Raw genomic sequence first — 104,242 nt, 5'->3', positions numbered from 1 at the left:
TAATACGGATGTAATAGTTTTAATTAATTTTAAATTTAAATATTTATTAGAATGGTCACATTAACACTAGGGAAAAATGTAAAATTAATACTTGTGATTTGCTTAATTTGCAATTAGCTTCATATGGTATTAAAATGAATTCAAAAGTCTTTGAAATATACCAAAAAATTAATTTAATTCTTACAGTTAAATCTAATTCACTGACTTAACAAATTTCGATAACGTGAAATGTTAGAATCAACAAAATTGTGACACGTGTCCTATTAACATTATAAAATAAAAATATGATACATAATATTAGCTATATAGTATATACATAAAAAAGGTCGAGTAGTTAAGGAAAAGTATGTATTTGTTTGTTTAGGGAAAATAAAAATTTGTCATTGAATTTTATCTTTATTTTGTTAAGTACATTAAATTTTAGGGTTAAATACTTTTTTTTTTTTTATTCTGTGGTTTAACAACTTTATTTTTTGCCCCTTCGATTTCGTTTTGTATCACATACAGTACCTCAATAATGGTCAAAAACAGAAATGGTACTTCAGTCTAAATTCCATCTAAAAATTGACGAAAATCTACGCCAGCACCCCTAAAAATTTGATACGTGTCCATATACTTAAAATGATTAAAAATTTAAAATTTAAATTAAATTATTTAAAAAAAAAAAAATTGGAAAAGGAGTGGCTTCCGGCCATCCTTGGCCGGTTTGGGGGTGGTCGAAACCAACCCCAAGGGCCAACCCTAATTTATTTTTTTTTTTTTAATTGGCCTTTTGGAGTGGACAAACCACCTTCTAACAGCCTTGGGGGTGGTTTTGGCCACCCCCATTTTGCAAGTTGGGGGTTATTCGGCCACCCCCAAACCGACTAGGGTGGCTCCAGCCACCCTTTTCCAGTTTTTTTTTTTTTTTTTTTTTAATTATATATATCTTTTATTATTTAATTTAATTTTTTTAATGTTTTTAATCATTTTATTTTTTAAATTTTAAATTTTTTTTTTCATTTTTAATTATGTATATGGACATATGTCAAATTTTTAGGTGTGCTGACGTGAATTTCTGTCAATTTTTGGACAAAATTTAGACAAAAGTACTATTTTTATTTTTAACCATTATTGAAGTATCTTTTGTGATACAAAACAAAACCAAAAGAATAAAAAATAAAATTATTAAATCGCATGGACAAAAAAATATTTAATCCTAAGTTTTATTCAAATGGTTGGCGAATATTTTGCTGTGTTACGTCAATCACTCAATCACTTAGGGTCCTATTTGAGGTGACACATCATGTGTGACAATTTGACTTTAGGGAATCCTCATCATCCCTCATCTTGCACTCTATAAAGCCATTAGCCATAAAAGTGATCCAAGCACGTACTTCAACTTTGTTTGACAAACCTTTTTCTTAGGTATTGTAATTGATGTAAAAAATAAATAAATAAATAAAAAATGTAAGAATATTTGGTATAAATAATGAAAAAGTTTTGTTTTGTAATGATGCTGCCATTGTTTTGTGTGAGCTGGCAAACAAGAACCTTTTATTCAGAGTCTCCACATAGCGACAATGCTTAGAGGCGGTTCATTTTTCCTCTAGGCCGATTATGAGGCATTGGCGGGGACCGACGGCCTACTCAGCCTAATTTAAGTAATGTTATTTAGTAAACTGTTATACAACTTGATAATTAGTCACGACATCCTAATTGTATAACAATTATATAATAATTTACTGAATAACATTACCTTTTTTTTAAGGTAATGTATGTGAAAATGGTTATTCTAATAGAAAAAAGTCTTGCCTAAACAAGAAGTCTACTTGTGGAGCCCTTGAACATGAACTCTCATATGGAAGTAAAAAGAATCCCTCTCTCAATCTTAGACGCGAATAATTAAGAGATTCAAATTCAAAAACGGAGAGCGACAAGAAGGGAGGAGTACAAAATTAGAAATAAAATAAGAATAAAACCCTAAATAAAAATAAGGAGCCCCCTATTGGTAGTATATGTTAAAAGAGTAATGCTACGAACTATCTTTTTATTTTTTATTTATACTTTAAAGTTGATGTAATTTTTAAAATTATCGTTAGATTAAAATTTAATAGTAATTTATTTCAAATCCAGTAATAATTTTAAAAGTTATATTAACTTGGAAAAATAAAAAGAAAAATATAAAAAGATGGGTCATATAGCATTACTCATGTTAAGATTGCCTCTGTAAAACGAGTAGATTGGTAGGCTTGCCATTTAAGACTTTGATGTATATATATGTCCTTTTTGATCCTTTTTTTTTTTTTTTTTTTTTGAGGGAAAGACTCGACATTCCTTGTAAGTATTATTACAATAACGCAATAATTGTAAGGCCACGATTAAATATTAAATTATCAATGCCCAAAACAACCGTCCTTTTACCTGGGATGTCTGTCTCATTCATTTATTGTACCCAACTAAATTTAGGCAAGAAATTAATTTTGTATTATTTCGTGTCTCTCCCATCTATATTTTAAAAAATCAAATTAAGGTACTCTCAATTCAAAAGAAATTGATAATTATTTATTTGATAAATATATATCTTGACCTACAACATCTGAACTAAATTATGGAGGCTGTCAATTCATTTACAAGCACATGGAGTCGATTTGGACATTTACACACATTTTGTGAGATGGAATTGTACTTTTGTCCACCGTGAAGCTAACGAGGTGGCATACCAGCTTGTGAAAGCGGCTATTACAAATGTCAGTGATAGAATTTGAAGGGATTAGACTCCAAATTGTATTAGTGATGTTTTGACGGAGCAATTAGCTCTATCTTTTGATTGTTGAAGGTGCTTTTAGCTCCACCTTTCGATCCTTTTATCAATGATAATTATCAATTTCTTCAACAAAAAAAAAAAAAGTTTATATCTTTAATGGGGTATATAAGGTTAATGTTGGAACATTTTTTAAAAAATTTAATAATGTAAAATTATGTACACCGTTAGATACAAAATTTTTGAATCTTCACTATAAAATGAATACTCTCAATTTCATTTGAAATAAAGAGAATTCTTGTACGTTTGACTCCACTTGTCTGAACCATTTTCTATTGTGGATTGTGATAAGAATTCACAACAATTATCTGTTCAAATTGATTGCTAAAATGTGTGAATTTTACATGAAATTTATTTGTTCAAATGAATTTTAAGCTGTCTGATTGCCTATCCAAACATATGGGTAATGGGTCCGGATCAGAATTTACTGAAATTCTTAGGAAATTTTCAGTTTATGGAATTCTAGATCTGGGCCGTCCATTTCCATCCAAGGGCCAAGGTCATGCCATGTGTCCCACTAATAAGCCACCCCGTATTATTTTATTTATTTATTTTCTTTTTAAAATTCAAATATTATTTTATTATTTTATTATTAGTGGGACACGTGGCATGACCTTGGCCCTTGGATGTAAATGGACGCCCAGATCTAGAATTTCAGAAACTGGAATTTCCCTAAAAATTTTAGTAGATCCTGATCCGATGGGTCCTATATGACTCTCTCATATTAGATATCTAAATTGCTAGTAATGCGGGCATCAAATTTTTATGAATCTCAATCCATTCCTTATTAAGATATTCTTCATTTTTTTTTTTTTTTTTAAAAAAAAAGAAAATTGTAGGAACCTACAATTCCAAACATCTTGGCGGTTCATTCAAAATGAACCGTATAAATTGGGTCTGATAAGTTTTTTTTTTTTTTTTTTTAAATAGAAATAAAGGAAAATTACAGTTTATCCCCCTAAAGTTGACAACGTTTTTCAATTCAAATACCAAAGTTTCAATTTTTGCAATCCACCCCCACAAAGTTTTAATTTTTTTCAATTCGACTAATATTATCTCAAAATTCTCATATTGCCCCTAATTTTTAATTTTTATTTTATTTTATTTTAAAAAAAAAAAACCAAATTTGGGGGTGCAAAAATGGCCAGATGGCCAAAGGAGTAGCTACGGCCACCCCGAATTTTTTTTATTTTTTATTTTTTATTTTTTATAAAAAATAAAAAATTAGGGGCAATATGAAAAGTTTTAGATACAATTGGTCAAATTGTAAAATTTTGAAACTTTGGGGGGTACGGTGGATTGCAAAAATTAAAACTTTGGTGTTCAAATTGAAAAACGCTATCAAGTTTGAGGGGGTAAACTGTAATTTTCCTTGAAAATAAAAAAAACTCTTTAACGTTCATTCATTCTCAAGGTTGGCAATGGCTTGATTAGAAACCGGTTCACTACTGTGTTTTTTTTTTTATAACTCAAAAACCCCTTTTTTTTTTTTTTTTTTTGAACCACTCAAATACCGGTTTTGAAATTTTGAGGCCAAGTGAATGAGCATATGTATTTTTTCTTTTTTCTTTTTTCGTTTTATTTTTCGAGTTTTTGAAGGTCAAAAAATAAAAAAATAAAAAAATTGAGCCCGTCACAAAATGAAGGGTTGAGTCAGCTGTTGGAAAAATAAGAGCCACAGTTATGGAAGTCATGAATCTACAATTTAATGGGTTAGATAGCAGTCGTTTTCTAGCAATCAAGTTGAAGTGAGGCTCACCTATCAAAACGCCGCCCTATTACATGCCCAATTACATGTTATGTGTTATGTGAGGGAATAAGATCATCTTCGGTCTAAAATAGACCAGGACTAGAGAATATTCAGTTTATAGTTAAGATTTCTTTAAAGAAATTCTAAATCTATAAATGAGACACATGTCCTCACCTCATAATTAAAAAAAAAAAAAAAATTTAAGTTTTTAAAAAATAATAATAATAAAATGTCTATTGGGGTGGTTCGGCTACTCCTGGTTGAGCTACCCCCTACCCAAAATGTGGGTGGTCAGCCACTCTATTTATTTATTTATTTATTTTTAAACCTTATATATATATATATATATATATGAGGACGTGTTTTATTTGTGGCTCTAAATTTCTTTAAAGAAATTCTAGCCATGACTGGATACTCTTCGGTCTATATATATAATAAATTGGAGATGATTTGAATCCGTCATTTGAGTACTTGTACCCCACCTCATTAAAAAAAAAGTGTTGACAATATGAATTTTTTATATATATAATTTAAATTATTTCATTGTGATTTAATATGGTATTTGCACAAGTAGATTTTCGTATAAATAAATTGCTTGACGAGTCAGCTATAAGACGAGAAAACGGTCATTGGAATGGCACCAACCAAGAGCCGATGGAAAGCCTTGAATAGTTAAGTCAATAATGTTCTCATAAATAAAAAATAGGATTGAAAGAGTTTAGAGATAAATGACTCTTTATCTTATTTGGAGATGATTCTTCTATGTTTAACTGATGTAATAGTAGCTATTTTAGTAACTTAAAATACATATTTTTCTGTAACTACTAATTTTTCAATACAAACTTTAATAGATTGTCTATCTCACTCTCTATTTTTTTTTAAAAAAATATTATTTTTCAATGTATTTTTTATTGTGAAAGTTGAAGGGGAGGGAGAGAAAGAGAGGGGGAGAGAGGGAAGAGAGAAGAATAAAAAAAGATTTCAAGGTGTTTAATGATAAATAGCAAAATAGATAAAAAATACTTTATTTTTAAGTATTTGTTGGAGAAGTAAAATAGCTCATAATAGCTAAACATAGTAATTATTTGAAGGGTCTGCTGAAAATGCTAGACTTTCAAGCTTTCATTGAACCTAAGGCAAACATGGGACTAAGATCTCAGTGAATTTCTGTGGGATTTGGAGAGTTGTTAGGTAGAACTAAGAAAAGCCATAGCTGATAGCACAGCCAAGTTATGAGTTCATCCATTTCATGTGTGCTGTTTGTTTGGTTTTCCCATTCGCCAAAAGAAAAAAGAAAAAACGTTTCGTCTAGTAATCTTATGTACGTATAGGCGTATAGCATAGGAAGTCATAAATGAAAGTACTGAAAGAAGCATGCAGCAGCAGCTTCCACCTGTTTCAACTAACCATGCATTAACATCGACCGGCCTGTACCTTTCCTTCTCTTCTGCCCCCATAAATTCAATTTCCTTTCCCCTTTCCTCCCTTGCAACTTGCATTACTTCACTTCCTCATCACTCCACTGTAAGCTCTCTCATATATACATATATATGTTTTTACTTTTTATGTATAATGTAAACAAGAGGTAGAATTAAGGTAGCTTAATGCCTGTCGATGCATGTAATAATGGGGTTATGGCGGATTTTGTCAAATGGGTTTCTTTCTTGTATGTCTGAGGATTAACTTCAGCGGGTTTCAAGGCCCAAGTTTTGGGTAATGTGTATTCCTAAGTTGGATATGCACGAGTTATTTTCATGCAGTTTTAGTATAATTTTTATTTTTATTTTAATGTTATTTAAGAATCTCTAGCTTATATTTAAATGTTCATAGCTTTGGGTTTATAATTTTGTTTCTATATTTCCCACGTAAAGTGAAGTATAGTACTGTTCACCAACCTTTTTCCACACTTTGTTGATGACTTTTTTCTTAGCTACCAAAAGGATTCTTTACAATTTCAAAGTAATTGTAGAAAAGCTCAGAGCCAAAAGCTTTCTTTTGGTTTTCTAAAGAAGAAACGTCTCTTTAAAAGTGAGAATATGAATTTTTTTCCTGCTTCGATAACATGCCACCCATTTTTTATAGGTAGTATTTTTCAAGCCAATCGATACAAAGAACAGTCTAAATATACAATTTTATAGAAATTGTAGGGGATCATGGTCCACTATGTACAATTTGGCCCAATGCCCAGCTTAGAATTCAATGGTGCTTAATGAGCTTTAACTAGCCTTGTAGACTTATTTTTCCTTTCTTCGTTTGGTCAATTGCATATGGGTTTCAACATTGACACTAGCGAGCTGCTATTAATTTTCTGCAGATGGCATTAATTGGGTTGCAGCCCTCATTTTTTCTGTATCCATAAAAAAAACCATATATGTCGTTTGTCAATGCTTTAGAGTGCTGGATCATTTGTGAACTTTTTTTTGCTTTCAATTGATTATTTACTTGGATGACTTAGAGGTGATTCATGAACTTAATTTGTTTGGGCTTTTGAACCTTTTTTTAATAAAAAAAAAAAAAAAAATTCGTCTACATGTAAGTTTATGTGTGTGCTCTTTTCCAGTTGTCCAGGATTCACATTTGAGAATGATGAAGGTCTTTGGAGCTCAGGTTCAGGAGGGAAGGAAAGGCCAGGATGGGAAACCATCAGTTGGTCCAGTGTATCGCAATTTACTCTCCAAGAATGATTTTCCTCCACTTGATCCCAATATAAGTACAACTTGGGATGTCTTCAGGTAATCAACCATAACAAAAGCCAACAATAAGTTGCATATGATCACAAACTTGTGAGGAAGTTATTCTATAGTTTTGAGTATATTTGTTAAACATTCTAAACATGCCCATATATAGACTTGGAAATGAAAGATACAGACCTTCTAAAAAATTGAACTTGAGTAACTAGATTATCTTTAAGTTTGCTAAAACTTTTTTGTTAAGGGCTTAACCATTGGTCCAAAAGTTCTAGGACTATTGGATACTGATTTGGTTAAATCCAACGTTTCACCACACTTTTGAATCCGATGTCTATGGTGATCTACTCTATTGACACTTAAAATCATCACTTACCTCAAAAGATTAAGCTAATAAAAAACGGTAAATTTAATCATCTAATCAATATTTTCACACTCCCCCACAATAAGTTAGCCTAATACATAGAATATTCGATTGAGATAGGAAGTGAATGATAAAGACAAAGTTTGAAATTAGGACCTTAGCTCTGATATCATATTAAATTACCACTTATTCCAAAAGCATAAGTTAATAGGAAATGATAGATTTAATTATTTAACCAATACTTTAACATATGGTAGCACTTTCTCTTTTAGTGGCTTCATTCACCTATCATTATTCAATGATTGACACTATGCCCATATATACCGCATAATATCAAGACAATTTGATTTAGCCTATAGTGTCACTGTTAGATACTAATTTGGTTAAACCCTTAATCCTTAGGATTATAACATACTAATTGTTAAATGGCCTAATCATTGATCCAAAAGTTCTAAGACTGCTGGATATTGATTTAGTGTAATAGTTTTAATTTTGAATGTTGGTCCGTGCTAATGCTTGATATTATAGGCCAAAAGGATTTGACATAATTGTTCCTTTACGTTTGAGATGGTTCAAAATATAAGTAATTCTGCTGTAGTACATTTCTTTGACAATCTAAGGCATCAATGCAGTAAATCTGTAGCGAAGAATCCTGGAAATAGGATGCTTGGGTGGCGTAACTTTGTTGATGGGAAGGTAAGTATGAAGAAGTATCTTTTTGAGAGTAGTGTTTCAAGAAGTTTTGATGATTGATATTCTGATTTCTTTTGGCCTTTAGCCGGGGCCTTATGCCTGGAAAACGTACAAGGAAGTTTATGATGAAGTTCTGCATATTGGTTCTGCATTACGAGCATCTGGTGCTGAGCCTGTAAGCCCACATATGCTGATCTCCCATTGGCTTGTGATTTGAGTGCGTACTAAATATAAGTATTTGGCAAGTAGAGCTATTCTCTTTCAATGGACTTATTTCTTTATGGCTTTATTGATATTTCTCTGGTAGGGCTCCCGGGTTGGGATTTATGGATCAAACTGCCCTCAATGGGTTATGGCTATGGAGGTTTGTTTGACATTTTCTCTGGTCTAGTTTTGCTAGTTGTCCAACTGTTTTATGTTTTTGTTGTTATATATATATATATATATATTGATAATCTGTAATGAACAAGTTGTTCAAATTTTATTCAGGCTTGCAATGCCCAGAGTTTGGTTTGTGTGCCTCTCTATGATACCCTTGGTAAAACTTCTTGTGAAATCCTGGTTTGTGTCTTGAAGTTCTCTCTCTCTCTCTCTCTCTCTCTCTCTCTCTCTCATTAAAAGACCAGAATTTGATTCTTTTGACCTTAAAGCTCTCAATTGAAACCTTTTGCAAGAGATGAGTCCATCGTCCACTTGCTTGCATGGTTTTTGTTCAAAATAGGATCTTTTGCCAGAGAGTGATCCTTAGATTAATTGCCATTTCTTTTTCTACCTTAGAGAGTAAGGGTTAATTTTGAATTGGGTACCATTTTCATTTTTGTTTCTCTCTGCAGTCCAAATGAAAGAACCATATTAAACTACCCATCAAAACTAAGTTTTCGTTTAAGTAGGGGCTTTCATCAGAGAATGAACCTCAGATTCATTGCCATTGCCTTTTCTACCTTTGAGGGTCAGAGTTAATTTTGAATTTTCTGTAGTTTTCATTGTGTTTCTTTCTCTGGTCCAAATGAAGGAACCATATTGTACTACCATCAAACTAATGGCCTATTTGGTGAACTCTCCTATCTTGACTGTTCACAAGGCATTGTACTAGGAGGCGCTTTAGAATTTTTGTAGTTGCTGATTCATTCTTGTATTCATCAGCAGCTTTTTGGTATTTTTCAAGTTTTATTTTGAAGCATTTCATTGATTTCAGGCATTTTTTTTAGAAGTAATTTCAGGTAAGTCCTTAAGGGTGTGTGAATGCAGGGACAGGCGCAGTCAACTTTATTCTACAGCATGCAGAGGTTGATTTTGTTTTTGTTCAGGATAAGAAAGTGAAAGAAGTGAGAACTGAAAAAAACTTGACCTGCTTTGTGATGATATGATATACTTAACCAAATTATCTCAAATTTTAAAAGCAATGGATGGTTCTGATTAGACAAATGTACTTGCATTTGCAGCTACTAAATCCTGATTGTAGATCTGCTCAACGGCTGAAAAGTAAGGACTGAATAAATTGTGTTCTGCTCCATCTGCAAGGCATTCTACTGAGTTTGGTTGTGTTTGCAGCCATGGTGTGCTTCACTTCCTTGACAGAGGAGGAGAAGAGTAAGGCAGCTGGCATTGGGGTAAAACCATTCTCATGGAATGAGTTCCTCCATATGGTCAGTTTCTGAATGTCTTGATTGAATATGTTGTTCAATGAAATACTCCGCATACAATGTAACGAAACATAGAAATAGTGTTTGATTTTCTTTAGTAAATTATTCTGAAATAAATACTAGTACCTCTTCTACTACACAAGCACTCGTATTGGCTATTCATTGTGGTTTGCTATTATTAAATCATCACTAATCCCAAAAGTTTAAGTTAATAGGAAGAGATAAACTTAATCATTTCATTATATTCTAACACTTTCTCTCACGTGAATATTCAAACTCCCTTTTAATAGGTGAAACTCAATACGTAGAATATTTAATTGAAATGTGAGAAATTGATGGAGACATGGTTCGAATTTAGGACCTTTGGCTATGATTCTACTTTAAATCACCACTTATCTCATAAGCTTAAACTGATAGGAAGAGATGAATTTAGTCATTTAATTATATTCTAAATAGCTATGATTCGAAGTTTTTTCCATCATCCTGGATTTTGTCTTGGTACATGTCTAATGGAAGATCGCCTTACACAAACAAATCTATGCATATATATGGATCTCTCTCTCTTTCTATCCCCTAAAGCCATGGAGGCATTGTGTGTTTACACACATTTATAAGTAAACTTAGTGGAATTTATGTTGTCTGTTGTCATGTCCTATATATCTATTTTGCATAAACAAATGCATTCATTTTTTTCCCTCTAAAAGTTGTAAGATATAAGAGTTACTTCCCACCAGAGCTGAAGTCAACTAACTTAAATGTCATTCTCACTTATAGCAGTATATTAGTTCAATGATCGACATGCTTGCTTCTGCTGTGTTGATCTTAAGAGTTTGTTGTTCTTCAGGGAAAGGCAAACCCCTCAGAGATTATTCCGCCTCAGGATTTCCACATTTGCACAATTATGTACACGAGTGGCACAAGCGGAGACCCTAAAGGCGTTGTGTTAACACATGAAAACCTTACAAGTTATATAAGAGGGACTGACATTTTTTTGGAACAATTTGAAGACAAGGTAAGCATAGTTCTTTAACTTCTGATAGGTTGTTTTTACTCTTTCTGTTCAAGTAATATCCATGACATCTTGCTAAGCTATAAAAAATTCCAATGAACATATCTCTTTTCCTTTGCATGTGTCTCAAATACCAAATTAAGGACACTAATGCGCAAAATCTGTGTATCATTTTGTATGCTTCTCCTATGTATCAAACAAAAACATATGATATGTTGTCTAGTCATTATGAAACTTTATGGATTAACTTTCCACTTAAGGACCATCTTGGAAGCACATCCCACAGTGGCTAGCGACTACCTACCTGTCTTCCTTCTGTATGAGTAATTATTAAAATAAATTTCCATATGGATAATCTCCAGGATCTTCTCTTATTTGGGTTATGTTTTGATCCCTCCCTCTCTATTGTTTTCCTAACACATGTACTTTTTGACCTGGATAGATGACAGAAGATGATGTGTATCTTTCTTTCCTACCCCTGGCTCATATCCTTGACCGTACGATTGAAGAGTATTTTTTCCATAGGGGTGCTTCTGTTGGCTACTATCATGGGGTATGCTGCTGAAACTATTTCTAGTTCTTCTTTGAATTTTAGGCCTCCTTTCTTCTTCTTCTTTTATCCAGAATATTTATATATGCTTTTGTCTAAAATCATGGGTTCTTATTTGAAGAATCTTAATGCATTGAGGGATGATATGATGGAGCTGAAGCCAACACTTCTTGCTGGGGTTCCTCGAGTTTTTGAAAGGGTGCATGAAGGCATGGGAGCTAGTCATCTACTCAGCTAAAACTTAATAAATCTATCGATTTCATATAACCAACATACCTTACCTGCTCATGCTCATCTATATTTCAGGTATAAAAATTGCATTGCAAGAACTCAATCCAGTAAGGAGAAAAGTTTTTGACATTCTCTACAGATAGTAAGTTGGTCTTCTATCGGTCCAACATGTTTACATAATAGTAATTGCTTTTCTGTTTAGTTGTTATGGGGATGATTTTGCAATGTTGATGTGCGATTCTATTGCTATACAGCAAACTTGGTTGGATGAATTTAGGTTTCAAACAGAAAAATGCAGCACCATTAGCAGATCTATTGGCATTCAGGAAGGTTGTCTTTTCTCCTTTGATACCTGTGATTCAAAACTCAATATCTTTCATACAAAAAAAAAAAAAAAACAAAAAACTGTACAGGATTCATTATCCATATACCCAGGAACCTTGGCTATGTGATACTTTAGGCTGATTTTATAAAATGGGTCAATTTATCTCCACATTATTGCCTTTCCTGTTTATCCAAACAGTGCATCTCTTCAGCTAAGGAAAAGCATTCCTCGAATTCCTGATGTCTTTTATTTAATTTCAACTTTGCTTAGGTCAAAGCCAGATTAGGTGGTCGGATTAGACTAATAATTTCTGGAGGTGCACCCTTGAGCGCTGAGGTGGAAGAATTCTTGCGGGTTACTTGCTGCGCCCTTGTAGTCACAGGCTATGGTAAAGACTTCTTTTTGTAGCCTAGCAGTCCACATTAATGAGTACAGACCATCAACATACTTATGTGTATCTTGTTATCTTATTTTAAGAGCGATTCTTTGACTTTTTAAATTTAGGAGAAACTTCACTTAATCCTCCTAAACTTTTATCGCTCTTACAATCGCTCCTAAAAAAAAAAAAAAAAACTCTTAATTTAATGTATCAAACTTTAAAAAGTTTATAATGTCACCCATATGTTAGGATTTTTTTGTTAAATCCTAACAAAGGCCTTGAAAAATCCCAAAATACTTTTTTTTTTTTTTTAATTTTTTTTTAAATGAAGAGTTTAAGAATAGAATTGCAAAAGCGATATAAGTTCAAGGGTTATGTGATGTTTTCCATTACTTCAAAGTTGCTTCAGTGTTGTTGGAATTCTGTTTGAATTCTTCTGTGAGCCAACAGAATAGTGTTTTTTTATCACAGCACTTATACACATACCGGTTGCATTGTGATTCAGGGTTGACAGAAACTTGTGGATCAACTACTCTTGGATTTCCTGATGAGATGTGCATGATTGGTACGGTTGGTACTGTTGGTGTGTACAATGAGCTGCGCCTGGAGGAGGTTCCGGAGATGGGCTACAATCCGCTCGGAGAGCCGCCATGTGGTGAGATATGCGTGAGAGGGAAGACTGTCTTTGCTGCTTACCACAAAGATCCTGTATTAACAACAGAATCCATTAAAGATGGCTGGTTTCATACAGGTTGAGCAGAGTCTTTTCTTGTTAAGTTATTTCTACTTCAGAAAATTGTAGTCTGATATTTTTCACTCTCTGACTTCCTCAGGGGACATAGGTGAACTACTTCCAAATGGAGTTTTTAAGATTATTGATAGAAAGAAGAATCTTATAAAACTTTCTCAAGGAGAGTATGTTGCACTTGAGTATCTGGAAAATATTTATGGTATTATTCCAATTGTTGAAGATGTGAGCATCTTATCCAGTTTATATTCATTCTTTTTTAGTTCTTCTGTTGATGGGTATATATACTGGTTATCTGATATTGTTTCCATTGCTTTGAAGATCTGGATCTATGGGGACAGCCTTAAGTCCAAGCTGGTTGCAGTGATTATACCACAAGAAGAAAACACCAAAAAGTGGGCATATTCAAATGGCCATGTGGGTTCTTTCTCAGAATTGTGTTCCCTTGATCAGCTAAAGAAGTATGTGCTCTCTGAGCTCAACTCTACTGCTGAGAGAAACAAGGTAATACTTATTCAAACTAAAGTTATACATGTCTTGCAATCTTTATGTAATGTCTCATATAAGTTGAGAAACAGTACCAATCATTACCAACTAAATGCCTGTACATCTCAGGCAATATTAGATAAGAGTAATGTTATTTAATAAACTGTCAAATGACTGCTATACAGCTTAATGACATGACAATGAAAATTAGTGATTAGCACTTGTAAAAAACAAAAAAAAAAGGCAAAGGTTGATTTTCACAACCAAGTCATCCCATGGCATTACTCATTAGATAACTGTCTTTGCACAATGCCTCTTACCAGCCTTTCACTTTCTCTGTTTTGATATTAGATAAGAGTAATGTTATTTAGTAAACTGTCAAATGACTGCTATACAGCTTAATGACATGACAGTGAAAATTAGTGATTAGCACTTGTAAAAAAAAAAAAAAAAGGCAAAGGTTGATTTTCACAACCAAGTCATCCCATGGCATTACTCATTAGATAACTGTCTTTGCAAAATGCCTATTACCAGCCTTTCACTTTCTCTGTTTTGATCTTTTTTTCAATTGCCTCCCTTTTGTTGAACCAGCTGAGAGGCTTTGAGTATATCAAAGGAGTCATTCTAGAACCCCGCCCCTTTGATATGGAAAGAGATTTGATAACTGCAACAATGAAGAAGAAAAGAAATAAATTGCTTGCACTGTATAAGGTATGTTCAAGCTCTCTTTTCTCCTCCTTTTGGGCTTCTCTCTTAAATAATCATAAGGAGAGTGCTTACTGCATATTTTGCAGGCACAAATTGATGAGCTCTACCAGAATTTGACTGGAAAATAACCATGCATTAAGGTTTCAAGACCAAGTACTTGGTCTGCTGGTGTAATTTCTCTGCTTATAAATATGGATGGAGTGTGAAACTATGTAATTTCTCTGCTTATCCTTCACCTGTTAGCTGTTGGATTTCTTCATAAGATTAACTTATTTCCCAAAATTGCCTAGTTGCTCAATCCAATCATCAAAATGCTATTATATTAGTCTCAGGGTCAAACTGCATTGAATTTTTTTAAGGGAAAAAAAAAGGACCCAATTTTTTTTTTTTTAACACATTTGAAGAAACTTTGATGTAGTAGGGGTATAGATTTTTCGTAATGCAGCCAAGGGTTGGCACTCAGTCAAGAGTAATACTGCAAGGCCCTTTTATGCCACTTTTTTTGTCTTTTCATGAATTGTGTGGCTCTTAAAATCATCATTAGACTTATGATTGATCATTATTAAATTTTGATCAAATTGTGATTTTAAAAATTACGGTGGGACACAAGAGGTTAATAAGATGAACTTTTAAAATTACTCCTTGGGAAGAGAGGGCCAACCCAACGACATTGATTCTTGTCTACCGTCGGACACAGTTCAATCCAAAAGGTAAACAGGCCTCTTTGGGCCTAAGGTTGAATGAGCATTTCATAGACCAAAAGCCCAAGTGAGCCCTTGATAAATTGTATCACTTTTATAAGTATGTATGTATAACTTAAAAATACGAATTTCAAGTGTAAAATCTACATATTATGTCATAAATAAGCTTCATGACCAAATGGTCTTTCATTTCTCATAGAATAAATATTTGGAGATAAACTTGTACTTGTTTTGAAGGACGATCATATATGATTATACGTTGTCGTTTTATTCGTATATTTTTATTGTATTTTTAAAAACTCGGAAGTTTTGAGCTAAAATTCTTAATATTTGACTGACAAATAATTTTAAAGAAAAATATTGTAACAATCCCTAGGATTTGATCACTACATCCTCCGTACTACTTCCATGAGCTTTTTTTTAGACGGTGAACATGACGTGTAAGCAGAATGCCATCTTATATTCAAAACTTTTTAAACACTTTTGAAAAAGCCTAACAGATAAATATCACAATTTTATGCGGAATTAACGGATATTTATAAAAGCAAACAATCACCAAAATATAAACAATCACACACAAAGATTTTGGTGACGAAGAGGAAACCTTTTAGAAAACGTTCTAAAAGTAAAACCTCTCCGGGACAGCCAAACTCAGAAAATCACTATCAAAAGATTATCTAGAGATTACAGACACTAGGAACACTTACAACCCTTTGCAAGACCTTGACTCTGTAAGATCGACAAGCCTCCAACTTGTCTCCTCGCTCACAATCTTTTTCAACGTAATTCTCCTTTATCGGACCCTTCCGATAGACTTCAATTAAGCACACAATCAAAACTAACAAAAATCCTCTAAGAATAATCAATTTGGCTTACAACAAAATAATCACTCAAGCACAGATTCACACGAACTCTTTGGGGGTGAAAATTCATACCTCTCTCTTCTATAATGATGTATATATATCAGTACATCAAACCCTAGACCTAGACCCACTAAAAACATGTTTTTGGACATAATAAGTACGGGGTGTCTAGACAGGTTAATGGGCTGTCCGGACACGGCCTTGCGGAGCAAAAATAAGGTTTCTGAAAATGCGGTCCGGACCCGGGGAAGGCCTGTCCGGACCGGGCATGCAATGGGTGTAACAGCATTCTGGAAATGCTGTCCAGTCTTGATCAACAGCTCTGATCGATAGGCGTTTGTGGTCCGATTGAGCTGAAATTTTGTAGGGACGTTCATAACACATGAATCTACATTATGAACGGTGGAGATTGGATTATGAGTATTTTATGCCAGTGTTTGAGCCCATGAACAGTAGCCTCTGCATTTTGAAACTGAATTAAGCCAACACAAGAACTAACAAACTCTCCCTTTGGCAATTCAGTGACAAAACCAAAATGCTGAGCCAATCCCATCTTCTCCCTATATTTACTCCCCCTTTTTGTCACAGAATGACAAAAGGTCTTCATATTTCCTGAAACACTTCACAAAATACATCAAGGCATATGTGGAACAGAAATACAAAAATAAAACTCATGATCACAAAAAAATGACGTAGAATGCAAGATCATGAATACACATCACCAAAAACTCCCCCTCAACATATGACTCAATAATCAACAAGAAGCAAAAAAATGCAAAACATGTTTATCTCCCTCAAAAGTCAAATGAACACAAATGATAACACATCAATGACTCATGTATTGCACAATGAATATCCCAAACATGCTCCAAATATGCAAAATATACATGAGACTAGAAATGGCACGAAACTCATATTGCTTAACCCAAGCAAAGAAAAATGTTCTATTTAACACATGCTTGTGTGGTGTGTGTGTAAGCCATCCAAAGAGAAAAATTTTCAACTTACAAAATGAGGAGAAAGTTTCACCACCATGAGGTTTTAACAAGTATATCAAATCAAAAATCAAACATTATCATACTAGGGCCTAGTCACTCTCATCCTATACATTTCTCTTTGTAAAATATTTTACACAAGTTTGACACTGTGAAATAAATTCCTTTTGGAATATGATCTTTTGATTTTATTTATTTCACTATTTTGTTTATTTTTCTCTTTGAGAAAGTGTCCTTAAACTTTTGGTGCTTATCACAAATAGAGAAAGCAGGAATTTTTAAGCCCTAGGTTCAACAAGCATATGGTCAATTTGAAAAATATGACTAGTCAAAAACCTCATATGGTTACCTAACAGACCTCACAAATAAAGCGAAACAAAACCTCAATTTAAGCTTAAATGTACAAGAGATAAAGCATAGACAAAATGTACCACATAAGCTCAGGCTTTAGGTAACCACAAAAACAAGTCCATTGACACAAATTTTCATCTCATGCATATTAAGAACATTCCAAGACGCAAGGAATTAAATCCATGAAAGCAACATAAGAAATTAATGGACTATCTAGGTGCATAAGACAAAAGAAAGAAAAGAAAACAATCAAAGTAACATATTTTTATCTTTTTGAAATTTTTCACAAAAGAAATGCACATGAACGAAAACAAATTCAAAACAAAAATGCAATGAAAAACGAAAAACAACATGCTCTAGGATATGCAAAGATATGCAAGAGAATCAATCCTAGGCATGTGGGTGACTCACCTAACATAAGGTGAGATCGTCACCACTCCCCCCAACGGGCGAATGGTATCATCCTTCCTAACCCAAACTTGAGAAATCTTAGGTCTAGACTTATGACTTTGCTCAAACCTATCTAGCCTAGATAGCACTTCTCTCATCATTATGACCAAACCGTCACTTTCTTTCCTAGAATAGAAATTTTTATTGTTATGCAAATGAGGTTTCAAATTAAAACAGTGAGGTCGAATGTGACCCACTTTGCCACAGTGATGACATGTAGGGATAAACTTTTGAGAAGGTAATTTCCTAGGAGGATGCACGACTCTAGGTGTAGGGTAAGATGCATGAGGCTCAATGTAGATTTTCTTACCTTTCTTACCTTGAGAAGTCGGAGCAACTACTTGCTTTTCTTCACTTGAATATTCTTCCACTTTCACTGGTTTAACAAGAACAGTCTTTGAAGTAGAAGCACGGTTAGAAGACAAAGAAGCAGTTTTATCAAATCCTAAGCCAGATCTGTCGCTAGAATGCTTTTGAATATGCAACATTTTATCAAGCTTTTCACTAGAGAATTTACTCAAGTGATTTCTAGATGCAATCAGATCATTTTGAAGGGATTTATTTTTAGCAATTAACACATGATTTTCAGATTTGAGAGTATTGCAAATAGCATGTGAATTACTCAAAGATTTTAACAAATTATCCCTTTCAAGTTCAAGATTCTTAAAATCCTTAACAATTTTCAAGTTAGTATTTCTAAGAATAGAAAACTTTTCCATTAAATTGTTAAAGGAGTTTTGAAGATCATTAACCCTATTTGATTCATTATCAGAGGCAGACTGAACATCTGATTGATTAGAATCATCAGAATCATAGGATGCAACAAAAGCCATATAATTAGGAGTTTCTTCCTCATCAGTGTCACTCAAGGTAATATTGAAGGCTTTTTGGTCTTTTAGCTTATTACTCTTAAGATTATCACAATCATTGCGAACATGACCATAGCCAGAACACTTATAACATTTTGGACCACGTGGGTCTCTTTCATTTCTTTCCTGAGTACTTCTTTTTTGTTTTCCAAATCTCTTGGAAATTCTATGTTCATTCTTATAAAACTTTCTAGCTATCAAGGCAAGTTCCTCATCATCTGGTGATTCCTCATCAGATAATTCATCAGAGTTCGTCCTAAGAGTTCTAAGGGCAAGATCCTTATTTTTCCTAGGTTGAGGCAAAGAAAACTCATAAGTCTAAAGGGCACCAACTACCTCTTCTATCCTCATGGTTTCAAGATTAGTGCATGACTCAATGGCTGTTACCTTCATTCTGAATCTTTTAGGGAGTGATCTCATGACCTTTCTAATAATCTTAATGTTAGAAACTTTCTTTCCTAGATTTATCATGGAATTTCTAATTTCACTAAGTTTACCAAAGAAATCATTAAATGTCTCATCTTCTAACATTTTAATTCCCTCAAACTTAGAAACTAACATTCGAAGTTTTGAAGCTTTAACAAGATTTGTTCCTTCATAAATAGTTTCTAGGATCTCCCATGCATCTTTGGCACTATCACAATTTGAAATTCTGGAGAACTCAGTTTGTGAAATTGCCAAGTATAGAGCATTCATAGCTTTGTCATTCGCCATACGAGTTTGTTTTTCATCATTAGACCATTCAGCTTTCGGCTTATCTGGAGCTTTAAATCCAGATTCAATGACATGCCAAATGTCTATAGATTTTAAGAAAAATCTCATACGGGACTTCCAATAGCCATAATTTGATCCATCAAAATTAGGCACAGTGTTAAGGGTTTGAGACATCTTAAACAAGAAACAAAGATCACACTCAGGAATTTAATCCTTCACGGAGTGAATCCGCTCTGATACCAATTGAAAAACTATAAACAGATAAATATCACAATTTTATGCGGAATTAACGGATATTTATCAAAGCAAACAATCCCCAAAATATAAATAATCACACACAAAGATTTTGGTGACAAAGAGGAAACCTTTTAGAAAACGTTTTAAAAGTAAAACCTCTCCGCGGCAACCAAACCCAGGAAATCACTATCAAAAGATTATCCAGAGATTACAAACACTAGGAACACTTACAACCCTTTGCAAGACCTTGACTTTGTAAGATCGACAAGCCTCCAACTTGTCTCCTCGCTCACAATCTTCTTCAATGTGATTCTCCTTTATCGGACCCTTTCGATAGACTTCAATTAAGCACACAATCAAAACTAACAAAAATCATTTAAGAAGAATCAATTTGGCTCACAACAAAATAATCACTCAAGCACAGCCTCACACAAACTCTCTGGAGGTGAAAATTTGTACATCTCTCTTTTATAATGATGTATATATATCAGTACATCAAACCCTAGAACTGGGCCCACTAAAAACATGTTTTTGGGCATAATAAGTACAGGGTGTCCGGACAGGTTAATGGGTTGTTCAGACACAGCCTTGCGGAGCAAAAATAAGGTTTCAAGAAATGTGGTCCGGACCCGGTGTAGTGTCCCAGAATTTTCAAAGCTATTTAAATAGATTATTTTGATAATGATGTTATTTTAATATCCATTGTAGCTAAGGATTTTAATTCTTGGGAAATTTATGAGAGTGGTAATTAGAGAATGGTAATTGGTGAAATAATAGGATAGTAAATGGTAGGTATAAGGATGGTAGAATAAGAAGGTAGAATAGTATAGGTAGAATAGTATAGGGTTGGTAGAATAGTATAGGGTTGGTAGAATAGTATAGGGTTGGTGAAATAGTAAAATGAGGGTATAATTGTAAATTGAAGGTAGAATAGTGTTTGATTTTCTCCTATAAATAGAGCTCTTCTCCTTCACAATTTTCACCACTCATCTCCTCTCCCATCTCTTGCATATATTCTTCCTTCTTCCGCTTTTTACTCGGCCTTTCTTCTTTCTAAGAGTGTTTACTCAGAACAGAGAGAGAAAGGGCGAGACCAAGCGCTACAAGAAAGAAAGAACACAAGAGATAGCGGACTTTAGAAATTAGTTTCAAAAGATATACTAGTGGTGTTAGTCATATTGGAGCAACTAGATTCCTTCATACCACTTTTAGCTTCAGTCTAGAGGTAAGTAAATTCACTACCCCTTCTAAAATTACTTCATGTCATGCTATTTATTCATTCTTTAGTAAATTGTAAATGATTATTTTATTTACGTATTATGAAGTTATGTTGCATGCATGAAGGATTTCTAAAAGAATTATCTAGAAAGTTTCTATTTATTTAAACGCTTTCTAAGTACAACAAGTTTATATTTGAAAAGGTTTCCATTTTAAGAAAAGAAAGTTGAGAAATGATGATGATTATAAGAAAGAAAAAAGATGATAAACCCTCCTACATGTTGCCTTAAGATGCATCAAAAGAAGTACAAAGAAAAGTACAAGAGATGAGATAAATGTTTATGAAATAAGGGCACATGTATGGAGGAGAGTATTTTTGGCCCCAAGATAAGTAAAGATGAGAGTTCGGTACCGATACTCGGATGGAGGCGAAACCACTGAAGGAGGCTATGCCAGAAGGTGGTATTCCATCAACTAGACTGTTGAGTGCACCAAGAAAGAGTTAATTGACGGTCGGGCATGGCTGTGGCCACAGTTCAGTGCCATGGTCACAAGGACCCGCAACCCTCGTGCACAGGGGTAATAGTGTACATGGGCCCTATTATGAGAAAATGATACTATATTTTCAACGATGATATGCTATGATAATTTACAGAGATGATTTACAATGATGATTTATAATGATGCATTATGATGATGATTTATAAAGATGATTTACAACGATGATCTATTACTAGAGGTAATAGTATGTATATGTTACGGGAGATGCAACCGTACATACAGATATTATTATGGCTAGAATTATATTTATTTGCGAAAATGATTTTCAAAACTGAGAACAAGGAGTAAAACTATTTATGGTTGTGGATTTTACTTGCTGGGCCCCCTTTGGGCTCATTCAGTTTTATTTCTTGTTTTCAGGTAGAAAGGATGCTGGAATAGGAGGCCGGAATGGGGTGGGAATAATTATTAATTTTCAAAGTCTTTTCAAATAAGTTATTGTAATGATATGATATTCCGCAACTAAAGTTTAATGTTTTCTAATTTCGCTTGTAATAAAATCTCTTGAATAATGTTTTATACATTTTTTCGTATCCTTTAAAATCAAGTACTCTGATAAACCTTATAGATCTTTGCAATAACTTTTGTTGTAAAAGAAGAAAAGTGGCAAACTCAGCCTTAACGGGCTGGGGATGTTACACCCAGGGAAGGCCTATCCGGACCTGGCATGCAATGGGTGAAACATCATTCTAGAAATGCTGTCCAGTCTTGATCAACAGCTTATAGATCTTTGCAATAACTTTTGTTGTAAAAGAAGAAAAGTGGCAAACTCAGCCTTAACGGGCTGGGGATGTTACACCCAGGGAAGGCCTATCCGGACCTGGCATGCAATGGGTGAAACATCATTCTAGAAATGCTGTCCAGTCTTGATCAACAGCTCAGATCGATAGGCGTTTGTGGTCCAATTGAGCTGAAATTTTGTAGGGACGTTCATAACACATGAATCTACATTATGAACGGTGGAGATTGGATTCTGAGTATTCTATACCAGTGTTTGATCCCGTGAACAGAAGCCTCTACATTTTGGAATTGAATTAAGCCAACACAAGAACTAACAACTTGTATACATTATACAATCAACTCAATTAAACTTCACCATGTCAAACACATGAGTAATATTTAGGGGTGAAATTTAAAACCGCCTAATTGCAACCACTAATCACTAACCGCTATAATCGTTAACCGTCTAAGTCGGCCTAACCGTCTAACCTCTTTGAAAGCGGTTAGTAAAAACAGTTAACCGCCTAAGCGGTTGTGGTTAGCGGTTAGTGGGTTTTGGAAATCCGCTACCTGCTAACCGCTTTTTTTTAAAATATATATAATAAATAACAATAAGTCGTGAGCTTATAAACTTTTTTTGGTTGATTGAAATGGGCCTCAAGCTTCAAGTTCAACCATGTTGGTTTTTTTGGTTGCTTGTGAATTTATGAACTTGTTTGTGTTTTATTTTATTTCTATGTGTGAGTTTATGAACTTGCTTGTGAGTTTATGAACTTGCTTGTGAGTTTATGAACTTGTTTGAGTTTATGTATAAGACTACAAGTGAAGTGATGATTTTGTTGTAATTTTATTTGTAAATTATATGATGCATGTGTAGATTTGTAGAAAGTGGCCAACAAGATTTTGGTATATAGCAATTTTTAATGTTAAAATGGCCATGGAAAGGGGGAAAAAAAAAACTTTTAAAATGAGCAAAAAAAATGTTTAAAGTGAGCCCAAAACCGGCCCAAAACCAGCCCAAAATCGGTCAAAAAAAAAAGCCCAAAAAAGTGGTTAGAAAAAAGCGGTTATTCCAAAGTGGTTAACCGCTAACCAAGCGGAGGTAGTTAGTAAAAATGAATAACTACCTAGGCAGTTGCGGTTAGCGGTTTTAGCCACTAACCGCTAACCGCAACCGCTATTTCACCCCTAGTAATATTTGGGGCTATTTTTTCTTTTTTTTTTCAATCCTCTCAAGTTGACCAAATTTTTAAAATCATAATTAAATTTGAAATGCACTACTACTGAATTTTGATCTAATAATCAACTTTGAGAGGATAAAAAATAGTTCATAACATTACTCCAAACCAGGGGCGGAACCACGATATGGCTTGGGGGCCCAAACCCCCTCAAGCCATAAGGTGGTCCTTAAAAAAATTAATCTTTTTTAAAAAAATATATATTTATAAAATAGACATTTAAAAATTAATTTTTGCCCCATCCCCTCATTTTATTTTATTTTTTTATTTTTTGTTTAAAGTTTCGTCACCCAAACTAAAAGTTTTAGTTCCACCCATGCTCCAAACACATACCATGGTGGATTGCCACGTCAACAACGTGTCGTTAAAAAAAAAAAAAAGTAATGTTAAAAATCATATTTTTATATCACAATTATGAATCCGTCTTTATTTTATTTTATTTTACAAAAAATTATATATATCAAGGGTTTGTTTAGACTACCATATCAATATTTTGGGATAATCTTAGAATAAAAATGTAGTAAATAATATTACTCAATAGCATTACTCTTTGATAGCACCAAATGAATAAGACTAAAAATCACATTTTTATCTCCCAACACGCGCAAGCGTGGTAGTCCCAACCAAATTATAGTATATATATATAGAGTAATGATATAAGAAGGACTATGATTTTTCTAAAGTCCTCCTAAATGTAACGTGACTTTTAAAATTACTATTGAATTTAAAATAGTATTCTTAATTTCCTCGCACCAAATTAGTTAGTGTTGGGCCACGTGCGCCTGTAATAAAGGAACCATATTGGCTAAAAACATGGCCACAAAAATTTGTAGGCTTGTAGCAAGTCATGCTTAGGTTAGACAAATACGTACTTGTAACATCTTCCCGCCACATTTGCACTCTTTCAACGCCCAATCTCAATGCCATGATTAACACTTGCCTCGATGAAAACCGCACAAACCATGCACGTAAACTGTTCGATCAAAACCCCTCGTCCCGGAACGTCGTCACGTGGAACACTTTGATCGCTGGGTACGTAAAAGGCGACCAAATGCAACATGCGCAGGACTTGTTCGATCAAATGCCCATGAAAGACGTGGTTTCGTGGAACACCATGCTATCGGGTTTGCAGAAGACCAAAAACCCAGAAGGAGTGTACTTATACCTTTTACAAATGGGAAGAGTTGGTTTGAGGCCAAATGAGTATACTGTGTCGACAGTGATTAGCGCGGTTTTGGACTCTGTGTTCAATGTCTTAGTCTCACAGGTTCATGCTCATGCCGTCTGTTTGGCACTTAATATGAGCGTGTTTGTTGGGTCCGCGTTGATGAAAGGATATGCGAGTGTGGGGTATCGAGTGGGTTTGCAGAGAGTGTTTGATGAGATATTGGTGAAAGATGTTACGTCATGGAATGCGTTAGTTTCGGGATATATGGAATTGGGTTGCTTGGTTGAGGCTCAGAGAGTCTTTGATGGGATGCCAGTAAAGAATGTAGTTTCTTGGACTAGTTTGATAAATGGGTATATTGGCAATAAGAGGATAAACAAAGCTCGGTCTGTTTTCAATAAAATGAGTGAAAGGAATGTGGTTTCGTGGACTGTAATGATAAGTGGGTATGTGCAAAATCAGAAATTTATGGATGCATTAAAGCTTTTTATCAGGATGTTGAAATCAGGGAGTCGGCCTAATCATTTTACGTTGTCAAGTGTCTTAGATGCAATTGCCGGGTGTTCTTCTCTTATTATGGGACAGCAAGTTCATTCTAGCATCTTAAAGTCCAGTATACCAGGTGATGTCATCTTGTCAACCTCACTGGTTGATATGTACGCCAAATGTGGGGACATTGAAGCAGCATTTAGCGTTTTTGAGTCCATGCCAAAGAAAAATTTGGTGTCATGGAATTCAATAATAGGAGGTTATGCCAGACATGGATTAGCAACAAGAGCCCTTGAGGAGTTTCAAAGAATGATAAAGAGTGGTGTTAGGCCTGATGAAGTTACATTTGTCAATGTGCTATCAGCATGTGGGCACGGAGGACTGATTGAAGAAGGTGAAAAGTACTTCTACTCCATGGGCGAGTACGCAATAAAAGCAGGAGTGGAGCATTATGCTTGCATGGTGGACCTCTATGGGAGAGCAGGTAAGCTGGAGAAAGCAGAGAAATTGATCAAAAGGATGCCTTGTAAGCCTGATGTTGTTGTGTGGGGTGCGTTGCTTGGTGCTTGTGGCTTGCATTCAAGTTTGGAACTTGGTCAGTTTGCTGCTGAGGGAATTTCCAATTTGAAAATTGATCATCCCGCAGTATATTCAATGCTTTTAAAGGTCCACAGTGAAAAGGGAGTATGGAGCAGTGTGATTGAGTTAAGGGAAATGATGAAAGAGAGGCGTGTTAATAAGCAGAAGGCAGCTAGTTGGGTTGAGTCTCCTTTTGGTGTAAGATGAACAAAATGACAGCAATACTTCTGTTAAAGACTTCTTAGTTACCAAATTATTCAATGAAAGATCTTTCCGGTCTACAAAATCTTTTGAATGATGTCTTCTGCTCTTCTTTATTGAGAGAAGGAAGTCCAGCATGGCTGCATGAGAAAATATTTTTTGAAGTTTAGTACTCAAAATCAAGTGGCAAGATATGTCACTTGAAACATGAGCATATTACTTCATGAAGTTGCTCCATGACATCCTGAGTGCGAAGGTAGTTGATGCTTCTGTACAATCTACTGCAGCAGAACTCAAGGATCATGATCAAAATATTTTGAAGCAGGCAGAAGTATCAAAAGTGATGAGTAATGCAAAGTTCTCTTTGACTGGTTTTATGTATGAACATGTGGTCAAGAACTTGAAACCTATCTGTGGAAAATTTTTGGCTAGGTAGCCCTAATGAAAGTAAAATGATTAACTTATATCAAAATGGAGGAAAAGAATTTTATGTAGGACATCTAAGTTGTTGGAGTATAATTTTGATACTTTAATTTATATTTTATAAGAATTTTGATACTCCAAATTGGATTGGATCATATCAAAGCATTATGTGAATATGTTATACTAGATGGAACTAAGCTATATAAAGTGATTACGGGGAGCCCTAATTATTAATAATATATATATTTTTTTTTGTATGAATTAAAGCTTTGTATGGATAGATTTCGCACTATTTGTACACTAGGTTAACTATGCTATACAAAGTAATTATGGGGAAACTTAATTATGACTAATACTTTCGGTATGCATAACAAATTTCAGTGTTTGTCACACTTGCACCAAAAACTAGGCCTCAATTTGGCTCAGCTTTGCAATTTCAACTGTTGGGGATGTTTAAATACCTTGCTTAAATTACCCTTCTTTAAGCTTAGTGTTTATTTCTCTTGTTCCATTGAAGAAACATTCAGTTTATACTTTATAGATCTAAACAATAGGACATATAACCATCTGCCTCATCTCCTCCCCCACATTTCCTTTTGATTCTGGATTTCAAGCAACCTGCTCCAACTGAAATACGTCCAAAACCCAAAATACAGCTACCGGCCAGTGTATGCACACACGCTTGTGAAATTGTGAGAGAAAGGGCTCGGGATCCCCTGAAATTCACAGCTCAAATTGCATACAATTCAAAATGCAAATTTCAAAGAATCCTGATTCGAGTAGGGAATAATCCCCATTATAATGGACCAAATTGCATGCAATTCAGACAATGAAATTTCAAGGAATCCAGCGTGTGTGTGTGAGAGAGAGAGAGAGAGAGAGAGAAAAGGTAATTCCCAGAATAATCGTATAGCATTCATTTCCCATCTTCTCAAAATGTTAATTTAATCACCTTGAAAGTAAAATAGCAGAAAAACAAAACCCACCAGATCCACAACAAATTGAGACAAGTAAAATACAATACAAAATTATAGGTTGCTAAAACTAACACTAGGTAATGATACAGAAACTTGTCAAATTTCCACCGGTTAAAATTGACAACTGGGCGCTGTTGAGAGTTGCAGAACGGGTAATATAATGAAAGAATTCAGCTCTCTCAAAACATGTCCTTGCCTTGTCTCCGAAGAAGAAACATATAAGGAGTCGAAAGCTACGGACGACAGGAACTTCATTTTTTGTTCTTGCTCTCCTCTCTGTCCTTCTCCCGCTTCTTGTATAGCCTTTCCAGAACACGTTTGGCCTCACATTGGGGGAAGTTCGTCAAATCATAATAGTGTGGTGCTACATCAATTAGCCTGTACTCAAAAGACTTGCTGGTTAGTGTTGATAATACATCTTCTAGGACTCTTCAATGCCAGGCAAAAGGACACTACTAAAATAGAAACACGATTGAATACTAAAACCATAAAATTCTAAAAAATCACCCAATAATTTTAGCCTGCAAAAAATTGTGGTTGAATGTACTCATCAGCTTTACTTAGGTAAACAACTAGTTTTTAGACGCTTAATCTAAGGGGTATATATGAGCCAAGATTATCGAAAATGGAATTGATTTTAAACTTCTAAGTTGAGCCCGTTCCCATGCTGCAGTAGACTATAAACAAGATAGGCTCGCTTAATGCACAACCCGAACATAAAAGGCTTAAGATCTATTATTGACAAAACTAACTAGCAACGACCAAATACTAGAGTTCAGTCATACAGATTAAAAAATATTGATAAGTGATTAAATTTACCTCTTCCAGTCAGCTTAAACTTATGAAAAAAGTGATAATTTAACACGATATCAGAGCCAAAGGTCCTAAGATCAAACCTTGATTCCGTCAATTCACCTCACATTTAAATTAAATATTTCACGTGTTGAGTCTCATTTATTAAAAGAGAGTTTGAGCTCACACGTGAAGAGTAGTGTTAAAATATTTTAAATTTACCTCTTCCTATCAGCTTAAGCTTATGAGAAAAGTGGTAATTTAACACAGGTGATATCCACCTATCATTACAAAAGAATCCCCCTAATTGAGCCTCATAGGGTCCCAAATCACTACTAAAAAACATCATAATTATTAAAGAAAAAAGAAACACCAACAGAAAACATGAAACTAACCATTCACCACGGATGTCTGTCACTGTCCGAATGAAATTCCTGCTTGTTAGGACATATTCATTATAAATGACCCACTCTGGCTTGTGATCCAAGCAATTTGAAGGATGCAAGTGCACCACCTGCAAGAGAATGCGGAATCTTAAATCTCATTCTTATTCGCAACACACAAACTTTGATACAGCATATCTTGGAATTAACAATAAAGATGGCTGAAGAAAATGAGAATAAAAGAAATCGTTTTACATACTTGGTTGTCTTTCACAGTCAAGTAGTGTCCAGTTCTTTCCAGGTGAGCTACCTGCATGAAGTATCCTGCTAGCATAGCCTTTCTTATGTTGATGTAGTAGTCACGGCTGTTGAAATCAGTGCTGCACAACTTGAGGTTGAACCTGGCCATGATGCGCACTAGCTGTTGTCTAACGTTATCAGCAGACTTCAACGCCCTATGATTGACAAAGTTCTCATAGCACCAAGATGGATCGTCGTCTGCAACCCATTCACAAACAAAAAAGAAGAATAAGATCAAATTGTATAAAAGAATTAGTTATAACCCTTAAGAAAGACATAAAAGTAACTACTTACTGTTTTGCTTGTAAGCATGGTACACATTCAAGAGCGTCAGGTGATCTCCATCGATGTGCCCAAACCTAGCTTTCGCTTCATCAGCAGCTTTTTGAGCCTCCCTAGGCCGGACAAAGCAATTGGGTACTAAAGAAAGAAATTGGTTATCACAGAGGAGGCCCACGGAGGTCAGCAGATGCATAGAGGCGAGACGAGACCATTTGCTTCATGAGAGAATACTGAGAAACTGCAACTATCTGCATCAGCACTTACTTAGAATTCCTATGGTACATGCCAACCGGGGGCATGGAACCCAGAGAAGACAGTTGCTGATGACAACCTAATTTGACACAGTATTCTAACCACGTGCACAAGCATTTGCATGTGTAAGCAGTTAGAGACATCATATGCACAGAAACATGCCTGTGCACATGCCAGACCAATGGCAGTGCATCCAATGATGATGCTGCCCAGAGCTACATTCCTATATTACCGAGACAGGACTCAAGATGGACACAGGGAGAAAACGAGAGATAAAAAAAAAAAATACCTGAAAGCATGGCAGAAATCGACAGAATTTCATTTGAACAATTGAACTCAGGGCTAACAACGAGCATCTTTGACATCTGAGGGTCTAATGGAAATTCACTCATAATTTCCCCAAGCTTTGTCAAATTTCCTTCGTCATCTAATGCTCCCAAGTAATTCAAAACCTCTAATGCTCGCATCAATGTCTCTGGAGCAGGAGGATCCATAAAATCAAAGCACCAGATCATCTATCCCCAATTTCTTCAGGGTAAGAACCGTATTTGCAAGGTTTGATCTCAATATTTCTGGATAGGTCTGCGGCTGAAGATCATTATGGAAACTTTTCTCAGTATAAAGTCTAAAGCATTTCCCAGGCTGAGTTCTTCCAGCACGCCCCGATCTCTGATGTGCACTGGCTTTAGATATTGGAGATACCAACAAGGATTCAACTCGCACTCGTGGGTTATAAACCTTTTGTTTTGCAAACCCCGGGTCAATAACATATACTATACCATCGATGGTCAAAGAAGTTTCTGCAACGTTTGTTGACACCACAATCTTCCTTCCAGGAGGACCACCCTCAATCACTGGAGGTGGAGCCGGTTCAAAGATCTTCTGCTGCATAGCTGGAGGAAGGGTAGAATACAGAGGCACTACTTTCACCGGTCCCACCTGGTCACCCATATTTGCAACTTCCTTCGCTATTTTCCGGCATGCATCTTCTATCTCCTCCTCACCAGTGAGGAACACAAGTATATCTCCAGGAGTTTCACACATGTGAATCTGCACAACTGTCCGGATTGCTGCCTCCAGATAGTCCCTTTCAGGATCTTGGGTGTAGAATATCTCCACAGGATGAAGCCTCCCAGGAACTTTCATAAGTGGTGCAGCAAAAAAATATCCCTGAAACTTTTCAGCCTCAAGAGTTGCACTCATCACAACTAGCTTCAGGTCAGGTCTATTTTTCAACACCTCCTTCAGAAGCCCAAATAGAACATCAGTTGCCAATGTTCTTTCATGAGCCTCATCAAGAATTATGACTTGGTAACGCTCCAAAAGTGGATCTGTCATTGCTTCCCTCAACAGCATACCATCTGTTAGATATCTGCCATATAAAATAACAACATAAGTAAACTTGCAACTTAGGTCGAAGCAGGCCCAACCATCCCCCCCCCCCCCCCCCCTTCTCTCTCTCTCTCTCTCTCTCTCTCTCTCTCTCTCTCTCTCTCTCTCTCTCTTCCTTTTTTTTCCCAAATAAAGAAAATAACTATTTAAACCGAAGGATAAAAGCTTACTTCAAAACTGTTTTTGCGCTACTGCAGTCTTCAAAACGGATACTGTAACCAACCTCTTCTCCAATAGTTACGTCCATCTCTTCAGCAACACGTCTAGAAACAGACATTGCAGCCACCCTTCGAGGCTGAGTGCATCCAATCATCAACTTTCTGCGTTTATCTGCATTTTCCATATCAACAGCTTCCAAAACAAACTGGGGAATCTGTAGAATAGAGACAAATCCTTTTAATTATCCACATCAAGTACACGAGAATTATTCCTTGCTCAAGAACAAGTAGACATACATTAGTTTTCTTTGTGCACATATAAATCAACAGTAACCAATGCCTACTACAAGCTTCAACACAACATTAAACACTCTCTCTAAGCATGAAATTATACATTTTTACACTCACATAAAATACAAGATGACCCTACATCCACTAAGGTTTCCAAATTACCACTCCATACAATTCATGATCATGAACCCGAAAAGCCAAAAGATAGTAAACAACCAAAAAGTAACAATGGAAAAGCAATACACCAACACAGGAAAACAGAATACCCAACATAACATTCGACAAAAAGCCTGAAAACTCAGTTTGGCTTCGCAACCGAATGTATGATTCAAATTTAGCACATTTGAATTCCAGCATCTCATATAGAACAGACCCTAAAGCTCAGTTTCGTTGTCTACAAAATGTATGAAAATAAAAACAACTAAAAAAATCATTGCCTAGATATTCAGGACATGCCAATTGAATCCTAGGCAACAGAAATTATTGCACGGATTCCAATTTCACCAGCAAAGTAAACCTAAACAAACAAGAAACCGAAAGATATCAAAAGTCATTATTTTTCGTCCACTTACACAGCAATCGGACACCTATCACAAAACCCAAAATTCACTTTCTCAGCAAGCAAAAGCTATGAACGAGCAAGAAACCAAAAGCTATCATTCATTTTTTCTCCGCTTTCCCAGCAACCAAACAGCAAACATGTCTCTATGTTATTTTTCATTAGTCGGAAACAAACCTGAGTGGTTTTGCCACTACCAGTCTCACCGACTAGGATGATGGTCTGGTTGGCCTTGAGGACCTGCAAGAACTCTTCTTTCTGGTGCCACACCGGTAAGCTCCTTCTCTTCTCCAGTATCTCGTAGTACCTCTGCGAGTACGGCTTTCCCGTCCACCGATTGAACCCGCCATTGTTGTTGTTCATCGCAGCTCCTCCTCCACCGTTCGATTTTGAGATCTTCGAGGAGACCGACGTCTCGTCCACCACGTCGAACAAGCTCACCTTCCTCTTCCTCTCTGTTCCCATCACAAACCCTAACCCTAACCCGAACCCCACGAACCCAAACAAGTTGGAAGCCTCCGAGGATCCGAGTTTAGAATCAGATAGGATCCGATTCCTATTCGAAGCAAACGAAAACCCTAGGATGAGAGATTTTGACTGACAGCGAGGGAGAGCGAGAAAGAAAACGAGGCTAGGGCAAATTCGGAATGGAATTTATAGATGCCGAAAAGAGAGAGAAGCTGAAGTTTCCAGAATTACAGATGAGTCCCTGATGTTTTGTGTGTTTTTTCAATTAGGGCTAATTTCTTTTGATAACTTCTATATATACACATCTTCGATACATATTTTTACTCACATTGTTAAGTACATATTTTTTTTGGCATGACAATGAAAAATTATAATTAAATTTTAAATTTAATAATAATTTTTAACGTCACATTATTAACTATGCACTTGAAAGTGTGAAAGAGTTGGAATGTATGTCTCTTCTCTTACTTTTTTAATACATGTACTAAACATGTTTATCAATTGACCGCATCGATTTTCAAAGGTGTTGTAAATGATACATGTTTCGGGCATGAATATGAATATGGTACTTCTGTCCAAAATTTTAATGGAGAGACACTTCAAACTAATCAGTATCAAGTATGTTATGTGTCTCGTATACCTTAGTAATATTATTTATAAATTAAAAAATTAAAAGAATAAAAAATAAATAAAGAAATTATTAGGGTGGCTTAACCACCCCTTGCCCTACCACTGTCATGGCCATTTGGAGGTGGCCAAAAGCACCCTCCCCTTGGTCAGGCTACCCATAAGGCCAAATGGGGGTGATTTCGACTCGAAAATATGTGGTGACTTGAGTCATCCTAATATTTTATTTTTTATTTTTTTAAATATCACTATTACTAATGAGGCATACTGTGAAAATTATGGATTGAAGTATCATCTTCATATTTAGGCTCAAAACATATATCATCTACAATACTTTTAGAAACCGAGATGCTCATTTGATAAATAGCCTAATCGCATGTACCTAAAAGACATTTAGCCGTTTCAATTATTTGGGGCCATTTTCTCTTTTAAAATAATAATAATAATAAATAAATAAATAACTCTACAATTTTGATATTAAAAATAGAATCAAACTTGTAATTTTTTTTTCTTCAATTTTTATTGTAAAATAAACTACACGCAATTGGCAAAATATACAAAGGCTACCAATTTAGGTTTGTGGGTGGAGTTCAAAATCTATCAAGTTATGGGTATAGGATTATACGAATACAATTAATTTAACTATTCATATCAAACTCTCCAGTCTTGTATATGACAAAATATGATTATTATATTTCATGGTTTATATTAAAATTTAGGGTTAATAACTTTTTTGGTACCTGAGTTTTGAAGTTTTTTAATTTTCTCCCATATGTTTTAAAACATGACAAAACTAGTGCTCCAGATTTTGAAAAATACCTAATCAGCACCTCTAGTTTAAACAACTAGAGCACCGATTCACAGCACGCGGCGTGCCATGCACGCCCGTGCAAAAAAAAAAAAAATTAAAAAAAAAAATTTTGCACGCGGCGTGCGTGCTCTTTTGTTTTACCCAAAAAACTCTATGGAGGTGGCAAAACCACCCCTAGGGGCTGGCCATCCGCCCCCAATTTGACTTTAGGGGTGGCTGAGCCACGCCCAAGGCCGGTCTAGGGGTGGTGAGGGCCATGGAGGTGGTTTCGGTCACCTCCTTTTTGGCCCTTGGGGTGGCCAAACCATCCCCTATCAAACTGGGGGTGGTTCAGCCACCCCCATATAATTTTTCAAACTGGAGGTGGTAATTATGTCTTTTCCAAAATCTGAGGTACTAGTTTTATCATGTTTTAAAACCTATGAGGGAAAATTAAAAAACCTTAAAACTCAAGTACCAAAAATGTTATTAACCCTAAAATTTATAATCTTGTTGTCACACGGTAAATATGTCGTTACATTATTTAAAATTTTAAATAACTTAACATTATATATACTATTAGAATAATGTTAGAAACCACATTTTGATTGTACAATTATTCCACAATAAGAATGTAGCAGTCCCAACCAACCACTATATCAATCATAGTTAATAATAATAATAATGTTAAAAATCATATTTTTATCTCATAATATTAACATGGCTATCACAATCAATCATTAAAAAAAAAAAAAAAAACAATTAATGATCATAGGGTTGGTTGGAACTGTCACATCAATATTGTGAGATAATTATGAGATAAAAATATGATTTCTGACATTACTAAAAAATTGAAGGGTCAATTGAGATTGCCACATCAATATTGTGAATATGATATATGGCATTACTTAGGGGTGAAAGGCGGGTGGTTATTAACCGCCCGCTAACCGCCTTTATATATATATATATATATATATATATTTATAACATGATCAATTGACCATTAAATCACACCCTTTTTTTTTTTTAGAGAATTAAATCAGAATTTAAGTATTAATGTATTATCACTGTAATTTATATGATTATATCACATGATCAATTGATCATTAAATCATATGATTATATAATAACAAATTATACATATATAATATGACATAAGTCATACGTATACAAGTCCATACTAATACAATAATTAAGTACCCAGAGACTTAGTTCCAATATATATTATAAACTTATAAGTTCATATATGTTATACATTATAATTATACATATGCATATTGAATAATATAAATGTATAAGATCAATACTTAATCATATGATTCAATGATTATTCAAATAATTAATCATATTATTCACATGATAATTTGATTCGTATAATATCAAATTAAGTAATTGACAGTGGATTAAATAATGTGTTACTTATAACCATAATTGAAGTATTAATGTATTATCATTATAATATATATAATTATAGGGAAAAATTCGCTTTACCCCCTGAAGTTTCAAGTATTTTTCAATTTGAACCTCAAAGTTTAAAAATTGGCAATGTACCCCCCTAATATTTCAAAAATTTTCAATTTAAACTTTCCGTTATGAATTTTCGTTAAATTGGACAGAAATCTATGAAATTACGTAATTACCCTTAGGCTTTTTTTGTTTAATTTCAGTCCAATTTAATAGAAATTAGTAACGAAAGGTTTAAATTGAAAATTTTTGAAACATTAGGGGGGTACATTGCCAATTTTTAAACTTTAGGGTTCAAATTGAAAATTTTTTGAAATTTCAAGGGGGTAAAGTGGATTTTCTCCATAATTATATCACATGATCAATTAATCATTAAATCATATTATTATATAATAACAAATTATACATATATAACATAACATAGTTATACAAATTCATACTAATACAATTATTATTATTATTATTATTTTTCTATTAGTATAACTTGTATTCTTAACAAGTTATGATTTACATTTAAGGTATTTATTTTTTATTTTTTAAGTACAAATAGATGTAAATTAATGTAAATTTGGGGTCAAATATTTTAGATTTTTCAATATGGGCTCCTTTTCAAGTATTTTGGCCCAATGTGGTATATAAAAAAAAGCCTAAAATTGAAAATTTGCCCAAAGGCCAACTTAAAAAAACAGTTATAGAGGACAGTTATATGTTTACTAACCACTAACCGCCGAAAAACCGCTATCCATCTAGCGGTTAGTGAAATTTAGTAATTGCCTTTTCACCCCTAGCATTACTTTGATGTGAACCTACTAATAACAAAACAGAAGAGATATGAATTAGAGATATATTCTTTATTGGAAGATCTACTTCTTATTAGACTAGAAAATCTATGGAGATATACCCGTCGCTAACCGGACAAAACCAAATAATTATGATTACATCATACTTATACCCCTAAAATACAACAAAATAAAATCTTTACCATTATATTTAAAAACTTGATTTCCTCAATTCGAATGATCGGACTTAACCGTCCTACCCGTGTTTTAGTGGTTGGGATTTGTTTAGTATTTTATTTCAGCCCAGCCCGAATCAGAGATTCTACTGCAGTCTGGCCCAATTTATATTGGGTTTGCAGTGGCCGGTGAAGTTGAGCCCATTCAAGTAACAAACTTAACATGCAAAAGAAAACTTCAAACTTCTTAAAGAATACTGTCCCGTTTGATAATGATTTTAAGCGATTTTTTCTTTTTTTTAAAAAAAAAAAAAATTAGCAATATATATATATATATATAATTACTTTCACATTTATGTCACATTAGTACACTTTTTTCAACTTAAAAAAAAAAAAAAAAAAAGGCACAGTCTAAAGAGTTTTATCAAATGAACACTATTTTCCAAGTAAACATCTAAGGGAACCTCATCATGCTTTAATTTGATGGAAAATATAAACTTATTTAATAATATCATAATTTTAATTTACTCTGTCTATTTTCAAATATGACGTTTTAACTCCTTCAGTATTTTTCACTTAACTTCTTCCATCCAAAATTGTATAAAACTATATATATTTATGTAACATCGCGATTGTGAATTTATAATAGGATATTGTTGTTACTGTGCATAATAATTATGAATAATATAAAATCGAAAAGAGAGAAATCAGGAGAGAGTTAAGATATAAATTTACGTAATTCGACAAAGTGTTTATGTTCACAAGAAAGTGTAGTTATATTTTACTAATGATTAAGTGTTACAATATATATATATATATATATATATATATATATATATATATATGTGTGTGTGTGTGTGTGTGTGTGTGTGTGTGTGTGTGTGTGTCATGAGTTTTTTTAAATGTTTATCAAAACTGCACGTTTATTTATGCTTAATAATAATGAGCTTATGTCATACCCAATTGTGAGGTTTACTTACTAAGTCGTTAGACTTATGTGGTTATTACTCTTATAGGAAGCTTGTTTCTAGAACCCAAGAGTGGCATGGTTGCCAGTCTGCCATTGCAGACTTTGCTTTAAGATCTTCAGATTGCTATCAGGTTTGCCTTTTTCGATTGTTAGTTGCTCTATGTCTTAAATTTCGAGAATTATACCTGTCCCTGTAATAATTTATAGATTTCTCAGATTCATTTCACCTTCCTATGCATTAACTCTGAAAATGCTAAGAGTAGCAATTCCCCATTTAGTTACAAGTTAGTTAAACTGGGTAATTGCCAGTAACCATGTCAAGTTGGCTAAGGCTAATTTTGGGGGCATTACACAAGGCTTGCTACAGTGTTTTCCAATGTGTAGGGAACCAAAAGTGATTTCCTATATATTATTTTAATATAAATATTTCTCTTTCCTTTCATCTTTCATCTTTTTGTCTTTAATTGAGGATTGTGTTAAGATTTTGTGAAAAATGTGATGGTGGGTAGAGAACTTGTATTTTGTAAAGAAATAATATTTTAATGGTATAGAGAAAGGTAAGTAAAGCTATTGTGAAATATATTTTCATAGGAAAGCAAAAAGCAGTTTTGTTTCATAAACTTAGGAAAAATCAAAGGGAAGCTGTTGTTAGTATTCTAATAGATGCTATGAAAAATACCCAAATACCATCAATGTTTCATCTTTTTGAATTTTTAATTTAAAATTGAGGATAAATTTAGAATTTTATAAAAGTTTTAGGAGTATAAATGTCATTTCATCTATTTTAACGTCTATTTAACGCAAAAACCTAACGGAGGGGGTGAATTGTATCAAATTCGAAGTTCGAAAGGTGAAATTGAAAGTTTTTAAATTTTGAGAGGTCTTCTCAAAAAGCGTGAAAGTTCATAGGGTTTTTGTGAAAATTTTCCAAATAATTAATAAAAAGAAATGTTACAGGTATTAATGAGTAAGCTCCACATCATTTTGGTACCCATCTTTTGGTAAAAGATTTGATACTTTTAGCATTTTTCTATTTCAAAAGTCTAAGTTTTTAGAAGAAAATAGCAAATTTAATCATTTAATTAATATTCCAATAATCGTTCAAACTCTCAAAAGCTTATGCTTTTAGAAAATAATAAATTTAAGGGAAAACTTCATTTAATCTCCCTAAATTTTTATCCATTTTGTAATTTCCCTCCAAAACTTAAAAACTTTCAATTTAGTGTATCAAAATTTTAAAAATTTGAAATCTCAACCCTCCCCATTAGGGTTTGGGGTTAAATTAGACAATAAAAGGGTGAAATGACCATATACCCATGAAAACATTATAAAATTACATAATTACACCCTTAAATTACAATTATTCTTTTTTTTAAATAATAATAATAATAATGGCGAAAATGCTAGGTCTATCAGGATTTAGTAAAAAATCATATTGGAGGGGTGAGATTGCAAATTTTGTAAAGTTGAATACAATAAATTTAAATTGAGAGTTTTTAAACTTTGAGAAATAGAGATTGTAAAATCGAAGTTTATTTTCAATTTAATCATTTAATTAATATTCTAACATAGAGAAGTGGGGTTAAAGTCTATAATTTTTTTTTTTTTTTTTTGGCAAAAGAAAAAAAAAAGAAGTAATTAATATACCTAAGTGGATCCAAGCCCATTAGTTTAGGCTTTCAAGTTAGAAGTGACGTCCTAACATGTATATTAACTTACACTAAGCAGTAAATTGATATGCTTCAAGTCAATATAAATTATTACTTATTTTATTACTTATTATTATTATTATTTGTTTTTTACCATGTAAATTGCTATGCTTCATGTCAGCCTAGCTAGATCATTATTAAACTAATGAGTAATGATAGAGACACAACTTAGACAAACAATTTTGATCAAACTTTTTTCACTTATGTGATCATTTAAAAAAAAAAAAAATTGAAGTCATAACATCCTATGTGGTCCCTTTTTTAAAAAAATGACTACATCAAAAAAAAGTTTGGCCAAAATTATGTATTTAAGTTGTGTCTCTATTATTTCTCTCAATCTAATACCTCATGCGGCGCACTAATTTAATAGCACAATTGTAATAATAGTAGGTAATGTGCGGTGGCGTGAGCTGAGATGGGGACCAAAATTCGTCCTAAATAACACCTAGGGCAAGTGGAAGGTAAATATTTATTTTCTAACAAACTTGACAAATTAAAAATAGGAACCATACAATCAATCACTTTAATTAATCAAATCCATACAGATATCACATCAATTTTGGCGGCAAACTGAAAATCTTTAAAAATAAAATTATTAAACCTAATAAACCAATGCACTGAAGGAAGAAGATTAATTATATAATCAATTTATACTCACAAAATATTTGCAGTAAAACCTGACGTGTACCCAACCAACGAATTGCTTATCTTATACTGCAGTAGTTCAATAACTCCGGTCAATCTTAATATATTTGGTTTCCTCTACAAAACGGAACTCCGGTGACTTGAAGGTTTAAAAACTTTGTGAGGTTTAACAAAATTCTTAGGTCTCGTTTGGTTCGTGGAATGTCTAGTCCATTGGAAAATGATTAGCTACTATTGGGAATAGAAGAGTGTTGAATAAATTAACTATTCATATTTCTTTGTTTGGTTGTAATGTTGGAATAGACTAACTAATTATATTCCTTTGTTTGGTACAATGCAATATGTTGGTGAATGAAATCATATTGTGATCAAATTTCCTAAAATACCCTTATAATACAAATACAATTTATATTATTAAGGACTTTTTTTTTTTTTTTTTTAAACATAAACAACTTTACTATAATTTATTTTTCTGATTTGTTTTTAATTATGTCAGGTTTGTGGCCTTTTCTTTTTTTTTTTTTTTTTTTGCAATTATGCCACAAAATTATTTATATAAAAAAATATAGTTGGAGAAAACAGAATCAAACTCAATCTTGAAATAAAAAAAATATAGTTGAAGAATGTACAGAGAATCAAAAGGAATCAAAAAAATAGATTATATATTTGTATTTTATAAAAACCTTGCATATTTTGTTTCTCCTTCAAAGAAAAAAAAAATGAAAAAAAAAGAGATATGGAGAAACATAATAATAAAAAAAAAGGTACATAAATAAAAAAACAGAGAAACGGAGAGAAGAAAATCAGAGAGAAAATGTACAGAGAATCAAAAGAAATAAAAAAAACTGAGAAATGGTACAGAGAAGGGAGACGGCATAGAGAAAAAAAAAAATCGTTTGCACTAGCAGAAAAACTGTACCAGAATAATTAGAGAGAAAATAGAAAGAGAGATAGAAAAAGAGAGAACGAAATATAAAGACGGAGAAAAGAGAAAGAGAGAGAGAGTGTGTAACGACCCAGGGAAAAGCGCTAGCCACATCTGCGCTATTACTTCGGACTAGTCAATTTAGAGTTTTCCTAGAATTCATTATAAAGCCCAGTTTCACCTAGTAACTAGGCAATGTGTGACTTAGCACCCATGACTATCTCTATAAACCATCCACTATATGTGGGCTTCTTCTCATTTTTCCAATATGGGATCGGGGTGTTACAAACTCCCCCTCTTAAACTCCTAAGTTCTCGTTAGGTCCACGTCATGTAGTGCTCTAGTACCACATGACATGACGTTACTAGGTGGCTCTGATACCACTTGTAACGACTCAGGAAAAAGCGCTAGCCACATCTGCGCTATTACTCTAAAAGGACTAGTCAATTTAGAGTTTCCCTAGAATTTATTATAAAGCTCAGTTTCACTTAGTAACTAGGCAATGTGGGACTTAGCACCCATGACTATCTTAATAAACCATCCACTATATGTGGGCTTCTTCTCATCTTCCCAATATGGAATCAGGGTGTTACAGAGAGGAAGAGAAATATAGAAGAATCGGAGAGAGAAGACAAAATTTAATCCTACAAGTGGGGTTTTTTGAAGCAATTTACACAATTAATTTAATTCCACAGGAAATGATTGGCTAAACCACTCATTTTTTAGTGGCTTAGTTAACCCTGTGTGTATGAGATTAGTAGTCCCATGGGAATAGACTATTCCCGGGAATAGACTATTCCCAGGAATAGAGTGTTACCAAACAAAGGACTAGCTATACCTAGTGTTAGCTAGTCCAATCCAAGGGTCTAGCATTCCTATACTGACTCTTTTAAGTTATAAATTTTTTACCAATCTATTGCAGGAATGGTGTTGAGAAAGATTGGATTATAATTCATGTGCAGCTTTAACAAAAAAATGGCCAGACGAAGAAGCAGTCCAGATTAAATTGATCACAAAATTGGAATCAAGAGAGCTCTCAACTTATCAATATTCCAGCTTCGATCCAAGGTGTTGATCAAATCTGCCACCTTGAAATGATGCAAGTATATTGTTATGTGAGAATTGGCAGAAGGTTTAAATTCACGAAGAATATAGGAGGAATAAAAGGATCTTTCCAAATTAATGCCAATTGCCCGTTATAGTATATTTAAATGACCCTAAAGTTAGAGATTTGATGAAGATCAGATTGACCTAACTTTAGAGATTTGATTATGATTTGATCACCATAAATTAGGGAATTTGATTAAAGATTATATTTATGTGTAAACTCTATAAATAGAGCATTTTGTATTATCTTATAGACCTAAGTGGTTGATTGAACTACATAAAATATCTTGTGTTATTTATTTTATTATTTTCGCATTTAATTTTCATATCGTTTTGAATTTCTTCATGGTATCAGAGCAATAGGCTAACGCCATTGTATGATCCAATGGTCCTAATCGTCCTGTGCATTTCTTTTTCTTCAATTTATTATTTTGTTTCTTGAAAATGATTATATAAAAAAATAAAAAAATAAAAAAAAAGTCAACATAAAGAATTCAGTTCATATATATATATAGGATACATGTCCAAAAGTTTTGGCAACCTATAGATGTTTTATGGAATTAACCACGATTTGACTTTTTCATACTTTTATTTTGTGTGAGCTCATAGCTGGTCCATGGAGTTGATTCTTCTTGGAGCTTGAGGCTACAAGGGTTATGCTAGAATGTTTCCTGTAATATTGCTAATTATCGATCACATTTGTTAGCTAAATAGATCGTCTTTAACTTAGTGTTTGAAAGTATTCTCAATTAATCTATTTTTCTCTCTGTTATTCGGATTAAAAATAGAAAACACTTCATTGTAACCCTTTTCCTGTTTCCATAAAAAAAAGTTCGGAAAACTTTACTTACCCCTCACAAAGTTATGCGCCTTTTGCACACGCCCCTTTAAAATTCAAAATCTCTCATTTTGGTGTATCCAATTTCAATTTCCTTCCACTTTTCCCATTCCGTTAGGATTTTCTGTGAAATCCTAACGGACTGGTGTTAAATTACTAAAATACCCTTATTTTTTATTAAAAAATAATTTTAAAAAAAAACTCTTGACGCGTGGGTTTACAGGTGGATCTAACCCACCCATATTGTGACCCACAGGTCTTATTATTATTATTATATTAAAAAAAGAACAAGAAGAAGATGGGTGGTGGGGTGGGTCACAAAGTGACCCCCGATGGGTCTTTTTTTTTTTTTTAATTTTTTTTAATATAATATTTATAATAATAATTTTTTTATTTATAAATAAAGGTAAATTTGAAATTTTTAAAAATTTTAGGGGTATAAAGATTTTTTACTCATTTGAACATTTAATTTAACTGCAAAATTCTAATAGAATGAGAAATTAAAGTAAAGGGAAATCGAAATTGGACACACCAAAATGAGAGATTTTGAATTTTGGAGGGATGTGCAAAAGGCGCTTAACTTCGTAGAGTATAAGCGAAGTTTTCCCAAAAAAATTTGAGAGAGAGAAATTAATACTAGTAGAGTTAGGCTAACAAGATAGAGTTATTAGATAAATTAAGAGACAGTCAAAAAAGGCATAAAATATTTAAAACTTAAGCAGGATGGATTGGGAAGCTAATTAAGCGAAATACATAGAAAGGCCGTACACATGTATACATTGGGCATGCGGTTATTAACTGCTCACTAACTACACTAACTGTATTAACTGCATTAACCGCAAACTTTTAGAAAAAATGGCTCACGGTTAGCTCAAAACAGTAAGCAAGCTAGGAGGGTTTAATGTAAATTAAACAGTCCCATTGTTACCGACCAATACCATGTACTTGTCTCTTCGTGTAAGCCTGGTGCACTCAAACCCCAGAGCCTTCCCAATCTCACTTTGCACTTGATTTGCCACATCAAACTTTGATTTCCCCCCATCATGACAAGTGGACGAAGCAGATACATTCTCGAGGATCTGAAAGTTGTAAGTTGGTGCTGGGTTCATGAAGAAGCAGAACGGGTCCAGAAACTTGAGCCCGCTGGCGGTTGTACCATAAAACAGAGTAACATGGGAGTTGACTGCAACAGGGACTATTATTTCGCTCAATTCTGCAAATAAGGGACTAAATCGCAAGAGATACGGTTCCCTGCATGTGGTCCCTTCGGGGCAAACAATCATGTCCCCTTGATTAAGACAGCTGTCGATTATCCTGGCATCTTCATCACGATTCCTCGTTAATCGCACTATTTTGTTGGGTTGTCCAATCTCTGAGATTCTGCTTGAGCTGTACGCGACCACAATAAAACTTTTGTTGAAAATTAGAGCAAGGAAAAGAGGGTCCAGAAGTGTTCTGTGATTGCAAGCATAAAGGAGGCCTCTGGATTTATCTTCTTCCTTGGTGTTTGAATAAGAGCTTTTGGTTTTGGGTATGGAAACTGTGAGGTGTACACCGCTGAAGGCATGGAGAGGATGAGACATCTTGATGAGCAGTGGCATGAATACAAGGATCCTGAAAATGGCAAGGACAAACCCAAACGGCACCCACATGAATAGAGCTAGAGCGTCCAATGGGGTTGGTGCCAGAGCCAATCTACCATCATGAAAGATCAATGGTTTTGGATACTTTTCTCTTGGGAGCTTTTGCCACCTCCTCTTATCACCTTCTCCAACCAGATAAATCTCCTGTTGCAGCAATTTTAAGAAGAGAAAGAAGGAGTATTCTCACTGAAATGCTGCCACTACTAAATCTCTTACTAAGAGATTGATATCAAGATGACGTAGAGTTTATTTATTGGATATGATCAAAACAATTAGGGGTAAGTTCATAAAGGCTCCTGAACTTTCACATGTTTTGAAAATATTCTCCTAAAGTTCAAAAAATCTCAATTTCACCTCTTGAATTTTTAATTTGATGTAATTTACCCCATCTTTCAATTTAAACCATTAACCCCTAATGGAGGCTATGAAAAATACCAAAATATCCTCAAATTTTCAATTTTTTTTTTTTTTTTTTTTTTGAAATTAAGGATAAATTTAGAATTTTATAAAAGTTGTAGGAGTATAAAAGTCATTTCATCCATTTAAACATACGTTTAACGCAAAACCCTAAGAGAGGGGGTGGATTGCATCAAATTAGAAGTTCGAGGGGTAAAATTGAGAGTTTTTGAACTTTCAAAGGTATTCTCAAAAAGAGTGAAAATTCAAGGGTCCTTTGTGATTTTTCCAAACAATTAATAAAGATAAATGTTACGAGTACCAATGAATAAGTTCCACATTATTTTGGTATCCATCTCTTGTTAAAAGATTTTGTACTTTTAGCATTTTTCTATTCCAAAAGTTTAAGTATTTAGAAGAAAATAGTAAATTTAATTATTTAAGTAATATTCTAAGAGAGAGAAGTGGGTTAAAGTCTATAATTTTTTTTTTTTCGCAATAGAAATTAGAAGAAATACCATACCTTGCAATGGGAGAGCAATTGGTGATCAAGAAATTTTGTGAAGCCAGCAATAGCAATCATATTATCCTCTTCAAGGACTTCCTCAAAACCAATGATATCCTTCTTCTCCTCCATGAGTCCCACAAAATACCCATGGAACACCTTCAGCTCTCTCCCGACCACAAAATCAACCTCTAAATATTCCTTTAAAAAGCACTCAACCATCACTTGAGGAAGCTCACTCACACCTACTAATTTTCCCCCACCACTTCTCTTGAGCACCTCAAACATCTCCAATCCAACGTCGTCCAAGAAGAACTTTGGCAAAACATTTATTCCAATTCTAAAGCTTTCTTTCTTGATCCCAAAGAAGCAAACCATGACCATAATCTTCAACCCCATTTCTTCACTAACCAAACATGTTAAAGGGTAGGAAAGAAGGAGAAGAAGAGCCCTTAATAAGCTTCCACCTTCAAAGGCCACAAGCATGAAGTATGGGAACAAGGATGGAGATTTTAGCAAAGCTCCTTCCACATCGAAGATCATCAAAGCCTGGCTTGCAAGAGGAGGATTAAAGGTTTCATATATAAACGGTGTCGTTGCATGGTTTTTGTAGAAACCTCTATGTTTTCTATAGAGAATGCGATAGAAAAACAAGAAAGGGGTTTTGATGAAAGAGGCCATAGACATTGGTGCTGTTGGGTTGTGCATGCAACTCGTTAATTTACTTTTATACACGTGCAAATGTACTATATATATAGAAACGATCGATGGCATTGTTGTAATTAAGATGGGGTGATTGTGGCGTCTCACATTACCTAGGTATGAAGATGGGATATACTTAAATGTATACTTACATCTTTAATGACAACAATGAGTTTTAAAGCCGTGATGGTTATGCACCTATCAGAACTCCGCAGTTAAGCGTGCTTCTGCGAGACTAACGAGAGTAGTACCAAGATGGGTGACCTCCTAGAAGTCTGATTTGGGGAGCTAAAAACGAATAATATTGTGTGTCATTGGGGTAGGGTGTTATATCTTTTTACTGTTGTTGTTAGTCTACCCTATATATATTGGTAATACAAACATTTTATCTGTATCATTATTAAATTTGTTGTATATGTATTTGTAAGGTTTGTATCACACATTGAGAAAATATATAAAAAAAAAAAGAAAAAAAAAAAGTAATTAATATACCTAAGTGGATCCAAGCCCATTAGTTTGGGCTTTTAGGTTAGAAGTGACGTCCTAACATGTATATTAACTTACACTAAGCAGTAAATTGATATGCTTCAAGTCAATATAAATTATTACTTATTTTATTATTATTATTATTATTTGTTTTTTACCATGTAAATTGCTATGCTTCATGTCAGCCTACCTAGATCACTATTAAACTAATGAGTAATGATAGAGACACAACTTAGACAAACAACTTTGATCAAACTTTTTCACTTAGGTGATCATTAAAAAAAAAAAAAAAAAAAAAAAAATTCTGAAGTAATAACATCCTATGTGGTCCTTTTTTTTTAAAAAAAATGACTACATAAAAAAAAAAAAGTTTGGCCAAAATTATGTATTTAAGTTGTGTCTCTATTATTTCTCTTAATTTAATACCTCATGCGGCGCGCGCCCACTAATTCAATAGCACAATTGTAATAATAGTAGGTAATGTGGGGTGGCGTGAGCTGAGATGGGGACCAAAATTCGTCCTAAACAACACCTAGGGCAAGTGGAAGGTAAATATTTATTTTCTAGCAAACTTGACAAATTAAAAATAGGAACCATACAATCAATCACTTTAATTAATCAAATCCATGCAGATATCACTTCAATTTTGGCGGTGAACTGAAAATCTTTAAAAATAAAATTATTAAACCTAAGAAACCAATGCACCGAAGGAAGAAGATTAATTATATAATCAATTTATACTCACAAAATATTTGCAATAAAACCCGACTTGTACCCAACCAACGAATTGCTTATCTTATACTGCAGTAGTTCAATAACTCCGATCAATCTTAATATGTTTGGTTTCCTCTACAAAACGGAACTCCAGTGACTTGAAGGTTTAAGAACTTTGTGTGGTTTAACAAAATTCTTAGAGTACTAGCTAGCATTCCTTAAATGTAGGGAAAGTTGTTCCCTTAACCAAGAGAACCAAAAGTGTTACCCTAAATCTAAGGTAGTACTTCTATTTCCATTAGCATTATTTTAATATAATATGACTTTCTATTTCCTCTATTTCATCTACTATTTATTTGAAAGAATATTTAAATAGCATAGACAAAGAATAAAGGAAGTTATTGTGATATTTATTTGAATACAGAAGCAAAAAGTCTCTCTTAGCTCACAAAATAATGGTATGCGATCACCCTTAAAATTGGGCATAAGGATGCTTATATAGGCCTTGAAAAAAATTGAGGTTAATTAGATGAAAGTTGGTTTGTGAAAAACCCCATTATGAGGCTGCGGCGTTCGAACGAGTTAGTGACGCGTTTTAACGTGTTCTATGATTTCACAATTCTCTTTGCAACAACGTTCAAATAGAGTACCATCCTGGTAGCGATCGAGGGTCGCAGATCTAGTTAAATGAACATCACATTTGAACTTTATTCGATTGGGGTTGCAACTAGACATCTCTATAGTTCATTGTGAAACACTTTCGCTCGAACTGTCTTTGACTGATGCTCTTAGAGGTATCTTGTAAAGCTCAATTATTCAGCCTCTTTCGAACTTTGTTCAACCGCCCTTGCAACCTAGCCTCTCGGGAGCTTGAACTTTAATATACTTGAAGTCCTCGTCTAACCGTCTTTCAACCTCCTATTATATATACTTGAAGCTCTTAATGGCAGCAATGAATGAGTTTTTATTGCTCCAAGACATGTTACAATCATTCTTTCAACCATTTCTTTTTGCAAATCTAATGGATCAACCTTTAAATTTGTGAATTCATATGAATCTCACACAAATTCAATGGTGAATTCATCAATTCCCTATATGGAGATGATTGAAAGATTGTTGAAAGAATGATTTTTAGCATTTCTCTTTTGGTTAGGTACCTAATATTAGTATCTAAGCAGGCACCACGTCACATGTTCAAATATTGGAAGGCGCAACTTATGGAAATGGCTATTTGGCGACTAATGTAAAGCCAATGTGGGGTGCCGTAAACATCGGCAAAAAAGCGTAGTAAATTGTTATGGTTCTAGTGTGGCCAGCCTAATATAGAAGAAGAAGGGGAATTACACCAAGAGGATCACAAGGAGAACAAAGGAGAATTACAAGAAAATGTTTTAGCCTATACTGACTCTTTCAAGTTATAATTTTTTTACCAATCTATTGCAGGAATGGTGCTGAGAAAGATTGGATTATAATTCATGTGCAGCTTTAACAAAAAAATGGCCAGACGAAGAAGCAGTCCAGATTAAATTGATCTTTAGAATTTGATATGATTCACAAAATTGGAATCAAAGAGAGCTCTCAACTTATCAATATTCCAGCTTCGATCCAAGGTGTTGATCAAATCTGCCACCTTGAAATGAGACATATATATATATATTTGAAACATATCATACTCATTCATCGATAAAAGTTGCGAGCCTAAAGCTCTTACAAACAGAGCAAAAAGTTCTGAAGTAAATCATAGCCGAAGCTAAAGATACAGTCATCAACAACAGACCAAATCAACCAAAACACAGCATCCGCTAACCTATGATTGAATATCAGGTTGAAAACTCAGATCTGTATCAAATAGACACCATCTAATGCATAGGTAGCGCTTATTCCTCGCCTTGAGAGCAAAACCCCCAAGCCGATACTTATTCCTCAGCCTTGAGAGCAAAACCCACAAGCCGATACTCATCCTCCTCGACTCGAAAGCCAGGATAAATTTCACATCCACAACCCAAAGGTTTGGACCAGTAATATCGGGCAGCAACCAGGCCCAACAAAATAGGAGGAGAAAGTCTTATTACAAGCATAAATAAAACCATATAGGGAAATAAAGGGAACAATAAAACTAATGCAGGAAAAAAAAATTATAGCAAATAAAACCAAATACAAGGGAACTCAAAGGAAATACAAAACAGAAAAACAACAAAACAGGAAAATAAATGCGAAAAACACTCAAAGGGGGTCACGGCAGCCGGAGGAGGCCAATCGCCAGCTGGCCGGAAACCGCCGCGGAAGGTGGCACAAGAAGCTTGGCGTGGGAGGGGCGCGTTAAAAGACCCGACAGCGAGCGGTGAGCAGCGAAGCAAGCGCGGAGGAAATCGGCGGCACACTCAAACAAACAGGGAGGGGGAGAGTTTGAGTGAAAACCCCCAAAAGCAGTACCCATCGAGAGAGAACACAAGCACAACAGAACAGAAAACACCAAAGACAGAAACAAATCTAAAACAGAAATCGGGAAGCAAGGAAGGGAGGAGGGATGCAGGCAACGGGTATCCCTCCTCCCCTAAGGCGACGGCACTCTAGAAGGGGGCTGAGGGTTTCATAAGGCTTAATGAGGCATGTATATTGTTATGTGAGAATTGGCAGAAGGTTTAAATTCATGAAGAATATAGGAGGAATTCAAGGATCTTTCCAAATGCCAATTGCCTGTTATAGTATATTTAAATGACCTAAAGTTAGAGATTTGATGAAGATAAAATTGGCCTAACTTTAGAGATTTGATTATGATCTGATCACCTTAAATTAGGGGATTTGATTAAAGATTATATTTATGTGTAAACTCTATAAATAGAGCATTTTGTATTATCTTATGGACCTAAGTGGTTGATTGAACTACATAAAATATCTTGTGTTATTTATTTTATTATTTTCGCACTAAATTTTCATATCGTTTTGAATTTCTTCATGGTATCTGAGCAATAGGCTAACGCCATTGTATGATCCAATCGTCCTGACCGTCCTGTGCATTTCTTTTTCTTAAATTTATTGTTTTGTTTCTCAAAAAAAAAAAAACAAAAAAACAAAAAAACAAAAAAACAAAAAAAAAATGGTCACCATAAAGAATTCAGTTCATATATATATATATATCCAAAAGTTTTGGCAACCTATAGATGTATTATGGAATTAACCACGATTTTACTTTTTCATACTTTTATTTTGTGTGAGCTCATAGCTGGTCCATGGAGTTGATTCTTCTTGGAGCTTGAGGCTACAAGAGTTATGCTAGCATGTTTCCCGTAATATTGCTAATTATTGATCACATTTGTTAGCTAAATAGATCGTCTTTAACTTGGTGTTTGAAAGTATTCTCAATTAATTTATTTTTCTCTCTTTTATTCGGATCAAAAATAGAAAACACTTCATTGTAACCCTTTTCCCGTTTCTTTAAAAAAAAGTTGGGAAAACTTCACTTACCACTCACAAAGTTAAGCGCCTTTTGCACACACCCCTCAAAAGTTCAAAAATTCTCATTTTGGTGTATCCAATTTCGATTTCCTTTCACTTTCCCATTCCGTTAGGATTTTCTGTGAAATCATAACGGACTAGTGTTAAATTACTAAAATACCCTTATTTTTTAATAAAAAAAATTTTAAAAAAAAAATCTTGACCCGTGGGTTTACAGGTGGATCTAACCCACCCATATTGTGACCCACGGGTCTTATTATTATTATTATATTTAAAAAAAAAAAAAAAAGAAGAAGAAGAAGAAGAAGAAGAAGATGGGAGGTGGGGTGGGCACAAAGTGACCCCTGGTGGGTCTTTTCTTTTTTAATTTTTTTTAATATAATATTTATAATAATAATTTTTTATTTATATAAATAAAGGTAAATTTAAAATTTTTAAGGGTATAAAGGTCTTTTACTCATTTGACCTTTTGATTTAACTGCAAAATTATAATGGAATGAGAAAAGTAAAAGGAAATCGAAATTGGATGCACCAAAATAAGAGATTTTGAATTTTGGAAGGGTTAGCAAAAGGCACATAACTTCGTAGGGTATAAGCAAAGTTTTCTCAAAAATATTTGAGAAAGAGAAATTAATACTAGTAGAGTGAGGCTAACAAGATAGAGTTATTAGACAAATTAAGAGGCCGTCAGAAAAGGCATACAATATTTAAAACTTAAGAAGGATGGAGTGGGAAGCTAATTAAGCGAAAGACATAGAAAGGCCGTACGCATGTATACATTGGGCAGGCGATTATTAACTGCTCATTAACCGCACTAACCGCATTAACGGCTAACTTTTAGAAAAAATGGCTAACGGTTAGCTCAAAACAGTAAGCAAGTTGGGAGAGTTTAATGTAAATTAAACAGTCCCATTGTTACCGGCCAATACCATGTACTTGTCTCTTCGTGTAAGCCTGGTGCACTCAAACCCCAGAGCCTTCCCAATCTCACTTTGCACTTGATTTGCCACATCAAACTTTGATTTCCCCCCATCATGACAAGTGGACGAAGCAGATACATTCTCGAGAATCTGAAAGTTGTACGTTGGTGCTGGGTTCATGAAGAAGCAGAACGGGTCCAGAAACTTGAGCCCGCTGGCGGTTGTACCATAAAACAGAGTAACATGGGAGTTGACTGCAACAGGGACTATTATTTCGCTCAATTCTGCAAATAAGGGACTAAATCGCAAGAGATATGGTTCCCTGCATGTGGTCCCTTCGGGGCAAACAACCATGTCCCCTTGATTAAGACAGCTGTCGATTATCCTGGCATCTTCATCACGATTCCTCGTTAATCGCACTATTTTGTTGGGTTGTCCAATCTCTGAGATTCTGCTTAAGCTGTACGAGACCACAATAAAACTTTTGTTGAAAATTAGAGCAAGGAAATGAGGGTCCAGAAGTGTTCTGTGATTGCAAGCATAAAGGAGGCCTCTGGATTTATCTTCTTCCTTGGTGTTTGAATAAGAGCTTTTGGTTTTGGGTATGGAAACTGTGAGGTGTACACCGCTGAAGGCATGGAGAGGATGAGACATCTTGATGAGCAGTGGCGTGTGTACAAGGATCCTGAAAATGGCAAGGACAAACCCAAATGGCATCCACATGAATAGAGCTAGAGCGTCCATTGGGGTTGGTGCCAAAGCCAATCTACCATCATGAAAGATCAATGGTTTTGGGTACTTTTCTCTTGGGAGCTTTTGCCACCTCCTCTTATCACCTTCTCCAACCAAATAAATCTCCTGTTGCAGCAATTTTAAGAAGAGAAAGGAGTATTATCACTTATTTCAAACAGAAATGTTAGAAGTAATCAATCTTTTATTAAGAGATTGATATTAAGATGATATAGAGTTTATTCATTGGAAATGATCAAAACAATTAGGGGTAAGTTCACAAAGGCTCATAAACTTTCACGTGTTTTGAGAATACCCTCCCAAAATTTAAAAAATCTTAATTTCACTTCTCGAACTTTTAATTTAATACAATTTACCCCCTCCTTTAGTTTAAACCGTTAACCCCTAATGAAGGCTATGAAAAATACTAAAATACCTTCAATTTTTCAATTTTTTTAATTTTAAATTTGAAATTAAGGATAAATTTAGAATTTTATAAAAGTTGTAGGAATATAAAGGTCATTTCATCCATTTAAGCATATGTTTAACGCAAAACCCTAACAGAGGAGGTGGATTACATCAAATTAGAAGTTCGAGGAGTGAAATTGAGAGTTTTTGAACTTTGAGAGGTATTCTCAAAAAGAGTGAAAATGCAAGGAGCCTTTGTGAAATTTTTCCAAACAATTAATAAAGATAAATGTTACGAGTACCAATGAATAAGCTCCGCATCATTTTGGTACCCATTGCTTGGTAAAAGATTCTATTTCAAAAGTTTAAGTATTTAGAAGAAAATAGTAAATTTAATTATTTAACTAATATTCTAAGAGAGGGAAGTGGGGTTAAAGTCTATAATTTTTTATTTTTTATTTTTTATTTTTTCGCAAAAGAAATTAGAAGAAATACCATACCTTGCAATGGGAGAGCAATTGGTGATCAAGAAGTTTTGTGAAGCCAGCAATAGCAATCATATTATCCTCTTCAAGGATTTCCTCCAAACGAATGATATCCTTCTTCTCCTCCATGAGTCCCACAAAATACCCATTGAACACCTTCAGCTCTCTCGCGACCACAAAATCAATCTCTAAATAATCCTTTAAAAAGCACTCAACCATCACTTGAGGAAGCTCACTCACACCTACTAATTTTCCCCCACCACTTCTCTTGAGCACCTCAAACATCTCCAATCCAACTTCCTCCAAGAAGAACTTCGGCAAAACATTTATTCCAATTCTAAAGCTCTCTTTCTTGATCCCAAAGAAGCAAACCATGACCATAATCTTCAACCCCATTTCTTCACTAACCAAACATGTTAAAGGGTAGGAAAGAAGGAGAAGAAGAGCCCTTAACAAGCTTCCACCTTCAAAGGCCACAAGCATGAAGTATGGGAACATGGATGGAGATTTTAGCAAAGCTCCTTCCACATCGAAGATCATCAAAGCCTGGCTTGCAAGAGGAGGATTAAAGGTTTCATATCTAAACGGTGTCGTTGCATGGTTTTTGTAGAAACCTCTATGTTTTCTAAAGAGAATGCGATAGAAAAACAAGAAAGGGGTTTTGATCAAAGAAGCCATAGACATAGGTGCTGTTGTGGCTGTGCATGCAACTCGTTAATTTACTTTTATACACGTGCAAATGTACTACATATATAGAAACGATGGCATTGTTGTAATTAACAATAACATCAACAGAGGGTTATATGTAGCTTCTAGAAGATGTTCCATTCATGCAGTGGCGGAGCCAGCAATTTTATATTAGGGGTGCCACTAAAATTTTTTTGACATCCTAAAAATTTGATAATTCACACAATATATGCATCACAAAAAATCTAAATCTGTAAGATAAAACTACAAAAACGATTGAGAAGCCAAGGAAAAGTTACTTGTGAATCTGTGATAGAAAGAACAGAGATAGAAGAGACTAAAAAGAGTCTGAGAGAGAACATCTTAGAGATTTTTTTTTTTTTTGGTGTGGGAGAACTGGAGAAGGGTTGCCGTGGGTTAAATGGAGGTGCGGGAGAAGGGTTGTTGTATCTTGGGTAATGAGTAGGTAAATTAATTGTAAAAAGATTTTTTTTTAAAAAAAAAATTTATTTAGGGTTAAAAAAAAAAAATTTAAATCCTTGGGGGTGTTGTGGCACCCCCAAGGGGTAATGTGGCTCCGCCACTGCATTCATGCAACCACTTTTTTGTTTCTTTTAATGACCATGCTTCTGGCCGCAAGCCCTAATGCGGCTCCGTTACTGCTTACATTTAATAGACCCGAGTCAGATAATATCATAATTTGTCTTCTTATTAAATTTAGAGATTCACATTTAAAATGAGTCAAATATTAAACTCTCTTTACGTTTCTCTACTTTGATTAAATATTATTACTTTATTAATTTTAAATCAATCAAAAGAGCGGTGTTATTGCAGGCAGGGTTGTTGTTGCTGAGGTTTTCGTAGAAACCTCTACTCTTTCTAAAGAGAATGCGATGGAAATAACGAATGTACTATATAACCCTTATTAGACGACATTGGTGCTAGCTAGGTAGTAGCTGTAATACTATATAACCTTTGGTCGACGCATAGCTGGATTTATAGATTCATGAGCGAATGTACTATATGACCCTTGGCCAACGTTATTCTTAATTACAACAATGCCATCGTTTGTATTAATCAGGAGATGCAGCCTCCTTGGCTGGTCAATTGCATTGTTTATAATGAATATTAATGGCAGTCTGACCTTAAAACTACCCTATATAACCCTTGGTTGGTGTTTCTAAGAGGTAGCTCAATCGACTGAAACCACACTTAATGAAGTGGAGGTCACTAGCTCGAATCCTTCTCTCTCCTCTTGTGCAGATATGTTAAAAAAAAAAAAAAAAAACCTTGGTCAGCGTTATTCTTAATTACAACAATGACAATTTTTTTTTTTTTTTTAACATGAAAAGGAGAGGAGAATTTAAATAAGTGATCTTTCGCTTTATAAGACGTAGTCCTCAACCGATTAAACTTCTCACCCATAAAAAAGAGATCTTGATCATTAACTAGATATTCTCTAGTCCATATTGGACTATAGAGGATCCTATTCCATATAATCCTTGGTTGGCGTTATTCTTAATTACAACAATGACAATTTTTTTTTTGTTTAACATGAAAATGGGAGAAGAATTTAAATAAATGACCTTCACTTTATGAGATGTGGTCTCTAACCGATTGAATTACCAATAAAAAAAGACATTGTTTCTTAATTACAACAAACCTCCTTTAATTGTCAATTGTACTAGTGTTGGTAGCACAAGCATAAAACTACCCTATACTATATATATTTCTGGACGAGGCTTCTATGTGGTACTCCAAACTACAATATATTTGTGGTAGTTTGGATGGACGGCCAGATTTATCCAGGGGTTTTTAATCCAAAAACTAACGTTGTACTTCAAAAAAAAAAAATCCCGTCAACTAACCCCTCCAAAAACAGACCCCTCTCTTTGTTTTGGGGCAATTTGTAAGGGTCATTTCACAAATCACAAAGCCATGGCTGCATGTCGAGCAGTTTCTGTCTCAAGAAAGCCCCTCCCCTCTTTTTTTTTTTTTTTTTAAGTAATGATATAAGGAGGAGTAGAGTCCTCTTAGACTCATCCCAAATGTGATGTGGCATTTAAAATCACCATTAAATTTGAGACGATTATTATTGAATTTTAATCTATTGGTGATTTTAAATACCACATCACATTTAGGAGGACTTTATTATTACTCTTTTTTTTATAAGCGTTTTAGAGTCTGTTTGTCATTGCGTTAGAGAGCTTAAAAAGTATTTTTATTAGCTAAAAAGTTGTGCTAAACAAAAGCTGGTTTATTTGGTAAAAAAAATTCTAAAAGTACTTTGTTTACTCTAAAATGGCTAAAAAGCATTTTTTGAGCATAGAAAACAACTAGGCTAAAGTTTACATACCCCCTCAAACTACTACCCAATTGACAATGTCTCCCAAAACTTTCAATTTTGACAATGTCCCCCCTAAATTATCAAAACATTGTCATTGTCCCACCCAAGACTAGCAATAAGACAAAAATGCCCTTCTAAATTTCTCAATAAGACAAAAATACCCGTATTAATTCAAAAAAACTGATTTTTTTTTAATAAAAAAAAAGAAAAATTTTAATTTAAAAATAATATTTAAAAAAAAAAACAATTTTTTTTAAAACGAAATTTTTTAATATTTTAATTTTTTTAACGGAAATTTTTATTTAAAAAATATATTTATGTAGTTTTAAAAAAAGAAAATTTTTATTTTTTTTAAACGAAAAATTTTATTTTTTTTAAACGTAAATTTTTATTTTAAAAAAATTTTAAAACTAAAATTTAAAAAAAAAAACTAAAATTTTCAATTTTTATATATAAAAAAAATCTTTTTTAAAATTTTTTTTTTTTCTTATAAAAGGATTTTTTTTTTTTAGTTTTAGATTTTTTCTTGAAGTTTTAGTATTTCTGTCTTTATTTTGCTAAGGGTAATTTCGTCATTGTAAGGACATTGACAATGTTTTGATAATTTTGAGAGATATTGTCAATTGAATAGTTATTTGAGAGGGACTTTTCCCAAACAACTATTTATAACACCAAAAGCTCCAAACCCAAAAAACCCATTTACCAAAACAACCTTCTCCAAATTACTTCAACCGAACAAGAAGCTCCCAATTTGGAATAAAGTATACGCATCCACGGCAGCACTCTCAATTTGCTCCGTACTAAGATTGCCGGCACCCCAGTGCCCCATAACGACGCTCAAAGGCTTGGGTTCAAGTTCAACATCTCCCATGAAAACAGCCAGATCAAGAAGTGGCTTCAAGTCCACCACGTGTCTGCATTCAAGCCCATACCCCCTTCTGAGCACTCTACTCTCAACGACTCCTCTATCCCAACGCCAGCGAAGCAAAAGTGAGGAGCAGAGAGAAAGTTGGCTAAAGATTCAGGAATTGCTTCCATGTTGATGAGTTGTATTATAATGCAGCAAGAGGACGAGCACAGTTGCAGCGTTGCCACCTTGTGGTTGGTTTGAACTCGACGTCCAAGCCAATCATGGTTGGGGATCTGGATCCGCTGTAGTCGCAGGAGAGTACACAAGAAGCACTGTTTGTAACTCTTGTTTTCACGTCCACACCATTAACATTCACCGTGTACATTGCCATTTTTTTCTGTACAGTCTGATCTTTGATTTTTTTTTTTCCTCATGTATTTATATACAGCTGTTTAGAATTAGATTCGAAGTCTCTCCATCAAATCGCTATTTTCCAAAGGTTATTATTAATACATCTTGGAAATTTACATTTTCTCATAGAAAACATTAAAAGACGAGTTTAGACGTTAGTAAACAGTGAAATTTAACTTCTTTTGTTTTCGAATTGAAAACATTAAAGACAGGTTTAGTAAAGAGTGAAATGCATTTTACGATAAACATATTGTGACACTTATTTATTTCCTTTTTAAATATTTTGAAAACAAATTATTACAACTCTTCCAGAAATAATGCCACATAATAAATATGATAGTACGGCATCGTTTAACATCATCTACACCGTTAGATGCTGCACGTTAAATCCTAATCATAAAATGACTTCTTTTCATTTGAAGTCTTTGTCCCAACGGTACAATGGCCATGATCCAACCATTTTTTTCTCGGGCCAAGGCAAAACATCCCAAAGCTAGAGTGATGGCATACTAACTTCGATGATTGTAAAATGAGTAATCCTATTTAATAAAATAGTATATAATTGTCATACAATTATAATCGGTGAAAATTAAGCTTTATATCAGCAACGATATAAAGTGCATTTTAATAAAGACCTATTAATAAAGTAGACATAGACTGCATAATGAAATTTTTACAATGAGTTCTGCCTGTGCTTAATGGGCCATAACAGAGTCGATTGCGGTCTGTGCTTATGAATTCCTTGATCCAAAGGTAAAATGGTCTTTCTCAAAAGCCTCTTCTTTTGAGGTTGGACAAGAGGCACCAAACGCCCAAATTTTAAGACACCACAGAAAGCCTCTCAACAAACACTACTAAATGTAATCCCTGATGAGTAGGGAGGCCATGAATTACAGGACCACAGGCGTGCCTCAATCCACGATTAGTTAACTGGTCATCACAAAATTCATTGATGATGCATATGATGAAGCTTCTATGACCAAAACAAATTTAAAAATAGAAAGAAAATGAAATAGACTCTGTTCCTAATTGATAATAGGCGATCAACATCAAAAAGACCAATCAGTCAACGTGAAATTTGGGTAGAACATATTGATGACTGAAGCAGATAGTCCATAAACTTCTTTAGCAGTAATATAAGGATAATTTAGGCAATGCCCACCCCCCTAGAATGCCTCTTTCGCCTCTGTTCGTGCAGTTAGCTGTGCACACAAACACCTGAGCACATAAACAATAGAGTGAGAGGGAAGTGAGGCGCCTAGGGAATGGGTTTCTGCAAAGCATTAGCTGCTGTGAATCTGTGATAGTGATTCGAGTTTGTGTTTCTCATCAAGAACAATGTCAAAGGTAGCAGCTAATTATTTACCTAGTAATAACGGGCACACTTGATATTTTATCCAACTCAATCTAATCATTCCACGCGATTTTTAAACAACCATGTACTATGGATGCCAATTTACCAAATGTATCACCAATCTTTCCTGTAGGCATGATAGGGCAATCACAAACCAAGGAAAGCAACAAGGTCCTAAAATTTGCCATATCATGCACATCCGATATACTGAATTGCACCAAATGGGCAACATCAACCCCAGGGCTTGAAAGTGTGAACTTGTAAGATACAAATTCAACCTACTATCTCAAATTCACAAATGAAAAGAACCAAAAATAAAATTGAAGCAATTCCACGGCTACAACATTAAAGACTGTACAGCAATAATGCCGCAAAATTCATAAACCCTTTTTGGGATGCTACCTTTTCCAACACAGCTGATAAACTCCATTGCTGTGGGCTAGCATTCAAAACCATTAACCCCACCAACCAGGGTCAAAGCTACTAATGACAGCCTGGTAGGGATGTCCATGACACAACCAGACTCCTAATGAAAACAACCCAGACCTTGTTTACCAATGAGATATCAGTAGGTGTCTACCAGACACCCAATTTCTTGAGATATAACCCAGTAAGTTAAAGATAAATAGAGAAACAAACTATGCACAGTGCCTCACCTGTTTAGCAGACTGCACTTAGACTGTGTCGCAGGACATGTAAATAAATTCACTTTGTATTCTATGAAAATAAGTTTGTTAAAGTAAGTAGTCATTACCAAATGCAAAATCTCAACCATTCAGGAGTTGTTAACTTCTAGAAAGTGCCAGCCTTTAACCAATAAACCAAAACCACGTCTCACTTCTCTACAACAAAGTTCTGAACAGAACTGAACCACCAAATTGAAAAGTAGATTCTACCAATGCAAATGTGCACGATTGATCCCTTCTCAAGTTTAAAACCGTAACTAACATACTTACCTATATTTCAGCCTCCTCTAAGCATTACGCCCACCTGAACAAGATCTTGACCCTGAAAATTTTTGGAATGAAATTTAAGCTAATACTTGAATAGCAATAGAAAATCTGCAATACCCACTACATAACTACAACATCTACCACCTACCAACCACTATTACATTTAAAAACCCACACCCTTCAGTGTGTTGTTCACTACCAAGTCTACCATTTGCATAGTTTCTAAAATACTAAAAGAATTTTAATATTTCTACATCCGAACGCGCAAAACCTATCTCTTATGTTGTGTGGACCTTACCATAAATTTGGATGAGGAGATAATGAAATATTCTATAAGATAGGCAAAATAAAAGATAAACACCTCTTTCTAACTTGACTGAAGAGCAAGACAACTCACCAGCCTTAATTCCAGTACGGTGATTTAGTATCGATTGTAAGGTTTCCCATAATCTTCACGCCTTTGACGCTGAAATTCACCAAATTTTTCATGAGGCCTTGAAGAGTAATTTTCCATAGGGTGTGGATATCGGCTTCTTGAATCCATGGCTAAATTGGCCAAAGCATAATGTGGATTGGCCGAGGTACCATCATAGTCAGAATAACCATGCTGTTTATAACCACCAAAACTAGAAGTGGGCAATTGCTGATGTGCCTGTTGTTGACGCCTCTGAGCATCAAGCTGGAGAAACTCCTCCCACTGTTTTCCATGTGTTCCCCTCAGAATAGCCAGTTGCTTCATGTAGTTCTCTTTTATCTCCCTAATAGACTTTTATCCGTAGGAATCAATAGTTAGAAATCACAAGCTCAAAATCCACAACTAAAAAGCTGCATGGGTGTTTAAGAACAATTATGCTTTCCTCAGTACAGCAGCGGGTATAGTAGTTGATGATAATATAAGAAACAAGATTTAAATCGAATGTTTTATGTGTTACATCTTCTGCTTTTCTCTCAGTTTCATAAAACTTTTTGAGCCTTTTTGGCAATATATACAGATTCCCAGCTCTTATCATTCAAATTCAAGCTTAACCATAACTGCAAAACCCTTCACTATATTTGCCACACCCTTCATAAACACTGAGAATTCTAATGGCGACAGAGGTAATTATTCTCCCTCAAGGAAAAAGAATGGGAAAAGAAAACATAAATCTGCAAATGAGAGAGAGAGAGATGACCAACTAATAACAAACTCATGCTAGACATGCAAGGAATTAGCAATCCAAAGACATCTCACCAAAGGATAAACAAGAACAAAAATCAAAGGCAAACCATCTCCTAGTTATTTTTTAGAAATTAAAACCTCACGGACTTCATTGACATTAACAGATTAAAATGAGTTATAAACAAATATTGTTATGTAAAAGCATACAATTAAAGCTAAAATCATTTTTCCTCCAGCATGCACCTAAAATTTTGGGATGGGTACAAAAGACGCCAAAACACAAATTTTTTTTTAAAAAAAAATTGAAAATAATAACAATAAAAAATTCTGTATTTCCCAAAAGGCCCTACATGTTTAGTGTATATTTTATCGCACCAGTTATCACTCTGCACATGTACACCAGCACGATAGATATTACTTACCTCACGATGCGTGTAATTTTCTTCATCCTCTTCCTTGTCACGAATTCTTCCAAGTTCCATTGCCTCCTTCTTAAACTCCAACTCTAAGTCTTCTAATGTCTGGGGGAAGGCAGGGTAATCAAACTGACGATCAGATTGGATATCCGACCCTCTCTTTTCATTATCCCATCCATCAGTTCTATAAGCACCCATGCTCTGATTATTACCATCGTATGAATTATATGACTTGCCCGTGTAAGGAGGACGTGCTGGAGATTTTGAATGGCTTGAACGACCTCTAGCTCCATTATTACCATAAGCTTCACGAAATGAAGAGTCTGTTAAGCACTTGATTCAAGATGCTAACATAGATGGTAGCTTTAATTCAACATACTACTTTATATTCACATAGTGAAATCAGCCGAGGCAAAAGGTCCAGATATGCTTTCAGTAAATAATTTCGTTTTGCAGACAATCCGATCAATTCAGACCACCCACGAAAGTTACTTCAGAACCGAACACAAAATTCTTGAACATAAGAACTTACCTCTTGCTGCAAACAAATCATAAGCAATAAGCAACATCATTAAGGACTCAGAAAAGGTGAAAAATGATTTTCAAAAACACATAGAAAGAAGGTATGTATAAAGCTTAAAAAAGGCTACAAACTACAAACATGTAATTACCAGCTTTCTATGGACGCCGTAAACATATCCTATGCTGTCCCTACCTTGTGGAGAATCCCTTGAAAATTTTGGCATATCATCCCGAATTCGGTCTTCCACAACCTTCTCCTGCCTGCCAAACCTCTGTTGAAACTGTGATGCATTCTGAGGACCAGAATGAGACCTTTGGGAATCAGAGCGTCGCAACCGTGAGTCAACAGGGCTTCGTTCAGGTGACTTAGATCTTGCGACTTGGGAACTAGAAGGGCCTCTCTGATCACTTTCTTCCTTAATCACTTTGTGCACAGCATCCACACCTTTTGCCAAAATTAACCTATCCTTGCCACTGACAATAATAAATTTCTCGTCCATCTTGATTTTGCAGCCAATATCTTTTTCGATCTTTTGTAAAACTTTCTCTGTAAAAAGTGCTTTTACATGCTTTTCTCTAGCAGGTATCCTTTCAAAGAAATCTTGAGACTTGCGATTTGCTCCAAGAGTAGAAGGGCATCCCTATGCATGTGCCAAACGGCATGCATCAACCGAAATTAGCAATGTATTATTTAAGACTCGACATTAACAAGAGACTTAGTGAGGTTCAACTAGTTTCTATGGGTTCATTTGACTACAATGTTAATTGAACAAGGCGTTTCATTTATTTCCGTTACAAATTTCTGAAATGTGCAAAACAGATTTGAGACAGAAAAATAATGAAAGGTGATAAAAAGAACAACAATCTGAATGAGCAACAATTTGTCTTATAAAATGCAACTCAGCCCATCGAGGAGGTACAATGACTCTTGCGAGGACAGATCAAAATCCCAACCCCGTCCTCTCTCTGCCCATCTTGTTGCTTCCCAGAATAAGCAAATTCTTAGACTATTCAACTTTATATACAATGACTTTTCAATTCAACCCAATATGGACAATGATAATACAGCTCGTCGACTCTTATGAAAAACCTCCCTTCTTTTGTACGTGTGATCAAGTGCATGTGTTCATCCATATTAATGCTACAGAAATAAAGGTTAAACTTGGAGAAACAGTGGCAGGTCTCAAACCAAACTGGTCTAATAGTTATGAAATTGGAATGCACCAAGGAATATCAGTTGAAATGAACTTGAAAGTTCACTGGAACCAGATAAATTAACACCTCTGCCAGACACCTATTCCAATTCTCAAGTCAGATCCAACTCGGCATGTAATATGCTAACATTAACTTGTCCTAATCTAAGCGGGACATAAACTTGAGCCAAGCCACTCAGACAGTATGAACAAACTCAGATACTTCTTCTTTCCTTTTCTCTTTACAGAAAAAAGTGGTTAACCTAATAACTATTAAAATAAACATGTAAGCATAGCAACAACGAAAAATTTACATGCATGTGTGTTCATATGAATGTACGCACGCATTCAAGCCGATACTTTTGGACAACATCAGCAAGTACGATTAAAAAGCATCTCTACAGAAGCCTGCAGTACCTGAGTAAAGTGACCCGACTCTCCACATATTTTGCAAATCAATTCCTCTTCTTTTCGTTTCTTCCAAATCCTCTCAGTAGCTTTTGACTTAGCCTCCCAAACCTTTGCTTCTCGGCTCGTGAAATCAGTAGGAACAGCGTTGGGGTCACGAGGACGTTCCTCTTCTTCATCGGACCCCGCCAGAGACCTTTTGTTTGTCTTTGCCTTATCCTGCACATTGGTGGTAGTTGATCCCATAGGACCAGTATACTCCTTGTAAAGCTCACTAAAGTCATCATCAATATCTGAGTCTGTTCTTGTTGCCATCTTATAACAATCTTATATATATATATTCCACTCCTACAATTCCAAACACAAATCGTACCTTAATAAACCCAAATGCAAAAGAAATATCAAATTATCTGAATTAAGTCATCTATATTTTTCAGGAAAGCTTCAGAGTAAAGTTCTTGGAATCCTAACCATTATTTTAAATTCAATGGTTCATATTTCACCACCTCAGCATTCAAGGAAACAATGAATCAATAACAGATGAGGGATCTTTTAAGGAGATACCCTAGAACATCAGGAGGATCCTAATCCAAAAAAGCCAATGTACACAAATGTATACCAGTCAATAAATCAAGTATATTTTGAACAAACCTAAGCACTATATTCTTTTTTCACAGCTTCTGTACAATCCCATTACGAATGCATTACTCCCACAGCTATAAATGACAACAAAATTAGCGTAAAAAGATAAAACTATAAATGAAAATAGAAGTCGACCAAGGAATTAGGGTTTGTTTGTTTAGAAAGAATTGCTCAATACTCAATATACTTCAATGTACCTCTTACCTATAGGCGTCGCATTTCATTTCACCTTTTTTACATATTGAAATTTGCTTTCGTAAAATTTTCCCTCGATACAAACAGGGTACTTGCGAATTAAAACCGGAATTAGAGGAGGAGGGGGTGGTTGGGAATTTTGTGGCTATAAGTGAATGCACGAATGTGAGAGTACGACTTCAAAAATAAGTTATAGAATACAATTAAATTTAATCGTACGGGTAAAGAACACGAACTGAAATCTCTGTAAGATTAGAACCGCATGAAACTATATACCTCGTTCCATGACAAACACAGAGCGAAAGAGAATAAAGAAGAACGAGAAAGTCGTACCTGGCGAGCGAGCGAGCGAGAGAGAGATGGCTCCAGAGAGGGAGGGGGTTAGGGCTGGATTTTTTTTCGATTTCACCACTGTCAGTCGATTTTTTAGGACTTTCTTCTCTAAAATGGCACCCTACCTTCTGTTTTTTCTTACTTGCCCAAAAGAAAACATTGGCTCCCGATTAATGTTTATGCTTTTTCTTATGGTGCTTTTTTTTTTTCTTTTTTTTTTGAACAAAAAAAATTGTTTTGTTGTGACATATAAATAAAAATAATTTTGTGTTTAAAATTGTTTATTAATAATTTTTTAGAGGTAGCTTAATTGACTAGAAATACGGCCTCCTATAAATTATGAGTTTGAATCCACATTCTCTTTTGTCTATCTTTTTGGTCTAGACATGACAATATATATATATATATATAATTTTGTTTTAAAGCCTAAAAGCAAAAGTGGAAAGAAAAATGGTTTAACTCATATTCTTTTTTTTTTCTAGACAAATAACCTTTTTCCCATAAACTATAACTTCTATATCAATAAGTTTTAATTAAATACAACTCAAATCAAATTTAAAAATTTTGATAACATTTTATGTAGTGCTCCAAAATTAAGTGTTATTACTATACCTTAAACATGAAACATTTAAAAAAAAAAAGGAGAGAGAAAGGTACCTCGAGTCATTCCTTTGGGCACCACCTCCTTGACTAGTATGAAGGTGGTCGAACTACTCCAATGACCCAAACCAGCTGTAGGTGGTGGTTTCGCTGACCAAGGCTCTTGGGAGCAGTTTCGGGTACTTCCATTTTACTATTTGGGACTAGTTAGACCGCCTTTAAATTGGCTAGGTGTGAACGATCACCCTTTTTATATATATATATATTTTTTTTAAAAAAAAAAAAAAATTATTAATGTCATTTAAAGTTTTTAATATTCTTTTTTGTTTTGTTTTTTTTTTAATTTCTTTTACTTCTTAATGAAGTAATGGACCATGTTCCTTTTTTAAAAGGTCATTAAAGTGGATTTTGTCATTTTATGAACTGAAATTGGTAGATAAACTATCTTCGATTTTTAGCCTTAAGTGAAGTATCATCTAGATTATAGGATACAAATTGAAACTTAAGTGAAAAAAAAAATAAAAAATAAAAATAAACTATAGAGATCAGAGATATTTAACTCTAAAATAAACAAACTGAAAGATTGAGGCATTGTCAATAAAGTGATAGATTGAGGAAAGTATGGGTAATTTTTATTATGGATAACTTTATTTAGGACTTTTGAATTACTACGTGTTTTGAGAAGATTGTTACAAATTTAAAAAACTCTTAATTTTATTTTATGAACTTTCAATTTGATGCAATTAGCTCATTTCAGTCAATTTTTTCATTAAACACTAACAGAAACCATTAAAAATACCAAATTACGATTCAATCTTTGTTTTTGTTTTTAAATTTTCAATTTGAAATTAAAGCTAAATTTATAATTTTATAAAAATTTAGGGGGTATAAAGGTTATTTAATAACTTTTAACATAAAAAAATGGACGTAGTGATATATTGTATGGAATTGAAAGTTTGGGGGGTAAAATTGAGAGATTTTAAAATTTAAGATAGTTTTTTTTTAAAATCGCATAGCAGTTTAAGGGTCCTTTGTGAAGTTTCCCCTTTTCATTATTGTAATCGTTTATGTTGAAAATTAACCTATAAGATACTAAATAGAATAAAGTCGATGAATTTGTGTTTTTTGTTAGTAAAAAAAAAGGTAAATCCCTTATGAATTCCAATTAAGGTACTTATTTACTTTAATTAAATTATTATATATATTAAAAAAAAAAAAAATCTACCGTTCTACGTAAGAAGATAATTTAGTTATTTTACAGCGAAGGCGATAGTTTATGAAGAAAAAAAAAAGTGGTTTTCTCCGGCTGATGCAAAACTTCTTCGTTTTCCTTACTTCCGGTGAATCAAATTCTAGGGTTTGTATTTAGCGAAGAATTCACAGTCAGCAAGCTGGAGAGGCCCAGAGGAGAACGATTTGATAGCCACCCAGAGCTCCACCACCACCACCACCACCACCACAACCAGCCTCCCATCCACCATGACCAGCATTACAGCAATCCTCCTAACTACCATCCCAATCACCATGACCAGCACTTCAACAATCCTAACTATCACCAGCACCAGCACCAGCACCAGCACCAGCACCAGCCCCAGCCCCAGCCCCACTACAATTACCAGTCTGACCAGCACCACCACGTGATCGTCGAACCAAAAGATGCGTTTGGCAGCGGAGGATTTCCGTCAAATGGCGGCGGTTTTGTTGTTGGTGGTGGTGGTAGATATGGTGCTGCTTCTGCTTCTGGCTATTGCGGACGCAAAAGGTGGCGGGATCATTCCGCTCGAGGGGCTTCTCCAGGTGTGTAAAGTTCGGTTCGGTGGCCGAGAAAGTGTAGGAAAAGAAAATTCCTTGCTCACCTCAACTTAATACACCCAATTGGTTTGTAGTCATAACGATTTTTTTTTTTTCGATAAGTATTTGTAGTCATAACGAATGTAAAAGGAAAAAAAGGAAAAATAAATTCGTAACATATGCATCATTACTATGAGATTCTTTAGGTTTGCTTCTGTTACTTACTCTTTTGTGGATTTTATTGCTCTCGTTGTGATGATTTAACTGAGGTTTTTACTTATTTTTGTCTGTGCAAGAGAAGGTTCATGCTATATAGAAATTTATGTTTTTCTCACTTCAAAAGGGAATGTTGGTAGACTTCGCTTTCTCTCAGTATGAATTTGTTAGCGTTTATTGCATAAGCTTCGTTCTCAGGTTGCTGTTGATTTACTAGAAGAATGTGTAGCCAGATATTGGGTTTTAACCTCTCTCTTATGTGTAATTGTGATTTTAGACATGAAAAAAAAATTTGCTGTATGTTTGGGTTTGGAATTTCCTTTTTGTACTTCTTTGGAATGTTTTCATGTGGAAATCATGTTAATTTTGTGCCAGTGCATCATTTATAAATTTCCTAAGTTGTTCATTCTTGTTTTGGTTCCTCTTTGTCTGTTAGATCACGTGGATGGTGTTGGTCATGTAAAACTTTATGTTGCACCCGTTTCAAGAACAGCAACCGAAGCTGATGTAAGTTATCATTTCCCTTGAGGCATTTAACATGTCTGCAATACTTGCCCTATGTGAATGTACACCTCCATCTGACCCATTTTCTCCCATGAACGCGCATCAGAATTGGATTGAATTTCAAAGAATTGCCCACCTTTTGTTGCTTACCTGTAAGCGCATACCAAGTCCCAATCTGAATCATGGAATAGAAAGAAAGGGGGGGGGGGGGGTGTGCAAGAAGATTATCCTTTTTAATATATTATTGGGGCATTATTGTCTATAAAAATGTGCAAGCCAACAAGACTTTGTCCTCCATTTTTCGTCTCTTTCAAATTGTTACCATTATTAGTGTTTCTCACAACTATTACAATTCTTATTTAACTGTTGGATATTGCTCTCCTCAGATCCGACCAGTCTTTGAAAAACATGGAAATGTAGTTGAAGTTGTTATATTGAAGGATAAGAGAACTGGCCAACAACAAGGTATTGTGATGTAATTTTTTTCTTATCAATATTGTGATCCATTGTTGATTTTTTGGTCCTCTAAGAGGCTCTCCAGTATAGCAATCTGCTAATTGTTCATCTACATTAGCTTTAATCACCTATTTACCACAGTGTCCTATCCACAATGCTGAAGATGACCACAAAACTCTCTTGCAACCAGCTTGTCGTTAGGAAATTCATAAGGTAGATAGATCATACTTTTGTACCATGGGTGCTCTGACCCAGAGCTTAACCTATTCTGGAGTCAATCCTTACAGTACAGTTCTTGTCAGATCATCAGCTATGTGCAACTCTTGGATGGTTATAGCTGACATTTTCATATATTGATGATTACTTCTTAACAATGGTGAACGTCTGTTGTCTGTGATTGTTAAGGTCCTTGGTTCTTTTGGTAATTATTTATTTAAAAAGATAAAAAGAAAAGAAAAGGGGGAAGTGTTTACTCATTTGAATGGTCCACTTTGTCCCTTACTAATTTTTATCAAATTGGATGGCTTTTAGGTCAAATTGTCAAAAGCAAAAATAACGTAAATTATTATGTAGCGTATGGAGCTAGGATACTCTGAGTGAGGAGTGAGAGGGAGAGCATGAGTGTTTTGCTTTTATCACATATCATTGTGGAAGAATAATAATGATTTTATGGATATGGCATTATGGAAGAATAATAATGATTTTATGGATATGGTTTTACTTGTGCAGGAAGTTGTTTTGTGAAATATGCAACGGTAGAGGAAGCTGAAGGGGCCATTAGAGCTTTAAGCCATCACTATACTTTTCCTGGGGTGAGTTGTTCAGAACCTAGGATGATATATTTGAAACCGTTTGCTATTTTTGGTCAATTCTACATTTGTGTATTTGCTTTTTCCAGGAACTGGCTCCCCTCGTAGTCAAATATGCTGATAGGAAACAGGAACGTCTTGGTAACTGTTCTATTCTCAATGTCTTGCTTTTTGTACCTTTTCTCTCAATCCTGCATTTGTACATTTTATACAAGTTTTACTCCTATACCAAACACCCTGCAAATCTTTTAAATTTATAATACTCGACTTTTTGCCACATACAATTTGGGTATGCTTAGTCAATACAATAATGTGCATAGACTGTCCAATTACCTACAATCTTATTATAGAGCTAAGGTCTCATGTTATACAAATGTTCATATATGTGATAGAAACTCATTATCTTCTTACATGCATACATTAACCTCTAAACCTAGATGGATATGGAAAGTAAGGAGTCATCAAGCTGGATTCTTATTAGAAATAGATTCAAACTAGACACTTCTTCATTCATAGAGGTATGGACGTCGTTCATGATTGCTTGAGCTGTGGTTATGTTGCAACAAAAAAATATTAGTTCAAGTCATTATTGATTCTTTTTTTTTTTTTAATTATTATTCACCGTGGAGGAGGTTTTGAGTCTTATCAAGCATGTTCGTGGGATTCTTTTTGGTCAGGACTAACCTATTGTTGCTAGGATTGCAATAACGGAAGGAATATATTTTTACAGTTCTTATGAAACATATATTAATGTGGAAAATTTGGCATCACTGAAATTAGAATGAACCATACAATGTTTATGGCATTGCATGTTGCCCTTGCAAAATGAGTGCATTAAATTATTTGGGAGGAGTATCTATTTATCTTAATATCTTATCTGGAATGAGAAATAAAAAACTATTTCAAGACAATATTGATGATGTTCCTTGCCATGAATCTGAGTACATATGGTATCTGTACAGATGCATTGGCTTTATTCTTGCATAATGCTTCTGGTTCTTCACATCTGCACGAACATTGTCCAAAATTAGAAACTGTATGCATTTTCTTTCTCCAATAGGTCCACACATATTCTTTTATTGTTCCCCTGTTCATTTTGTGATTTTTTCTCTCTTCATATTTGCTTATGATAGCGGTGGTGGACAAATTGTATGTTGGTTGCCTGAACAAAGATTCTTCAAGAAAGGAAATTGAGGAGGTATGCTCCATATACATTGAATGTTCTTGTTCTTCGCCTACCTCAGCAAAATAAGTTAAGCTTTCTTGTTATGGTCTCCGCTTGTATGTAGGCACCAACTTGCAAGGTTGACATACACATGATGCATAGACATATGCAAGGGTAACAAACGTAGGATGCATAAAAGAGTCATTATCTAGTTTTGATCCCACTTAAGTGGGGTCTTGGGAGGGATGCATATATAATGTACTCAATAAAATTAAGGCTTTTTTGGGGTAGAGAACCACTTGGATAGTCTGAGTAGCAAATTGGGACTAGAAGATTTAGATCATTGCTCTGCAAAATATTGACAAAGGTTTGAGTACCAACTCTTTACATGAATAGCATTGCTGCATATTTAGAGCTGAGATTGGTGTGGGGACTTTTCAAGGTGTGAGCTACCCTCATGAAAGTTGAGATCAGTGTGGGGGCTGTGGAAGCTTCTTTCATGAATGGTGATCCAAAATACATGGTGCATGGACAGAGAATCAACCGATTTTACAATATCTTGCATGTTATCTGTGTGCCATATACATGTGTCTTGGTGTGGAAGTTTGTGTGTTTGACCTTTAGAGCTTGATTAAACTTAGGTGAAGTTGCCGAGTTTGATGATAGACCTGTTTCCCTTTGTTAAACCTCTTTTTGCTGTTGCTGTTGTTCACGTGACTTTGAGGAAAGCGTGCTTGCTTATTTTTCTTTTCAAATTCAACTACAGTTATTAGTCTTTATGTTTACTTGGTCTATATATTTGGTGTTATGAGTTTTTATGGATTTTTTCTGTCAGATATTTTCCCCCTATGGTCTTGTTGAGGATGTCTACATCATGCGTGATGAGCTGAAGCAAAGTCGTGGTTTGTTTTGATCTTAACATCTAGTATGTCTTTCATATTTAATGGCGAAGTACAATATTTTGTACTGTACATGTTGGGGGTAATTTTTTCTCTGGACGACCATGTCAGCAACAGATCATGTTTCACCTAAAGATCTTCTGCATTCTAATTGACCCCTTGCAATCACTATCGCAATCATATGTTCAATCCTATGTTTTTGTTTTTCTGAATTGTACGCTTATACTTTACTTCAAAGGGTAAAATTAGAAGCGAAGGAAGAGCATTATATCTAGCTGTTTCATTTAATGCTTGGTGGCTCTCAAGAGGTTTTTTGTCTTTTGTATGCCTCCTCTGCATATGATTTGTGTCCCTTTTTATTATGTCTAATGAATTTTTTCCTTGAAAAAAATAAGCTGTTTTATCTACCTGTATTGGTGCATAATTTCAAAAACCTATCTCATATATATAACGAACTGATGGTGCAATAGATTCTTGTTGCTCTTTAATTGCCACAGTATATTTTGTAAATTTATAGTTGAAGCATATCTTTGCCATTATATCAATTGATGTTTAATTTAAATCTATGTTTTTTTTTTTTTCTTTCTATTTTGAAGGAAGCGGGTTTGTTAAATTTTCTCATAGGGATATGGCACTGGCGGCAATCAAAGCGTTAAATGGAACCTTCATGATGAGAGTAAAGCTTATATGTTACCTTGAAATGTAGCCCTTCTCTGATTGCGCTTTAAAAGGCTCTATATTCATTTTTTTTCCTCTTTTCTTTTTTATGTTATTTAGGGTTGTGATCAGCCGTTAGTTGTTCGTTTTGCAGATCCTAAGAAACCCAGGACTGGGGAAATAAGGTTTCTGCTTCCTTATTACTTTATTGTACAACTGTTAATCAATGCTCTGTCTGTGATTAACGGATTATAATTAAGTTACAATTGCAAGTTAGGAAGTTCATACAAAGGACTTGGAGTTACCACTTTTTTTTATCTCTACAAGAAAAATAGTATTCAAATTAGCTATGTCACGATCCATGCTAATATACTCTCTCTCTCTCTCTCTCTCTCTCTCCAGGGGCAATCAAGTATTTGCAGGCATGAATTTTGCTCCCTGTTCTCAAGAACCATTTGCTAGGTACATTTGTTTCTTCATTCCTTTTCCTTGTTTAGTTGTTATTCACGTAAAAATAACTAAAATGAGTTTTTTTGGGGGGGGTCATATCTTGCAGGCTAGCACCCAATCTCGGTGAATCTATGGGAGGATGTTTCTTGCCCAATGCTTCATATCCTCAGCAACCAAATTCCACAAGTTCACTACCTCAAGCTGTTCCCCAAATGGTGAACCAAGAACCTGTCATGCAACAACCATTTCCCCCCCTACAACAGTTACCTTCAGAGTTGTCTCAGATGCCATTGCAGGAGACACGAACTCCACAGACAAGTTCACAATCATCTCAACAAGCAGTTTCTGAGGTGCAGAGGCAGTTTCATCAAATTGAAAAAGTAGAGCAGCAGTTGAGTTTGCAGGTAATAGTCGGGAGGTACTACAATGATAAATGATTATTTAGCACCTTTGTATGGGGTAAACTATCTATTGGTCTGTGAGGAAACTCTGAGTGATTGAAGGGATTGGCACACATCTTGGCTGATCTCATGAGCATCCTCCCACAAGCATGTGTTGACAGAGTCGTGTGACAGCCTTCATAGTATGGATCTCCAAGCTTTTATAGAAATGCTTGTTTACGTCAACAAACAATCAAATCATGTGTGGTGGAGTCCCAAGCATGGTTCCAGTGGTAGTGGTACCTTGAGTGGTGATAGTTTGAATTGGAGCTTTTTAACCTTTCCATTGCTGTTAAGTTTTGGCAGAGTTAATATCTTTTAGGTGTGATTCGCCACTCTGGATAATAAGCCCTATAAGCATCTGATACAGTTGGTGTTTTCTTGTGATACCTGACTTGTAGCAGACAATGTGGAATAGATTCATTTATTTTCACATCATATTGTCACCTAGTATCTTTATGCAAATTTTATCCTGTTCTGTTATGATTTTGGAAACTGTTACTATGTCTTCAATTTTGTTTCTTTCTGCAGTCTCCACATACTGGAACCAATCCTCCAATAGTTCCTAGTACTTCCACCTCACCTACAGTGCCTATAAGTCCCCAGAAAGAAACTCCTTTAGAGTGTGATTGGAGTGAACATACCTGCCCTGATGGATACCAGTACTATTATAATTGTGTCTCCTGTGAGAGCAGAGTAAGTTTTCTGCCTTGAACCATCTTTCTTGCATTTTCTGTTTAGAGTTTTTGTACTTCGAGAAGAGAAGTAAATAGCTGTGGAAATTGACTTTTGTAGTGGGAGATGCCTGAGGAGTATTCCTTATATGAGCATCAGTTACAGAAGCATCAAAATCTGCAAAATCACAGCCATCAGCTTCAGTCCCCATTGCCAGTTCTTTCCACCCAACGAGTCATTCAAACAGAAGAGGTGCATCTTCATCCATATCTCTTCCATAAAAAAAATTTCTAAATTCCTCCTTGGTGCAAAACCAATTAGTATTCAGTTTCACTTGGTGTTTTTATCACTTTTTTTTTTCAAATTGTTTTTGTTCACTGTATAAATTAATCAGCCGTGTGGTGGCATTGGTTATGGAAAGACTCAAATAGATTTCAACTGACAATGAATTGACCTCACATCTGCATATTCAGCACTTTGATATCTTTAGAAATTACTGTAGGCTTATATCTTAGGGCTTTATATAACTTCATCTGTCAGCCTCTTCTGAATTTAGGCACGTGGTGGAATCTGGTTGACATGGTGAAGTTTGGCTCACAAAGATGTAATTAGACCTCTTGTTAGAACCTGTTAATCACAACTTCCTTGTACTGGACTCTCGCTTCTGGTCTACTACCTCGGGTTGACCATGGGCTCACTAGAAGTTGCGTTGCTCTGGTTTGGTAACAGATTCTCCTAATGAGTTTGTTGGCCAGTGCTGAAATTTTGAAGCCTGGGAGATAGGAACTGTGAGCTTAATATACTTGGACTTGTCCAAAACCTTGGATGCTGATTTTGCAGGACGATGCAACGATGGACGATAGACTTTCTGTCTGTGCTGTATAGATTTTCATTCTTGTCTTGGAACTCATTTTTACTTGGAAAATCTGAATAACTTCTTTAGCATGTTTTAGATATCAGTTGTAGTTCCACATGGCCTCCAGACACTTTAGCATAGCACCTCCTTTTAGAAAATATAAATCTGGGTTTCATTTATCCTTGATTTCTTATCTCCTATCTTTATTAGACTAGGTGGAGGCGACAATTTGCTTCATTTTGGTATGCTGTACTTTTGCAGGAACTGGATCATGTGCAACTGCAGACACAGTCTAGTCCTGTTATTGGTCCAACCTGTGCTTAAGAGGTATCAGGTCTGCCACTTATTATCTGCTTAGCCTGAGACTGAAATTTAATCTTGGATTTCATTTTTGTAATTCTTAAGGTTTTGGTTATTTTTGTATTGCTACAATTACTTCTAATGCTAGTTATTGCTAAAAAAATTACTGAATTTGAAGAGATCAGCTACTCCCACCCACCCAACCCCCCCCCCCCCCCCCCAATCCTTTTTTTTCCTAGTATCTTTTGCTCTTTTTCTGAAATTAAGTTGATTTTAATAAGAAAATATGGATCGCTTTGGGTAGTGTTAATGAGGGGTAACAATGTTACTATGAATGCAACTTTATATGCTGTTACTTCATTTTGGAATGAAATATGCAACTTCATAATTAACTTTGGTGTTTGTATCTGCAGTTGATAGAAAACGTTAGAAGAGCATGTCTAAATGTGAGAGAGCTCTTATGAGGCCTATCTACCTAAGTAAAGGGGTGGGTTGCATGAGACCTGTATGGGTAGGTGGACTCCATAGGAGTTTCCTCACATTTGCTGCTCGAATTACTAGCAATCTAGGCATCAAAATTATTGGGCATCTCTATCCGGAAAAAAAGTGGCCACCATTATTCTTTCTTTAAGGTTACATATATTAGTTAGCTTTAAGGTAATAATGAATTAATGGTACAAAGTCCGTTGTGTTTGCTTCTGCTGGTTTTCATTTAGAACGTTGAGGCTGATTTAATGGAATATGTTGATCAACAACTTGTACTCATGCGAGATTGTAGGTTTGTGATGGTATTTCAATGATTGTTGTCCAAACCCAAAATCATTATTTCAGCAAAATCCGCAGAAGCATCTTTCCGAGTCTCAAGCTCCATTGATGGTGGAAATTGGAAGGTTTCCGTGAGAGATGCCAAACTGTGTAAATATGGGAGCCACTAGTTAATGGGCTTCGTATCGTATCCTTAGAATAGACGATCAAATGAATGGTTAGGTGCATATTAGGGTATGAGTTATAATTTCACAATGAGAATTTTTATATCTAATTAATGTAAACTACTTGGTTCTCATTGATCTCTTAGTAGGTTTGGATCAAAGTTATGTCTTAATTGGACTTGAGTGCGTGTAGTTCTCACCGTTTTAAGATTTTCCTGTCTTGGCTTTCGGTGGATAAATACTACTACGGTTAAGCCCAAATAAAATAGTTACATGTGTTCTCTTTTTACCTTCCCTTTTTAATTTTTTTTAAAAAATGGACATTCTAAATAATATTATTCTAGAAGATCATTTGCAGAGGTGCTTCAGCTTTTGAGTTTGAGTTTGATTTCAAATTGGAGTTTTGGTAAAGTTCATTACTAAATGGGCCGTTTCAAACTTTTTCAGGGGAATGTTTTTCTTCTTGTAGTCCGATGTTGTGTTTTTGTTCTTAGCTCTTTGCCCAGAAATATTTTTTAAAAAAATGGGCAAGGCCTCGAGCTTGTGGAGACGCAACTCTAATTAGATAATCACGATCATGCTGATGCGTACAGAGTGTTTAGGTTGCAATAATTGAAGGCGGCAATTCGTATTTTGCCTTCCCGGCCGGTGGTGATGGGTTGTGCTATAATTATGCTGGTTCTCCCCATGCTTCAGTTATTCCCGGCGGTGACCATCTCTCTCACATAGCCCTGGCCCCTGGGCACATGCAACTTCACAAGCTATGTGAGCCATTCTTTTACATGTGAAGTTAAACTTAAGTTCCCACCACCCGTATCAAGATTTATTCCATCATATGAAACAAAGAATCACACCAAATTCTTTGTTTTCTTTTGGAGCAATGCTAATATTATTCACTTTGCTGATGTATTACCGCCGATCAATTTTTAATTTTTTAATTTTTTTTAAAAAAAAGAACTACTGAACTAGTACAAAAGCTGATTTACAGCATCATGTCAGAAAAGTGTGAGAAAAATTGGATATAAAGTAGGCAACATTTTTCTTCCTTTTGTCACACCCCACATGCCTGCCATAAATGTTCAATGAATCAAATCCATTAGTGGATTGCACATTGGCAAGGCATAGGAGAGGGGGAAAAAAAAAAAACGAGAGGAAGAAAGAGAGAGGCATTAACTGAACAGGCTCAATAGGGGTAAAGTAGTGGTTGGGTAATTCTTTCTTGTTGTATCCCCATGCATATATTTAGGGACACCACATTAATTTCTCTCACCAAATCCTCAAAATTTGAAGCCCTTTTTTGATGATTCCCAGACAAAGGAAAAGATAGAAAGCTTCCAGATTAATTATTCTCTCTGGAGAACCCCAAACCCTCAATCTTGACTGCGGTACTCTCAATGAAATCAATGCACATTCCTTCAAATACAAAAACAAAGACATAGGACAAGGGAGGGGTCAGAAGAATAAAAGAAAGAAAGAAGCCAATTTTTTCTGTATTTTGATCATCTCTACATACCCAAATCTGCCAACAAAAAACACGAAAATATTAACCAAATTGAGAAACTTAATCCCTGCACTGGACTAACCCAAAAAAAAAAAAAAAAAAAAAAAAAAAAAAAACCCATGTTATGGTAATAATAATCTTCAGGGTTTGAGTGCAAATGGGACGTGGGTTCTTCAAGAAAAGATCACCCACCTGTAAGTAAGAAGATCATCACAAACCAGTAATGGGGGTGTCTTTCTTCTAGCTAGATTTCCTCCTACAAATTAGTCAGTAAACGAAATTACTCTACTCTTCCTTCAGCATATGCGATGGAACAATGTCTTGAAGAAGCCCATGATCTCTAAGCAAACCAGAACCGGTGTTGCAGAACCGAATCTCACGAAGATAACCGCCGCCTGGATTCGTTAAGCCGCCGCCATTACTACAAGCAAAATTCGAAGGTGACAAGTTATGGATAAAGGATTGTTGGACTTGGCGCTGTTGTTGTTGTTGATAGTGGCATAATAGGCTTCTTTGCATTGGCATAGCAAAGCCGGTGGCACGTCCGGCGGAGAAGCTCGAGTCCGGCGGAGCTCCGGCAAGCATCTGCCGAGGCATGACTGGACTCGGATGCGTGTGCTGCCCTTCGTAGGTGGTGACAACAATGCTTGGATCTGTGAAAGATCGCTCCACTCGTTTCTTCACATTACATGAGCTTGTAGTGCAACGATAGTAACTCCTAAAATCCACAAAACTAAGAATTATAAGAATATATATATCTAAAAAAAAAAAATTCTCCAAAACAAAAAGAATTAGAGCATTGAACTTATTATTGCATATATACATATATATACCTAGGAAAGGGGCTGTTCTTCACAGCTTTTTGACCGTACTTTCTCCACCTGTAGCCATCTTCCAGATGATCAACCTCGCTCTTTGTCATGAAGGCGAATCTTGGCTCTCTCTGTCTCTTCTGATTTGTCTTCTTGGGTTTCAACCTAAAACCCCACAAACACAAAGACCAAACCCAAAAAAATCCATCCACTTCAAAATTGCTTACATATAATAGAAGTTAAAACTAAAAACCCCCTTATTTTCTTCCATTATTATTCCACAAGATAATTTATTCTAAAAATGACAAAGCAAACAAAACCCATTTTTTGTATCAACATGTTTTCAGATGGGTGTTCGTCAAAACACGAAATCAAAAAGCAGAAAAGTACGGAAAAAAGAAAAGAAAAAAAGAACTCACTGTTTTTTGGTCTTTTCTTGTTGCTCTTCTTCCTCCTCGTCTACAGCTTTGGTCTGTTCATGATCATTCACTGCCTCACTCGATGCAGAGGAAATAGAGGAGGAGTTAGGTGTCGCCGGCGGATTCAATACCTCAGAGCACTCTTTCACGGCGGTAGCCGGAAGTGGAGGTGACGTCGGAGCCATGGATGGTGGGTGTGGCAAATCAAACAAAGAAGGACTGTAGTCCTGAACACCCAGTAACTCCATAAACCCTAGCGAGCTCTTATCACCTTCAGAGAAATCGAATATGCCGGAAAATTGATAGCTGTCTGAGATATGATCCGAGAACGATGAAGATCCAACGGTCTCCTCCTTCTTTATCGCCTCTTTCCTCTCCATGGCTCACTCAAAAGTGCAAATCCTTCATCCAAAAACAAAACAGAGAGCGAAAGATAGAGAAAGAAAGAGAGTAGACGAAGTGTGTGTAAATGTAATGGTAGGGTAGGGTTGATCTGGTTTATAAGATTTAACACACAGAGAGATAGAGAGAGAGATGGGTTAGGAGGTGAGAGAGAGACATGTGGGTGTAGAAGCAGAGGGAATGCCTTGGCAAGAAAGATTGACCGGCAATTGAAGGTCAAATGAATGTACGGTCTTACACAGAGCCGGTGGACATTCAATGCATGGTCCGACAAAGTGGTCGACGCTTTCATACGTTGGAGTTTGACCGGTTAACCGGTTAGTTTGAGGGCGTGTGTGAACGGGGTTCATAGAAAAGCCTACTACTAGTACTACTCCCTCGAATATACATTATCAAACCCTCTCGCCCGTGTGCATGTGAACTCAACAAGTGTAAATGTGTAATGAATCTTTTTCTCTTTTGTGATTTTTTTTTTTTTTTTTGGGTGCTTTTCCTTTTCCCATTTCTTTTCTTTTTCCTTTTATTCTTTTACTATTATTATTATTATTATTATTTCTAATCTCTTTGTCTTTTTAAATTACTTTTTGCAGCGTGTAAGTGATTCTTTGCAGTATAGTAATTAGTATGGCCAGATTGTCTTCATCTGAGAACAAAACCAAAAAGAAAATTCAAAGGAAGGTGGAAAACATTGAGAGAAGTTGTTTTATTCATATTTTATTTAAGGATGTAGATATTATCAGAAGCTTCACACTCGAGATGAACATAATGAACACGGCCTCTTTATATAGTACAGAATATATTCCTCGATCTCTTCAATCTTCATAGTTGATTTTAGTTTGGGAAAAATCACCAAAACAGGGTGCCTAGTGAGCTCTAGGGCGGCACGGCCTGTTTTTGTTCAATGGAATCAACTTGTAACTTTAAAATACCTTTTAAGTTTGGAGAATAATAAATTAAATCAGAAAAAAAAAATTAATTCAATCTATTAAAATTGATATCCATCTAAATATAAAATTCGAACTAAACTATATAATTTTTTTTTTTTAGTTGAATAAGACCGATTAGAAGAGAAAATACAATCAGAAAATTAATTAATGTACGTAAAATATTATAGAATAAAATCAAACTATACAATAAATAAACCCAACAAAATAATATATATATATATATATATATATATATATATCAAAAAATATATGAATATATTCTATAACGGGGTCCTATTAACTTGAAGGTGTGAAAAGGGGTTGTAAATAGATTCATGGTTCCGAAAGTCGGTGGAAATAAGGCTGCTTTAAATTCTTTTTTACTTCTCCTTTGGTGGGGAGAAGTGTGTGGAAAAAAGTAGGCACGAGTGATTCTCATGAGACACATGCAAGAGAGAAGAGCTAGAAGAGGGAGAGGTTCCGTCGTCGACGCGAGCTGACGTAATTTTCGTGTAAACTTAGCTCACCTTGCATGCTCCAATAATTGTGTTTCCAACTTTTCTTGGTAAACAATTAATTAGCTTCTTCTTTGAGGACTACATTTTGGCAAAAAATCATCTGCTCCTGCGCAGAGGTTTCATTCAATGCAATCTCTCTCTCTCTCTCTCTCTAATAACATATTGAATAGGTCATGTGTACTTACATGTGACCCACTTCATCTGGGTTCAATTTTCAGATTGAATTGAACACTATATCCTGTCTGGCTGTCTTATAATAAAGACACAAATATATATATATATATATATATATATATATATATATATATATATATATGGGTTTTAATTTAGTCTATAAAATTGTTAATCTTTCTTTTAAAATGGTGACAAAATGATAGAGTAAGTTGAAAGGAATTTCTGTCATTTTCTTTGTTGCTTAACATTTTCTCGTTCTTTTTGGCTAAGGTTTCTATCGGCGTCCCATGTTATCATAGATCATCTTATTGTAAGTTGGTTTTAAACCGTACTTAAAGATTTGATTGAGTTCCTCACACCTCAATGATGGGTTACATGTTTTTCTAATTAGTAGGTTGTCCCTAATGATAACATACTATTTTAAGATTCAAGAGGTCATGTGCTTGATTTGTTTGGGGTGTCATGTGCTTGCATTAGGAATTATAATTATTTGCTCTTAAACACATGTCAGCTTAATAGGTTGAATTAAAATAATGTCGTCATTTTGAGGGGAAAAAAAAAAAGAAAACAAAATTTTTAACAATAGAGCTATTTAAGTTGAGTTTATCAAGAACAGTATACTAGATTTATGTACTAGATGCTTCTGTTCTTACACCTAATTTTATGAATTTGCAACTTACCAACCAATTAATGATATAGTTATCATGTCAAATCAACCTCCACTTTAAGCATGAACTCTAATTCCTTGTTAGTTCAAAGCCCTCTTTGTAGGACAAAGATTTCTTTAAAATTAGGTTAGAGAAGGGATGTCTTTCCCTTATTATATATTTTTTTAACATATATATATATATATATATATATATATATATATATATAATCCCTATAACCTTTTAAAATCAAACTTTCACCCTCCAATTTTTTTTAGTTTTACCCCCAAATCTAAAATGTTATTATGTTTCTCTTCACATGCGACAAAACACACATAAAAGTATCTAACAAGAACACGTGCTAATTTTATAGACTATATTGAATAAAGTTCTTCTCCATCGGTCCCTCAATATACTGTGTGACTGTTCCAAATTTGATCCTGATTCCATTCTAATCAAAAAAGATAAGCACTTGTTGATTGAAAGATTTCACAAACTCGTGACAAGCTAGCTAGCAAAATAACAGCCCCACATGAGATCATGAGTTATCATGTATATATATTTGGCTTCTGGGGATATTGCTCTCTTCTATATATCCATGTGGGAAACCAATAATATGGATTATTCTAATTCAGAATCTTATTCACAAAGCTAAAAAGGACAAGATTTGAGGGATACAATTAAGATTTGCCCCAAAAAACTAAGCCAAAGATTGCCATTATTCATGTTAGCTCCCTTTTGTGAAGCCAACTTGGCCCTGAAGCGCGGCCCTGCGTCTCTATCGCGCCCGACCATGCACGCGCGTCCTTTGGGGCGGTTGGCCTTTCTGCATCTCCCACGTGTACGTCTGTGACGTATGGAGATATAGTTGGTCCCACAGAATCAACCCCACCATACACGTGGTTTATCCTATGGCCGTGATTCTTGTGGCTGACACATATAAACGTGTCCTTTGTTGGAGCGCTACTCGTGAAAAATGTGATCCAGCTCTTTTTATTTATTTATTTATTTATTTATTATTATTATTATTGGTTTATTAAATATCCTTGGATCATTTTCCAATAAGCATAAAGTATTTACCAAGTGGACATTCTATTTGGTGGTATATGAGAAAGGGAAAATAAATGGTATATCAGTTCTGTTATTAGCACATTTGGTTGAAATAAATGAGATGGAAAATAAAAAACAATATTAATTGTTCGTAATAATTTTTTCTTCCCTATTTTCATTAGTTTTGATGCGGGGAAAAAAGAGATAGTAATGCACTATTTACACCGACATGTCATGTTTTAAATGTCTTCTTATTTCAGTCACTAAAAAAAAAATGAGGGACACTTTAAACATGCGTGTAAAATTGATGTAAATAATAACATTACTCATAAGAGAAATATTATATACTGTACTTTTATCTTACTTTGCTGATACGACACTATTAATCAATTCTTAGATTTTTTTTTATTTTTTTAGAATTGATCCAAGAATTAATTGATAGTGTCGTATAAGCAAAGTTAGAGAAGAGTATGACGTATAGCATTAATTGAAAAATAAATAATAGGCTCAACTAAAAATATTTCCCTTATCTTTTCCTTCTCATCCTTTTTTCCACATTCTCTTTTATGCACTTTCCGTTTTCTTCATATGGCAACAAAAGTTGAGGTGCCTACTAGTTAAATCGGTGAATTTTACTAGCTAGTACTATGACTAGAACTATATAGAATTAAATACAATATAAACAACTTATATGAGAGGGTATTCGAACTCCACTGAATCAAACAGATGTTTAAGTTTTTTGTTTAAAGAGATAGAGTTCGGATGCCCTCTACCTTACACAATATAGATAGCTCATTATACCTAATCTGAATCCCTCTATTTGACTAACGAAAAGAATTGGATTGTTCATTTGCACTTGAAGTAGGCTATTTAATTCTAAGGTTTGGTTATAATAGGAACCTATACATACTATATCCTAAACCCTAAACACCTCCCATTTCATCAAAGTTCCACAATACACTTAAGCTGGCAAAACAAGACAAAAGGAAAAGAATATATATATATATTTTGTATGGTATATGTTTTAATAGTCCAAAGAAAGGATCCGATAACAATAACTAGAGAGATAAGACAATCTTTTACGCGGTTTTAGAATATTCTAGGGTTTGCTTGTGATGGACGCTCCTAAGATTATACACTTTATATTATATCATTTTTTCATCATTGTTAGCGGGAAGCTAGTTTAATTAATATTAGTTGCTATATTATATAGTAATGATCATAATTTATACAATATAAATATCATATCATATGTTAAATAATAATAAAATACGTTAATATGTTACTGTTTGACTGGTATTGCTTCTTGGATACGTTTGGGAGCTCGAAAACGGACAAAAAAATAAAACATATTTTTACTTAAAAGTTGCTTTGTTTTGTTGTGAAAAGTCACCGTCTACCGTTGCGAGCCCAAGTTTCCGACTCATAGCCCAAGATTTGACTATGGTCACGAGTCTACTCTACTTGTCTTTTACTTATGCTTCCACACTTGGTCAAATTTCTGCATATTGCTTGCTATATAGTATATATTGAAAGAATTGCATGTATTATACTAAAGAGTAAAGCTATATGAAAATTCGGTAAATTTTGTTAAAGAGGGTTTTTTTTGTTATTTTGTTTGAAAAAAAAAAAAAAAGTTTTAAATATTTGGCGTAAAAGTGAAAGTAATTTTTAATTTTTTGAGTTGTTAACCGATACTTTTGTTTTCTTGATAAAAAGTAAAAGGGTTTGGGCAAAAAGCATTGTCAAACGGACTCATATATATAGTCATATAGTTTTATGTGACATTTTTTAAGAAAAACATTTAAATATGGACAAAGTTTTCCTTAAAATTAGGTTGTCTAATCTATTAAATTAAGTTAATTACCCTCTATATCTAGAGCTTCAACACTTGTTCTTGGTGCATGTGATTCTCATGTGCATTTGGAATCACGTGATCTAAGAATATATATCAATTTAATAAAATGATTTGAATAAATATTTGCTTGTCCAATTTGGAGTTGATAAAACTTCTTCCTTATTTATTTTGTTCTCATTTTAAAACAAAAATATTAATGGACACCGTTCTTGAAAACATTCAAAACTACATACTTCTACCTTTATATTATAATAATTTTTCAAACAAAAAGAAAAACCCTCTAAAAAGCATTAACGAACGGATCGTCCCTTAAATATTTCACCTATCTTATTTATCAATTAAGCTTTATACTTGGAGTCTGATTGGGGTTTCATTTTACCAAATGGGTATCTTTTTTTTCAAACGAATTTTTTAAGTGTTAAATGCATTTTTAAGCTCTGAAACGTACACTCAAACATGTATGTCATTTTTGTTAAGCGTTTAAAAATCGTATAAACCCTTTTTAGTAAGTAAAACAATCATTTTAAATAACTGTTTGTCTAACTCTAATGATGAACAGCAGCCTGAGAATCAGCAAAGAAGATTTTCTATCTCTCTTCTAATGAAATTTCCTTTTTGCTTTTTGTTTTGTTTTGTTTTATTTTATTTTATTTTATTTTTTCTGAATCGTGATTTAATGAAAGTGATAGGGAAGATAAAATAAACAAATACATGAGTGCATGGCAAACACCCCCCATTATTGCCGGGTCATAAGCTAAAAATTCCATGTAGTCCTGTAGCTCATGATTTCTAGTTTTGTTACAGATTTCTTACCCCACCTAACACCCTTACTTTAATTTAAAGATCACCCACTTATCCCTATTCAAAAACCTAATAAAAATTAAATAAATGGCCCAAATCTTTTATGATTCTCCTCTCTCTCTTTGAAAAGAAGACCTTCTAGAAGTTTGACATGATCGAGGCATTTGTTTGAGGCTTTTGCTTTGTAATATAAACAAAAAAACCTGACTCGTGAGTGTAACTTTTGGCTGGTGATCATCTTTTTGTGAATCATCATTTTAATCCCATTTGCTTCTTCGGATAAAAAGTTGAGGTGAGAGTTGCACATGGGGGAAGTCAAAGCTAAACCCATTTTGTGGTTGGCTTTGCCTTCAACATGATATTTGTATATATCCACGTTTGCAAGAGTCAAAATGGAAACAGAGAAAGATCCAAAATTGTGTGTTCCTAATGATCTTCTGGTTGATAATACCGTGATCTAATGGGGAACACCATTCTAGCTACTTCGCCCGTCTTCTTGCGTGTGGGTGGACCGAACTAGGGTTTATATTGTTATGCTGTTCGATTTTTCGTGAAAGAGTTGCGAGGTTCACTTGCTTCAAACAAGTGGATATTATATTTTAAGCTGTTGGAGGCAAGTAGTCTTTGTGGTTCTCTTTCTTAGACCATTGTGAAATTCGGATGGTCTAATAAGATGGTGTAACACTCTAGAAAATTAAAGGGTTAACAGAAATTGAAAAATCAAGGATAATAGGACGATAAAAAATTAAATTAAGATATGTCTCGGTAAGATTAGATGGAGCGTGGAGAGGGCCGAGAGGCTCATAGGTATTGGATCGAATAGGGATAAAAACAAAATTTGAGTTTGGAACTTAAAAAAAAAAAAATTGGGGACCAAGACATCCCATTCGAATGCATATGGGTCCCAATTGAACAGACAATGATATTACACGTAAGTTGAAAGCACGTGCGAGAAAGCGGGTAACCATGATCAATTCTTAGATAATATCGCTTGAACAAGATAGTATGCATTCGAATGGAACAAAATCTCGTGGTAGGTGAAGATCAACAATTTAGATCTTTTATTTGTGCGAATAAGAAAGATGTGACATATGTTCAAATGCTGAATGTCGGGTCATGTTTGAACGGAAGCATATCCCGTTCAAGAATCACAAATCCGAGTCTTTAAAACATGAAGTGTTTTTCTTCCCTAGAGACCTATAGAGATGAGAAAGAGAACATTTGAGAGGGAGAAAAGGGAGAGGAAGCAAGGAGGTGAAGGAGATACATGAAAGGGGCTTAAGAGATATACTCCAAACATGTTACAAGCATTGATATGGGGCCGCAAGTATTTTCTGTGGAAAGACATGAAAAGTGGGTTGCAACTTGCAACTCATGTTACACGGCTGATTCATAGGCCCAATAGAATATAACCCTTAAAGATTAGTTATATGAATAGTTTGTACCATCTACATTGAAAAAGAATTAAGAAATTTCTGATTAATTCTCCAACCAGCTTCAATGGGATGCTTGATTCCACAGTGGGAAATCCTGAATTGATAAAGTCAATGGGATTCTTGCGTTGGAAAATTTGAAAAAAAAAAAAATAATGATTTAATAAATGAGGACAAACCCAAGTTAGAATGACTTTCATCAGGTCTTTGCCTTGTTTTAGTACAACCAATACGTACCATATAGAAAACAGTGGTCTCTTTCCTATATATATATATTAAAGGGTCATCTATTATTTGAACGAAGTTTTTTTTTTTTTTTCTAAATTTAGTTGAACAATTTTTTTTTTTTAATTTTTTTTAATTTAGTTTATTAAATTGATATATATTCTTAGAGCATGTAAAAATAAAGTTACATATTCTAAAAACAGATGTGAAATGTTCTTATAATTCTATTAAAAGTACATGCGAGAATCATATTTTTGATGTTACCATTAATATTAGCTGATATAACATATTTTTAATATTTTTTTTAAAAATAATTGAAATTAGGGGGGTTCATGTGGTTTTTATAAAACGCTTTGTAACCGTTAACCGCTATATAATATTTATATTATATATAATTATATATAATATATAATATAGAAGACCAAATGGTGATAGAAGTATAATTGAATATGTTTATGGTTTGTGTTCTTTGTTTAAGATATCTACTCTAAGGCTTGTTAACAACTGGGTCTTCCTTGATTTTCATATTTGTATTACTTTGAGTTAGGAATTTGATCATCTTGATGATTTTCATCTAGGCCTTTTTTTTTTTTTTTTTTTTTTTTTGTAATGTTGATAGCATTTAGGTTTTTTTAGGTACCCTTCACATTTTTTTATTTTTTTTATTTTTATATGTGCTCATTTTGGAGCAAGTCCAATATGATATATCGCAACCTATATGATTGTTAAATAATGCATATTTTGATGCCAAAAAAGCACATAAAAGGCCAAAAAGGGCAAAATAAGCCAAAAACTGAAAATTGGACCAAAAGGAAAAAAAAAAAAAAAAAAGTGGAAAAAAACATTTAAAGTGAGCACAAAAAAGCCTATATGTATGGTACAATTTTTGTTAACTCTTTAAGAGTTTGTTTGTAATTGTTTTGAGAAATAAAGCTTTTAAGTCAAAAAGAGTTTATAGGCGAAATTTTCATTTTTAAGCTTTTGTCAAAAGTGTTTTTTTTTTCCCATTTTTAAACTTTTTGGACTCTTAAAAGCGCTTTTAATTTTTTTACCAAACGAATACTAAAATGTGGTACACTTTGTATTTATGATATCATCATTTTGGATTTAGATGTCTTATGAGATATGTATACGATTGTATGAGATTGATGAATGGAAAAAATATTTATGGATTAATCCAATATTTATGGAAAAAATATGTAATACAATATTGTATTACGTATTGTATATCAGGAGAAAATAAAAAATATATATGGATTGCATAGGAAAAACATTTTTTTCATATATTAATTATTGGAGACGCTTCGTGGTGTGGAAGCGCTCCCATATAAAAATAGGGGGACTTTACATGCAAGCGCAAGGGTGCTTGCCCACCTGACCGCCCCCTTTTTAGAATGAGTTTGCTTCCTAGGCAAGCACCCCCTTAAACCTCATTCTAAAAAGGGGGCGCTTGCCTAGGAAGCCCCCCTTTTAAAAAAAGGGGGCGTTTCCTAGGCAAGCGCCCCTTTTTCACCACTAAGCACCCCTATTTAAAAAAGGGGGCGCTTGCCTAGGAAGCCCTCCTTTTAAAAAAGGGGGTGTTTCCTAGGCAAGCGCTCATTTTTCACCACTAAGCACCCTTATTTAAAAAAGGGGGTGCTTTGTTCCAAACGTCCTATTTTTTAGGAGCTTTTTAGTAAAAAAAATGTCTCAAACTTAAATTCTAGTCGCCATAAAAACTAGCGTGTCCCAAGTGCCCTAATTAAGTGTTGCGAAATCAATAAAGACGTTTTTTTGGCAAAAAAAATGCCCCAAATAACATTGTCATTAAACCCTTTTTTTTTTTTTTTTTTTTGTGGTGCCTAATTCTTAAATTTTGTACAAAAAGAAAACCCAAACAAAGCCTAAAAAGGTGGTTAGCCAGATGAGATTAGTCATATGCGGTTAACTGCTAACTGAGCAGTTAATAAAATATACTAATCGCTTAAGAGGTTGCGATTAGAAGTTTTAGCCACTAATCGTTAACCACAACTGCATGATTATCCCTAATTAAAATAAAAAAATTACTTAAAATATAGCACGTAAACCACACAACAGTCAAAAATGTCAGAATAATAGACTGACTTAAAAAGGGATTTTTTTTTTTTTAAAATTTTTAATGTGCAACACAATTGTGAAGAAAACTTTATTCCTATTCTTTTATCTTATTTGACTATAGATTCATATTTTCAACACAAAGGTATGCATGTGCAAGCCGGCAGTGCATTGAAGCCCAAGCGCTGCTTACATCATTCTGGTAGTGGTTGGCGCCGACACCATTTTAGCAGAATTTCTGACCGACATCGTACCCGAAATGCTAACCTTATTGTCGGTCTTTTTGAACACCTTTCTAGTTCCTCATCGTAGACCTGACACACTATTCCACCAGCCAATTTGATTTTGTGAATGTGAAAACAATCTTATCGGCGGAAAAGACCATATCTACTATTCTCTTTTTTTTTTTAATGACTTTTTTAATTAAAATCTTCTCAATTTCATTTTGAATCTTGATAACTTCAGTAGAAAAGTATTTTTGACCTCTTACTTTTTTAGGAGACAAAAATATTTTTATTATAATTAACTGAATATTATTCAATTCTTTTGAACCGAAAGAATTATATTCCGACTTTTGTAATCACTTTGTGAGTCTCTTCAAGTAGAGAGCACAATGGAAAGTGAGAGAACTTCAAAAAAGCCATTCTAAAGACCATTATGGTGGAATAACCATAAGTCTATGGGCGGAACCAGAAATTTTAGACAAAATAAACAAAAAAAAAAAAAAAAAAATCTTTGGAGGGCAAAACTTAATTTTTAAAGGTCTATTTTTTTTTTAAAAAAAAGTATTTTTTGGGGACCACCCTATGGCTGCCCCCTAAGACAATGAGTGGTTCCGCCCCTATATAAGTCATTATAAAGACAACCCGAAACTAACTGGTAAATCATAGACCATACTATTCCACCAGCCAATTTGATTTTGTGAATGTGAAAACAATTTGTTGAATTTATCGGCCGAAAAGACCATATAATTAGCTACAAATTTATTGGCCCGAGCTCACCAAACAATTGGCACGCATGATTCTCTTTTTCATTGAGCGACTTTCATAATCACCTTGTAAGTCTTGAATCTCAAGTAGAGAACACAATGAGAAGTGAGAGAAGGTGAAATAAGCCAACTTTAAAGACCATTATAGTGAAGTAACCGATAAATCATTTTAAAGACAACCCGAAACTAAAATTTTTGGTCCGGTCAAAACAGTACCTTATTTTTAGTTCGAGTTATGTTTTTTTAGATGTCATTTCTTGTCGACACAGAAAAACTTGGTTGCTTACTACTTTTCTCCTCTTTTGCAAGAAATTCCTATCGATTTGTTCAGTTCTTGGGCAACTACCTTAAGCAATGAATTTAAAGAACTAGAATACAACAGGAAACACCATCATCACATATTTTACTCGCAACACTATTTGATTAGTTGACTTTGTACTGAATACTAAAGCTATCATGATGACATGTTCCACTTTTGGAGGTAATTTGTATTGGAAATGTTCAAATGTTGAATCTTTTATGTCGAGTGTGGATGAAAGATATTGTTTTTTTTTTTTTTTTTAAATGATGGAATCTAAAATAGTAAAAAATTCAATCCGAAAAATTTAACCTTTTACTATTTTAGTAAGTATATTTAGAATTTAAAAAGTTGGAAGTTACCATAGTTATAGGAATGGAAAATTACAGTTTATCCCTTTAAAGTTGACAGCGTTTTTCAATTCGAACACTAAAATTTTAATTTTTGAAATCCACCCCTCCAAAGTTTCAAATTTTTGCAATTTGACCAATTGTATCCAAAGCTTTCCATATTGCCCATAATTTTTATTTTTTAAAATTTTTAAAAAAATTCGGCCATCTGGCCATTTTTGCACCTCCAAATTTGTTTTTTTTTTTTTCTTCATAAAAATAAAAATTAGGGGCAATATGGGAATTTTGGGATAATATTGGTTGAATTAAAAAAAAATTGGAACTTTGTGGGGGTGAATTGCAAAAATTAAAATTTTAGTGTTCGAATTGAAAAACGCTGTCAACATTAGGGGGGTAAACTGTAATTTTCCCTTATAGGAATGATTGTAATAGTGATAAATATTTTTTTTTTTTTTTTGATTAGTTGCAGGGACAAGAATGGTGAAAACATAGGTGACGAGGAAAGCAGCGATGGCGACTAATGGTGGTTGGTGATTGTAATGGTGGCGATGACGATGATGATAATGGCAAGAGCGATGATGGTAGCGACATTGATAGTGGTGGTGATAGTGATAGTGACAGTGACGGTAACAATGGCAACAATAGTAGGGATTTGGATCCCTATCATTCCGTGCCAAAAGAAAAGAGGATTGGATAATAAGTTAATAACATGAAGCTTGTGAGAGGGGCTTCTTTGTCAGAGAAGATTTTCTGCTCGGGCGAGGCCTTCTGCTGAGACAGAAGAACTCCCTCTCATGCACCCTTGCTTAACGTTGTAGAGAATTGCACAATACCAAATTTTCTATATAATTTGAACTTGGGATTTTGTGCTTGAAAATATCAAATTAACAAAATTTAAGATAATTTTTAAAAATAACTCTATTGTTAACCAAAATCAGGAAAATCAACATTGAAAAACAATAGTGAAATCCTATTTTAAAATCCTTAATCCGAACATAATTACAAACTTTGTCGTCGTGGCTGCAATTTAGGAAGAGCTCAGCCCAAACAAGCCCAACAATCTTAGCCCAAACAAGCCCGGCCATATTGAGCCTGGATCTGCTCATGCCCGATTAGAAATGGTCCAGTCACATTGAGGCCTCTCTTATGCTGATGTTTCTTAATCTATTTATTTATTATTATTATTTTTTACCATAAATATATATGGTGATTTCCTTTGGTTGATCAGCTCCTAAAATCAATTGGAATCACAAAAAGATTCTGACCATAACGTTGGAGATAATTTTTTTTTTTTTTTTTGGGTACTGAAAATACAAGAAAATACAGAAAATTAGAGTGCAATACAAACAAGCTGTTTATATTAATCCACTTATATATAACATAAATTTGTGGAAAATGAAAACGTGGATTCCACTAATTAACTCACTCAGAAGTCAATTTTCACAAAATAAAAAATGACCAAGCTGTTGTTAAATCTAGACAACATGATGAATGAACACTCAAGCTTCTATGTCTATGAACCACATGATCAAAAGACAAAAGCATTTAAAGAAGAAAATTAAAGAATGAGTACACAGTAGTACAGCCTTTACAAATAAATTGATTCACTCATCAGAATTTGTCAATGCATTAACCATAATCTGCATGACTCTCACTCTCATTTGTAAAGAGAATATGTAATCAGCAGCCTCTCTGAAGAGTCCATCCAAGCTGCCCATGGACTCGCCGTTGGGAATAAGCCTCTTCAGGGTTCTAACCCTTCTCCCAACCGCAGCATTTGCATGCTTTCTTGAGCCTACACGCGCCATCCTCTTCATCAAAACCCTCGTAGGCCTCCTATTGCTGATCTTAACAGCATGCCCTCCTGATCTCCTTTGCTTCTTCCCTAACGGCGACCCATTTCCACTGCAACTTTGCTGATCATTTCCTTGGAGCAGACCCTTCATGTCAAGCGAAGCAAGGAGGGATTGTACAGGCGAAGCTCCCATATTTCAAAACTTGCTCTTCAGAGGCTTTTAAGCAAACACCTAGCTTGCAAACTTTGGACAATGAGTATGCTTTTATATGGTGGATTTGGGACATTGGTTGGTGGCAAGTGGCGTTGAGGATAACACAGAAATTGTTTAAGGCAGCAAAGAAGTGGGGACAGCAGCACAATTTCATAGAAGGCCGCCAAGAAAATGGGATAAAATGAATAGTAATAGGGGAGCCAAGTGTACCCAAGATGTTGCTTGTGTCTTGCGGCATGTTCTCCAACTCAATGCACATGCACCCACATGATTCTTTCTTTCACCACCCAACTCCTCTAAACCACCACCTTTCATCACACACACCCCCATCTCATGGAAACACCCTGGATTATTCCTCCGCCCACTTTCTAAATTCAATGCATTATATATATATAATATGAATTGGGGTCCTTGCATTTCCTCATTCCAGCTCAATAAACATGGCAGACCTCCAAGATTCATGGTGGTTATGGTTATAGGCTTATAGCCATGTTTCCAAAACAGCAAGCCTATGAGATAATTGGGGGGGTGGGGGGTTGTTTGGTGTGCTTACTTGGCAATATTTGTGGTAAGAAAAGTGGACAATTTGGATCTTAATGTTGGGATAAGATGGGATTAATTATTTATCATCTGACAATATTCATGAATTGAACCACATTTTTCTATCAAAATTAATGATGAATGTCTAATTTCCAAACACCTATCTATGAATCATGTTCTAACATGTCTGGTTCACCGTACGCCGACGGAACTTACAACGCTTTAGACACTCTTATTAAGACAAAGATGCATGCATCTTTGTCACTGATACTTGAAGGAGATCCCAGGCTTGAGATTGTGGAATCTTTTTTTGTTTTGTTTTTCATTTTGTTTACTGAACACAATGAAAATCAATCGTTTATATATTTTTACCAATCTCAAGAAAAACAAAATTAAATGCAAACTATATATATAGAAAAAATGAGTTCATTATTCGAAGAATAATTAATAATGATTGATTCATTATAGAAAAATGAAAATAATAATAATCCATCACACTAGAATGTTTAAGAGAATTACTTGCTTTAATCAATCGCTTGTTTCATGTTCTAGCTGTTTGTTCAAATCTTTGTTTCTGTTCGGTTCTCAAAACAAAAGCATTACTAAACAATTTAAATGTTCAAAACACAAAACACTCCTCAAAACACGAAAACAATTTTCGTTAGAATATTAACTAAATAATTAAATAAATCATTTCATATAATTAGTTTAATTAAACTCTTGGAACAGATAATGATTTAACATGGTATTAAAGCAACAGTCTTGAATTCAAACCTTGTTTTCATTATTCTTTCCTCACATTTTAATTAAATATTCAATGTATTTTTATTTTATTTTATTATTATTATTTTTTTTTCTATTCAATATGGGGAAAAGGGTTACATGGGTTCGTACAACAAGACGGGTGGGTACTCCAACAACAAAGCTCAAACAGTAAAGAAAATACCAAAATAAAACAAACACAAACAGTAGACAATTGATCCATTAATAGTCCCAAAAAAACCAGAAACGATCCGAGCCTCTCCAAGGGCCAAACAAAGCGGTAGCAAATGGCAAGGGAGCACGGTGAGGAACCCCATGAGGTAATGGCAACAAGTAGTTATTGAGAGGACAGTATTGCCAAGGACTGAAAACACACTGCCAAGATTGTCAAGCAAAAGTCGCCATAGTTATTAATTGAGAGCTTGAGCTCATACGTGAGAGGCAAGTGGTGATTTAAGAGTTTCAACTTGAGCATAAATTTCCTTCAAACAATTCATCAAACTTAGTCTATCAAACTGTCATATGTCCATTGAACTAATTAAAAAATCATGTATTTCTCACATATTAAAAGACATATAAACTAAGTTTTATGGACTGGATTGAAGGAAATTTGTGTCGTTTCATCTTATGTCACATAAGAACACTTTTTCCAAGTTAAAAACAAAAAACATCCCCAAAAACTTTATCATCAATTTCAGGTATATATATAATTGCCTTTGTTCCCGCTCCTTTTTCCCAATAGCAATAGCACAAGAACATGCAAGCACATGCACTTGTAGTGAGTAGTACTACATATATCCACCCATGTAATAAAATTATAAAAGAAGTTGTTATTTGTTAACTTATCTGGCTCTGGCCAATACGTAGCCAAGTCTATGGATTAATGTGTGGCTTTAAACGTTCAACCGTGGCATGTTTTAGACAAGAGGAAGAGGAGAGCTAGATCTCTTGAAAATCATTGGATGCCTACAATGGTGGGGGGGCTTTCTCTTTCACTCCTCACTTATATTGTTTTTGTTTCATGAGATACAGGTAGGAAGGAATGTTAGGGTGTTCTTTTCCTGTCGGTATATTTATGTATTAATTTGTTTTTATATTATTTCTATATATATATTGGTAAACACAAACAAAATGTTATGACGGCTATGGCACATGCATGGATCAAACTCTAGCCTAATTGTCATGAATTATTGATTCATCTCTCTCTTTAATATATTTCACTAGGCGATACATTATTCAACACGTGCAACATGTCTATTGGCAACCCATTAAGTTATGATTTTTCTTCCTCATACCGCTGATATGTCGGTCTCAAGACTCCCAACCAACCATTGAATTAGTCATTGTGAAAAAAAATAAATAAATAATAAAAAATTCAAGGGATTGCCACATCAATATTGTAAAATAATTGTGATAAAAATGTAGTGTATAGTATTAATTCTCCTTCAATAGGACCATTACTCGATTCTCCAACTTGAAAACAAGTGAGTAAAATTGCTGGTTTGTTTGTTTTTTAAGGTTTGATATTGTGAGAAGTTGAGTCGGGGTATTATACACTTCAAAATATTAATTAAATAATTAAATTCATAATTTCCTATTCGCTTAAAGTTTTTAAAATATGTGTGATTTAACATATTATAAAATCATAGGTCCTGAATTTGAACTTTGTATCCGTAATTCACCTTTAATTTTCATTAAATATTTCACATATTGAGCTTTATTAATTAAGGAAAAGTGGATTGAAGAAGTCTATACCAAATGCGCAACTAAGCCTATTAACATGAAATAAAGAACTTTGGTGAATTCTCCATATATATTCTCAACCAAGTAATGTTAAAAATTATATTTTTATTCTAAAATATTATCACAATGTTGACGTGACAGCCCTAACCAACCTTTGATTATTATTTTTTTAAACAATAATTGATCCAAATGTCGGTTATAATTGTCTTGTCAACATTATGAGAAGATTTTGGGATAAAAATGTAGTTTCTAGCATTATTGTTCTCATTCCAATCCGATTGAGTATACATGCTTTGTGCCAAACTTATTATGAATACTTTCCAATGAAATTAATTAGCTAGCTAGCAAGATGGATCTAACACTAAGGGCATGTTTGGAATTGCGTTTGAGAGGTTTAAAAGTGTTTTTAACATTCAAAAAGTTTGTTTGTACAAAAAAGTACTCGTTTGGTAAAAAAAATTAAAAGCGCTTTTAAAGGTGCAAAAAGCTTAAAAATGGCCAAAACGCACTTTTGTCAAAAGCTTAAAAACAAAGCTTTTGCCAAAAAAACGTATTTTGACTTAAAAACTTTATTTCTCAAATGCAATCACAAACAAACTCTAAAGTGAAAAACTATTAATAATAATTAATATATTATTATCTTTAGTATTCCAAGAAGCTTCGCGTCCAAATGGACCACTAGCTCGTGCCTTAGAATGATAATACATATATGTAGATGAAGCCCTAATCAGTAGTTGTGGGGCGTAGTGGCCCATAAAGGGTTATATAAAATTTAAATCCCCCCTTACACGCAGCTTTGCTTTAATTTCCTTGGAAACAAAGAATGAGCCATGTTCTCCATGTGCTCCCAAACACCAAACTTGCTGGCTAATCCTTAATTAGGAAACCATTTTAAGCTTCTAATCGCTAATTAGGGCAATTTTAGTTTTATTGTATTGTTGTTCTGTAGGGTGCTCTAGGAACCTCTGGGACAAGTGGTTGATGGTTGCAGCCAACGTGGCAGATAAAAAGTGTGTTTTGATGTCCACGTGTTCATGTGCATGATGACGTGCTCACATGCGCATTAGGGTTCTTCCTATCCGCATGCAATACAATGCCATAATCATTAATTTCCATCTTTTTTAATTTTTTAAGCTCTTAATTTTCAACTATATATGTATATTTTTCCTTTTTGCATACATCGACAACATCTTTCTAAAAAAATATAATTTTTTAGTGTTGTTAGGAATACAATACAACTTTTATTACAAAATTGACGTGGCAATTTATATAATACTTGTCATATTTGTCACTAAAATGTAGATTGTTACCTAGTAACATACGTGACACTTATTATATTTATAAATTGATGTGACAATCCACATACGTAATATATATAAAAGTTGTATTACTCTAAAGGTATGTTTGAGTGTGCGTTTAATGCTCAAAAAGTCTGTTTGAATAAAAAAGTATCTGTTTGGTAAAAAAATAAAAAACGCTTTTAAATGTCCAAAAAACCTAAAATAGTCAAAACACACTTTTGACAAAAGCTTAAAAATAAAGCATTTACCAAAAATCACATTTTGACTTAAAAATTATATTTTTCAAACGCAATCTCAAACATGCTATAAATATTTTTTTAAACTTTAGCATTAGTAATGATAGAATTTGTGCTCCATTTTTCCTATGGGCCCTGACAAGAGGCCCAACACACTAACCCAAAACTCAGAGTGACTAGGCTCATGGTTTGATTTTGTTGGGTCAAAGCCCGGCTCAGCCGAAAGTCCAGTAGAATAGTAGGGCTTGAAAGTTTTTACTCATAGGAAAAAAGAAAGAAAGAAAGAAAGTTTATTCTTAATTAATAATTCAAATGATATTTAATAAATATGGACTAGATTAAAAATATAAAAATATACATCAGAAAGAAGACTCAACAATATTGGTTTTTTAAACAAATATTTATTTATCAAATTATTTAAATTACAACATAGAAATAGTAGAGTCAATCTAAATAAAATATAGATGGTAAATCGTAAGAAAATTATTCTATTTAGCTTATTAAGAAAATAAATCACACACTATAATAATGAAAAGAAATATTAAGCGTATATGTAAAAAGTAAGAGTAATGCTATACGTCTTCTTAGACTTCTCATAGAGTCATCCCAAATGTGATGTGACTTTTAAAATCACTAATAGGTCAAGGTTCAATACATTATATTTCAAATTCAACGGTAATTTTAAAAGCCACATTTGAGAAGACCCTAAGATGACTTTAAGAGAACTTATAACATTACTCAGAAAGTAAATGCAAATAGAAATCGAGAGAATTCGCTCGAGAAAGAATATTGTGGAAAAAGGTAAAGTTATTTAAATTACTTCAAATTTATGCGATTTTTCCTTCATTAATATTTCAAAAAATGAAAGAAATACAATATAATAAAGTTGTAAATAAATCATGAAAAAATATATTTCTTCATTTCTTTTTGTTTTTGTTGAGACATATTTTTCGACGGTTGAACTAGCGTCAGGGTTCCTTCCTACAAAAAAAATTTTGGTCACTAAAAACTGCCAATTATTAGGGGGTCGGAAAACCTCTAATGTCTAAGTCAATAGAGCGTTTTACCAAAAAAACTAAAATAAGATAGGAGGGAAAGACATGTGTGCATACTTAGTTTTGGGGGTACATCGTCATTATTTTAGTAGTTTAGAGAGTAAATTATTATAATTAATAATTTTAAAGATAAATTATCATTAAAATAGTAGTTTAAAGAGGTTAAATATAATTTATCCTAGAAAGATGAAGACTCGGTTTGACAATATTTTAAGTTTTCTTTAAAAAAATCACAAAACATTCGTCCCCAAATAAAAGTAAAACTACTTTCAATGTCACATCACAACAACCAAAATAGCAAAAAGTGACCCTTTTCAAAAGCTTTCTTCAATAATGGCAAAAAAAGCCATGGAATATTCGAATTCCATCGATCTTCAACCGGCGTCGACACCGACATTCATGTAACAAAAATTCAACTAAAAAGGCTCCGTACGGCGTACGCAGCTTCAGATACAATACGATACCCCTCCCGGGCCTCCCCAATCGCTCTCCCTCTCTCTTCGTTTTTCCAGAACTGCAGGGGACGAAAATAACCAGAATAGTCAAATTTCAAGTTTGTGCGCGAATCTAACAACAACCATAACCAAACACCCCCCTTCTGCCCCCCCTCTCTCTCTCTCTCTGTGATTGGATGCTGTTAGATTCACGCACAAACTCGTAATATGCCTTTTCTAACTCAGAATTCACAAATTCACATTCCAAGTTCTCTCCGAATCCAAAAGCGGCTGAAGATTCTTCGATTTCGCTAACAGGTTTTCTCGTACACGCTACCTTAATCCTATGTATTGATTTGTTAGTTTTGCTTTCGTTGCTTCAATTTTTTTTTAAGATGTTATGGTGTTATTGTCTGAAATTAACAGTTTGCTCGAGAAAGATCTATATTTTTGTAAGCAATAATTTTACACAAACCAAGTTCCCAAATTCGCAATTGATAAATAAGCTTGATTTCCTATATAATTTTCTTATATTTAACATAGAACAGAGTCAGAGCCTTCTCACAGCTGATAATGAACTAAACACCATTGCTAACGAAGCACGATGATATGGTATTGCACATATTGGAATAGGATCCACTTTACAATCCATTTCGAAATGGAGAGGATGTATTTCACTGATTTGTTGTTGGTGTATACAATTCTATGTAATTTTAACAAAATTACGTAGCATAAAAATATACTCTTTTTTAATAAGTGACAAGCCCCAAGCCACAACGAAAGGGGTAAGGGGAGATTCGAAGTAGTAACTTCCACTTCTTGAGGCGTAGTTTCCGGCTGATTGAGCTACCCCTTGAGATGATAGGCCATGAAATGGATTCCGTCCATTTCATTAGATTAGTAGGATGGTTTTTATGTAACTTAGGGTGGAATTCTTATCATGTTAATTGTTTTGTTTAATTAATGGTTCAGATTTTGTCAACCCAACATTTATTTCTCTATTTTAGGTGAAAAAATATGATTGTTAAGATTGTGTGAACTACAAAGAGGAGGATCCTGATCCGTGTGAGATAAAGTTACCTCATACAATTTATAAACTCCTCAAAAATCAGCATGAATTCTAGAACCCAATACAAAGGTGCTCTTTGTCCATGGTGGATTCTCTAGCATAGCTTCAACGAATGAGATTTGGCACTCTAGTATTCTAGTGAAACAGCAACCTAAACAATCGAATCCTTACATATCCAAGTCCAGTAGAATCTTCAGTTTACTCCAGATCTTCTTTGATGTAGCTTGTAAGCCCGAAATTTTCACTCCTCTCCTCCATAGGCTCCGCTTCCTTGAATACATGTTCATGTTTTTTTTTTTTTTTTTTTTTTTTTTGAAGAATACGTGTTCATGTTGTTGCTGGGTATAGTGTTGCCTACAATAAATGCCATTCGCATCAAATGCCCTCAAAATTTTATAGCTTTATCAATACCCATCTTTACCCATCTGAGCTTTATAGTTGATAAGAATCGTGAGCTTGTATTTGTAGATACCACGCCATGAAAACTTTGAAGCGGATAGGTGATTCATAGAGAAAAGGTTTTCTATTCAAAGCCGAACTTTGGATAGAAACAAGTACCTGTGATATGTTGGATTGTTTTGGACTCCACCTTTGTTCCTTAGGTCCGTAACATTGGTACCAGTGATTCAATAGGTTGAGGTTAACCTTCCCATTCCGTTAAAGGTTTACATTCACATCAAGACCATGAGAGTGATACATAAGCTCCGGAGGGGTGCCTTCTGGACCTACTATCATGGCTGTCCTGAGATTGATCCTCAACTCGAAGGCTTTTAACATTTATCGAATTAGGAAGATAAGATATCATGATGGTGTGGCCAAAGAAATTCTTGTGGCTTTAAAATGGGCAAGAAACTCAAGATAACTATGTTAGTGTATATAGGTTCAGGAACTTGTGCTTTGCTTTTGCTTTTCTCTTTATGGATTCTGCATTTAAGGATCGGGATTGGCTACATTTCAGCCTGACGGGCCCTGAAATTGGCTGCAATCCATTCAGCCAATTGCAGGGGATTCCAGTCCCTGCCTTTTATTTAAACATTAATAATACCATTAAAATGTAAAACCTTCCTGGTTATCAAACACATCAAAGCAGGTACTATTAGTATCTGTGACGGTTGGATGAAAAACTGATACAAAGATTATGAAAAAGCAGACTGTAAAACGCATTAAATCTACATAGAGGGATATATTTACATTTGTCCCCACGCAAGCACTAAAGTTCAGTCAGTAAACTCTTATCTTTCCAAATGAGTAATGCTATGACATGATGTGTTATAAGTAGCTTTTTATTTTAGTCACGTAAAAACAAAAAAAAGAAAAGAAAAACCACTTAAAACACATTTGTCACCCAATGTTAAATATGTGTGAAGAGTAGCATTACTCATTTCAAAAGAAGAAAGCTACATCAGAGATGCCACCAACCTCTTCAATCCAAGAAAGATTCAACATCACCTTGTCACCATTGATACCAGCCAACCACTCAAAAACCACCCCATCACCATTCAAGTAACACTTCTTTGGACACTCACTCGAGTAAGCTAAGAAATTCCCTTCGCCTTTAACCTTAATCTCAGCACTAGGCCTAGATCCAGATGTGTTGTACCTCAATCCTTGAATTGTTCCACCACAGTTAAAACATGTTTGTGAGTCCAATGGGTGCAAATTTAGTGGTGTGATTGAGCTTCATAATCGGCACAAAGCTGAAAAGCTCAAAAGAAGATGCTGGGAGAGTGATTTTCATTGCTGCGGACTTGGGGGTCTTCAATAGTAGTTTCTCAGCCAGGCTGAGGTATACTTGATACTCCTCAGCCGAACCCATTTGCTTCTGCTTCCATTCGATTTCATCAACATGCACTGAACCAGAAATTGCCTTGTAAGACTCAGGGTAGCCTCTGAGTTTTTGCTCTTTGGGATCCCAACCAGCTCCTTGGTAGTTGAATGCTCCAATAACACCTCCATACTGTAATGAATTGAGTATTTGTGATTCAAAAGCTTTTACACTATTTAACATAAATGATTGAGTTTACAATTTCTTGTCAACTTTAAGCTTTTAGGATAAATGATGAGAATTTGAATTGGATCAGTTGAGAAGAAATTGTCCTTTTTTGAAAAGACCCCGACATTGTTTGCTTTTGTTGTGACTGTAAAATTTCAGTAAAGGTACAGCAAATATAAAAGAAGTATGTGGAAAAATGTATACCTTGGAGAAGATCTTGCAAAACATATGTTGGGAGGTTAGCTCTCGAGTTGTGGGGAAAGGTTCAGGGAAGTTTGAAGCAAGCTTCGGATGATAATGTTCTTTTCTGTCATAACTGGGGTATTCCTGTTAGTATTCTGATTTAGTTGTTGTTTTGGAGATCTGATGTGCTTGTAGTGGGTTGCTGTTTTTGAGATGTTGCTGTGCTGCTGGTATGCTGCTGTTAGGGTGTTTTCTGCTGTGCTGATGGGTGAATTTGATAGCTGAGGAGCTTGTGGTGTTTTAGTTCTCTGCTTTGGGGTGCTGTTTTGATTCTGGCAGGATCTGTTGTTTAATGTTGTGCTGTTTCTGTGCTCCTTGTTGAGCTGCTGTTGTGCTGATGGTTTGTAGCTGTTATTGATGTGCTGCTGGGTGGTCTGGTGATGCTTCTTTGAGGCTTTTGTTTGAATTCTTTATATTTGTTTCCCTGTATAGTTGCAGTATAGAGAGAATTCTTTGTTTTGTTTTCTGTATAGAGAAGTCTTTGTATATAGATAGATATAGGTTCCTTATTGTTTGGGTTAGCCTGTTTGTTTTTGTTGTAAAGTTGCTGAGCAACTTGTGGTCCAGTGGTGGTTTCCCTCTTGTGGAGTGTACTCTGTATTTCTTTGTGCGGTATAAAAATTGTTATTCATCCAAACAATCAAAAAATGTATACGTTATTGAGGTTCCAAATTTTGAGTATTGTCTTCTGATCTAATAGTGGGTTCCTGAAGAGACAGGCCCTAGTACGGAGGGCAAAATGGTGGCACTTTGGAATGGTACCATCAGAGTACAGTAGCATCTTAAGGAGATAAAAATCGTGACTTCCCAGAGTGTCACTCACGTAGATAGGACCCCCAGAAATGGTCCCTGATGCTGCATGGAATTTGGCACAGAGATGGTCTGATTGGAACATGTCCCAATCAGGTTGTATCATCTGCCCCATCCACATACTGTTATATGCACAGTGGACTATATGAAGCCCTTGTAGCCAATAGACCCCCGTAGGGTCTCCGTTTGGATCTTGACCATAAAAATCTTCACCTGTAACAAAAATAGTAGTAAAATTAAATTAGCCTCCACGTCAAATTAAGAAGAGTAAAAAACAGAAAAAGAAAAAAGAATTTCTTATCAACTCGTAGGAGCCTAGGGCTTGTTGCTAAAGGAAGTTAAAATGGAGGTGGAGTTTTACTATAGTAGATTTGATTGATGTAGGAAAAAAAAATTAGAATGTTTTGTATGAAAAAGTGAAAATTTTTTGTTTTGTAGTGATTTTTTTTATTTGAATAGTAATAAAAAGTTATTGATATGATGTAAAAAGTAAGAATGTTGATGCTAATTTTGAGAAGAATAGTATTAGAAATAGTTTATAGACTTTGGCAAACAGCACTAAAGGTATTGAGGTGTACCCTAAGAGCTCCATAGGCCTCTTTCATCAACTCGTAGGGATTTTCAGAGCAATGAACATCGGCGATTGCATCAAAACTCGATGATTTCACTTGGGTAGAACCACTCTCTGCACAAATCATCACATGCCCATCAGAGCCAGGATGAAGAGCAGACCTAAAACCTCCTCCTTCAATGGTGGGTATGATTATAACGTTAGACCTTACCTCGGGAACATCTAAGAGCACCCATTGGGTCTCCATTTGTAAATCTGACCCAGAGTTTCCCACCCACATGGTAGACCAAAAGGCTTTGAACCTAAAGATGCTAATAAAATCTCTACCATTGAATTTACCCAAGGAGTTAATCAACCTATCGGATGGTTTCTCTCTTTGTGGAATCCAAGGAATCCACCATTGTAAGACCGCGCAAGAACATCCTGGATCAGGGGAAGTGGAGCATCAGAAGATCGCCAGATGGAACAAAAGGGACTGAAGAAAACATTGCTAGGAGCTTCAGAGAGCAAAGTGACACCATTGACACTAAACTTGCCGTAAGATAAATAGAACATTTGCCCATAATTTTCTCTCTAGTGTCAACGGGGTTGTTAGGAGGTGCCATGAGCAGAAGAAAACAGAGCATAAACAGGGAAAGATTAGGAACAACCACCACCTGATAAGCCAAGAGAACTCAAATGTTTTGGAGGAGGAATCCTAACGATTTTTACACATTGCATGCAAATTTTCACTGAAATGAAAGAGTTCTCTTGGAGGTCAAGTCCTCAAAATTGTGAATCAAGTTGACTACGTACATGATTTTGGTCTCCTACAATATCTCTTCTCTAATGGAAGGTGCGGAATTTTAGTTGGTGCCATGAGCAGAGGAAGACAGGTGAAACAGAGGAGGAAGGGAAAGTGCAGGAAAAAGCAGAGAGACCTTAAAGAATTACAGAAGCGCGGGAACAAGAAACCACCGAGAGAATTCTAAGAACACAAAGGCAAAGAAATGACCCTGGTCTTCAATGTGGACAACAAGGAATTTCATGGAAATGACATTTGTGATTCCTAAACCCAACGTTGGATGTATACCGAACATATTTATTCATCAAGGAAAAAAAAACAAAAAAAAAACCTGGAATCTTCTGTGATACACTTGGCTATCCCTGCAGGCTTCTTTATGTCAATTTGCTATTTGGCTGTCCATGCATGCCAAATGCATTTACATACTTGAACAAGGATAACACATTTGAACAACCCAGTGCCACCATCTTCTCTCTCTCTCTCAAGTAGCTGAAATACTTTCAATCATTGTTTTCAAAATGGAGGGGAGAGAGCACATGCGTTTGCGAATCACTTCTCACTTTCCCTTTTCACACATGCTATACATCCTCTTTCGGTCATTCTCCCATCCTTCCAATTTTCAAACCAATATTAAATTTATGGGGCATATGTGACTATGTGAGTTGGGCTCACAGATTCAAAAAATTAGGAGGATTGGAGAAGGACTGAAAGAGGAAAATAATCATTTCTCTTTTGAATGGTGTATTCATTCTCTAATAAAACTGAAAAAGCCTTTATGTATTTAGGAAAAAAAAGATTTGACAAGTCCTGCGAGATGACAAAGACTGAATCATTTACAAGGCTGTCAATATGTCACTAGCAACAGGGCCGGCCCAATATATTTTGGAGCCTTAGGCGAAACTTTGAAATGAGGTCTTATTTTTTTTTTTTTTTAAGTAAAAAAAAAATATTTATTTTAATATTATTACTATATTTTATTTAAAAACCATTTTGCTTTTCCAACTTTTTCAATGATACCCATATTTACTTATGTTGCTAGCAAATGTATCAATTCATTTTCTATTTTATGTCCAAGATAAAGATTATGAATTTCCCCATCTTGAATACGCCAAATATGCACTTGCATTTTTGGATCAAATTCTACAATCATTTCAATTAGACTTAAAAAAATTTCATTATTTTATTGGTAGATCTTTTCATTTTGTCCTCTAAATGCCAAATTATTATTATCAAGATTCTTTACTACAGCAATAATTCTCAACAATACTCTTTTCCAATGATCTTTCTCTCTGTTAATTTGTTCTTGGACATTTTTATCAATTGTTTTATTTTTTAACAATCTCATTTCTAAACCAACCCAATCATTCATGTTAATAATATGTTCATTGGTTGTTTCATGACTTTTAAGTTTAGCACTAAGATTTTTCCAGTCATTAGTTCCTTCGTTATCTAGTTGCGTTTCATTAGGTTTTGAATTAAACAACTTACAACAAAAACAAAATACTCTATATAAATCTTT

At 34.5% G+C, this 104,242-nt stretch overlaps 9 protein-coding genes and 1 pseudogene across 16 annotated transcripts; 3 read left to right on the top strand and 7 right to left on the bottom strand.

Annotated features, from left to right (window-relative positions):
• Positions 1-5,973: 5,973 nt before the first annotated feature.
• Positions 5,974-14,701, top strand: LACS1 (AMP-dependent synthetase and ligase family protein). 4 transcript variants are annotated; one of them, XM_059582445.2, is made up of 20 exons: positions 5,974-6,077; positions 7,114-7,285; positions 8,237-8,300; positions 8,383-8,472; positions 8,605-8,661; positions 8,787-8,835; positions 9,546-9,622; positions 9,740-9,779; positions 9,849-9,943; positions 10,785-10,952; positions 11,392-11,502; positions 11,621-11,708; positions 11,806-11,872; positions 11,985-12,060; positions 12,326-12,443; positions 12,940-13,185; positions 13,268-13,407; positions 13,504-13,686; positions 14,260-14,379; positions 14,463-14,701. In XM_059582445.2, the coding sequence occupies exons 2-20, from the start codon at positions 7,137-7,139 to the stop codon at positions 14,502-14,504; spliced, it is 1,980 nt and encodes a 659-aa protein (XP_059438428.1). In that variant the 5' UTR covers positions 5,974-6,077; positions 7,114-7,136; the 3' UTR covers positions 14,505-14,701. The 4 variants fall into 4 exon arrangements, with proteins under 4 accessions (XP_059438428.1, XP_059438426.1, XP_059438427.1 ...); XM_059582443.2 differs by lacking the exon at positions 5,974-6,077 and adding an exon at positions 6,125-6,266; XM_059582444.2 differs by lacking the exon at positions 5,974-6,077 and adding an exon at positions 6,830-7,010.
• Positions 14,702-24,133: 9,432 nt separating this feature from the next.
• LOC132172177 (pentatricopeptide repeat-containing protein At1g50270-like) lies at positions 24,134-26,210 on the top strand. The gene has a single exon (XM_059583627.2). It carries the CDS (start codon positions 24,141-24,143, stop codon positions 25,734-25,736), a length of 1,596 nt encoding a protein of 531 aa, XP_059439610.2. The 5' UTR covers positions 24,134-24,140; the 3' UTR covers positions 25,737-26,210.
• Positions 26,211-27,039: 829 nt separating this feature from the next.
• Positions 27,040-32,163, bottom strand: LOC132170394 (putative pre-mRNA-splicing factor ATP-dependent RNA helicase DEAH3). 2 transcript variants are annotated; one of them, XM_059581366.2, is made up of 7 exons: positions 31,717-32,163; positions 30,702-30,904; positions 29,429-30,511; positions 28,900-29,025; positions 28,565-28,803; positions 28,318-28,436; positions 27,040-27,508 (listed from the first exon to the last, which is right to left on the bottom strand). In XM_059581366.2, the coding sequence occupies exons 3-7, from the start codon at positions 29,652-29,654 to the stop codon at positions 27,382-27,384; spliced, it is 837 nt and encodes a 278-aa protein (XP_059437349.2). In that variant the 5' UTR covers positions 29,655-30,511; positions 30,702-30,904; positions 31,717-32,163; the 3' UTR covers positions 27,040-27,381. The 2 variants fall into 2 exon arrangements, with proteins under 2 accessions (XP_059437349.2, XP_088375255.1); XM_088519129.1 differs by lacking the exons at positions 27,040-27,508; positions 28,318-28,436; positions 28,565-28,803; positions 28,900-29,025 and having other exon boundaries at positions 29,548-30,511.
• A 10,776-nt stretch (positions 32,164-42,939) lies between these two features.
• LOC132172134 (putative glycerol-3-phosphate acyltransferase 2) lies at positions 42,940-45,268 on the bottom strand. Its single transcript, XM_059583584.2, has 2 exons — positions 44,600-45,268; positions 42,940-43,824 (listed from the first exon to the last, which is right to left on the bottom strand). The coding sequence occupies exons 1-2, from the start codon at positions 45,266-45,268 to the stop codon at positions 42,946-42,948; spliced, it is 1,548 nt and encodes a 515-aa protein (XP_059439567.2). The 3' UTR covers positions 42,940-42,945.
• A 5,420-nt stretch (positions 45,269-50,688) lies between these two features.
• Positions 50,689-53,446, bottom strand: LOC132170813 (putative glycerol-3-phosphate acyltransferase 2). The gene is made up of 2 exons (XM_059581929.2): positions 52,497-53,446; positions 50,689-51,717 (listed from the first exon to the last, which is right to left on the bottom strand). The coding sequence occupies exons 1-2, from the start codon at positions 53,163-53,165 to the stop codon at positions 50,839-50,841; spliced, it is 1,548 nt and encodes a 515-aa protein (XP_059437912.2). The 5' UTR covers positions 53,166-53,446; the 3' UTR covers positions 50,689-50,838.
• A 3,911-nt stretch (positions 53,447-57,357) lies between these two features.
• LOC132170812 (Zinc knuckle (CCHC-type) family protein) lies at positions 57,358-64,085 on the bottom strand. Of its 3 annotated transcripts, XR_009438994.2 has the most exons (7): positions 63,952-64,085; positions 62,791-63,129; positions 61,374-61,821; positions 60,665-60,963; positions 59,481-59,849; positions 59,087-59,138; positions 57,358-57,994 (listed from the first exon to the last, which is right to left on the bottom strand). XR_009438994.2 is itself a non-coding variant. In XM_059581928.2 (6 exons), exons 2-5 carry the CDS (start codon positions 63,094-63,096, stop codon positions 59,505-59,507), a joined length of 1,398 nt encoding a protein of 465 aa, XP_059437911.2. In that variant the 5' UTR covers positions 63,097-63,129; positions 63,952-64,085; the 3' UTR covers positions 57,358-57,994; positions 59,481-59,504. The 3 variants fall into 3 exon arrangements, 2 of the variants coding, with proteins under 2 accessions (XP_059437911.2, XP_059437909.2); XM_059581928.2 differs by lacking the exon at positions 59,087-59,138; XM_059581926.2 differs by lacking the exon at positions 57,358-57,994 and having other exon boundaries at positions 58,827-59,138.
• Positions 64,086-65,864: 1,779 nt separating this feature from the next.
• On the top strand, positions 65,865-73,957 carry LOC132169172 (flowering time control protein-related / FCA gamma-like protein; the record flags this gene model as incomplete). Its single annotated transcript, XM_059580249.2, has 14 exons — positions 65,865-66,348; positions 66,995-67,065; positions 67,449-67,527; positions 68,248-68,330; positions 68,417-68,468; positions 69,461-69,525; positions 70,328-70,394; positions 70,988-71,067; positions 71,169-71,233; positions 71,451-71,510; positions 71,605-71,902; positions 72,470-72,634; positions 72,734-72,865; positions 73,731-73,957. Coding segments are annotated over 14 exons (1,764 nt in total), but the record flags the coding sequence as incomplete, so codon positions are not given.
• A 1,819-nt stretch (positions 73,958-75,776) lies between these two features.
• Positions 75,777-77,983, bottom strand: LOC132170800 (WRKY transcription factor 23). 2 transcript variants are annotated; one of them, XR_009438992.2, is made up of 4 exons: positions 77,431-77,983; positions 77,033-77,176; positions 76,392-76,917; positions 75,777-76,111 (listed from the first exon to the last, which is right to left on the bottom strand). XR_009438992.2 is itself a non-coding variant. In XM_059581910.2 (3 exons), exons 1-3 carry the CDS (start codon positions 77,808-77,810, stop codon positions 76,485-76,487), a joined length of 957 nt encoding a protein of 318 aa, XP_059437893.2. In that variant the 5' UTR covers positions 77,811-77,983; the 3' UTR covers positions 76,160-76,484. The 2 variants fall into 2 exon arrangements, 1 of the variants encoding a protein (XP_059437893.2); XM_059581910.2 differs by lacking the exon at positions 75,777-76,111 and having other exon boundaries at positions 76,160-76,917.
• A 12,661-nt stretch (positions 77,984-90,644) lies between these two features.
• On the bottom strand, positions 90,645-91,465 carry UPB1 (transcription factor UPBEAT protein). The gene has a single exon (XM_059584405.2). The coding sequence runs from the start codon at positions 91,159-91,161 to the stop codon at positions 90,778-90,780; it is 384 nt and encodes a 127-aa protein (XP_059440388.2). The 5' UTR covers positions 91,162-91,465; the 3' UTR covers positions 90,645-90,777.
• Positions 91,466-97,579: 6,114 nt separating this feature from the next.
• On the bottom strand, positions 97,580-103,068 carry LOC132169171 (stachyose synthase pseudogene; annotated as a pseudogene).
• Positions 103,069-104,242: the final 1,174 nt, after the last annotated feature.

The sequence above is a fragment of the Corylus avellana genome, chromosome 1 (assembly GCF_965113065.1).
Source record: "Corylus avellana chromosome 1, dhCorAvel1.hap1.2, whole genome shotgun sequence".
In the NCBI taxonomy this organism is placed as follows: Eukaryota; Viridiplantae; Streptophyta; class Magnoliopsida; order Fagales; family Betulaceae; genus Corylus; species Corylus avellana.
Note: the sequence above shows the minus strand (reverse complement) of the source record. Positions and strands in the feature narration are given on the sequence as shown.

Excerpts from the sequence above, each read along its gene's own strand:
- LACS1 (XM_059582445.2), top strand. The coding sequence starts at position 7,137 with ATGATGAAGGTCTTTGGAGCTCAGGTTCAGGAGGGAAGGAAAGGCCAG. Across the intron at positions 8,662-8,786 it reads AATGGGTTATGGCTATGGAG|GCTTGCAATGCCCAGAGTTT; the intron begins GTTTGTTTGACA and ends AATTTTATTCAG. Across the intron at positions 9,623-9,739 it reads AGGATAAGAAAGTGAAAGAA|CTACTAAATCCTGATTGTAG; the intron begins GTGAGAACTGAA and ends TTGCATTTGCAG.
- LOC132172177 (XM_059583627.2), top strand. The coding sequence starts at position 24,141 with ATGCTTAGGTTAGACAAATACGTACTTGTAACATCTTCCCGCCACATT.
- LOC132170394 (XM_088519129.1), bottom strand. The coding sequence starts at position 32,004 with ATGGGAACAGAGAGGAAGAGGAAGGTGAGCTTGTTCGACGTGGTGGAC. Across the intron at positions 30,905-31,716 it reads GTAGTGGCAAAACCACTCAG|ATTCCCCAGTTTGTTTTGGA; the intron begins GTTTGTTTCCGA and ends TCTATTCTACAG. Across the intron at positions 30,512-30,701 it reads AGCGCAAAAACAGTTTTGAA|ATATCTAACAGATGGTATGC; the intron begins GTAAGCTTTTAT and ends TTTATATGGCAG.
- LOC132172134 (XM_059583584.2), bottom strand. The coding sequence starts at position 45,268 with ATGTCTATGGCCTCTTTCATCAAAACCCCTTTCTTGTTTTTCTATCGC. Across the intron at positions 43,825-44,599 it reads AATTGCTCTCCCATTGCAAG|GAGATTTATCTGGTTGGAGA; the intron begins GTATGGTATTTC and ends TTGCTGCAACAG.
- LOC132170813 (XM_059581929.2), bottom strand. The coding sequence starts at position 53,165 with ATGTCTATGGCTTCTTTGATCAAAACCCCTTTCTTGTTTTTCTATCGC. Across the intron at positions 51,718-52,496 it reads AATTGCTCTCCCATTGCAAG|GAGATTTATTTGGTTGGAGA; the intron begins GTATGGTATTTC and ends TTGCTGCAACAG.
- LOC132170812 (XM_059581928.2), bottom strand. The coding sequence starts at position 63,096 with ATGGCAACAAGAACAGACTCAGATATTGATGATGACTTTAGTGAGCTT. Across the intron at positions 60,964-61,373 it reads TTCAAGGGATTCTCCACAAG|CTTATGGTAATAATGGAGCT; the intron begins GTAGGGACAGCA and ends CATTTCGTGAAG. Across the intron at positions 59,850-60,664 it reads AAAATTACACGCATCGTGAG|TCTATTAGGGAGATAAAAGA; the intron begins GTAAGTAATATC and ends TACGGATAAAAG.
- LOC132170800 (XM_059581910.2), bottom strand. The coding sequence starts at position 77,810 with ATGGAGAGGAAAGAGGCGATAAAGAAGGAGGAGACCGTTGGATCTTCA. Across the intron at positions 77,177-77,430 it reads CAAGAAAAGACCAAAAAACA|GTTGAAACCCAAGAAGACAA; the intron begins GTGAGTTCTTTT and ends GTGGGGTTTTAG. Across the intron at positions 76,918-77,032 it reads AAGAACAGCCCCTTTCCTAG|GAGTTACTATCGTTGCACTA; the intron begins GTATATATATGT and ends TGTGGATTTTAG.
- UPB1 (XM_059584405.2), bottom strand. The coding sequence starts at position 91,161 with ATGGGAGCTTCGCCTGTACAATCCCTCCTTGCTTCGCTTGACATGAAG.